The sequence below is a fragment of the Chiloscyllium plagiosum genome, unplaced genomic scaffold (genome assembly GCF_037043375.1).
Source record: "Chiloscyllium plagiosum isolate Xiang-an unplaced genomic scaffold, Cpla_swu_hap1 HiC_scaffold_34, whole genome shotgun sequence".
NCBI classification, from domain to species: domain Eukaryota; kingdom Metazoa; phylum Chordata; class Chondrichthyes; order Orectolobiformes; family Hemiscylliidae; genus Chiloscyllium; species Chiloscyllium plagiosum.
This window is the reverse complement of record NW_028270172.1, coordinates 48,520,239-48,663,073: the sequence shown is the minus strand read 5'-3', so window position 1 is coordinate 48,663,073 and position 142,835 is coordinate 48,520,239. Positions and strand designations below refer to the sequence as shown.

The 142,835-nt window shown below is 42.7% G+C and overlaps 1 protein-coding gene across 1 annotated transcript; it reads right to left on the bottom strand.

Annotated features, from left to right (window-relative positions):
- Positions 1–25,093: 25,093 nt before the first annotated feature.
- LOC122564324 (glucose-fructose oxidoreductase domain-containing protein 1) lies at positions 25,094–136,872 on the bottom strand. Its single transcript, XM_043719038.2, has 2 exons — positions 136,210–136,872; positions 25,094–34,545 (listed from the first exon to the last, which is right to left on the bottom strand). The coding sequence occupies exons 1-2, from the start codon at positions 136,460–136,462 to the stop codon at positions 33,626–33,628; spliced, it is 1,173 nt and encodes a 390-aa protein (XP_043574973.1). The 5' UTR covers positions 136,463–136,872; the 3' UTR covers positions 25,094–33,625.
- Positions 136,873–142,835: the final 5,963 nt, after the last annotated feature.

The window sequence follows — 142,835 nt, the reverse complement described above, 5'->3', positions numbered from 1 at the left end:
CTTTTCCCCGGGTACAACAAAGTGTTACAAGGGGACATAAATTTAAGGCGAAGGATGGAAGGTATAGGGGAGATGTCAGGGGTAGGTTCTTTACCCAGAGAGTGGTGGGGGCATGGAATGCGCTGCCTGTGGGAGTGGCAGAGTCAGAATCATTGGCGAACTTTAAGTGGCAATTGGATAGGTACATGGATGGGTGCTTAAGCTAGGACAAATGTTCGGCACAACATCGTGGGCCGAAGGGCCTGTTCTGTGCTGTATTGTTCTATGTTCTATGTTCTATGGATGGGAATGGCGTAATGAGGTAGTGGTCAGGAGGCCCTGGCATCAAGAGAGCACATGTATGAATACCTGCATGGTCACCTCACATGCCAGAGATTAGGGAGGAAAGGTGGGCAGGTGAAGGCTCACACCAATAGATTGGGTAGTGTCCTGGGAAATTGCAAAGCTGTGGGATTTATGGGATTGGCTATCAGGAAAGGAATCTAGGTGTTCTCACCTAGAGCATCTACTGTCACCTTCCATCGTGCTAGAGATTGAAAGTAGGTAGTAGGATGGAAAGTGGTTGTGACCATACCCAGATGGGTGGGGTAAGTGTCTTGACCTGTGGGGTCCCAACCCCTCGAGATTCTAATGCATTGTCTCCCTGGGTGCTATACACACCTACCAGCCCCAGTCATTGCTGACTAATTCATTCCCACCAACACAGAGGCCATGGGAAAAAAATCTCTTTGGATGTTGTTCCCTCCTGCCTGTAAGAATCTGTGTTTGAATTTACCTTTCTGCCAAGGGGTATGTCTAAGAAATGTTACTGTATTGGAACCGTTATTAGTAAAGGTTACTGTATCTGGTCGGTTAAGTTTTCCAATCGTTAAGTTATTCTAATATCTTTTTTTTTTTATTGTGTTTCAACTCTAGTGTTTAAATAAATTCTGTTTTGCCTGAAGCTGAGTGGTTTGACTAGCTGCATCACACCTGGAATATCCACTCACGTCTACCTTTAAAATAAGAAAAGTTAGGGTCTAGGCTACTTTCTTAAAATATCTTGAGGAGGTCTGGCCTGGTCCATAACAGCCATCATGTTTGCACAGTTACATTCAGGGCTACACAGAGAGTTAAATAAGAAAATATAGTGCAATAACAATCAAATTTTTACAAACGTGATACTTTATATGCAATGCAAGGTCACTCCACCTTCAAAAAGCAGCTTTTTAATATGATGCGATAACTAGAGAAGCTAGTCTTTTGGAAGATATCTGCCGAACAGTGAGTTGTTTTTGGGAATGGCTGTGATGAAATGGGGATGAGAGAGTATAGGTATGAGGAGGGTCATTAATGAGGTGAACTTGGTAAGATACAACAAGAAATTCCACTGGGTCCTGCAGATTGACTGGTTGGCAGAAAACAGAGAGGATGCAGAAACGTTTGTCTGATCAGAAAGATGAGTAGAATCCTGGAGAGGTCTGTGCTGGGGCCTCAATTTCGAACAATTCGTGTCAATGACTTAGATGAGGGGAGCGAAGATGTGGTGGTTAAAATTGCAGGGAAAACCAAGATAGGTAGGGTAGCAAGATATGTTGTGAAGAAGTTGAAGACATAAGGAGTTTCCAGACAGATATAGAAAGATTGAGTGAACGAGAGCAAAAATCTGACATGTTTTGTTTTCTCTTGTAGGCTTGGGCTCTGCCCAGTTTACCAGCTGATCAATATCAGTCTGTAGCCTAAGATATCCTACTCACTATCAACAATACCACCAGTTTTTGTGTCATATGCAAACATACTAATTACATCTTCCAAGAAACGTCCAAGTCATTAACGTAAATAACAAACAGCAAAGGTCCCAGCACCAAACCATATGGTCACAGGCTTCCAATTATAAAAACAACTCTCCGCAATCACTATTTGCCTTCTATTTGTAAGCCAATTTTGGATTCAGTTTACCAACTTGTCTTAGATCTGATGGGTTGTTACATTTTGGACCAGCCTTTCATGTGGGACCTTGTCAAAGTTGATATAGACCACATCAACGCACTAGGCTCATCAATATATTTAGTCATCTTTTCAAAAATTTCAGTTAGTCAGACAGAACCTTCCTCTCACAAATCCATGTTGACTATTCCTGATCAATCCCTGCATTTCCACATACTGATTAATCTTGTCCTTCAGAACATTTTCCAATAATTTTCCTACTACTGACGTCAGACTACTGTGATTACCTGACCTATCCTGCTGCCTTTGTTGAACAAAGGAACCATGTCAACTATCCTCCAGTCATCTGGCATTTCACCTGTGATCTGCAAAGTATTAAATAAATCCACCAGGGCACCCCCAATCTCCTCCCTTGCCTCCCACTGCAGCCTGGGATGAATCTCATCAGGCTCTGTGGATTTATGCAACTATATGCCTGCTAAAACATCCAATACCTCCTCTTTATTGATCTTAACATATTCTCAAACTTTATCATCCCACTTGAAATCCCTGGCCATAACATCTTTCTCCTCTGGGAACACACATTAGAAATATTCATTTAAAACCTCACTCACATCATAGGCTCCAACAATAGGTTACCCCTTTTGTCTCAAATAGGTCCGATCCTTTCCCTGATAATCCTCTTATCTTCCATATATGTATGAAAATCTTTGGGGTTTTTCTTGATCCCATCTACCAAAGATATTTCATGGCCCCTCCTTGTGTAAATAATCCTGAATAGTCTTGACATGGTGACAATGGAAAGGATATTTCATCCTGTGGCTCAGTCCAGAACTAAGGAGCACTGTTTTGAAGTTAAAGCTTGACCTTTTATGATAGCAATGAGGAGGATTATTTAAATCTCTCACAAGGTTGTGCAACTTAGAAACTCTGCTTCAGAACATGGTGAAAATGGGATCATTAGTTTTTTTTTTAATTGGAGGTGTATAGATTCCTTTTTGGGAAGATTATTGGGGGGAGGTTGGAATATGGAATTCAAAACATAAATAGATCTATCATGATCTTGTTGAATGGTGGAGCAGGCTCAGGATGCAAATTAACTACTTCTGCTTCATATTCATAGGTTCTTCACCAGTTTGAGGTTCACAAATCAGCTTCTTAAAAGTGCAGAAATAATTTCAGGTAACTAGAAAAATTTGGCTGAAGATTTTCTGCTGAAATTAGTAATCCTGACTGATGATCTGTTGACATAAAGCCATGTAGCTGAGGATTTTAAGTTCAGTTAATTAGATAATTATGGAATAAAAGCTAATACCAATTATGCCAATTGCTTCTGGATTGCCCTAAAAACGTACCTGATTCGCTAACATCCGTTAGAAAAATAAATCTGTTGTCCTACCTGATTGATCGTACCTAAGTATACATGCTGCAGTGTGGCCCTCTGAAATGGGCTAGCAAGCCACTCAGTTGTCAAAAAGCTGACTTGCCACAAACTTGTTAATGGCAGTCAGTGATGAGCAGTAAATACTGGCATTGCTGATATTCCATAAATTATTACTTTTGTTTTAAGGGTTGCATTGATAGGAGTGTGGGCTGGATAGCTCAGTTGTCAGATTGCCTAATACATGGCTCAGAATAATACCAATAGTGTGGGTTTGATTCCCATTCTAGTTGAAGTAGACTTGGCACCTGTGTCCTTGGCATGCCCTGAGAGTGAAGGGTTATGGAGTGAAGGGTTATGGAGTGAAGGGTTATGGAGTGAAGGGTTATGGCAAGGCAAAGCACCACAGACAATGATTGCCAAGGAAATTGCTCAGGATGGACAACAAGTCAAGGACCTTCCTTTAGGCAGAGTGCACAAGAATGAATTAATCGATAGGACCATTGAATATAAAATTGTGATTAATACATTGTGTTAAATGATACTTTAATAATTTATATTTGGAATATTGTTTCCAAATTTGTTTTTTGCATTTGGCAAGGAATATGGCACACAGTTGGCCAGTTAAATCTTAGTTATTTTAGGTAGGATTCAAGAGTGTTGTTATTTACTATGGAAAAGTACAAAATGGATATTAATGAATGGTGAAACGTCAGATGCCATTCAGTTAAGTACAATATTTGAAAAAAGTAGGGGATAGTCGAACTAGATGTCACACGTAAAAACTTTAGGTGATGAGCTAGTTTATATGTCACATATCTGAATCCTAGTTTATTTAGTTATTTATTGTGAGTCCATTTTTCACATGTGAATGAGGCTCCAACTGACATGGACCGTTTGAGTACTGAGCAATGGAATACAAGGAGAAGCTTGCAAATCATTTAACACATGACAAATGCACTATTCCTTCCAAATATTTTTCTAATTTTGTAACCTACACTGTTTTTAATTTCCCAGTTTTGAACAAGGTCAGCAGTTTTACTTGCGGGTCTCTCTGGACTTAGACTTTACATAAATTATACTGTTCCATGCTTTGAAATGGATGTCCATCTGTTTTATTTGTGTCCCATTAAATTCCAGTTTTGATAAGTCCATTTTGGTAAGATGGGAATTCTGTTTGAAATGATGGGTAATATGTCATCATCCACCTCCGTGGCAGGGAAGAAATTAAATCAGGAGAAAGTGAGGATTGCAGATGCTGGAGATCAGAGTCAAAGAGTGTGGTGCTGGAAAAGCACAACAGGTGCAGGAGAATTGAAGTTTCGAGCATAAGCCTTTCATCAAGAATGAGGCCTCGTTCTGCATCTCAAATGCTGCCTGGCTGGTCGTGCTTTTCCTAGAAATTTAATCAGGCAGGAAGATGGTAACTCTCCCCTATAAAGTCTTGGTGGCATGGTGGCTCAGTGTTTAATACTGCCACCTCACAGAGCCAGAGACCCGCTATTACTTCCAGCCTTGGGTGACTGTGTGGAGTATTTATGTTACATTCGTGTCTGTGTGGGTTTCTGTTGGGTGCTCTGGTTTCCTCCCACAATCCAAAGATGTTCAGGTAGGTGGATTGGCTGTGCTAAATTGCCCCATGGCATCCAGGGATATGAAGTTTAGATGGGTTAGCCATGGTAAATGCAGGGTTATGGGGATAGGTTCCTGGAGAGTTGGTGCAGACTCGATGTTCTGAATTGCCTCTTTCCACACTGTTGGACTTCCATGATTACATGAGAATGGTCTTCTTGACTCACTGCCAGATGAGCTTCTTAGGTGTCAATTAATGCTCACTTAAAGGCCTCTTCTCACTACCACTGGTTTTAAGCCAACTGTGAGCAAGTCTGTCAACACACTGAGCAAGCCTATAAACGCACTGAGTGAACCTGTCAACACACTGAGCGAACCTGTCAAATACTGAGCAAGCCTGTCAACACACTGAGTGAACCTGTCAACACACTGAGTGAGTCTTTCAACACACTGAGCGAACCTGACAACATACTGAGTGAACCTGTCAACACACTGAGCAAGCCTGTCAACACACTGAGCGAACCTGTCAAATACTGACCAAGCCTGTCAACACACTGAGTGAACCTGTCAACATACTGAGTGAACCTGACAACACACTGAGTGAGTCTGTCAACATACTCAGTGAGTCTGTCAACACACTGAGCGAACCTGACAACACACTGAGTGAACCTGTCAACACACTGAGTGAGTCTGTCAACACACTGAGTGAACCTGTCAACACACTGAGTGAGTCTGTCAACACACTGAGTGAACCTGTCAACACACTGAGCAAGCCTGTCAACACACAGAGTGAACCTGTCAACACACTGAGTGAGTCTGTCAACACACTGAGCGAACCTGACAACACACTGAGCAAGCCTGTCAACACACTGAGTGAACCTGTCAACACACTGAGCAAGCCTGTCAACAAACTGAGTGAACCTATTAACACACTGAGTGAACCTGTCAACACACTGAGTGAACCTGTCAATACACTGAGTGAACCTGATAACACACTGAGTGAACATGTCAACACACTGAGCAAGCCTGTCAACAAACTGAGTGAACCTGTCAACACACTGAGCAAGCCTGTCAACAAACTGAGTGAACCTATCAACACACTGGGTCTGCCAACACACTGAGCGAACCTGTCAACACACTGGGTCTGTCAACACAGTGAGTGAAACTGTCAACATACTGAGTGAACCTGTCAACACACTGAGTGAACTTGTCAACACACTGGGTCTGTCAACACACTGAGCGAACCTGTAAACACACTGGGTCTGTCAACACACTGAGCGAACCTGTCAACACACTGAGCAAGCCTGTCAACAAACTGAGTGAACCTGTCAACACACTGAGTGAACCTGTCAACACACTGAGTGAACTTGTCAACACACTGAGTGAACCTAATAACACATTGAGTGAACATGTCAACACACTGAGCAAGCCTGTCAACAAACTGAGTGAACCTGTCAACACACTGAGTCTGTCAACACACTGAGAGAGCCTGTCAACACACTGAGTGAACCTGTCAACACACTGAGCAAACCTGTCAACACACTGAGCGAACCTGTTAACAGACTGAGTGAGTCCGTCAAGAGATTGAGTGAACCTGACAACACACTGAAAGAGCCTGTCAACACTCTGAGCGAATCTGTCAACAGAATGAGCAAGCTTGTCAACACACTGAGTGAACCTGTCAACACACTGAACAAACCTGTCAACACACTTGAGCAAACCTGTCAACACACTCAGTGAGCCTGTCAACACTCTGAGCGAATCTGTCAACACACTGAGTGAACCTATCAACACACTAAGTGAACCTGTCAACACACTGAGTGAACCTGTCAACACATTGAGTGAGCCTGTCAACACACTGAGTCTGTCAATACACTTAGCGAACCTGTCAACACACTGAGTGAACCTGTTAACAGACTGAGTCCGTCAAGATACTGAGTGAACCTGACAACACACTGAGTGAACCTGTCAACACACTGACTGAGCCTGTCAACACACTGAGTGAACCTGTCAACACACTGAGTGAACCTGTCAACATACTGAGCGAGTCTGTCAACAGAATGAGCAAGCTTGTTAACACACTGAGTGAACCTGTCAACACATTGAGTGAGCCTGTCAACACACTGAGTCTGTCAATACACTTAGTGAACCTGTCAACACACTGAGTGAACCTGTCAACACACTGAGTGAGGCTGTCAACACACTGACTGAGCCTGTCAACACACTGAGTCTGTCAACACACTGAGTGAACCTGTTAACAGACTGAGTCCGTCAAGATACTGAGTGAACCTGACAACACACTGAGTGAACCTGTCAAATGCTGAGCAAGCCTGTCAAAACACCGAGTGAACCTGTCAACACACTGAGTGAGTCTGTCAACACACTGAGCAAGCCTGTCAACACACTGAGCGAACCTGTCAACACAGTGAGCGAGCCTGTCAACACAGTGAGCGAACATCTCATCACACTGATGGGACCTGTCAACACACTGAGGAAGTCTGTCAACACATTGAGTGAACCTGTCAGCACACTGAATGAACCTGTCAACACACTGAGCAAACCTTCAACACACTGAGTGAGCATGTTAACAGACTGGGTGAGTCCGTCAATAGACTGAGTGAACCTGTCATCACACTGAGTGAGTCTGTCAACACACTGAGAGAACCTGTCAACACACTGAGTGAACCTGTTAACAGACTGAGTGAGTCCATCAATAGACTGAGTGAACCTGACAACACACTGAGCGAGCCTGTCAACACTCTGAGCAAATCTGTCAACACACTGAGCAAGCCTGTTAACACACTGAGTGAACCTGTCAACATACTGAGCGAGTCTGTCAACAGAATGAGCAAGCTTGTCAACACACTGAGTGAACCTGTCAACACATTGAGTGAGCCTGTCAACACACTGAGTCTGTCAATACACTTAGTGAACCTGTCAACACACTGAGTGAACCTGTCAACACACTGAGTGAGTCTGTCAACACACTGACTGAGCCTGTCAACACACTGAGTGAACCCGTCAACACACTGAGTGAACCTGTCAACATACTGAGCGAGTCTGTCAACACACTGAGCAAGACAGTCAACAAACTGAATGAACCTGTCAACACACTGAGTGAACCTGTTAACAGACTGAGTCCGTCAAGATACTGAGTGAACCTGACAACACACTGAGTGAACCTGTCAAATGCTGAGCAAGCCTGTCAAAACACCGAGTGAACCTGTCAACACACTGAGTGAGTCTGTCAACACACTGAGCAAGCCTGTCAACACACTGAGCGAACCTGTCAACACACTGAGTGAACCTGTCAACACACTGAGTGAACCTGTCAACATACTGAGCGCGTCTGTCAACACACTGAGCAAGACAGTCAACAAACTGAATGAACTTGTCAACACACTGAGTGAACCTGTTAACAGACTGAGTCCGTCAAGATACTGAGTGAACCTGACAACACACTGAGTGAACCTGTCAAATGCTGAGCAAGCCTGTCAAAACACCGAGTGAACCTGTCAACACACTGAGTGAGTCTGTCAACACACTGAGCAAGCCTGTCAACACACTGAGCGAACCTGTCAACACAGTGAGCGAGCCTGTCAACACAGTGAGCGAACATCTCATCACACTGATGGGACCTGTCAACACACTGAGGAAGTCTGTCAACACATTGAGTGAACCTGTCAGCACACTGAATGAACCTGTCAACACACTGAGCAAACCTTCAACACACTGAGTGAGCATGTTAACAGACTGGGTGAGTCCGTCAATAGACTGAGTGAACCTGTCATCACACTGAGAGAACCTGTCAACACACTGAGTGAACCTGTTAACAGACTGAGTGAGTCCATCAATAGACTGAGTGAACCTGACAACACACTGAGCGAGCCTGTCAACACTCTGAGCAAATCTGTCAACACACTGAGCAAGCCTGTTAACACACTGAGTGAACCTGTCAACATACTGAGCGAGTCTGTCAACAGAATGAGCAAGCTTGTCAACACACTGAGTGAACCTGTCAACACATTGAGTGAGCCTGTCATCACACTGAGAGAACCTGTCAACACACTGAGTGAACCTGTTAACAGACTGAGTGAGTCCATCAATAGACTGAGTGAACCTGACAACACACTGAGCGAGCCTGTCAACACTCTGAGCAAATCTGTCAACACACTGAGCAAGCCTGTCAACACACTGAGTGAGCCTGTCAACACACTGAGCATATCTGTCAACACACTGAGTGAACCTGTCAACACACTGAGTGAACCTGTCAACACACTGAGTGAACCTGTCAACACACTTAGCGAGCCTGTCAACACACTGAGCAAGACAGTCAACAAACTGAATGAACCTGTCAACACACTGAGTCTGTCAACACACTGAGCGAACCTGTAAACACACTGGGTCTGTCAACACACTGAGCGAACCCGTCAACACACTGAGCAAGCCTGTCAACAAACTGAGTGAACCTGTCAACACACTGAGTGAACCTGTCAACACACTGAGTGAACCTAATAACACATTGAGTGAACATGTCAACACACTGAGCAAGCCTGTCAACAAACTGAGTGAACCTGTCAACACACTGAGCGAACCTGTCAACACACTGAGCGATCCTGTTAACAGACTGAGTGAGTCCGTCAAGAGATTGAGTGAACCTGACAACACACTGAAAGAGCCTGTCAACACTCTGAGCGAATCTGTCAACAGAATGAGCAAGCTTGTCAACACACTGAGTGAACCTGTCAACACACTGAACAAACCTGTCAACACACTTGAGCAAACCTGTCAACACACTCAGTGAGCCTGTCAACACTCTGAGCGAATCTGTCAACACACTGAGTGAACCTATCAACACACTAAGTGAACCTGTCAACACACTGAGTGAACCTGTCAACACATTGAGTGAGCCTGTCAACACACTGAGTCTGTCAATACACTTAGCGAACCTGTCAACACACTGAGTGAACCTGTTAACAGACTGAGTCCGTCAAGATACTGAGTGAACCTGACAACACACTGAGTGAACCTGTCAAATGCTGAGCAAGCCTGTCAAAACACCGAGTGAACCTGTCAACACACTGAGTGAGTCTGTCAACACACTGAGCAAGCCTGTCAACACACTGAGTGAACCTGTCAACACACTAAGTGAACCTGTCAACACACTGAGTGAGTCTGTCAACACACTGAGTGAACCTATCAACACACTAAGTGAACCTGTCAACACACTGAGTGAACCTGTCAACACATTGAGTGAGCCTGTCAACACACTGAGTCTGTCAATACACTTAGCGAACCTGTCAACACACTGAGTGAACCTGTCAACACACTGAGTGAGTCTGTCAACACACTGAGTGAACCTGTCAACACACTGACTGAGCCTGTCAACACACTGAGTGAACCTGTCAACACACTGAGTGAACCTGTCAACATACTGAGCGAGTCTGTCAACAGAATGAGCAAGCTTGTCAACACACTGAGTGAACCTGTCAACACACTGAGTCTGTCAATACACTTAGTGAACCTGTCAACACACTAAGTGAACCTGTCAACACACTGAGTGAACCTGTCAACACATTGAGTGAGCCTGTCAACACACTGAGTCTGTCAATACACTTAGCGAACCTGTCAACACACTGAGTGAACCTGTTAACAGACTGAGTCCGTCAAGATACTGAGTGAACCTGACAACACACTGAGTGAACCTGTCAAATGCTGAGCAAGCCTGTCAAAACACCGAGTGAACCTGTCAACACACTGAGTGAGTCTGTCAACACACTGAGCAAGCCTGTCAACACACTGAGTGAACCTGTCAACACACTAAGTGAACCTGTCAACACACTGAGTGAGTCTGTCAACACACTGAGTGAACCTATCAACACACTAAGTGAACCTGTCAACACACTGAGTGAACCTGTCAACACATTGAGTGAGCCTGTCAACACACTGAGTCTGTCAATACACTTAGCGAACCTGTCAACACACTGAGTGAACCTGTCAACACACTGAGTGAGTCTGTCAACACACTGAGTGAACCTGTCAACACACTGACTGAGCCTGTCAACACACTGAGTGAACCTGTCAACACACTGAGTGAACCTGTCAACATACTGAGCGAGTCTGTCAACAGAATGAGCAAGCTTGTCAACACACTGAGTGAACCTGTCAACACACTGAGTCTGTCAATACACTTAGTGAACCTGTCAACACACTGAGTGAACCTGTCAACACACTGAGTGAGTCTGTCAACACACTGACTGAGCCTGTCAACACACTGAGTGAACCTGTCAACACACTGAGTGAACCTGTCAACATACTGAGCGAGTCTGTCAACACACTGAGCAAGACAGTCAACAAACTGAATGAACCTGTCAACACACTGAGTGAACCTGTTAACAGACTGAGTCCGTCAAGATACTGAGTGAACCTGACAACACACTGAGTGAACCTGTCAAATGCTGAGCAAGCCTGTCAAAACACCGAGTGAACCTGTCAACACACTGAGTGAGTCTGTCAACACACTGAGCAAGCCTGTCAACACACTGAGCGAACCTGTCAACACAGTGAGCGAGCCTGTCAACACAGTGAGCGAACATCTCATCACACTGATGGGACCTGTCAACACACTGAGGAAGTCTGTCAACGCATTGAGTGAACCTGTCAGCACACTGAATGAACCTGTCAACACACTGAGCAAACCTTCAACACACTGAGTGAGCATGTTAACAGACTGGGTGAGTCCGTCAATAGACTGAGTGAACCTGTCATCACACTGAGTGAGTCTGTCAACACACTGAGAGAACCTGTCAACACACTGAGTGAACCTGTTAACAGACTGAATGAGTCCATCAATAGACTGAGTGAACCTGACAACACACTGAGCGAGCCTGTCAACACACTGAGTGAGCCTGTCAACACACTGAGCGTATCTGTCAACACACTGAGTGAACCTGTCAACATACTGAGCGAGTCTGTCAACAGAATGAGCAAGCCTGTCAACACACTGAGCGTATCTGTCAACACACTGAGCGAGCCTGTCAACACTCTGAGCAAATCTGTCAACACACTGAGCAAGCCTGTCAACACACTGAGTGAGCCTGTCAACACACTGAGAGAACCTGTCAACACACTGAGTGAACCTGTTAACAGACTGAATGAGTCCATCAATAGACTGAGTGAACCTGACAACACACTGAGCGAGCCTGTCAACACACTGAGCGTATCTGTCAACACACTGAGTGAACCTGTCAACACACTGAGTGAACCTGTCAACACACTGAGTGAACCTGTCAACACACTTAGCGAGCCTGTCAACACACTGAGCAAGACAGTCAACAAACTGAATGAACCTGTCAACACACTGAGCGAGTCTGTCAACGCACTGAGTGAACCTGTCAACACACTGAGAGAACCTGTCAACACACTGAGCAAGCCTGTCAACACACTGAGTGAACCTGTCAACACTCTGAGCAAACCTGTCAACACACTGAGTGAACCTATCAACACACTGAGTGAACCTGTCAACACACTGAGTGAACCTGTCAACACACTGAGTCTGTCAACACTGAGTGAACCTGTCAACACACTGAGTGAACCTGTCAACACACTGAACAAACCAGTCAACACACTTGAGTGAACCTGTCAACACACTGAGTGAACCTGTCAACACACTTAGCGAGCCTGTCAACACACTGAGCAAGCCTATCAACAAACTGAGTGAACCTGTCAACACACTGAGTGAACCTGTTAACAGACTGAGTGAGTCTGTCAAGAGACTGAGTGAACCTGTCAACACACTGTGCAAGCCTGTCAACACAATGAGTAAACATGTCAACACACTGAGCAAGCCTGTCAACACACTGAATGAACCTGTCAACATACTGAGTGAACCTGTCAACACACTGAATGAACCTGTCAACACACTGAGTGAGCCTGTCAACACACTGAGTCTGTCAATACACTTAGCGAACATGTCAACACACTGAGTGAACCTGTCAACACACTGAGTCTGTCAACATGCTGAGCAAGCCTGTCAACACACTGAGTAAACCTGTCAACACACTCAGTGAGCCTGTCAACACACTGAGCGAACCTGTCAACACACTGAGTGAGCCTGTCAACACAGTGAGCAAGCCTGTCATCACACTGAGTAAACCTGTCAACACACTGGGAGCATGACATGCATACAAAACTGTACAGGTTAACTATGGTCTCATGGGAAGGGGATGTTGATGATTCCTCATCTAAAAACACTCAGTGGAAAGGGGGGGTTCTTCTGACAACCAACCGCCCCCCCCCCCCCATCTTTGCTGTTGTCTCCCAATGCTCTGTCCTTCACAAATTGCCTGTTGTCACCACTTACTGCTAATGTATGTTGCTGCATGATCCTGGCTTCTGACAGGTGTCTTCCCAGCAGTAGTAGTTATTGCCTTCCTGGTCACTGTTAAAGACAGCTGCTTGTTTAAGATTGTGACTTCCCACCCCAGTGTTATGATGTCATAGCTGGCCCACCAGTGACCTTTCAGTTGCATGATTTGCATATTACACAGTGCAGGCTTTTCCAAGGATGTACGGATTGTCTCTCACCAGACATCCAGCTAATGGCCAAGATTTTCTTTGCCTCCAATGAATTGCCTCCAATGTATTTTTTTCTGTGCTGACTAGAATATTTATATAATTGGCCTTACATAGAATTTGCAACACAGCAACAACTGTTTTTGAGCCTCCACACAAACTATCTCCCATTCTAACCATTCCTTTGTCCTACAGATGTGTCTCATCGTTCCCCTTTCCCTCATGTGCATGAAAGGTCCCCTTTAAGGAATCAGTGTTATCTATTTCAATATTTCCATAGCATTGAGTTTCACATTCTCAGCTCTCTCAATATTAAGAACCTTTTCTTACATTATTTATTTGATCTATTAGATCTATCTTGGGACCAGTTAGCTAGATGGCTTATGTGTGTGGTTTAGAGTGATGCTAACCTCAAGGGTTTGATTGCTGTTCTGTCTGAGGTAAACTCGGAACATTCCTCCTTGCCTTGCCCCTGAGTGTGGAATGCATTTGCAAATCACCAAGGTCAAAGCCTGACAAGTCAACAAATAGGATGAAATATTAGCAGACAATAAGCCAAAGATCTGCCTTAGGGCAGAACACCCATGAATGAATGAAGTGTCTATGTTATATTTACATCCCCTTGACTCACAAGTGAAAATGTTTTATCTACATTCACTCTATCAAATTCCTAATAACCTTGAAGAACTGTATTAGACTTAATGTTCAGTATCTTAATGTTCTCCTTTCCAGAAACACTGACCCTGCTGTTCCTCACTTCCTGATAGTTATATCCTTTCAATTCTGGTCTCAGCTGTTTAATTGTTTTTCTTTGCTTCCTCTAGTAACCTTCAATATTCCTTCTGTAGTATGGAGGCACTGTAATACACGTATTGTCTTCCTGAGATTCTATTTAAATGTAAAATTACTTACATGCTGCATGAGTGAACGCTAATGGTCCAGACCTTCCATCCCAGCAGTACACGGTTAGATATTTGTCGTTGTTTAGCAGTATAACAGCATCATAACTTCAAGGTGCTAACTTAATACTGAAAACTAGATGATATAGATTGCCTGAAAGGGATCTTCAGGAGACTATGCTGATGGTCCACCGAAATCTTGTCAGTGTGGCAACTTGAACTGATTTTTTCTGGACTTACATTATAGCAAGTGTGGATTCTATTTAGGAATACACAGCCCTTCAAACAGTGGTAAGTGCCAAAACACTCCTACAGGTCCAATGGCCACACATCGTGTCACCTCAACTCTGTTTCTCCTCTCCCTCCTTAAACCCCTAACTCTGTTTGCCCCTCCACCTTACCCCTCCAACTCTGTTACTGCCACTCCAACTCTGTTCCTGCCTTCCAACCCGACTCTGTCTCCACCTACCTTCTTCTAGTCCTGACTCTATCGCCCTCCCCACTTCTACCCTGACTCTATACCCCTCCCCCTTTTACCCCTGACTCTGCCCTCCCATCTTGACTCTCCACCACCCCCAATTGTTTCTCCCAATTCCCTCTACTGCTAACTCTGTTCCTCCTCCCCCTTGTCCACACCTGATTCAGTTCACCCCTTCCCCCATCCAGTCCAACTGCTCTCCCCATCTTCTCCTTCCACCCAGAATCTGTTTCCCCCTCCTCATGTCCACCCCTGACTCTATTCACTTCTGCACCTGTTTACCAACATATTTGGCACTGCTCTACCACTCTTTACACTCCATCCACTCCGAGCTCAGTGCACCGTCACCCCTCCAACCTCTCAGTCATCCTCATCCCCCAACTTTCTTAGTAAACTCTATCAGCACCCCAACCAAGTCCCTCACTCCACCAGTCAAATCCCTTAAACTCCCAGCCAATTTCCTCAACCCAAATTGTCTCCCTCATTCCCTCGACCAACTCCATCAACTGCCCTCCATTCAAACTCTGACACTAACATCCCTTGTTCTGATCATCTGGCCCAGCCTCCTTCATCCCAAGCTCTTCAGTCTTGTCAATGTTGAAGAAAGGTAGTGGTTGCAGAGCTAGAGGTGATGATGAGGGTCAAAATAGGAGAAAAACTGATTTTATTTAATTTATTGTTGTCACATGTACTTAATTAGAGTGAAAAGTTTGTTTTGTGTGCATTACAGGAAAATCATACCATACGAAGATCATAGAATAATTGAACAGAGCGAGCAATACAAAGTTATGGCTGCAAAGAATGTACAAAAAGCAAGATCAACATTAGATTTGAAATTTGAGAGGTCCATTCAGAAGTCTAATAACAGCAAAGGAAAATCTAGTCTTGGTACATGTTTAAGCTTTTGTATCTTCTGCCTGACAGAAAAGGTTGGAAGAGATTATAACTGGGTGGGATCAGTCTTTGATGATGTTTGCTGCCTTTCCGAGACATCAAGACATGTAGATGGAGTCAATGGATGGAAGGTTGGTTTGCGTGATGGTCTGGGCTGTGTTCACAACTTTCTATAATTTCTTATAGTCCTGGGCAGAACAGATGTCCTTATGGACTCTCATTGTATGTGTGTGGGAGGGGAGGGGCAGCCTGTTAAGTACCAAGGACAGAGCTATAATTAGAAGCACAATTAAGAAAATACATAATACAAATTAAAAGCTATGAACTATCATTGAGGCAGAAGGCAGAACTAACTTGTATCATCCAAAGAGATGTGTCCTTTCTGGAATTGTGCTTCACCCTGATGCCTCCTTACCCACCGCAACCACAGTGCAGCCAACAATAACGCTAGGAGAGTAGTTTACAATGTACTCAGAAGCACACACCTCTGCTTCAGTGCTGAGATCTCCGCCGGTGATTAATGAGTGCACTTCTTATGGAATACAATAGGTTCTGAATGGAAATTAAAATTTGAGATACAATTATGCTCATGTAGTGTGATTCTGTGATTTTGGGGAAGATGATAGTCACTTGTCTTTAGTGCAGGTAGTTTACTCATAATGCCAAAATAATAGTACACACAGAGAACTAATAAGGAATTGGGCTCTCATTGAAAGCTCATGTTGGTTAAATTTGAGCCCTTCCTATTGACCTCAGATTTGATCATGAAAATGGAGGTGGACATTCCCCATGTTTGCTCAGGTAGGGTCCTGAGAATAGGACCTTCAGATTTTAATCAGAGGCCTGAACTTGGAGTCATGGTGGGGAGGGGGGAGTTGGAATGCTGTGTGATTGTGAATGCCAAGATTGGAAGTTTCTGTCATGATTGAAGGCTTGAACTTGATATTGTCGGAAGGGTCAACATTTTGTCGGCAGGATTGGGGCTACAGGAGCAATTAGGCTTCCAACAGCAAATGGGAATCAAATAAATGAAGAAGGGATTCTGGGGTAATGGGCCTGGATCTTGTGAAAATTGGGGATGCTAAATGTTGTATTTGTTAAAATTTAGATAATAACTAGATGAACAATAGACTTTTTGGATAAATCCAAATGTTGCAACGGGGAACAGAAGCATGCATCAGATCCCCTAATTGCTTTTACAAGCAATTAGGGGATCTGATTCATGTTTGTGGTTAACTCCATGTTTGTGGTTAACTCCATGTTGGACCTTTGGAAGGCTGGATAGCCCCTGAAAGGCAGAGGCTACATGGGCCAATTTAACCCCTATCATGCAAACTCAGAATTAGACCAGTAGAGTAAAATAGTCAATATTTCATACTGTGTGAGTCCAGGGCAAATTGAGGATTAGGACCCAAAATGGGGTCTCAAGCTGAAATTTTGATGTCTCGATCTCGAAGGCAACAATGGCTGTTGAGGAGCTCCACTCTCTCTCACCTAGGCAAGAAAAATCAAATAGTTTTCAAAGTGACCTCTGTTGGGTATGAGCCAGTTTGGCAAAAAAGTTTTCAAAGTAAAGGAATTGATATTTTCTTTTCACTAATGTCAGTCAATCACTCTGCCATGAGAAAATCTTCAATATGAATCGCACTCCGACTGAGATGTGAAACTGGCTAATTTCTCTCGGGTGACATTATCTGTCAGTTCTGTTTCCTCAGCTGACATCACCATAGGGAGTCCCATGTCTTGAAACTTTATTAAAACAGTTTGGAAACCAGGTAAAGCTGGGAGCTGCAAAGTTGTGGTTACATCTCAATTATACTGTATTTAATTTTAGACACTGCATCTCAAAAAAGTATATTGGCTTTAAAAGAGCGCAGCACCATGGACCTAGGTTCAACTCCCGCCTCAGGCGACTGTCGGGGTGGAGTTTGTACATTCTCCCCATTTCTGCGTGGATTTCTTCCAGGTGCTCTGGTTTCCTTCCACACTCCAAAGATGTGCAGGTCAGGTGAATTTGCCATGCTAAATTGTCCGTAGTGTTTGGTGCGTTAGTCAGGAGTTAATGTAGGGGAATGGGTCTGAGTCGGTTACTCTTCAGAGGGTCGGTATAGACTTGTTGGGCTGAAGGGCCTGCTTCCATACTGTAGAGAATCTAATCTAATCTAAAGACGTACAGAACTGCTTTAGTAGAATAATAGTGTCTAAAAGGCTAAAATGTAGAACAGGTTGCACACACTAAGCTTGTATGATTTTGAGAACAGTAGATTAAGAACAGACTTGGTTGAGGTGGTTAATACAATTGATGAAATTGATGTCCGATTTCTGCCCCATCACATGATGCACTGTTCCTGGAATCATCTTGACACTCAGCGCATATTCCAGAATTGACCAGTATTCCTGGTATAAGAATCAGGCCATTGTGTAGAGTCAATATAACTATATAATTTGTCCACAACTAGAGTGCATAACCTTAAGCAGATCTAAGCACTTTGAGGGGGATGTTAGAAGTCACGTCTTCACATAAAGACTGGTGAAAATATGGAACTCTCCCCAAAAACCTGTTAAAGCAAAAACTGAATTGATCGGACTTTACAGGATATGGAACCTGGATGGGTAGATAGTTAAGATACATATAAATCATGATCTAAATGAATGCCAGAACTGTCATCTCTTGGCGTGGGAAATGTGGGGTAGTGTATATAGCCTGCTCCAGTTCTTATGTCCCTATATTTCTATATTCTTCACTCACATATCGAAATAAGTCTATAATTCAGTAACCTATCATAGCAACCTAGAAATATGTACAATAACAAGAATAAGGGTGAGATGAGGCAAGTACATAATATTTTAATAGTTGGCACATTTGACACCTGTCAGGCAAAATCACTGCTATCCTATTTCCTTCTCTCCTGGAATAAAATTATTGTTGGCAGTTGTTCTGGGTTGCATATCTGAAAGTATAGAACAGAATACAATGGTCTGATTCTTACACAAGGAATGCTGGTCAATTATGGACTCCACACTGACTGGCGAGTTATTTCCAGGAACAGAGCATGATGTGATGGGGCAGAAATTGGACATGATACACCCACAAAGATAGGAACAGCAATTAATGTGGTGCATTTGGTAAGACCAGGTGAGAGAAACCATATGGGCTCATGGCAAGAATCCCTTCAATAAATTTAGTGTGACCTTCCTGGTGTAGGCGCCACCTTTAAAAGCCCATTATGCATCTGGGAAAGCACTGTCATTCCAGAGCTACCCTGGACATTGTCAACAGAGGGAAATCAGTACACTTCTTTGTGAACAGGATCTTGGAGGTCATGTTATATTGGGTGGAGCATGAGTGGGGAACATCCTCCTCCCAAAAGACTAGTCTGAGGTTGCCACCTTGGTCACAGTAGTCTCAGCTATCTGGAGGAATGCCCAGCACCATAGGAAAAGTCAATGAATTTCTCCACACCATTAGTAGTAGCCACCATCTTCCCTTTGATACATCACACCCACTCCATCTCCGCTACTTAGCTCTCACTGCAACCAGCAACATTTTCCCTTACTCACTCTCACCCATCCTAACAAACCCTGCATGCCCTCTGCACTCCCTATTCACTTGCTCAGGACACCTCCTCACCTGCACCATCAGTAATATCTGTGCCATCCACTTTCATCTTCTTTAGTATCAGTGTCTCTCTTGCGCTTTCTTTGTGATTCCAGGGCCCATAGTAAGCCAGAAATAGTCGAGATGGATGACATGCTGTCCATCCTGACTCTGACTGCCCCGAATCAGGGCCTGGGCTGATTTTGGAGGCTTCCCTTGACTTAATGTGCTGGGATCCCCGAAGTGAAGGTTATTTCCTGGACTTGACTGAGGCTTGCTAACAATTATGACAAGCTTTCTGGTTTTGTGTCTGCTTTAAACAGCACAGCAAAAGTAAAGTGAGCCCGTTATTGCTGGCTGAGGGGATAAAATGTAAAAAGACAAGGCTAGGCATTGCAAGATGGGAATGCTATAAGCATTCTGATCAGCTAGGCTCAGAGTGAGTGTACTATGACAGTGTGCCAAGAGCCTGGAGATGTAGCCTCATAAGGTTGATAATGACCCTGAGTGCACATAATGTTTATAGCAGCATTATAATGAGTTATAAAGATGCAGCATTGAGGTGCAGAATGTCCTGTATATGGATTGGAGATATGCCATGAAGGTTCTTTGAGGTTGGCACGTCAGATGCAGATTCCATGACATGGAGTATGTGTGGCCATTGCCCATTGAGTGCCCTAGGGTGGTGTCCAATGTCCAACATGGAAGTTGGGAGCAAGTGGTGAGCTCAACCTGCCACGACCTGCTCTATTTTCCATGACAAGTTTTCCCAATATCTGCTTTGTTGGCCAGCTTGGTAAGACTACTACCAGATAATCAATGAGATAATCATTGTGCCATCAACAAGGATCTCGAACATTAATTGACAACTCAACACTGACCAGCAAGAATCTCACCATGTTGTTTGTGGAAACCATAAAAAATAAGAAGGGAGATGATGTTGACATCATGATCGACCTGGCTTAAAGTCTTGCTCAGTTCAGCTACACATCTCACCACAGCCCACAGAACTCAGATACTTATAAGATTCTGCTCTATGAATCTGAGTACTTAATTTACAAGACCCAAATATTAAATCTAGGTCACTTCTACACCCTCAGATATAAGGTTTTTTTAAGCTATACATAGGTACCAGGTTCTTTTTCAGACATTATCCTGGAGATTTATGCCATCTTAAAATAGAATAAAACTCCATCTCCAGGTTAGTTAATATTCACTAAGAATTACTTAGTGTATAACATTAATGAATGTCAATAGGCTCTCCAACTGTGGCAAGCACACTAGCAGAGACTGATTCTGTCCTTGTCTGATATAAGCATGTGACAATAATCACATAATCCTTTCCAACATGAATTATTATTTAATGTTATAAAGACCCAGCAGCACTCAGAATCAGTAGAAGAGTGAGCAAAAAGAGGACTTGGAGGCAGAGTGGTAGCAGTTTGGAATTATTTGGCCTCAAATATATGGTTCAAAAAATATTTACAAGGATGCCACTGTAGTGGAGAGTTTGAGTTATAAGGAGAGGCTGGATAGGCTGAGACATTTTACACTGGAACATAGGAGGTCGAGAGGTGACCTTGTAGAGGTTTATAAAATCTTGAGGGGCCTGGATAAAGTGAATAGCAAATGTCTTTTCTCTCGTGTAGGGGTGTTCAAACTGAAGAAAATGATTTTAAGGTGAGAGGAGAAAGATTTAAAAGAGGCCTGAGGGACAACTTTTTTCTACAGAGTCATAGAGTCATAGAGATGTACAGCATGGAAACAGACCCTTCAGTCCAACCGTCCATGCCGACCAGATATCCCAATCCAATCTAGTCCCACCTGCCAGCACCCAGCCCATATTCCTCCAAACCCTTCCTATTCATATACCCATCCAAATGCTTCTTAAATGTTGCAATTGTACCGGCCTCCACTACTTCCTCTGGCAGCTCATTCCCTCTGTGTGAAAACGTTGCCCCTTAGGTCTCTTTTATATCTTTCCCCTCTCACCCTAAACCTATGCCCTCTAGTTCTGGACTCCCTGACCCCAGGGAAAAGACTTTGTCTATTTATCCTATCCATGCCCCTCATAATTTTGTAAACCTCTATAAGGTCACCCCTCAGCCTCCGACGCTCCAGGGAAAACAGTCCCAGCCTGTTCAGCCTCTCCCAATAGTTCAAATCCTCCAACCCTGGCAACATCCTTGTAAATCTTTTCTGAACCCTTTCAAGTTTCACAACATCTTTCCGATAGGAAGGAGACTAAAATTGCACACAATATTCCAACAGTGGCCTAACCAGTGTCCTGTACAGCCGCAACATGACTTCCCAACTCCTGTACTCAATACTCTGACCAATAAAGGATACCAAACGCCTTCTTCACTATCCTATCTACCTGCGACTCCACTTTCAAGGAGCTATGAACCTGCACTCCAAGGTCTCTTTGTTCAGCAACACTCCCTAGGACCTTACCATTAAGTGTAGAAGTCCTGCTAAGATTTGCTTTCCCAAAATGCAGCACCTCACATTTATCTCAATTAAACTCCATCTGCCACTTCTCAGCCCATTGGCCCATCTAGTCCAGATCCTGTTGTAATCTGATGTAACCCTCTTCGCTGTCCACTCCACCTGCAATTTTGGTGTCATCTGCAAATTTACTAACTGTACCTCTTATGCTCGCATCCAAATTATTTATGTAAATGACAAAAAGTAGAGAACCCAGCACCGATCCTTGTGTCACTCCACTGGTCACAGGCCTCCAGTCTGAAAAACAAACCTCCACCACCACCCTCTATCTTCTACCTTTGAGCCAGAGGGTGGTTCTTTTGTGAAATGAACTGCCAGAGGAAATGGTAGATGCAGATAGTTACAAAAATTGCAAGACATTTGGAAAGGTACATGAAAAGGAAGAGCTCACTGGGATATGGGCTGGATGCAGGCAAATGGGACTAGTTTAATTTAGAAAACCTGGTTGGTATGAATGAGTTGGACCAAAGGGTCTGTTTCCATGCAGTATGACACTATGATTCTATAACGTAAAGTTCTGGAATCCACATTCTCGGAGAAATGTTGTTTCACTGGAGAGGCTGCAGAGGAGATTTACCAGGATGTTGCCTCAGCTAGACAGTTTAAGTTATAAAGGGAGATTGGATTGCCTGGGACAAAACAAAAGAACTGCAAATGCGGGAGATCCAGCATCAGTAAAAACAAAATTATCTGATGAGTCACCACACTCAAAAACTGTGTTCTACCCACGGGTGCTGCCAGACTGCTGAGTTTCTCCAGTAACTTCTTTTTTGTTTTGGATAGACTGGGCTTGTTTTCCTTGGACCAGAGGAGATTGAAAGGGGTCATAATTGAGATGTGTACAATTATGAGGGGCATCAACAGGGATGAAGCTTTTCTTTTGGTGAAGGAATCAATGACAGAGTACATAGATTTAAGATAAGGTGCAGGAGGTTTAATGGGGATCTGAAGGAAAATGTTTGCACCCAGAGGGTAGTGGGAATCGTGAACTCACTGCCTGTAAGGGCAATAGAGAAACAAACCCTCATAATGTTTAAGAAATAAATAGATAACCACTTGCAATGCCAAGGTATACAAGGCTATGGGCCAAGTACTGGAAAATGGGATTCGATAGTTAGCTGGTTGTTTTTGACTGGTACAGAGTCAATGGGCCAAAGGGCCTTTTTCAGTGAGGTAGATCTCTATGATCTAGGGTGGCATGGTGGCTCAGTGGTTAGCACTGCTATTTCACAGCGCCAGGGACTCAGGTTTGATTCCAGCCTCAGGCGACTGTCTGAGTGGAGTTTGCACATTCTCCCTGTGTCTGCGGATTTGCTCCGCTTTCCTCCCACAATCCAAAGATGTGCAGGTTAGGTCAATTGGCCATCATTTTCAGGGTTTTATAAGTTAGGTGCATTAGTCAGGGGCAAATGTAGAGCAATAGGATAAGGGGATGGTCCGGGTGGGTTACTCTTCGGAGGGACAGTGTGGACCTGTTGGGCCAAATGGCCTGTTTCCACACGGTAGGGATTCTATGACTCTAACACTGCTAAAATGTTGGTGGGAGCATTAAATGACCACTCATAGACTATCTAATTACCTCAAGTGGCTACCCATCTTTAGGTAAGCTAAATTATAGAGGCAGACAGCACAGAAACAGATCCTTCATTCCCTTTAAACCTTTCCTATTCATGTAACTGTCCAAATGTCTTTTAGAAGTTGGAATTGTATACCCACCTCTACCACTTCCACTGGCAGTTCATTCCATATACATACCACCCTCTGTGAGAAAACGTTAACCCTCAGGTCCTTTTAAAATCTTTCCTCTCTCGCCTTAAACCTATGCCCTCTAGTTTTGGACTGGTCTTCCCTTGTTCAAACTTACAAAATATCCCATTGTGGAAAACTTTCAACTTCTTTCAGAACAATCTTTTACCAGCCATCCTCCAAGCTTGTCTCTAGAGGACTGATAATCCTTACCCATGAATAAGCTGTAAAAAGTGTCTCTCATGATTTTGAAAGGATTAAATCTGTTATAAATTCTGCAATTTTCCGCCAGGTATCCCGAATGGACTAAGATTGTACTTGCATTATCTGTTTGAGAATTGAAAATGTGAAATATGTTATTTAAGCAGTATTTTCAGACATAGGTTATTCTAAATTGTATATTAAATGTACACATTACTGATTGTTATGTATAATAATCATTACATAGTTTAGAGTATAATACAAGGCTGCAGAACACTCAAGGTGCATTGATGAATCCCTAAACAATAAAAGTAAATGTTATATCTTTGAACTCCTGCCTTGAACGTATTTCAAGCTAATTTTCATTCTCATGTTTAACCTTTAATCATTCCACTTCCAAATTGCAATTTAGAATTCAAATGTTTGGTTACAGGTGTAACTTTCCCCATGTCTTAACCTTTACTAATATTAATTTGAGATGATTATCATGCTTTTGGCTCAGTTTGTTACCATATATAAATTGCTCCATTTGAGAGATGTTCAAATGTTTTGTTTAAATGGCATCAATGTTGTAAAGAACAGCTGTAGTCAAAATGTAAAGTGCTCCCATTTTTACTTCCAACAAATTCATGCTGGTGATTATAGCTTGCTATTAATAATATCAATGTCATGAAGTTGTAAGGGTTTACTGCCACATTTGCTACATGGCAGTGATTACAGTTCAAATGTCCAAGGTTGCTGTCTGACCCACTGTGATCTTCAGCATTTGTTGCTTTCAGTGCACTTCAAATGTACTTAATTGCCTATAAAGCACTTTCAGACACCTGGTGGTGGTGTGAAAAGTACTGTAAACATGGAAATCTTTCTTTCTTTCAATGTCACTATCCACCTCCTGCCTCCTCTGCCAATTCCTTTCTATCTCAAACATTTTACTCTGACTATATTCCTTCAATCAAATTCCTGTCATTGTGATCCTACTTTTTTTCCTCTCTGTGTTATACTTTGGAACTTTATTAAAGGCACAATATAAATGCAACTTGTCACATTTAATTAGTATGATGAACAAAAATGTTTTCAACTTAGCTATGCTAACATGAAAAAAAACTAATTTTCAAAATGCATAGCTAAAATATTAACAGATTTTGATACAATAATTAGTTTTAGTATGTCCTGTTGGAAGCCATTATTGAAAAGCTGAAAACACTGATAAAATAACTCTCAAGCATTTCAGAGAATGACTGGTTTAAGAGGTGATGTAGGATAATGACTCCATCGACAGAATCATCATAATGTAATATTTTAAAAACACTACATAATTTGCTTGAAATAAATTTATTTTAATTATTTTATTATCAGAGGAGAACGTACTGCTCCAACTTTGATCGCACAATGTATGACCAAATAATGCTTCATGCTGTCATTACAAAAACAAGGAATACTAGGCATTCCATTACTAGGAATATTTTTAAAAACTATACCTCTACATAATATACATGTAGCCTGTTTAATCACAGATATTACCGTCGCTACTTACTCATAATGAACTAATAATAAGTAATTAATGAAACTGTGCTCATTTTACTAGAATTTGTCCATAGCTTCACATCAGTCTTGAAACCATCTATAAGTGTGTTCTATAAGGCAATTCTTATCTTAAAGATATAAACAACTTGTAAAATTTACAGTAAAAGTACATTTCAGTACAATTATTGCACCCTGATCAGAAACACAACACAATTTCTGGTAATCCTTTCAATGAGTGGTATTCCTTTAATTGCAATTGAGGGCATGCAGCATTAGAAAACTGATATGCTCAGTTGGACAGTTCTTCAAAGCTGTAACAGAATATGACAGTGCATACAGAACAATTTGCATATTACAAGTTACACATACCAGAAAAGCTCAGACAAAAAGTAACACATTCGTTTAGTATTCCAAATAAACAACACAAACTACATCTATTGAACTGACAAACATATACAGTAAGCTTGTCTGACAAGATAGCCATTTTAACCCTCTTCACAGTACTAGGATTTTAAAGTCCAATTGTTTTGTGCATATTTTAAATAAGAATATTTAACAAAACCAAGTCTGTTTTGTCTGTCCTATCTATATTATATAAAATATAAACTTTGTATAGTTTATAGTACTTGAAGTTTTATCTTGATAAATATTTTTTTCTGCATATATACTGATATTCATGCTAAAAATACATTACCATAAATAACACAAAGAATAGACAGACAAGTCTCCTCTGTACATATATCAAGCACTTCAAAAACCATTAAAAGAACACATTTAGTAATAATTCACGTCTTGTCATCAGCAACATTTAATTTCAAGTACAAATGCAGACAGAAGTCTGAGTGAGCGTATTATTTCTCATTCAATTCCAGCAAAAAGATGTTTTACAAAAATTGCAAACAGATTTATTTACTAGCCAACATTAGCCATTGATTTTATTATAGATTGCTAGTTTTACAAATAATTTTTGTTTTGTTATGTAATTGCATATTGCAAATAATCGAGCAATACAGAGGAACCTCACTTATCTGACATTCAATTATCCGGCAAGATTGCAAGGTCTCGATGCTCAGCTAAACTATGTTAACCAGCATTCGATTATCCGGAATTTGATTAACTAAGCGAAATACTGCCCGCCCATGTCCCTCGGATAATTGAGGTTCCTCTGTTTATATTGGAAAATCGATCTTCATATGTGAAACAAATGACTCACCTTCAACTGGGAGTTGTGTTTTAATCCTATCTCAGTGAATTCAAGCCTAAGTCCTTGAAATATGTTTTGAATTAATTTGTGTGAGATGAAAATGGTGAGGAGGGGGTGCATCTTTCTTTGACTCCATCTGCATTGTTTACATTTGCAATGCTGGTACAAATGATAAATTTATCTTTTTATACTAACTGTTGAGTCAGAGACAACCAAATCTAAATAGGAGTGGCATGTAAAATTGCATTTCTGTCATCCAACAGATTTTTTTTTCATTATTGCACACCTTTAAGTATTGCTTATCGTGCATTTTTTGTTACAAGACAGCACAGGAGGAGGCCATTTGACTCATCAAAGAGCACCCCAATTCCAACCACTCCTTATTTATTTTCAATAAGTCTTGCAATATTTTTCCCCTTTAATTATTTATCCAGGCTCCCATCTGAATCTGTATTCACTAATTTATCAGACTATGCATTCCAAGTCCCAGCCACTCATGGTATAATACGTTTTTCCTCATGCTTCCTCTGCTAATCATTTGTATCTTTGCCTTTCTTGTCTACAATAGATAAAGAACTATAACTCTATTTAGCTGTTCATTATACAAAGCTGCATTATTGTGAACAGCTTAAAGTTTTGATGCTAACAATTACAGTCATATTGCAAAAAAATGTTTTTAACTAGGTTCTGATAGCTTCTAGTACAACTGCTAACTCCCAGAAACAGTGATATGTTCTCCTTCAGAGAACTGATTGCCATTTCCAAGATGTCAGTGTTGAGCCACTGCTTAAAAATCGTTGCTAGATGCAAACCAGATTATGTCATACATTGCTTCTAATTACAGATGTATTTCATGGTACTTACTTATTTAGTTGCTCCTTTTAGCTTTTGATCATATGTGTCTTTGGTGTACAGAATGTCCAAAGTGGGTGATTTTAGCTTTTTAAAATTTTCTTTGCGTAATAAGACAATTTTTACTCCTAACCAAGAGCTTCACAGAATAGAAAATAAAATGAATTATTTGGGTTTTTCCCCATAATTTTCTCCACTGATATCTGGATTTATATTCAGGGCTGGAGAAACTCTGTGATGGGAGTACAGACTACAGTAGTAACATTATCTCAACTTCCAAAAGCACCAGTGCCTAAAGGGGGCATGAATAACACAGAGAGTATTTGTGGATTTTTGTGCTATCACAAATTCAAAACCTCAGGAAAAGATTGAGATCGCTGTATGCTTTGTGATCCAGCAAAAGTAGAAAGGTTCTAGCAATTTCCAAATGCTCAGATATTTCTCAAAGGATAAAAGTGAAATCCCAAATGATAGAATCAACATCCAAAATCCATTCTTATGGTTTTTCAACATGATATAACTTTAACAAATGGATAAAATGTACATCAAACAATTTTCAGAATGTAGAGAAGTAGTTTCACTATAGAACATTTATTTACATTTAGTTGGAGTAAGCATTACAACTTCGTGTCTCTCTGCTGCATTTTAGGGTCTTTTTGTTTGTATTAGGAACGTTTCAGAAATCTTGTTAGGTGTTCAAAGCATTTCAAAATAATTATTTTTAAAATGCAATTATACATTGTTTGATGTACATTTTATCCATTAATTAAAGTTACTATCATGTTAAAAAAAAAACACAAGCATGGATGTTGGATGTTGATTCTGTCATTTGGGAACTCAGTTTTATCCTTTGAGGAATTTGAGCATTTGCATTGGAAATTACTTGTTCTACATTTTACTGACAATTACCCTGCAGTGGTATGCTGTGTTTGGACTCATATTTAGAGGAATACTTAATGTCACTCTGCCTAATGTTTGCTGGCATCTACTCACAAATGCTTCCTGAGAAACTCATAGAATCTTTACAGTGTGGAAAGAAGCCTTTTGACTCATCAAGTCCACACCAACCCTCCAAAGAGCATTCTATCTCAACCCCATCCCCATAACCTCACATTTACTATGGTGAACCCACCTAGTCTGCACATCCCTGGACACTACAGATATCAGTGTAAAAGATAAGGCTGAAGCTTTTACAGCAATATTCAGCCAGAAGTTCTGAGTGCATGATCCATCTTGGTCTCCTCTAGTGGTCCCCAGCATTACAGATACTAGTCTTCAACCAATTCAATTCACTCCACATGATATCAAGAAACATTTGGAGGCACTGGATGCTGCAAAGGCTACGGACCCTGACAACATTCTGGCAATAGTAGTGAAGACTTGTGCTCCAGAACTTGCTGCTCCCCTGGCCAAGCTATTGTAGTACACTCACAACATTGGTATCTACCCGACAATGTGGAAAATTGCCCAAGTATATCCTTTAACATAAAAAGCAGGACAAATCCAAGCTGGCCAATTACCGCCCCATCATCAGTAAAGTGATGGAAGGTGTCATCAACAGTGCTATCAAGCAGCACCTGCTCAGCAATAATCTGCTCAGTGGCACCCAGTTTGGGTTCCACCAGGGCCATTCAGCTCCTGACCTCATTACAGCCCTTGGTTCAAACATGGACAAAAGAACTGAATTCCAGGCATGAGGTGAGAGTGACAGCCCTTGACATCAAGGCTGCATTCGACAAAGTGTAGCATCAAGGAGCCCTAGCAAAACTGAAATCAATGGATATAAGGGGGCAAACTCTCCAGTGGTTGGAGTCATACCTGACAGATAGAAAGATGGTCGTAATTGCTGGTGGTCAGTCATCTCAGCTCAAAAACATCTCTGCAGGAGTTCATCAGACTAGTATCCTAGACCCAACCATCTTCAGCTGATTCATCAATGACCTTCCCTCCATCATGAGGTCAGAAGTGGGGATGTTCACCAATGATTTCACAATGTTCAGCACTATTTGCGACTCCTCAGACAATGAAGCAGTCTGTGTCCACATGCAACACAATCTGGATAATATCCAGGCTTGGGCTGACAAATGGCAGGTAATGTTTGCACCACTCAAACGCCAGGTTGTGACCATCACCAACAAGAGACAATCCAACCACTGTCATTTGACATTCAATAGTGTTACCGTCACTGAATTTCCCCACTATTAACATCCTGGGAGTTATCATTGATCAGAAACTTAATTCGACTCACCACATAAACGCAGTGACTACAAGCGTAGGTCAGAATACTGTGGTACCTCTTGACTCCCCAATGCCTGTCCACTATCTACAAGGAACTCCCCACTTGCCTGGATGAGTGTAGCCCCAACAACACTCAGGAAGCTTGACATTATCCAGGACAAAGTAGCCCGCTTGATTGGCACTGCATCCACAAGCATCTACTCCTTCCACTACTGATGCTCAGTAGCAGCAGTGTGTTCTACCTACAAGATATACAGCAGGAATGCACCAAAGATCCTCATACGGCATCTTCCATCTAGAAGGATAAAGGCAGCAGATATTTGGGAACACCACCACCTTCATGTTCCCCTCCAAGCCACGCAGCATCTTGATTTAGAAATATATCACCACTCCTTCGCTGTTGCTAGGTCAAAATCCTGGAATTCCCTTCCTAATGCCACTGTGGGTCAACCCACAGCAGGTGGACTGCAGCCATTCAAGAAGGCGGCTCACCACCACCTTATAGGCAACTAGGAATGGGCAATAAATGCTGGCCAGCCAGCGACACCCATAGCCCACTAAAAAAAATGATTAGATAAATAAATAATTAGCATGACCAATCTGCTTGCAAGTGTCGTGAAAGCAGATTCAATTAAGGCATTTAAGAGGGCATTGGATGATTATTTAAACAAAGTCAATGATCTGGATTACAGGGAAAAGATAAGATATTGGTACTAATTTAAAATGCTGCGCGAGTCAGTGTAAACACTACATGCTAAATGTCACCATTAAGCACCCTTATAACTCATGATTGCCAGCAACATCTTCTCAGTGCCAGAGAGTGAAGGAGATCTGTGGGCGGCACGGTGGCACAGTGGTTAGCACTGCTGCCTCACAGCGCCTGAGATCCGGGTTCAATTCCCGCCTCAGGCGACTAACTGTGTGGAGTTTGCACGTTCTCCCCGTGTCTGCGGGGTTTCCTCCGGGTGCTCCGGTTTCCTCCCACAGTCCAAAAGATGTGCAGGGTCAGGTGAATTTGCCATACTAAATTGCCCATAGTGTTAGGTAAGGGGTAAATGTAGGGGTATGGGTGGGTTTCGCTTCGGCGGGTCGGTGTGGACTTGTTGGGCCGAAGGGCCTGTTTCTACACTGTAATGTAATCTAATCTAATCTAATCTGGTAGGGGATGGGTATGGTGATTGAAGGAACCTGATTTCTTCACAGTATCTTGGTAGAACACGACCACAGTTCACATTCACAATGTCATGTGAAGGGAGAGAATGCATTGAACCTATTCCAGCACAATAGTAGTTCCATCTTGTAAACTCAAATTACATTGTACTGTTTGTGTTCCAAGTATCATTTTCTTTAAATTTCCAAAACTAGAGTTTGAAACTTCTTTGAAAGGAAGGAATCATCTTCTGTCATGAAAACTATTATAACTACTTAGCATTCTTCATAAGATAGCACTACAATTCTAATAATTGCAAGGACGAGGTGTTAAAAGTCCTATTTTCTTCAATTCCACAATATTAATTTATTTACAGATTTCAACTTTGAGAATAATTTTATCCGCTTTTGATATACCTTGTACTTTGGCAAAGGGTTTAATCAAGTGAGTTGTCAGTGAAATGTAATAGGTCTAAGTTTCCAGGTGACATGCAACAAGGGAGGAATTGCAGTTGCAAGAAGGATGCAGAGGCTTAAGGGGATTTAGACAGGCTAAGTGAGTTGGCAAATGGAATATATTGGAGAAATGTGAAGTTAGCCACTTCGGTAGGACAAAAAATTTGAAATATGTCTTAAATGGTGAGAGATTAGGAAGTGTTAATGTGCAAAAGGACATGGGTGTACTTCATGAAAACTAACATCGAGATTGTGTACAATTTGATTTCCTTCCTGAAGGAAGTACACATTTCTCATGGAGGGAGTACAATGAAGACTCATTCCTGGGGAGAAGAAATCAATGAAACTGTGCCTATATTCTCTAGAGCTTAAAAGAATGAGAGGTAATCTTATTGAAACATACAAAATTCTCAGAGGGGTCAGCAAGGTAGATATGAGAAGATGTTTCCCCTAGGTAGAGAGTCTAACACCAGTAAGTTAGTCTCAGAACAAGGAGTAGGTCATTTAGCACTGAGATGAGAAGAAATTTCTCACCAAGGAGGTGAATCTTTGGAATTTTCTACCCCAAAATGTTGTGAAGGTTCAGTCATTGAGTATGTTCACGACAGAGATCAATAAGATATTCATATATTAAAGACATCAACGGATATGGAGATTGTGCGAAAAAATGGTGTTGAGGTAGAAGATTAGCTGTGACCTGGCTGAATGGCTCAAGGTGCCCAATGGCCTTCTGCTACTCCTATGTTCCTATTTACAAAACTTAGTCAGCATCACCTACTCAAGATCAATTAGGGACTGGTAACAAACTGACACCCCACAAAAGAATAAACCAACAAACAAAACCACTGTTGCATGTACAAAAAGTGATGAATATCAACTGAGTGAAATCCATGCTTACTGATTCTTTTTGCCTCAAAACTTTGTTGATGCTCGCTGGTTTGTTTAATTGCCCAATTGAGACTGACAATTTGTCACCTGGAGAAGCTTAGATGCAATGTCAATCAATGGAGGATGGAACTTTCATATTTTGGCAAATCTACAGCACAAATTATGCACCGGTGACATTTGCCTCCTTGTGAGTTTTGTTTACATAGCCCAGCCTTGCTTAATATTGGTGTTGCAGCTTAATAAATTAAGCAGCATATGTTAGGGAAAACAGCACCACCATTCGTGTCCTTTTTATTTATTATTGGGACGTGGATAAGGCTAGCATTTATTGTTGACCCTTGTTTGCCCTGAGAAGGTGCTGAACTTTCTTCTTAAACCTCTGGCAGCTCAACTGCATACCATTCTAGGTTACTTTAGAGGCCAGTTGAGAGTTAATCACATTGATATGGGTCCAGAATCACATGTTTACTGGAGTCCTTTCAGTATATGATATCAGTGGACCAGGTGGATTCTTGACAATCAAATCAACTTCTGGATTGCGTTTTTAAAAACATTTCTTGATTTTGTATCAAACTGAATTCTCAAGCTGCCTTAGTGGGATTTGAGATTACATTTTCTGAATTATCAAAGTCCAGGCCTTTGGATTACTAGTTCAGTAACATCAACACACTACTGTACAGGATCTTAAAAAAAAAATACTTTTTCAAAATGCAGTTTTCATTTTTTAACTTCCCAATTTATCCTCACCTTCTTTGGGTTTCCTCTTGCTATGCACCTTTTAAAAATGTAACTTGGAAACCTACTTGCAACTGTTGACCAATAATGTTCCTCAGCCAATCTACATGTTCCCTGTTGAAGGAATCTTTTCCATCACTCCACTGTGAAAGCAATTAATATTACAAAAGCATTACATAGTGAACTGTTTAATTAGACTTGAAGCTGATTGGTGCAAAAAGTTAAGATTTAAACACGATCTATTTTTCAGTTGTAAATATGATGATTTAGGGCATTTCTGGTGCATCTTCTCATATTTAGAGCTTTGTGTAATGGAAGCACACAGAAGTAAATAATAAATAGAAGTTTGTACTTATGACTTTGTAGCTGACTTGATTTTCAGTCAACTAAAACTAAGCTCTACATACCTGCTATATTTCTTTAAAATTCTGTGCCTGGAGTGCAAAATTGCAATATTTCCAAACAAAGTTATCTCCAATACAAGTTGCTTGAATTACAAGTAATCAAATGGTAATGAAAGCTATTGCCTTTTCAAAGCTTAACAATGACCTCCAACAGGGGTAGTTCTCAGTAGTTATTAATATATTTTTGCTTTAATGACATTTTTGTTACCGGACACAAAATTTTAGACTTACTTGGAATAATTTTAATCTTACTTACAAATAAATCCTGCAGATATGTCAATATTTATTTAAACCAGGAAGTCACAGAGGTATAACACTAACATATCTGTGCATCCAAATATATATAAGTTTCTTTCACATACTGAATCTACTTGTTATAAGAATTGTTTAAAAAAAAGTTAGTATAATAGTGACATTCTGCTGCGACGCATGGCCTCACTGATCAAATACGCAGGACTAATCTCAGGCTCCTCTGTCATAATTACAATGTTCTGCCATTCACCGGTCTCATTTGATTTTTTAATGCTGTCCACCACACACAGTGCGTACAAACAATCCTCAAATGTTGCTGCCATTGTTAATGGTCTTCCATCCCAAGTCCGCCGGTCTTCTTGGTCTTGGAATGCTTGTCGAATGGCTTGAACCATCATGATAGTACCTCTGAGGAATGGGGATGGGATATCCCTAAAAGCTTTCTCCGGAAGCAGTGCATTACTTACAGGAGTTGAGTCTTCTAAAATCAATTCCTTTTGAGATGCAGTATTTCTTTGTCCATACAAATCACTGCCATTAACCATTAATCGGCCAGTTGACCCCACCACAATGATTTCTTGTTTAAAATCTCCAGGGACATTGAAATTCAAAGTTACAGTACAGCACACACCACCGTCTAATACCATTTGGAAGGTGCAAAAGTCATCACTAGTGATTTGACGAATTCCTCTGATATGCTCTGTCTGCTTCACAAACGTTTTCAGGAAGCCATGGACTTTGGCAGCCTTTTGGCTTGTCAGAAAAGTCAGAAGGTCAATAATGTAGCTTCCCACTGAATGTAGCCCTCCACCCCCCATCAGATCATCACAGCTCCAGTTGTATTTCTTACCCAGAAGACTTCCACTATGAACCTGAACTTCACAGATCAAAAGGTCTCCTACATAGCCCTCTTGAATCATTTGTTTCATCTTAACAAAAGCAGGGAGGAAACGAAGAACATTACCCATTATACTCATGAGTTTGGGATAATAATGTGCCGCTGACATCATCCTAAATGCATCCAGAGGAGTCGCAGCTCTATCACAGATGACATTCTTCCCAATTCCTAATTGAAAATAAAAAGAAAATATAGGAACACGTGGTTACAAATACTTTTGCCCACTCACAAGCACAATGTTTAGCAACTAGATAACAATCCATTTCCCAAACTCAGTTAACAGTAGACAAAAATATTAGAAGGCTGAAAACATACAAATGCTTGAAGTAAAATGCTCTAGATAGGCATCTAAGTTTCTGTTACTAAGGAACTCTTTAAATCCAGTTAAAAATGATCGTCTGTCTGTACTACCCTTGGTTTGTTGAGCAGGTTATAAAACCATGTAGATAGAAGTGAAAATGAAGTAAGGGACCTTACATTGTCATTTCACTGATTTTATTTCTATGCATAAATGGGGCAGTAGCACAATGAAAATCAACTCTTCCATCTATGGAATGGATAATTCATTTGGTACATGGCACAACAATGATCTATTATTACCACTCACCATGTGAGTTCATTCCAGGTTCTCAGCCAGTCATTAAATCTAGCTATCCATACTGCCTTATCCTCGTTCATCCTCATTGGATGCTGCCCAACATCATTAACTCAGATGCCAATGTTGGAGTATCTGTTGTTGTGCCCTGATTTATAGCACAGCAAACTGTTCATGGAATTCCTTCTCCCTGTAGACAAGATGTATTATCTTGGGAGAATATTGAAGTTTTTTGAGCATATACAGTAAAATCATTTTTTAGAGCCCAATCTACACAAACAAAAATCAAAGCTGGCATGAGGCACATGGAAACAACATCCACTGTAAAAATCTGACTTTGAAGTGGCAAAATGTATGTATAGTTTCATGATCTCCCTACCCCCATTAATTATAATTTGATCTCTCCATATACAGATAATAAGACAAATCACTGGTGTAAAAGTAATCCATTTGGCCCATCATATCTGTACCAGATCTATTATCTAATGCCAATCTCCTGCCTTTTTCCCATATCCTTGCACACCATTATATGCAATAAACCATCTAATGCCCTTTGAATGCCTCAACTGAACCTATTGCCACTATCACATTTCCAGGCAGTGCATTCCATACCCTAACAACTCGCTGTATGAACAAGTTTTCCCTCACATCACCCATGCTTTGTTTGCATGTCTCTTTAAATCTATGTCCTCTTTTTCTTGTTTCCTTTTGCGAGCAGAAACAGCTTTCCCCGCCCCGCCCCCCCACCCCATCTACTCTCTCCAGCCCGTTCATTTTGAAAACCTTAATCAGATCTATTCCTTAATTAGTCGTTCCCTCTCATGAAAACAATTCCAACTTCTTCAGTCTGGCCTCATATCGAAAGTTTCTCATACCTGGAACCATTCTAGCAAATCGCTTCTGCACTCTCTCCAATGCATTTGCATTTTTCCTACAAATTGGCGACCACAATAATACACAATACAGTACTTGAAATTGCAAGAGCAAAAAGAATTCTAAAAATGACGTACAGAAAATACAATTTCTGTCATTTAATTAAAGCTAAAAAGCTACAGAGGTCTCAACCACAAGGCGAACCCAGAGGGCAGCAGAGAGAGGGTCGACCTATGTGTCAAATGAGCTACAGTAAATGAATGAGGATGGGACAAGACAGATAACTGTCACATGCCAAGAAAATAGATCTCCTACATGTTGCACTAGTAGCATTTGCAAGACAGAAAAATGAAAACTCAAAACAGCCATTGCAAAAATTAAAACAGGAGTTCACATTTCCCTACCAATGCCTCCAACAAAGAAAAGAAAGGCTTATCTTGCTGTCATGATTTGAAGATGCCGGTGTTGGACTGGGGTGTACAAAGTTAAAAATCACACAACACCAGGTTATAGTCCAACAGGTTTAATTGGAAGCACACTAGCTTTCGGAGCGACGCTCCTTCATCACTTCTTTCATGTAAATCACAAAACCTTTTTTTTAAAAGTTGCATTCTCAGGTTAGCTGTAACAATGGGTGATAGCTAAGGCAACACCTTCAACATATTGTCTAGCTAACACCAATTGTTACAGCTAACCTGAGAATGCAACTTTTAAAAAAAAGGTTTTGTGATTTACACATGAAAGAAGTGAAACTATCATGGTATTCAAACAGATGAAAGACTCAACAGACAATCAAGGTATTTTTCAATGTATAATTTCAGTTACATCACACTGTAAATTTTTGCTATAAATTCTGTGTTTTAGGAATTAGTCCTCCACTATCACCTGATGAAGGAGGCATGCTCCGAAAGCTAGTGTGCTTCCAATTAAACCTGTTGGACTATAACCTGGTGTTGTGTGATTTTTAACTTTATCTTGCTGGGATCAATTTATGACCTTTGCTCCTCAGTTTCTATGTCCCTCTATCCATCTTCCTCTCCTTCCATCTACTTTGATCCCCACTCTCCTTATCTTCAACTGTCTCTCTTGGTGCTCCTTTCTATTGTCCTATCAATCCATCTGTCTCCTTCCCTTTCTGTTCCTTACATGGGTGTTTTCGCTCTCCAGGCTTCCAGCTCTGCTCAGAGTAATCCCTTTACCTGGAAATTATGTGCTTTTTCATCTGACATTACTAGGTTTTATGCATGGTTTTCAAAGTTAGCCTTATAAATAAATGTAGTGTAAGCATAATTAAAGAGCTGGTAGTATTGCAGCTTTCACATTGTTATGATGTCCAGTATGTTTTAACTCAACCAATTGCTTTTGAAGTGAAATTGTTTTTTCAGTAGATAAATGCAGCAATTTGTGCACAGTAAGGTTCCAACAAACAATAAATGAGATGAATGTTCAATTAAATAGTTCTTGATATTTGTTAAGGGATAATTGTTGACAAGAACATGGGCAGAACTTTGTCCTTAGCTCTGCTTCAACTGTCACAAAATCTTCTACATTCACATAAATTGGCTGACAGTATTTTGACTTAACATCTCCTGAGTGGTGAAGCACATGACTTTCAAATCATTATCCTTCGAAAACAGTGGCACACAAGATGAAAAATGTTAAGTAGCTCTATTAAACTTCTTGAGTTGTCTGCCAAAAGGGAGGCTCTCTCCACAGTGCCCTACCTCCTCCACAGGTAGGGCAAGGAGAGAGGTCCCAAATAAACCTGAACTAGAACAGGGATCCAACACTATTGTCTGCATTAAGCTGATCCACACTGACCATCCAGTCAACTGATCCAACTTGTCTCTCAAGAAGTCCGAGTTGCTGTAATAACATTCACTTTTACATGCATGTTATAGCCTGGAGTTACCGATTATGGTGGTAGAGCTCCAATTTCTTTCCATCACATGGCTAACCAGCAGACTCCAACTCTTACTGTCTGCTCTAGGCATATGTTGGAAGGATTTATAAGTTAAAATTCAACCTATTTAGCCATGTTATGATTGCATCTTTTTTGTCTGTCCAAGTCCCTGGTTCTTTGTTCAAGAGACAAGGATTCCACTATTGCTTTTTCTGTAAAACTATGGACTGATTTTGATATCAGGGTAATGTTCCTTCTACATTCAAATGTTGGATGATTGCTGACATTCAAATAATTCATCTCTGTGGTGTGTTATTGACAACAAGGATAGTCTCAATATGCACTTCTGCATGCAGTCATAGTCTGGAGTTAGGGAAGGTTGGTAGTGACTCCAACATTTTTTCCATCACATGGCAGACCAGGGATCTCTTCCACTCTTGCCATCTGCCACTGGCATGTGTTGGAAGCATTTGTAGATTGATACCAACCTGTTGGCGGTATTATGAATGCATGTTCCTGAATGCTGGCTGAACCAACATCACCCACACTGGCAAACAAGTAAGAAAAGGTACATCTGAAAGGTCTGTTAGGAAGGAAGATCCAGGAGTATGGCTCTATCAGTGAAGGAACAATTACATAGTTCAAGTCAGGATGGTGTGGAGACTCGGAGGGGAATTTACAGATGGTGGTGTTCCCATTCATCTGCCACACTTGTTTTTCAAGGAAGTAGAGGCCATGGGTTTCAAAGGTGGTGTCAAAGGAGCCTTGGTGGATTGCTGCGGTGTAACTTGTGGATGGTGTGTGTACTCTTCTGTTACTGTGCATTGGTGATGAAGGTAGTGAATGTTGAACGTGGTGGACTGACTGCCAATCAGTTGGGCTGCTTTATATGGGTCTGGAGCAATGAAGGGCTACTACATTTAACATCCAATATCGGTGACATGTAATCTGGATTTAGTATGTTTTCTGAATTAGAGGGATACAATAATATAAAAAAAACAAATTAAGACAGTGAATGACAAATTAGCTAATCACTTTTATGCTTGTTTTATCATGAAATGAATATAAACTAAAATGGTAATCTGCACCTGGGTATTAATTTAAATGTTGTGGCCTGGAAAGATAAACATTGACTTGCAAACTGGCTAAGAATTGATGGGGTTCACATTTTTTCTCTGGGGTGGGGAGTCCAGAACTAGAGGGCATAGGTTTAGGGTGAGAGGGAAAAGACATAAAGAGACCAAAGGGGCAACTTTTTCACTCAGAGGGTGGTACGTGTATGGAATGAACTGCCAGAGGAAGTGGTGGAGGCTAATACAATTGCAACATTTAAAAGGGATCTGGATGGGTATATGAATAGGAAGGGTTTGGAAGGATATGGGCCAGGTGCTGGGAGGTGGGTCTGAATTGGGTTGGGATGTCTGGTCAGCATGGACGGGTTGTCCCTGCTGTATCTCTCTATGACTAATTAAATGATGCAATGGTGAAGCAATGTTGGGGTAGGTGGGAGAAATCGGGTCTGGGCTATATGAAAGAATCGTGGGAAGAGATCGCAGAGGCATTATTATGTAATTTGATAATTTGTTAGAAAAAGTATAACTGTAGAAGACTGATTGATAATTATGTAATGACGTTCTTTAAGGAAGGCGCATACATGTTCCAGAACTTACAGACTAGTCAGCTTAATACTGGTGGCAGGAAAAATAATGGAATCTCTATTAAATGAACAAATTTGACCTTGCATATTCCATGACAACACCCTCTATCAATCAGAATTGATTTGTCAACCAATCAGCACTCTCCCCTCAAACAGCACAAAAGTCCATTTTCTTCTTATGCTGGTACTTATTGTAAATTGTCCTGATAAGTGCAAGGCAAAAGGCTTCAATAAAATGTTTTTTTCAGCAATACTCAACTTCTGTACTACCAAAAAACTACAGGAGAGTATAGAAGAATATCTAGAAAAGAAATATAGAATTATGAATCTAAGTCAGCATGGATTTCAAAAGAAACATTCTTGCCTTATGAACATTACTCAATTTTGGGGGGAGGTAACAGTAAGCGACAATGTGTAGATGTCATTTATCTGGAATTTCAAAAGGAGTTTGATGAGGTGGCCTATTATAAACTAATGAATAAAATCAAGGAATATAGAGTCTGGAGAAAAGTGGCAAAATGGATTGCAAATGGCTTCAAGTCAGAAAACAAAGAGAGGGAGTAAAGGGTGGGTTGTTCATAGTAACAGCAGCTGGGAAGTGATGTTCACTGCATTAGTGTTGGAACCACTGCAGTTCCCACATTGGCCTTCTGATGTAATCAAATCTTAATTTCAATATTTGCAGACTACACCAAATTGGGGAGGTGAGTAGCAAATGCCCTACAGATTAGTGAGAGATTGTACAATTTGCCAGAAGGTCACATTGCTTCGAAAGAGCTATCCCTGCTGGTTAGACAAAAATCTTGGAGCACAAGTGCACCAATAAATAAATGTTATGCCTCAGTTAGGAAGCCATTACAAAAGCAAATCACGCACCAGACTTTATTTTCAGCAGGATAGATCGAATTCAGAAATAACTGTAGTGGAGTCAGGAGAAAAGTGGCAAAAATGGCTTAATCCTGTGCTTTAATCCTACGTAATCCTGTGTAGGTTAGTCTACTTTACCAGAAATGTTGCTATTCAAATATTCCATCCTTAATATGAATTGAGATTTAACGTACAATGACTTTTTTTAAATGCTAGAATTCAAAGCAAACCTGATTACACACCGATACCAATACTCCACACACAAAATATACCACCTTGCTGATCTTTGAGGAGTCCTATTGTCTCCCCAGCCTGTCTCCCTATTCTCTCCCTAACTTGCGGCCTGTCTCAGGGAATGAACACAGCTCTGCATAGTACCTCCAGATATATATGCAAACACATTTCTCTCTGAATGTGTTTTTCTTCCCTTTGTGGGGCCAGTGCTTCTCCAGATCTCACAAGGAAAGTTTAGAGTTTTCTCTATCCCAGATCTCTATTCAAATTTTTGTACATGAACCCTTCTTGCACTGTCCCCCTCAGCTACACAGTTTTCTGGCACTCCTCTCAGCTCCTGCCTCATTCAGGTATGATGACACTAAACAGGTTTTGAATGAAGTCTGCTCATTTAAAACTGGTCAAACCTCGTTCTGTAGCGAGGGAAGTCTTTAGCATCTTTTCCCTCACAAAGCCACTGACAATTGTTTACTTTGTGTACTAATTCATCAGCCCCTTCCAATGCAAGCACAATTTCAACTTCATTTTTCCTGCTAATTTACATGAATGTAGCATGCACCCTGTCTTTTAATTAATTCATGGCACGTGAGCACTGTTTGTCAGGCCCGCATCTATTGCTCATCTGCAATTCCCTGAAAGGGCAGTTGAAAACCAGCCTCAATGCTGTGAGTATGGAGTCACATGTAGGCCAGCAGATTTATTAGAACTGTACTGCCCCACCAGGAGGCCTACAACATGAAATGTTAGCATAGGATTAAGCTACTTAAAGGCAGGCTGTGCCTCCTAAAACAGGGAGCACTGCAGCTGCAGCAGGTGCGAGATGCCATTCTAAATTGACTGTGTCCTGGGGAAGAGGAGGCCTTGGTTGGAGAGGTGCAGAGGAGGAAAGAGATTCTGTGTCTGTGAGGCTTCCTCCACATAAACTCTCAGAAGGTTTTAGGAGCAGACATGCCCATGATGATCACTGACTGCAGCCAAGACTCAATGAACTGGAATCGGTGCTGCAAAATGTTTAATACCCAAATGAATGTTTATGGTCAATGAATGCATTTTATCAAATGCCACATCCGTCTATTTCGTTACTAACTTCACACAGTTCTCAATCCACAACACAACCATCATTCACATACCAACAACCTCTGTTAATCAAGTCTCATCGCTAAAATTCTAAGCTCCTTTTCATTCTCTGACATCCAAGTTTCATTCCTTCCTATACCTGTCAGATTGCACATTTCTGGCTATTCAACTGTGGCAGGCATATCAGCAGTAACACTGCATCAACTCAATGGCACATATTTTTTCATTCTTGAAGGACAAGATGTCACTCAACCAGAGGAGCTGACCAGTAGGGGGCAGGCATGTCTGAATGTCCTTACACCTTGGAAGGGGCAGTACTTACAATCGCTTGAGCAGCCATTGCTGAGGCATGGTAGTGCTGAAATGAAATAACTTGATAAGAGATCCTAAAGCGTAATTGTACTTCTCACACTTATCCCTCAACTTACACGCTCATCTGATTTATAAGCTGCAAATAATGACCCAAAGCTGCTTGAGGTTATCCTTCAAAGCATCTGAGTCTCCTCCACCTTCTACCTATCATGCTGCAGACACTGAGTTTACACTACGCAGTCGCAACGTTATAGCAAGGTGCAAAACGATAAGACACCGAGGAATATGCAAGGTTGATTATTGGCAGTTTTTATGCATTATAAAATGCTTTAGATTATAAATTTGGTTTGAAATGTTTATTTTGTGGTGACTTTTGTTTTTGAATTGAAACCAAGTGAGTGCCATGATCATTAGTAACAGAGGAAGGGTAAGGGAATTGAACTGAGAAAGGGGTAGGGAAGTGGGGTTGCTTCACTGGCAAACAATTATTCACAATTGGATGAGTTGTTCACAGACAGCCCAGGCAGAAAGCGATTCATACCCCTCCAACGCACCATATAGCTGTGCATTCATGATGGCAAAGTTGTGCACTGTGTAACAGACCAGCATGACTCTTAGCCTCCACCCTGTCAATTCTAGCAGGGATTCTCCAGGGAGTTTCACAGAGCAGAAGTGTCGTTTCAGCACACCAAAAAACTGCTCCATCACATTTCATATGGAAATATGGCATCCATGAAATACATCAAAGAAGGAGATGTGATAATCAGGAACACACAGTCGAGTCAAAAAGGTGAAATGAAAGGACAGTCTCTATACAGAATTGGGAAATGAATTCCAGAGTAAGGAGCCAAGGCAACTGAGTGAGGGAAGGGAGTCAAGGTCCTCAATACTGACAGGAGTGTGAATTTGCTGACACATAGCAATTGAAAGTAGTGTTTGTAAAGTTATACTTATTTCAGAGGAAGCAAGGGTATATTCATGGGCGTATTTATTTGTAAAGTGCCTGTTAATAACTTGAATTGTAAACAGACAACAAAATACACAGATTTAGGAATTAAGTGATCCAGAATCTGAGTGATTTGTAAACTAACTGCTCAGTTGGGAGTTTGGTGTAATTGGGATCTCTTTGCTGAGTATTTTTCAAGATTAAACTTAGAATAAAAATTAGAAGATGATGTAGATCTTTAAAACTGGAAAGTTAAGTGCAAAGATTCCTAGTAAAGATTCCTAGCTAATAAAGACAGCCTGAAAGTGGCAGTTAACCGTCACTGCTTCTTGAACCAAGTGCAAAGACCTGAATTTGGTACAAGCAGTGCAGAGGAGGAAGATGTTATTTTTAATTGCATTTTTTTTACTTCCTGCAGGTTGTAAGTGTTCTTTTGTCTGCAAGGTCAGTGTTTTGCTGTAATTTTAGCTAACTAGTTACTAATTTATGACAGACAAAGCAGGTGATGCACTGCAACTGCAATATGTGGGAGTACATGGAGTGCATTGTAGTCTTGGACAACAATATCAGCAGTGTTTATTTCTAATTTACTTGTGAGATGGGGACATTGCTCATGATCTGCCTTCTTAAAATTTTCGCAGTCCTTGGGCTGTAGGCATATCCACAGCGCTGTTTGGAAGGAATTTCAAGGATTTGACCCAGCGATGAGAACAAAGTCAGGATGGTTTGTGGTTCAGTGGGGAACTTGCACATGTATCTGCTGCCATTGTCCTGCTAGGTGGTATGTTTGAAAGGGTGTTGTCAAAATAGCTTTGGTGACTTACTGCAATACATCTTGCCACTGTGAATCTGAAGACAATGAATGCCACAACATCACCACAAACACCTGATGAAGGAGCAGTGCTCCGAAAGCTAGTGTTTCCAAATAAACCTGTTGGACTATAACCTGGTGTTGTGTGATTTTTAACTTTGCACATCTTTGGACTGTGAGAGGAAACCTACACAGACACAGGGAGAATGTGCAAACTCCACACAGACGGTCGCCTGAAAGTGGAATTAGACCTCGGCCCCTGAAGCTGTGAAGCAGTAGTACTAACTACTGACCCACTATGCCACCCAATTTGGCTTGTCCAGTTAGGTTTCTGGTCAATGATAATCCCTAATGTTTTGATAGTAGGAGATTCAGCAATGGTGATACCATTAAATGCCAAATGATGACAGTTAGATTCTCTGTTATTCTAGATGGTCATTGGCATACACTTGCCTCATATGACTGTTACTTGCCACTTGTCACCCCAAACCTGGATACTGTCCAGGCCTTGCTACATTTGGTACTGCTGCTTCAGTATAAAGAGTCACAAATGGTGCTGAACATTGTGCAATCATCACAATTTCTGACCAAATGATGGAGGGAAGGTCACTGAAGAAACATCTGAAGATTGTTGGCCATTACCCTGAGGAACTCCCACAAAGATGTCCTGGAGCTGAGATGATTGACCTCTAACAATCACAACTATCTTTCTTTGTACTGAAGCTGAGATGATTGTCTTCCAACAATCACAACTATCTTTCTTTGTGTTAGGTAATACAGCAACCTGCAGGGAGTTTCCTCACGATTCCTACTGACTCAAGTTTTGCATGTTTGAACCAAGGCTGTAAAGACATCAGGAGGTGGATGGAACTGGTTGAATCTAAACTGAGCATCAGGGGGCAGGTTATTACTTCATAAGTGCCACTTTCCATATTGTCAATGATCGAGAGGAGACTATTAAGGCAGTAATCGGTCGGCTTGGATTTGTTTTGCTTTTTACAGACAAAACATAGTTGATCAATCAACACATTACTGAGTTGATATCACTGTTGTATCTGTACTGGAACAGAGTCACAGGTAGTTCTGGAGCATAGGTATTCATTTCTGTTAAAGAATATCTTTAACTTTGAGTCAGAGCTCTTGAGCTGGACCTCAGGCTGCAGACATTGCAGGCATCAAGGAAGGGAGAAGTACCAGGACACATTATTCCAGGAGGCAGCCACTCCCCTTAGGTTATATAAAATTTTACGGTTCGTCTATCGTAAGTAACAGAAGGATGTTGCTTCGAGTCAAGCATGTTTGAGGATACAGTGTGTAATGATGGTGGACCCTCATCCATTGTCTTCAACTAACAGATACAAGCTATATGCTAACTGTGTGAATAAGAAGAATTGCAGGGTGGATGAGCAAATTGAAGATGCCACCAAATGGGCAATGATAAGGATTGCGATAGTAAGTGGGGACAGTAAACAGGTCAGGGGAATAAACAGTGTCCTCTGCTGTTGTGACCAGGAGCTCCAAAGGTTGTCAGTCAAATAAAAGCATAGCAAAATGTAGAAAAAAGGAAATTCCCTTGTGACTGGAAACAAACCTGGAGTGGGAGTGGAAAAATACAGTTTCCTTGAATCATGCAGGAATTAAAGGCAAGGAGGCAAGTCAAAAAGCTAGCTCACTGGAAGGCATCATTTTTCAAGGTGGTTCTGAGACATTTAGGCAGGTTGCACGCCTGGGGTAGTCATTAATGTTTTTAGAGAAACAGAGGATGTGAAGAAACAAATTCATTTTAAGGAAGGCTTACTCCAGGATTCAAAGACATCTCCATAAAAGTGTTCCTGAAGGATTAGAGCAAAGGATTTAGATCTTGTTTTCAAAAGGAACGAGAAGGAGGCCTGAAAGTCTAATGAAGAAGGCATGCCTGGGAAGGTGAAGTCTGTAGTTGTGAGATAGTTTGCAAGACAATGGATGCAATGCTGGAAGAGAATTAATAACCTGTAGTGTATAAAAAGGTGGGTGACCTCATCTTCTGCAATAACTCCCTAGAGAGATGCAGTCTGAGACATTGCTGCTTGGACATTTCCATGAGTGAAGATAAGATCCTGATGGTACACCTTTGAGATGCTTAGTGCCTTCTATAACCATGAAGCCTTATTGTACCCTCCTCATCCATGCCCAATGGCTGTCCAACCCACTGGAGCTCCCCTGACATTACACTCCACATGCTGCCCTTCCATTTCTGTGCCATGAGAGGATTCCAACACAAAAAAGGGAAACTCCATAACCAAATGAAATCTCCACTGCAATAGAATTTTCAAGAATGTGTGGACCTGAGAAACACCTATTTAATAATAGCACCTAATTTTGGACTTGGACTCTGCAAACTTGATAGCCTTCATTTTCAAAATAAAGCTTCCTATGTCAGCAGAAAGTTGTAAATAATGCCTTTGACATCCTTCCAGGACTCAGCTACTGCACAAATCTCATCTTCTTTCTGCAGGTCCTCCAAAAATACACAAAAAGTTTGCAAGCCTGTTAGCAGCCTGAAGGACCTGCCTGCCATCGGTCTTTCAGCTATTGATGTGCCATGTCACCCACTTCTCATACATTTGGTCAGGTAAGGAATACTGTCAGGAGCAATCTCATGCCATTTTGCCTGCTTGCCCATCCTGTCACTTTGACAAGGTCCCTCATGGCAGATTGATACAAAAGGTGAAGTCACATGGTATTAGGGGTGAGTTGGCAAAGTGGATATAGGCGAAAGTGAGGTCTGTAGAGCTGGCTTAGCCATAGGAGTCAGAGGGTAGCGGTGGAAGGATGCTTATTAGAATGGAGTGCTGTGACTAGTGGTGTTCCACAGGAATCAGTGCTGGGACTTGTGTTGTTCATGATCTACATAAGTGATTTGGAGTAGAATGTAGCTGGTCTAATTAATAAGCTTGCAGACAATACAAAGATTGGTGGAGTTGTGGATAGTGAGGAGGATTATCAGAGGATACAGCAGGATATGGATCAGTTGGAGGTTATGGCAGAAAAATAACAAATGGAATTTAGTCTGGACAAATGTGAGGTGATCCATTTTGGAAGGTCAAGTACAGGTTGAAATTATACAGTGAATGACAGAACCCTTAGAAGTATTGATATACAGAGGGATCTGAATGTGCAGGTCCACAGATGACTGAAGGTGCCAAAACAGGTGGATAAAGTAGTAAAAAAGGCCTATGGTATGCTTGCCTTCATTGGAAGGGGCATTGAGTATGAGAATAGATAAGTTATGCTGCAGCTTTATAGAACTTTAGTTAGGCCACACTTGGAATTTTGCCTACGGTTCAGATCACCACACTACCAGAAGGATGTGGATGCTCTGGAGAGGGTACAGAAAAGACTTGGCAGGACGTTGCCTGGTATGGAGGCTTTTTCCCACGATGGACAGGTCAGTTACTAGATTAGATTACTTACAGTGTGGAAACAGGCTCTTCGGCCCAACCAGTCCACACCGACCCTCCGAAGAGTAACCCACCCAGACCCATTTCCCTCTGACTAATGCACCTAACACTATGGGCAATTTAGCATGGCTAATTCACCTGACCTGCACATCTTTGTGCCGAAGCACCCGGAGGAAACCTACGCAGACACAGGGAGAATGTGCAAACTCCACATAGACAGTCACCCGATGCTGGAATCGAACCTGGGACTCTGGTGCTGTGAGGCAGCAGTGCTAACCACTGAGTCACCGTTACTAGGGGACACAGCTTCAAGATAGGAAGGGGGAAGTTTAAAAGATGTGCGAGGCAAGTTTTTCACATAAAGGGCGGTGAGTGCCTGGAATGTATTGCCAGAGCAACATTCAAGAAGCACGTGGATGAATACATGAATAGGAAGGGAATAGAGGGTTATGGATCCTATTAGTGAAGTCAGTTATAGAATGGAAGGGCAAAATGTAGCGGTGCAGGCTTGGAGGGCCGAAGGGCGTGTTCCAGTGCTGTATTCTTCTTCATATGGGACTGGTAAAATTCAGCCCATGCAATTCAGACATAAACAAATCTTCTAGGCGATAAAACAAAGCCTTGCTTACCTGGTCAGGTGGAAGTAAGAAATATCATGTTACTATTCCTTGATCAGGGAGCTCTAAATATTCTGGACTACTATAAAACACCCACAAAATCAGATCATCTGATTACTTGTCCATTTTCCTCTTCTGTCAAACCATGCTGTGCACACATTGGCTCCCTATTTGCCTGTAGTAACAAGACAGTGCTTCAAAAATAATCATTGATTGTAAAGCACTTGAGAATGTCTTCAGGATAAGATGTTATATTAAAATGTAAACTTGCTTTTCTCATGACTTAACAGATTTTGTTTGTGCAAGTGAAGCGTTGGTTTTGCTTTCTCATAATAGCAATTAGGAAATCCCAGAACTATAGAATAAGTTCAAAATGAGTCAATCAAAATAATCAGCTTATTCTTAAAACACTTTGTTATGCATTTTCTCTTCTGCTCAGATATGTGGACAACAACAGTTGTTATAATAAGGGGAAACTGTGCAGGTTTACATCTAAAAAAAAGTATTGAATTTTATTTACAGGCTTCCTGTGAGTTTACAATTTCCTACTTCCCCTCCACTATTGTTCAAATTATCAGATTATCCAACCAGAGGTTTATGGGCATTTCTTTCTCTCTTTTTTTTAAATGGGGTGAAGGTGTTGCCAGCAAGACCAGTAATTGTTGCTTATCTCTAACTGTCCTTGAACTGACTGGTTTGTTAGGTCATTACAGAGTCAACCACATTATTGTGGATCTGGAGTCACATGTAGGCCAGACCAGGTAAGGACGTCTTGAGTTTTTGTAACATTGATGATAATTGTCATGATCATTTCTACTGAGATTAATTTTCAGTTCCAGATTTTTAAAATTAATTGATTTGAATTTCACCAGCTGCTATGGTAGCATTTGAACCTATATTCAAAGACAACTAGCCTGGGCCTTTGGTTTACTGTTCTAGTGATAATGCCATTAGCAACACCAATTTGACTCTAAAGTGAAACACAATACATATGCCTTGAGGTCAAGAGGATCAAGAAAATTGGTAATTAACAGTTCTATGTACTCAGATTGGCAATTGATTGACAATTTTACAGATACTAGTGGTGATCTTTAAGATGAAACAGAAAGTTTCTAATGACCTTAATAATGATGATTCTATCTGAGCAAATTGTCCTGGAATCAACTGGGTTGTAGCTTAGTAGGGGGAACTAGAAAATTGCTTGTTGAGGCAGTTCAAGGAAATGTTCAACTACAGGAAAGCCACCGCATGGCGGGGACCAAAAATCTTGTCTTTTTAGCCTTTCAAATAAATTTACTTCAAGGACATTTGAACAAGTGAAACAGTAGAGGGGAGGAGAATCGACAGACAAAATGAAAATCCAGTATGAGGCATCATACATTGTCAGGAACAAGGCAAAAAGCAGCCCAACTTCAAAACATTTATGGCTGGAAAAGTGTACATTATGCTGCTGAAGGTGAGTGATAAATATGTGGTTTTCTTTAACATTCCAAGGTATCTGCCCATTGAAGAAATGGTGCACTATCCCAATGAGTCTGATACATAAATGTAAAGGGTGAATGGAACTTGACAACTGCTAGCACTTCAGTGTCTGTACTGGCATTTGAATGTGGGTGAGACTGGTTTTGAGGTGAACAGCATTTTCTCAAAACCACGTAAGTGCTTCTTTGCTGAATGATTGCAGTGAGCACAACAAATCAGTGGGTGGCACGGTGGCACAGTGATTAGCACTGCTGCCTCACAGCGCCAGAGACCCGGGTTCAATTCCTGCCTCAGGTGACTGACTGTGTGGAGTTTGCACGTTCTCCCCATGTCTGCGTGGGTTTCCTCTGGGTGCTCCGGTTTCCTCCCACAGTCCAAAGATGTGCAGTTCAGGTGAATTGGCCATGCTAAATTGCTCGTAGTGTTAGGCAAGGGGTAAATGTAGGGGTATGGGTGGTTGCGTTTCGGCGGGGCAGTGTGGACTTGTCGGGCCGAAGGGCCTGTTTCCACACTGTAAGTAATCTAATCTAATCTAAGATAGTGGCTGCAAACTCCCAATCTGACATTTCTATTGACATTGCTCCTTTTCCTTATTTATAAGGATACCAACACTTCAGAATTAATGCAGAATATGACCTTGCTGAACCACTGCAACCACTATCCTTTAAGTGGTTGCAAAAATAAATCTTGAATAGGAAGAACTGCTATGAAGAATTCAAGATTACTTCTCAGAATGCACTTAAAATTCTAAGCCCATTATAGTTTAAATGCTTTCTTCAAAGGTTGCTTGGTACTCTTGAAGGCCCTTAGATTTAGATTTAGATTACTTACAGTGTGGAAACAGGCCCTTCGGCCCAACAAGTCCACACCGACCCGCCGAAGCGTAACCCACCCAGACCCATTCCCCGACATTTATCCCTTCACCTATTTTAAGGTCAATGTAAAACAAAGTTAAGAGTTGAAATTTGAGTGCATGTTTAAATTATGTTCTCCTGCCTCCTTTCTTGAATACCATCAGTACATTAGGTAACAAATTACTTCCAAAGCTTTTGGTCCTTTGCTAAAACAAAAATCAGCTTGTTTGGACATGTTATGACATATCTCCGTCACCAACCTATCTTGAGTTGGGACTTGAATTTGAACCTATTGATCCAGAGGTAGGAATACTCCACAAGATTCCTCAGGCTTTTTTAAAAATGTGAACAAGTCATTAGCTTGACCAAGATGTCCAGCTGGATGTGATGTCATGGGCCTGTTGTCATGATGGCAGTGGTGGATTGTGGCGGTGTGGAAAATGGTTGCACCACTGAACCACGCTGTATTCTCATTGGATAACAGTATCTTATGATTGTCAACTCAGCAGTCAGGAGTCAGAACTGTAATTTCTGCACAGTAACATTGATGGAAATTGGACTGGGGATTCATGGAATTCTTGGAAAGATGTCTATGGATTCGAGAGTCGACAATACATTCAAATACTTGTGAGAGAAAAAGGAATTTGTAAATGTAATTTTGAGGGACACTGGAACCAAATGTTGATTTTTTTTTTGAGATGGATGATGGTTAAAGAGAAAAGGAACATCACCTGAAGAAACTAGAGAAAGATGTCAGTTCAGAACAAGGGAAAGGGTAAAATTGAAGGGACAGTTGGCCCAGTGGGCTGGTATAAGTATATTCTGGATCAGTGGTGCTGGAAGAGCACAGCAATTCAGGCAGCATCCGAGACAGGCAAAATCGACGTTTCGGGCAAAAGCCCTTCATCAGGAATAAAGGAGTTGAAATACTGTTTGTTGAGAGTATGGATTCTCCTGAGGATGTAGTACAGAGTGGGTCCTTTGCAATTCTGAGAGAGTGTGGCCCTCAGCTGAGGCAGGGCAGACTGTAGAGAGGTTAGGTGCCGGCGCATTGCTGCAAGCGTGGAGCGGAGGATCTTGAAGGAGAACTGTTGCTGGTGTTTTTGAATCTGTAGTCTGTACTGTTTGTCCTGTTCAGGTCCGAACTCTGCTGGTTTAAAGGTGGTCCGGAGTCTGTGTGGGATGAGTTGGTTACGGAGGCAGGCACTGAGGAAGCAAATGTGGCTGTAGTAGCGGGTTAGCTTCAGGACATGGTTGAAGAGCTTCAGGGCAGAGAAAATGACCTGGGAGTTGCAGTGGGAGAGAGACTCCCTGAGATTCTTGTAGAGAGAGGAGGAAAACTTCTTCAAGGCAGGCATCCTTGTAAGAGGATTCGCAATAGGGTTAAAATCAACGAGGTAAAAACAATGACTGCAGATGCTGGAAACCAGATTCTGGATCAGTAGTGCTGGAAGAGCACAGCAATTCAGGCAGCATCCGAGGACAGGCAAAATCGACGTTTCGGGCAAAAGCCCTTCATCAGAAATAAACGCCCGAAACGTCGATTTTGCCTGTCCTCGGATGCTGCCTGAATTGCTGTGCTCTTCCGGCACCACTGATCCAGAATCTGGTTTCCAGCATCTGCAGTCATTGTTTTTACCTGGTATAAGTATATGGTAGAGTTAGCAGCACAGGCAGCTAATCATAGAGTCATAGAGTCCTACAGCACGGAGACAGACCCTTCAGCCCAAAGTGATCCATGCTGACCAAAATGTCCATCCACGACAACCTCATTTCCCTGCACATGGCTCATATCCTTCTAAGGAGGAGAAAGTGAGGTCTGCAGATGCTGGAGATCAAAGTTGAAACTTTATTGCTGGAACAGCACAGCAGGTCAGGCAGCATCCAGGGCCTGCTGTGCTGACCTGCTGTGCTGTTCCAGCAATAAAGTTTCAACTCATATCCTTCTAAACCTTTCCTATCCATGTATTTGTCCAAATTCCTTTTAGATGTTGTTAATGAACCAACCTCAACCACTTCCACTGGCATACCAACCTCTCTGTAAGAAAGTTGCTCCTCAGGTTCCCTTTTATTCTTTCCTCACTAACCTTAAACTGATGCCCTCTAGTCCTGAGTTCCCCAACCCTGGGGAAAAGACTGAGTGCATTCACTCTATCCATGTCTCTCATGATCTTATACACTTCTATATGCTCCCCCTCAGTCTCCTACAGGTCTAAAGAAAAAAGTCCTGGCTTGTCCAACCTCTGACTATAACTCAGACCTTTGAGTCCGATCAACATTCTTATAAATTTCTTCTGCGCACTTTTCAGTTTAATAACATCCTTCCTATAGCAAGGTGACCAAAACTGAACATAGTGCTCCAACTGCAGCCTCACCAACATCCTGTTCAACTGCAACATGACTTTCCAACATCTATACTCGATGTCCTGACTGATGAACACCAGTGTGCCAAAACCCTTCTTCATTGCCCTGTCTATCTGTGACTGCACTTTCAGAGAACCATGCACCTGAACTCCAAATCCCTCTGTTCCACTACACTCCTTAAGGCCCTACCATTCACCATGAAACTCCTGTCTTAATTTGACTTTCCAAAATGCAACACCTCACGCTTATCTATATTCAACTCCAATTGCCATTTGTCAGCCCACTTCCCCAGCTGATCAGAGTCTTGCTGCAATTTCTAATAAACTTGCTCACTGTCCACGATACCACCTATTTTAGTCTCATCTGCAAACTTATTAATCATGCCTTGTACAATCTCATCCAAATCATTGATATAGACCACAAACAGCAATGGGCCCAGCACCAATCCCTGGGCACTCCACTAGTCACAGGCCTCCAGTCCGACAAGCATCCCTCCACCATTACCCTCTGCTTCTTACCATCAAGCCAATTGTGTATCCAATTTGCCAACTTCCCCTGGATTCAATGTGATCTAACATTCCCAAGCAGCCTACCATGTGGAACCTTATTAAGAGCCTTACTGACATCCATATAGACTACATCAACCCCCTTGCCCTCATCAACCTTCCTGGTGACTTCATCAAAGAACTCTACCAAATTTGTGAGGCATGATCTCCCACATACAAAGCCATGCTGACTACTCCTAATCAAGTCCTGTCTTTCCAAATGCATGCATATCTTCTCTCTCAGAATTTTCTCAAATAACTTACCTACCACAGATATTCAGCTTCCTGGTCTATAGTTCCCAGGATTTTCTTTGCTGCTGTTCTTGAACAAAGGCACAAGGTTCACTTCCCTCCAGTCTTCCAGGACCTTGTGTAGCTAATGATGATGCAAAAATATCAGGCAGGGCCCCGGCAATTTCTTCTGCAGTCTCTTGCAGGGTTCTTAGATATATCTGGTCAGGACCAGGAGGCTTATCCACCTTCATACATTCTAATACATACAACACCTCCTGTGCTGTGTTAGGGACTGTCTCCAAGATATCACCACTAACTTCCCCAAGTTTCCAAGTCTTCAGGTCTTCTCCACGGCAAACACACAGGAGAAATATTCATTGAGGACCTCACCCATGTCCTGCGGTTCCACACATACATGTCCACTTTGGTCCTTGAGGGTTCTCTCTTTAGTTATTCCTTTTCATTTAATATATTTAAAGAACCTCTTTGAATTCACCATAATCTTCTCAGCAAAGGCTATCTTGTGCCCCCTTTTTGCCCTCCTGATTTCCTTCTTTAACAAACTCCTGTATCCCCTATATACCTCCAGAGATTCCCTTGGTCCCAGTTAGCCATTTTGTACACTGGGTCTGTCTCAATGTGATGGTTAATGGCCTTTTTGTTGAAAACGAGGCTTCCAAGAACTGTCTTGCCTGTCTCTGTTTGCCTTCTCCTAGAATGGTTCCTTTGTCATAGTCGAACTGATGGCCCTATTGGTCTGTGTGTAAAGAGATGAAGGAGAGTGGATTATGTCATTTCGTTGCCAGTTGCTGTTTGTGAAGTTGAATGGCTAGTTTTCTTCCTTGTAGTGCTTGTTGCAACTGTTGCAAGGGATTTTGTATATCTAGATGTCATGGTAGAAAGGGTGACCAATGGCATATTCACAACCAAAGTATATAGGAAACCCACCCACCTATACCAGACCCTCCACTTCAATAGCAACCACCCCAACCTCCACAAACAGAGCTGTGTCAGGACACTATTCACAAGAGCCTTGACACATTGCAACACACCAGAACTGCACGAGGAAGAGCACATATACAAAGTCTTTGCTAACAAGGACACCCCATCAGCTTCATCCACTATTGCCTGTCCAACAGGCAACACCAAGCAGACACTGTACCTACCAATACACCCAGTGTACAAACTGCTGCAGAGAAGACCCGGAAGTCATACTCAGTCCAACAAACCAGACCCACATAAAAACTAAGCTGGGCAGATCAACAGTGCTTTGCGGAAATCACTCTCAAGATGTTGCCCAGCATGGTAATGAAACGTCTGCAGCTCAGTGAGCTAAGCCACTACCTCATCAAAGCATTTATTGTTGGAGGTGAGGATGGAGGAGAAGAGAAGAGGCAACAGACAGTATTCAATGAAGAGAAGAATCCCTTGACTATTTTTATTTTCCATTTACTGGCATCATGTGCACTTGCAGCAGGCAAGAGCAGGACTCCGAAGTGCATTATATAGTTCAGCTCAGTCAGATCTCTGCCACATCCAGTCATAGAACAAAATTACAGGACTGCATATTGATGCAGTTATCAAATATCTACCTATTCTAATCCCAATTTCGAGCACTTGGCCTATAGCCTTGTATGCTATGGTGTTTCAAGTGTTTATCTAAATAATTCTGAAATGTTCTGAAGGTTCACACCTTATCCAATCTTTTAGGCAATGGGTTCCAGATACCCAAAACCCTCTGGGTAAAAAAGACTTTCCTCAAATCTCTCTAAACCTCCTGCTCCTTACTTTAAAACAGTGCCCCCCCCCCCACCCCATCTACAAAGGGGTAAAAGGGTTGATTAGTTCAATAGGCTGGACAGCTGGTTTGTGTGCAGAGTGGCGTCAACAACATACATTCAATTTCCATAGTGGCTGAGGTTACCACGAAGGACTCTCCTTCTCAACCTCTCCGCTCACGTGAGGCATAGTGACCCTCAGGTTAAACCACCACTAATCAACTCTCTCCGTCTCTCTAATGGGAGAGCAGCTGTGTGGTCTGATAAGACAATGGCAAATTTACCTTTCACTAATGGGAAAAGTTTCTCCCTATCTACTGTGTTTATGCCCCTTAGAACTTTGTGCACCTCAATCAGATCCCCTCCCCTTGTTATCCTTTTCTGCTCTCAGGAAAACAATCCTGTCCTGTCTAGTCTCTCTTTGTAGCTGAATCGTTCTAGCCAAACAACATCCTGTTGAATCTCTTTTGTCCCCTCTCCAGTGAAATCAAGTCCCTCCTACAGTGTGCAACTAGAACTGTAGCTGTGGCCTAACTAACATTTTATACAGCTTCATCATAACCTCCTTGCTTTTGTATTAAATGTTTTGACTAATAAAGGCAAGTATTCATATGCCTTCTTAACCCCCTATCTAACTGTCCTACACCAATGTCCTCTGATCTTCTGTATTTCCTCCATTTCTACCATTCAATGTGTATTTGTTTGCCTTATTATGATTTGGAGGAGCCGGTGTTGGACTGGGGAGTACAAAGTTAAAAATCACACACCACCAGGTTATAGTCCAACAGGTTTAATTGGAAGCACTAACTTTCGGAGCGACGCTCCTTCATCAGGTGATTATGGAGTGTAAGATTGTAGGACAGAATTTATAGCAAAAGTTTACAGTGTAATGTAACTAAAATTATATATTGAAAAAGACCTGAATTGTTTAAGTCTCTCATCTTTAGAATCGGCATGTTGGTTTCAATTCTTTTATATGTAAATTCCAGAACTTTCTTAAAGTTACATTCTCAAGTGAACTTTAACAATAGGTGCCATGTCGGCCCAGATAATGCATTGAAGGTGTGAGGTGCCCTGTGTGAGACTGTCTGTGCCCCAACGTTTAGACTGATTCTAATCTAAAGGGATTTACAGAATCTTACATGATTCATGCAGTTTTTGAGCAAAATAAAATGTAATCCTGCAAGTACAAATTCACCCCACAAACTAATGTGTGTGTGGGGTGGGGGAGCGGTATGAATGTCTGTCTGTGAGAGACTGTATGTGAGTGTAAAGGGGTATAAGTCTGTGAGAAGGAGTGTGTATGGATGTGTATGAGAGAGGGTCTGCATGACTGTATAAGTGTGTGTGTCTGTCTGTCTGCTTGTGAGTCAGTGTGTGTGTGTAAGTGTGTAGTGCAGTGGGGTCACCAAGGTCACGGTTGAGGCCATCCTCGTGGGTACTGAGCTTGGCTCTCAGCCTCTGCTCGCCCACTTTGCATTGTTGCCAGTCCCAAAGTCCACCTTGGAGGATGGTCACCTGAAGGACCAAGGTCGAATGTCTTGGACCGCTGAAGTGTTCCCTGACTAGGAGGAAACACTTCTATCTGTTGATTGTTGTGCGGTGTTCATTCATCTGTTATCGTAGCCTCTGCTCGGTCTCGCCAATGTACCATGCCTCAGGGCGTCCTTGCCTGCAGCATATGAGATAGACAACGTTGGCCGAGTCACATGAGTATCTGCCCCACATGTGATGGTAGTATCCATGTCAACAGTCTGTCGGAATTTACATATGAAAGAACTGAAACCAACATGCCCATTCTAAAGTTGAGAGACTTAACAAACAATCCAGGTCTTTTTCAATATATAGTTTCAGTTACATCACACTAAACTTTTGCTATAAATTCTGTGTCCTACAATCTAATGCTCCACAACCACTTGATGAAAGAGCAGCACTCCAAAACCTAGTGCTTCCAAATAAACTCATTGTGTCGTTTTTAACTTTGCATTATTAGTCGTCCAAAAATACATCAACTCTTAATTTTCATGTAATTTGCCACTGTTCAGCCCATTTGACCAACCTATTTATATCATCCTATAGTCTAAGTCTCTTCTGACTACTTATAACATTACAATCATAGTCATAGAGTCATACAGCACAGAAACAGAGCAAGGGATCCATCACCAAACCCTGTAATGTGCCACTGGACACAAGTTTCCAATTACAAAAACACCCTTCAACCACAAATCATCACGTTTTACTTCCAGCCAATATGCCAGTTTTGAATCCAATTTGTCCAATTTACTCTTAACATCTTGACCAGTGTTGATGTAAGAACTTATCAAAAGCCTTATTGAATCCATGTAGACTACAGACACTGCACTCCCCTCAACTACATGTCTAGACAATTCCTTGAAAAATTAATTCAAATTTATTAGAAATGAACTCCCACTTTCAAAGTCATGCTGACTTTGTTTAATACTGTTTTTCCAAGTGAAGATTAATTCTGTCCCACAGAATTTTTCCAATAGTTTCCATATCACAGATGTTACTCTCACTAGCCTGTAATTGTTTTGTTTATCCCTGCTATCTTTCTTGAATAATGGCACCATATCAGTTGTCCTCCAATCCTCTGGCACTCCTCCTGTGGCCGGAGCTGAGTGCTGTGCAAATTAATGTCAATTTCCTCCCGTACCTCCCACAGCAGTCAGTTTAGGACAGCTTGCTAAAACCGTTAATAACTCCTTTGCCTCAATGCTATTTCACTCAAATATATCACAGTCCTTGTTTCTTTCTATAACTACATCATCCTTCTCTCAGACCTCAGTGGTTAGCACTTCTGCCTCACAGTACCAGGGACTTGGGTTTAATTCCAACCTTGGTTGACTTTTGGTGTGGAGGTTGCACATTCTCCCTGTGTCTGTGGATTTCTGCTAACTGCTCCACTTTCCTCCTACAGTGCAAGGTAGGTGGATTGGCCATGGTAAATTGCCTCGTAGTGTCCAGGGATGTGTAGGCTAGATGGATTAGCTGAAACTTTATTGCTGGAACAGCACAGCAGGTCAGGCAGCATCTAGGGAACAGAAGATTCAACGTTTCGGGCACATGCCCTTCTTCAGGAATGAGCAGAGAGTGTTCAGCAGGAGAAGATAAAAGGTAGGGAGGAGGGACTTGGAGGAGGGGCGTTGGAAATGTGATAGGTGGAAAGAGGTCAAGGTGAAGGTGATAGGTCGGAGTAGGGTGGAGGCGGAGAGGTCAAGAAGAAGACTGCAGGTCAGGAAGGCGGTGCCGGGCTGGAGGGATTCGGCTGAGACAAGGTGGGGGGAGGGGGGATGAAGAAACTGGTGAAGTCCAAGTTCATCCCCTGTGGTTGGAGGGTTCCCAGTCGGAAGATAAGACGCTCCTCCTCCGACCGTCGCGTTGTTGTGGTTTGGCGGTGGATGAGTCCAATGACCTGCATATCCTCGGTGGAGTGGGAGGGGAAGTTGAAATGCTGTGCTACAGGGTGATTGGGTTGGTTCGTCCGGGTGGCCCAGAGGTGCTCTCTGAATCGCTCCGCAAGTAGGCGGCCTGTCTCCCCAATATAGAGGAGGCCACACCGGCTGCAGCGGATGCAGTAGATAATGTGGGTGGAGGTGCAGGTGAATCTGTGGCGGATATGGAAGTTTCCTTTGGGGCCTTGGAGAGAAGTGAGGGGGGAGGTGTGGGCGCAAGTGTTGCACCTCCTGCGGTTGCAAGGAAAGGTGCCGGGAGTGGAGGTTGGGTTGGTGGGGGGTATGGATCTGACAAGGGAGTCGCGGAGGGAGTGGTCTCTACGGAAAGCTGATAGAGGAGGGGAGGGAAATATATCCTTGGTGGTGGGTTCCGTTTGGAGGTGGCGGAAGTGACGGCGGATGATGCGCTGTACATGGAGATTGGTGGGGTGGTAGGTGAGGACCAGTGGGGTTCTGTCCTGGTGGCGGTTGGAGGGGCGGGGCTCAAGGGCGGAGGAGCGGGAAGTGGAGGAGATGCGGTGGAGGGCATCGTCGATCACGTCGGGGGGGAAATTGCGGTCCTTGAAGAAGGAGGCCGTGGTAAATGCAAGGTTACAGGGTTAGGTTAGGGGTCTGAATTCGATGAGAAAGTGAGGTCTGCAGATGCTGGAGATCAGAGATGGAAATGTGTTGCTGGAAAAGCGCAGCAGGTCAGGCAGCATCTAGGGAACAGGAGAATCGACGTTTCGGGCATTAGCTCTTCTTCAGGGTCTGAATTCGATGATTCACGACAGTGAATACAAATGTAAAGTAGTAATTTCTTTCCTCAGCTGCATCTTCTGGCTTTACATATGTTTGCCACTTTGGTTGCTATTAGGCCCTATTCTTTTCCTGCTTATTACATTGCCTCTAATATACAGTACTTCTAAAACACCTTTGGATTTTCCTTAGTGTTACATACCAGTGTTTTTTTCAAGTTTCCCTCTTTGTTCTCCTAATTTATTTTTTAAGCAACGCCCTGCACTTCTGTACTCCTCCTGGGCACCTGCTGTTTTCAGCATTTGGTATCTACCATAACCTTCCTTGTTGTTCTGTATTAAATCCTGTGCATCCCTTGACATGCAGGGTTCTCTGCACTTGTTGGTCCCACCCTTCATCATTATGGACACTCTCACTATTATCCACTTGAATGACAGACTGCTCTGATTTAGATTTTCCTGCAAGGAGCTACTTTGGTCAGATCCTGTCTTATTGTATTAAAATCAGAGCCTTTATTTCTGGTCTATCTTTGTTCTTATCAAGAATTACCTTAACGCTTACTGAATTTTAGATTAGATTACTTAGTGTGGAAACAGGCCCTTCGGCCCAACAAGTCCACACCGAGCTTCCGCAGAGCAACCCACCCAGACCCATTCCCCTACATTTACCCCTTCACCTAACACTATGGGCAATTTAGCATGGCCAATTCACCTAACCTGCACATTTTCGTACTGTGGGAGGAAACCAGAACAAACCCACGCAGACACGGGGAGAATGTGCAAACTCCACTCAAACAATTGCCCGAGGCAGGAATTGAACCCGGGTCTCTGGCGCTGTGAGGCAGCAGTGCTAACCACTCTGCTACCATGCGGCCTCTTATGGTCACAACTGCTGAAATACTCCCCCATTGCTACATCTATCACTTGTCCAGCTTCACTTCCTAAAATTTGGCTCAGCACAACCTTCTCTCCTGTAGGAGTTCCTATATATCAACTTAAAATGCTCTCCTGGGCAAATTTCAAGAATTTCACCCTCTCTAAGCTTTTCACATATTGTCTAACTCATTTCAGACTGGGGAGGTTGAAATGTCTTATTATTATCCTATTATGTATACATTTAGAGAGTCATAGATGTACAGCACGGAAACAGACCATTTGGTCCAACTCGTCCATGCCGATATCCTAACCTAATCTAGTCCCATCCGCCAGCACTTGGCCCATATCCCTGTAAACAATGCCTATTCATATACCAATCCAGATGCGTTTCAAATGTTGTAATTGTACCAGCCTCCACTTATTCTGGCAGCTCCTTCCACACACGCACCACCTTCTGTATGAAAAAGTTGCCCCATTTGATCCCTTTTAAATTTTTCCCTCTCCCCCTAAACCTATGCCCTCTTGTTCTAGACTCCCACACCTCAGGGAAAAGACCTTGTCTATTTATCCTATCCATGACCCTCATGATTTTATAAACCTCTCTAAGGTCACCCCTCAGCCTCTGACGCTCCAGGGAAAACAGCCCCAGTCTATTCAGCCTCTCCTTATAGCTCAAACCCTCTAACCCTGGCAAAACTCTCTGAGATTTGTCTACATGTCTGTATTTCTATCTTTACCTCACTGTTTGGGGGTCTATAGTATACTCCCAGCAAAATGCTTGAGCCCTTTTTGTTCTTAAGTTCTTCCCATATAGCCTCCTGTTCGGAAACTGTATATTTCAATGACTCTATGATATCATTCCTCCTTACTGCAGTAATTTACTTTTTGATAAATATTATGACACCCCTTCCTGTTTTTCATCGATCCTCCTCTCTATCACAAATAAAGACCCTATATCCTGGAATATTGAGACCCCCTCTCGCAACTGTGGCAATAATATCTAATGAACTAATGAACACCCTCAACCCTCTGCCTTACTTACTGCAAGACTTCCTGCATAAAGTAAATGTCATCCAGCCTTGCCATGCTCCCATGTGCCTTGACTATATTCCCACTGCCTTCTAGGCTCACTTGGACTTTCTATTGTACTTCCCTCTGTATCCAAAAAAACCTGCCAAATTATTTTAAGCCCCACCAACCACACTAACAAACCTCCCCGGTAGGATATTGGTCCTGTTCTAGTTCAGGTGCAACCTTTTGGATTTGTACAGGTCCCAACTTCCCCAGAAATACACTCAGTGCTCCAGGAATCTGAAGCCCTCTGCCGCCCCCCCCACCCCGCTCCAACTCTTCAACGACACATTCATCTATTCTATCTGCCTATTTCTTTACTCGCTAGCACTTGGCACTGGGAGTGATCCACAGACTACAACCTTTGAGGTCCTGCTCTGTAAGCTGCTATCTAGCTCTCTAAATTCTTGTTGCAGGAACTCATTTCCTTTTCCTTATTTGTCATTGGTCCCAATTTGAACCACAATCTCTGACTATTTGTCCATTCCTTCAGAGTATTCTGCAGCCATTGAATGACATCTTCAACTCTGACCCCTGGGAGGCAATACACCATTCTGGAGTCATGTCTTCTGTCTGTACCCCTCACTACTGAATCTCCTCCCACTAATGAAGTTCCTTTCTTTCTGCTTCCCTGACACCACCACCTGTGCAGCTGGGCTCTGGCACCACTCCCAGAGGAACTGTCATTCTCACTGTTTTCCAACACTTAAGATCTGTTCTTGAATAAGGTGCACATCATTCAAACACAAATCTCGTAGACTAGCAAAAACTTCCAAAAACGCAAAAAAATTCTAAAATGTTTTAAGTATCTGTGTGATACTCAGATATGTAATGCAAGTTTCCATTGCAAATTTAGATTTTTAAAGTATTTCCAAGTTGTTGTATTACTAAGTAATTACTCCTTTTCTTCTCCCTCTCAATTCACCATATCCCAGGTCATGCAACCAATTTGAGTTTTCACTCTCTTCCCTTTCCTTCTTAATTCATGGTGGTACTCTTTGCAATGCTTGTTCCAGCTGCTCTGGGATAAAATTCTGTTGCACACTGGGTTTCAAATTCCTGTTCACAAGACGCTTACAGGAATTTCTGCCTAAAGGGTGTGTTGCATTCTTCAAAAGTGTGGTAGCACCAAGGAAAAGCTAGGTTTGATACGCCTGGAGCAATGCAGGTTTTCATAGACAAAAACAAACATTTCTGACGATGTCAAAAGGACAGGTTCTTCAAATATTACTTCCAATAAATGTTATTTTCAGAACCAATGAAGAAGTGCAAAGATGCATATGGTGTAATACAGAAGGTCTGAATGAAATTAACATAAGATAAACATAGATAAAAGCAAGCTAGGAGAAAGTGAGGGCTGCAGATGCTGGAGATCAGAGTCAAGAGTGTGGTGCTGGAAAAGCACAGCAGGTCGGGCAGAATCCGAGGAGCAGGAGAATTGATGTTTCGGACATAAGCCCTTCATCAGGAATAAAAGAAAGCTAGTACAATTTGTACCCTGAACAAATTACAAGCCTTGTGGCGAAGCCTGATTCAATTGCTTTGACCTCTGAGTTTAAGCAAAATCCTTCTAAATTGGAAGATTATTGATTCAGGTCCCACTCCAGGTCATGAGCAAATCTTAAAGTTGACTCTCTATGTAAAACTGAAGTTGCATCACTTTGTTGAACGCATTTTCATTTTGTGAGATGTCAATCCAAACATTCCACCTGGAGCAAATAAGCATTAACAGTTACTTGGCACTCTTCAAAGGAAGCACTGACTCTCCCACTTTCAGCAATGACTGTTCCTAAACCAACAGAACTCGATACATGAACAGAATAGTGAACTTGTTATTAGCTTCTTTGTTCTTCCTGAGACTGTGTGAAATTATTAGTGTTTGCCTGTGAAACACATTTTAGACACTTTTGGAAGGCACAGATGTGCAGATTAGGTGGATTGGCAATGCTAAATTGCCTATACTTTCTGAAGGTGCAGACTAGGTGGATTAGAGTCATAGAGTCATAGAGATGTACTGCACCAAAACACCCTTCGGTCCAACTCATCCATGCCGACCAGATATCTGAGTCAATCTAGTCCCATTTGCCAGCACTTGGTTAGCCATGGGAAATGCAGGGTTACAGGGATAGGGTTTGGGGGGGTGGGTCTGGATGGCCTGCTTCCACACTGTCAGGGTTCTTTGATTCTACATGATGCCTATGTAAGTTTGTTCTTTCGTAATTTATTTTATATAATTTGCTTGCACAAGGAAGATTTATGTAGCATAGAAGTCTGAATCAATCTATCTTAAAGAATATTGCATGGGCTTATGAATCTTATCATCTGGTACGGCTGCTACAGGCAGCAATTTCCAATGTAATCCCCAAAACTCAAACATGAGCTTATGAATCCCTTCTTTAGGTATCTGTTTATTCCCTACCATTTATTTCTCCATGATTTCTAATTTCTAATCTTACCAAACTTGCCTCATTAGCCATTTACCCTGCCCCACGGCATTCTTGAGTCCAACTCTGGCCCCATTTTATCAATGTCGTTGCTGGAGTAACTCGACATTCACTAGCTGTCCCAGAATTCCTGGGCATTCCTATTGCCAGAGACATCTTCAGAAGACTGCTGTGCACCTAGATGCACTGTCAGTATGGAGCAGCCCTGCATTGTTCCAGACATTTGGCTTGTACATGGCAGAGAAGGGAAATTTGACATCCTGCTTTGCAGAGACATTTGGAGGTCCTTCTGGACAGAGATGTGCACACGCAGGATCTCTTCCTCTTCCCCTGAGATAAGGCAGCAAAGACCATGACACAAAGGTCATCTGAAATTGTCACCTGGGTCAGTGCAGTCTTAGCCATCTTGGAGGAATGCACAGCAAAGTAGGAAGTCTGAGTGCCACCATCTTCTCTCCACTATTTCACACTCACTCTATCTTTCTACTGTACCCACCTCCCAACAAGATCACTCTTACAGTAGCCCGCAGCATTTTCTTTACTTGATGCCGCCTGAGACACCAACCCTGCACGCCATCTGGGTTGCCTACTCAGGATACAGTCCCACCTTCACCAGAAATGAAATAAAATCTAATCCAAGATGGCAGCGGAGTCGGTCTCCTGAGATGGAACTCAGCCACTTTATCTTTTCAGGTTTCTTCTTTCTTTCTATCTCCCATCCTTGGGTGGCATCAGCATTGTCCGGGCTGAAGCCAGCGTAGACTCCCAGCCTTAAGGTCTCCAATGAAGCCAGCACAGACGCTTAGCCTTGACAGCCTCAATGTGAAGCAAGGTCCAGCAGAGACTGGAGGCCAGCACAGACTCATCTTTCCATCTTCTCTGCTTGGAAGGACTGTAATTCTGAACTTCTTATTTCCTTATTCTTCTAACTCGATACCTAAGATGGCACTGTAAATGCCGAATTTGTAAACCTTTCATTTGACAATTAATTTAATTCAAATTCTAGACATAACAACTGTGCCATCCACCTTCATCTCTCTTAACAGCTGCCACTCTCTCATTTCAGGAGGAAAACAGCCCATATAAAGACAGAAAAAGTCATGATGCGTGGCCAACTGCCTTATATTTAGCTCTTCATCCCTTGTGAGGAGTGAATCCTGACTCTGTCCACCCTGAGCAGATAAGTAATATGTCTCGGCTGGTATTGGAGGTTGTCCTTGACTTGACTGAGGACTACAGCTAATCGTAACAAGCTTCCCATTTTGGTGTCTGTGCTAAACAGCATGGCAATATAGTAGTACTGTGAGCTTGATACCTCTGGCTGAAGGAGCGAAATGCAACAGGTAAAGCAAGGCATTGCAAGACAGGGAAACCGTGAGCATCCAGGTTGGCTCAGAGTGAGCATTATGAGTCTGCCTGAGGCTCATAACCCCTTCCAAAGATCGCCTGCTCCCCACTTTACCCCAAAATCCAGTTCTCACAACCTCAACATGTGAGTTATATAGGAAAATCCAGGCATAAAGCGAATTAAATGTGGAACACCACCAATGTAATGCATATGTTTGGCTGTAATTAGAGAGCAATGATTAAGTGTTGTATGGGATGGTGTTAAGTGAGGATTTTCTGTTTATGGCACAAATAAGTATTTTTAGATTTTACAGAACTTGTGATCCACATATAGGGGAACCACCTTTTATAGGTTGGTCTCTTCAGCATCCTCCAAATGATCTTGCATGATAATACAATTTGTCTAAAGACTAGCACAGTAGTCAAATATAAGCCCTACCATGTTAACGGTTGAGACTATCACAGCATCTCACTCTGTTACTGGCAAAAGCCATTCCTCATTCCTATGAACTGTCTGAACAACATCATCACTGAGAATGTCCTGGGATCATGTGTGAGGCACAAAGTTTGTTGAAAGACAAACTTAGGAGAAAATTACAGAAGAAACAGAGAAGTGGTTGATGATCATGATTGTAACAACATAAAATCCTCAGCTACAAAATTAGAATTTCAGTTATCAAGCCTAATTCATTTATGATTATTTTTGATTTGTTCCCAATACCAACAAGGAAAGCTAAATTCCCTTCGTACTGTCGCTAAAATAAATCAAACAGGTCATATATCTCCTTCTAAATAAGTTCATATAAGTCAATATACTGGATGATACAATTTTGTTTCAAAACAAAAATTCTATTAACAAGTGTAGTGATATTGATATAGCCCCTTTAAAGATGTTCACTGACTGAATCAATTACCTTCTCTTCGGAATTTTGTGTGCCATTAATTTAAGAAAGGCTTAAAATACTAAGTAATGGTCATTTATAGCTGTGTTTTGCTGTCACTAAAGTTTATTGATGTCATTCAACAGCTACATGTTAGAAAGGCTGATTACTAATTGGGTGACGTCTGATGCTTTCTTCATCCTTAACAAAGTCAGACAAGGGTATGTTCTGTACTCATCCTGTTTAGTCTATCCTCATGTTCCATGTTGAAGGAAGGCATGTTGATCCTCCGGCAATGAATATATTTGCAGTTCAGGACAAAAAGAAAGCTGTTCACCTTTCACAGAATACACTGCAAAAGCTATTGCACACCAGATGGCTGTACTCTGTTGACCTACTGATGATTTCCAACCATTTGGCATTTATAGCCAAGATCGCGCTATCCATTTAAGTGAAAGAGACTGACGCTATAATCAGGGCAAAACAATGTAAATAAATCCATACATTTTCTGTTCCCTGGGAATGTTTCAGTACCATACAGCACTGCATTGTTCTTCCAGACATTAGTTTTCAATGTAACATTGAAAACGATAGTCTATTTTTTAAAAGCTTCTTTTAGTTGATTTTTATTTGTGATTTGCTCACTTTGAACTCAGCAGAAAGGACCCATTTTCTCCCTTTCACTCCTAAATTTACACCCTATTTCTTTTTCCACCACAATTAGCAACTTCTTTATCTTTTGCACCAGGCTTCTATATCATCTGGTCATCTCACTCCTCCTCTGCCTCTGTCAAAAGTATAAAACCTCAAATTTCCAACATCTTTCAACTTTGAAGAAAAGTCATAGAACATAGACCATTTCAGCGCATTACAGACCCTTCGGCCCTCGATGTTACACTGACCTGTGCAACCAATTTGAAGCTTTTTTTATCCTACACTATGCCATTTTCATCCATATGTTTATCCAATGACCATTTAAATGCCATTTAAAGTTGGCGAGTCTACTACTATTTCAGGCAGTGCTTTCCATGTCCCTACTACTCTGAGTAAAGAAACTACCTCTAACATCTGTCCTATATCCATTACCCCTCAATTTAAAACTATGTTCACTCGTGCTAACCATCACCATCCAAGGAAAAAGGCTCTCACTGTCCACTCATTTTAATCCTCTGATTATCTTCTATGTCTCAATTAAGTCATCTCTTAACCTTCTCTCAAATGAAAATAGCCTCAAGTCCCTCAACCTTTCCTCATACGACCTTCCCTCTATATCAGACAACATCCTAATAAATTTTTATAAATGACCTGGATGAGGGTGTAGAAGAATGGGTTCGTAAATTTACGGATGACACTAAGGTCGGTGGAGTTGAGGATAGTGCCGAAGGATGTTGCAGGTTACAGAGGGACATAGATAAGCTGCAGAGCTGGGCTGAGAGGTGGCAAATGGAGTTTAATACAGAAAAGTGTGAGGTGCACTTTGGAAGGAGCTACAAGAATAAAGAGTACTGGGCTAATGGTGAGATTCTTAGTAGTGTAGATGAGAGATTTTGGTGTCCATGTACATAGATTCCTGAAAGTTGCCACCCAGATTGATAGGGTTGTTAAGAAGGCATACGGTGTGTTAGCTTTTATTAGAAGAGGGATTGAGTTTCGGAGCCATGAGATCATGCTGCAGCTGTACAAAACTCTGGTGCGGCCACACTTGGAGTATTGTATATAGTTCTGGTCACCACATAACAGGAAGGATGTGGAAGCTTTGGAATGGGTTCAGAGGAGATTTATTAGGATGTTGCCTGGTATGGATGGTAGGTCTTATGAGGAAAGGCTGAGGGACTCGAGGCTGTTTTTGTTAGAGAGAAGAAAGTTGAGAGGTGATTCAGTTGAGACATATAAGATAATCAGAGGGTTAGATAGGGTGGACAGGCTTTTCCCTCCGATGGTGATGGCGAGCACAAGGGGCATAGCTTTAAATTGAGGAGTGATAGATATAGGATAGATGTTGGAGGTACTTTCTTTACTCAGAGAGAAGCAGGGGCATGGAACGGCCTGCCTGCAACAGTAGTAGACTCGCTGACGTTAAGGGCATTTAAATGGTCATTTGATAGACATATGGATGAAACTAAAATAGTGCAGGTTGGATGGGCTTCAGATTAGTTTCACAGGTCGGTGCAACATCAAGCGCTGAAGGGTCTGTTCTGTGCTGTAATGTTCTACGGTCTATGTTCATGTTCCTATTCCAGTCTGGCACTATTCCTGTAGACAATGACGAGAATCTGAGGATAAAACCCATCCAGCCCAGGGGATTTACCTATTTTCACACTTTCCAGAATTGCTAACACCTCCTCCCTTGAACCTCAATCCCATCTAGTCCAGTAGCCTGTATCTCCGTATTCTCCTTGACAACAATGTCTTTTTCCAGTGTGAATACTGACGAAAAATACTCATTAGGCACTTCCCCATCTACTCGGACTCCACGCACAACTTACCACTACTATCCTTAACTGGCCCTAATCTTTCTCTAGTCATTCTTTTATTCCTGATACACCTATAGAAAGCTTTGGGGTTCTCCTTAGGGTTCTCCTTGAAAGTATCTGCCAATGACTTTTCATGTTCCCTCCTTGCTCTGCTTAACTCTATCTTTAGGTCTTTGTTGGCTAACGTCTAACTCTCAAGTCCCCTAACTGAGTCTTCACATCGCATCCTAAAATAAGATGGGGTACTGGGCTAATGGTCGGATACTTGGTAGTGTGGATGACCAGAGGGATCTTGGTGTCCATGTACACAGATCTTTAAAGTTGCCACCCAGGTAAATAGTGCGGTGAAGAAGGCATATGGCATACTGGCTTTTATTGGTAGAGGAATTGAGTTCCGGAGTCCTGAGATCATGTTGCAGTTGTATAAGACTCTGGTGCGGCCGCATCTGGAGTATTGTGTGCAGTTTTGGTCACCATACTATAGGAAGGATGTGGAGGCACTGGAACGGGTGCAGAGGAGGTTTACCAGGATGTTGCCTGGTATGGTAGGAAGATCGTATGAGGAAAGGCTGAGGCACTTGGGGTTGTTTTCATTGAAGAAAAGAAGGTTCAGGGGTGACTTGATAGAGGTGTACAAGATGATTAGGGGTTTAGATAGGGTTGACCGTGAGAACCTTTTTCCACGTATGGAGTCAGCTATTACGAGGGGGCATAGCTTTAAATTAAGGGGGGGGTAGGTATAGGACAGATGTTAGGGGTAGGTTCTTTACTCAGCAAGTCATGAGTTCATGGAATGCCCTGCCAGTAGCAGTGGTGGACTCTCCCTCTTTATGGGCATTTAAACGGGCATTGGATAGGCATATGGAGGATAGTGGGCTAGTGTAGGTTAGGTGGGCTTGGATCGGTGCAACATCGAGAGCCAAAGGGCCTGTACTGCGCTGCATTCTTCTATGTTCTATGTTCTATAAGCCTCCTTCTTCTTGACAAGAAATTCAACTTCCTTAGTGAACCACGGCTCCCTCACTCAACCACTTCCTTCCTGCCTGACAGGTACATACTTATCAAGGACCTGCAGTAGCTGATCCTTGAATAAGCTCCACATTTCAATTGTGCCCAAGCCCTGTAGTTTCCTTCCCCATCCTATGCACCCTAAATCTTGCCTAATCACATCATAAATGCCTTTCCTCCAGCAATAACTCTTGCCCTGCAGTATATACCTATCCTTTTCCATCGCTAAAGTAAACATAACCTAATTATGGTCTATCACCAAAGTGCTTACCTACCTCTACCTACCTGCCAGGTTCATTACCCAGTACCAAATCCAATGTGGCCTCGCCCCTTGTTGGCCTGTCTACATACTGTGTCAGGAAACCATCCTGCACACATTGGGCAAAAACTGACCCATCTAAAGTACTTAAACTATAGTATTTCCAATCAATATTTGGAAAGTTAAAGTCCCCTATAGCAACTATCCTGTTACTCTCGCTCCTATGCAGAATTATCTTTGCTATCCTTTCCTCTACATTTCTGGAACTATTTGGAGGCCTATAGAAAACTCCTAACATGGTGACCTCTCCTATCCGGTTTCTAACCTCAGCCCATTCTACCTCAGTAGATGGGTCCTCAGTAGTACTTGTGGCAGTAGTACTTCTGCCACAAGTACTACTATCCTTGACTAACAATGCCACAACTCCCCCTCTTTTACCATCTTCTCTATTCTTACTGAAACATCTAAATCCTGGAACCTGCAACAAGCATTCCTGTCCCTGCCTCTATCCATGTCTCCAGAATGGCCACAATATCCAAGTCCCAGATACCAACTCTGCTGCAAGTTCACCCACCTTATTCCAGATGTTCCTGGTGTTGTAGTAGACACACTTCAAACCACCTTCCTGCTTACCGGTGCATTCTTGCGACCTTGAAACCTTATTTCTGACCTCCCTATTCACAACTTCCTAGACACTAGAACTACAGTTTAAGTTCCCATACCCCTGCTGAATTAGTTTAAACCTCCCGAAGAGTATTAGCAAATCTCATCCCCCAGGATATTGGTACCCCTCTGGTTCAGGTGTAAACCATCCTGTTTGTAGATGTCCCACCTACTCCAGAATGAGCCCCAATTGTCCAGGTCTCCAAATCCCTCCCTCCTGAACCATCCCTGTAACCACGTGTTCAACTCCTCTCTCTCACTATTCTTTGCCTCGCTAGCACGTGGCACAGGTAATAAACTAGAGATAACAACTCTGTTTGTTCTAAGACTAAGCTTGCACCCTAGCTCCCTGAATTTCTGCCTTAAATCCCCATCCCTTTTCCTACCTATGTTGTTAGTACCTATGTGAACCACGACTTGGGGCTGATCCCCCCCATCAAGGATCCCGAAAACACGATCCGACTCATCACGAACCTTGGCACCTGGGAGGCAACACACCAACCGTGAGTCTCTCTCGTTCCACATGCTTTCCACATCCTAACCTATGGAGTCCCTAATTACTAATGCTCTGCTCTTCTCCCCCCCTTCCCTTCTGAGCAACAGAGACAGACTCTGTGACAAAGACCTGTACCCATGGCTTGTCCCTGGTAAGACATTTTCCCCCCTCCTCCCCCAACAGTAACCAAAATGGTATTCTTGTTATTGAGGGGAACGGCCACGGGGATCCCTGCACTGCCTGCCAGTTCCCTTTTTATTCCCTGACTGTAAACCCATCTGCCTTTTTCTTGTACCTGAGGTGTGACTACCTCGCTGTAACTCCTCTCAATAACCCCCTCCGCTTCCCAAATGTTCCAAAGTTCATCCAGCTCCAACTCCAGTTCCCTAACGCTGTTTTCAAGGAGCTGGAGTTGGGTGCACTTCCCCACAGACTAAGTCAGCAGGAACACTAGTAGTGACACTTACCTCCCACATTCTGCAGGAGGAACATTTAATCGCCCTAACCGATTCTAAATTCCTAAAGAGACTGTAGAAAAATTAAGAATAAGAAAAACTGGTTACCTTACCAATCCAGCGCACAGAACTTATTTTTGGTTAGAGAAGGAGGAGGATGGGTGGGAGACACTACCTGAGTAGTGTTTCAGGCAGCCACCCAAATATATTACTTCAGTTACTCAGCAGACCAGTGTTCGCTCCTGCTAAGTATGCACTCCGCATATTCATGAGGTAAGTTTTTAAATTAGTGACTCACCTTCCCGTCAGCCCCCGGTTGATGCTCCCTCTCTTCCTGCAGCTGAAACAAAAATGGACTTGAAACATAAACTCTGTTTCTCTCTCCAAACATTCTGTCAGATCTGCTGAGTGTCCAGTATTTTCTTTGTTTGTTTTAGATTTCCAGCATCCAGTATGGTACAGACTGGTTCCAGGATGTTGCCATACTGCGATCTAATATGATGCAGCATCATGGCAACACCAGTTATTATTATTATTATTATTATTATTATATTATTATTCTGCTACAAGGATACCATGTACTCAGGGACAGGTCGTGGACTGGACCAAGCTGGGTCCTTTGCTCACTGTATCACCTACACACTCTCAGCATCCCTGCAATGTTTGCCTTTGTTCCCTCTTAGCCAGAGCTGTGATGCTCGTTTAAGTCAAGGTATTCCTGAGGTTGTTTATTACCCTTAAGTCTACACCTTGGCTCAAACATCACTTTCTGTGTACGATACTCATTACTCAGTGTTCCGTCAGGCTTGAGCACAGAGTGAGCTTCTTCTGCATGGTTCACCACTTCCCCAGGTGAATGACCTTTTTCTTAAACTACCTGTACTTGCTTCATTGTAGCATGGGCATCTTTTGATTTCTTTTCCACATTTTATATTGAAGCACCTTCACGATCTTAAATTAGGACAATGATTCTTTTCTTTTTTGACAAATCAGTGGATTGCAAAACAGCTTTTACCCTGGTCACAATTTTCTTCTCGTGTTACATTTCAGGAAGGACTGAGGTCTGCAGTGGTTAACCGAACAAAAGCTTTTATTAAGGAGGTGTTCACTCTACAAGGCAGCAAGAGTACACTAGTTGTTTCCCTCCAAAATGATGAATGACATAATTATGATGTCGCATGACATGACTCTTCAAGTGACACTCCAACATGTTTACACAACTACATAACAAATAAAGCCAGAAGGTTTGTCATAATTGTTATCAGGCCTCAAGCAAGCTTTCATTCAGGTGTTCCCAGCACAATACATCAAGGGCAGCCTCTTATATCAGTCCAACTGCTGCTCAGTCTGCTCGGAATTGGGTTGCCTCTCTAATGTGAAATTTGATCTCGCTGCACCTTCTCTGTGGCTGTAACACTGTATTTGGCACTCTGTACCACTATCTGATATACTTTGTGTGGTAAGACCTGCCTGTATAGCATGCAAAACAACACTTTTCACTGTATCTCAGTACATATAACAACAATAAATCAAACTCAAACTCATTAAGGGTGAAGCACTGAATAGGACAGCACAGCATTTGTTTTGAATCTTTCTGCCCTATGGTGGTCTGTTTTCCTCATGGAATGAGACACAGACAGGTATTACAAATGACAAAGCACAGCCATTACTGTTGGTGCATGTGGATCCAGTGGTATCATGGGTTGAGATGGTTGAGTGTGAGTGAGGAAAGATGTTTCAGACAATAGTTAGAATGGTGGAACATGAGCTTTCGTGGGAGGTGTCCACTGTAGCAGAAGTAGAACAGAAGTAAGGTATTTGAAAGAAGACGGTGGCACTTATGCTGAAGGACTGATGGACATTGACCTGTCTGTCACCTGATGGACATCCTTCACTTAGCTGAGAGTACTTTAACCTGGGTGACAACCTCAGACCAGGCTGGTAAGGTCTGGTCACTTGGCTTTCATTACTGTCCTTGGGGAAAAGGAAGTCCTGTTTTTCAAAACTACATCCAGCAGGGCCTCCAGGAGACAGCTTCTTTCCATCTTTGCAAATTTGTCTACCTTCATTCTACCTCGAGGACACCACCTGCAAAACAGAGAGCAGATTTCCCCCTGTCTGACATGTCCTGGACAAATGTCAGCAACTGTGCAGGGCAGCTCCAGCCTGGCAGTGCACTACAGGCTAGAAAAGCGACATGGCACAAGGAATGCCTGTGAATTCCAGGATATCTGCTGAATACTGAGTTGTTCCTGGAACAGTGCATGTTATGATGAGGCAGGAATCAGGCATGAGAGATGCCATACGAGCTGGGTAGGTAATTAATGCAGCTAGATTGGTATGGTATGGTGAGAAAACCCATGAGACCCTCCAAAAATTTAATGCAGCTCATGCTTAGTCAAAGACATGTAACATTCAATCCCATATTGTATCACTAAAATAGCTTCCTTCCATCTTTGCAAATTTGTCCACATCATTCATATTCAGCCTACTATTGCTGAAACTTTGGGGTGGATTTTGGCTACTGAAGTTTGTAGGGCATTTCTTGATTTGCCAGACCCACATCAGTAGAAACTGCCGCAAATGGCATGAGTTTACACTGGAATGTGGGTATGAGATGGAATCAGACCCATTGACCATGATTCTGGATGCAGACAGCCAATCAGGATTGATTGAAAGATCCACCTCAACTCTCTAGGTCTTTATCACAATTGCTTTAAAAGTTATTTGCCCCCATTATCCCGAGTCCTCACAACCCCTCCTCTCTCTCCACACCAACCCACCCAGGCCTTCACAATCTCCATGCCAGCTTCATCTCATGCCCCTGACCTATACTTCCCCACCGACTGTGATATGAGAGGTAGGTCAAGGGTGAGTGAGAATGCAGAGTTGGGTTGGCTGCTTTAGGTTATGAGCATGCCTACCTCCATCCCGGCTAAGCCTGTCAGAAAACAACCTATCTGGTTCACTAATGGGTTTAGGAAAGGAAACTAAAGTTCTTACCTGCTTGGTCTACATGTGACTCCAGACTCATATCAATGTGGTTGATCCTTAACTGTCCTTTTGTCAATGAAGACTGGCAATAAATGCTGGCCTGACCAGCAATGCCCACATCTTGAATGAATAAAACCCAGCCCAAAATTTGTAATGCATCCTCAGTATTCTTGCCCCATCATAATCTCTTCCAGTTATATACCAACCTGCAAATGTTCTATTTCTCCAACTCAGAAGAATTGTGTATTTCCCCTCTCTTCTATTTGTATTGATAGCAATGACTAAGGAGGTTGCTTAGCTCAGTTGTCTGTATGGCTGGTTTACAATGCAAATAGATGCCAACAGCATTGGTCGAATTCCTGCACTGGCTGAGGTTACCATGAAGGATTCTCTTTCTCAACTCTCCCCTTGTCTGAGTTGTGGTGACCCTCAGGTCAAACTACCACCACCCATCAATCCCTAATGAGAGCGTGGCCCAAGGTCTAGTAAGATTAGATTCCCGACAGTGTGGAAATAGGCACTTCGGCCCAACAAGTCCACACCGACCCTCCGAAAAGCAACCCACCCAGACCCATCTCCCTCTGACCAATGCATCTAACACTGTGGGCAATTTAGCATGTCCAATTCACCTGGCCTGCACAGCTAGCTTTGGATTGTGGGAGGAAACCAGAGCATTCAGAGGAAACCCTCACAGACAATGTGCAAACTCTACACAGACAGTCACCCGAGGCTAGAATTGAACCTGGGACCCTGGTGCTGTGAGGCAGCAGTGCTAACCACTGAGCCACTGTGCTGCCGGACTATGATGACTTCACCTTTTACTCTAAACAATATTCCTTAGAACTGTCAGCTTAGATCACTGCCTCTTCACTATTAAAAGTCCTACCTCCTGTAGTATTTAGGAATATCTTTTTACCTCTATCTTTCAGTTCAACATTTTGTTTACTTTCCCCCTATTTGTGAATTAACTTGAGGATAATTTCTTACATTGATGTCACTCTATAAATGCTACAGCTCATCCCCATCAGCAAATTCCACTTGGTGATACTAGCTATACAAACTTCATTGGTTACAACTGAGAACCAAAGTGCAGAATGTCCCAACAGGGAGGCATTTTCTCTGCAATACTTCCTTTTGTGTCTCTGGTTTTAAACGAATTGGTAGATGTTCCAATCTAGTGAGGCTACACTGGAGATATTAGAGTCAGGGTTTTAAAAAAACATTTGAACCATCCTACAGCAATTTACAATGAGGAACAAAAGCAAATGTGGTCAAACTATTTAGATTTTAGGAAGTTAAATAATGACTCAATCTCCAGACATCAAATAAAACTGGAAGACATAGTCAGGCCATTTACAAGGCAGCATCCTATGATACCAGTATTGTGTTGACACAGTTAGTTCAGTATTTAAAGTAATTTAGAGTGTTGTCCTGTCAATACATGAGGAACTACTGTCAAAATTCGTTACAATAATATGTTAATATCGAGGAGTAGGAATTCTGATTGGCAACACTCAACCACAAGCATTTGACATGCTTGGCTATAATATCGGCCATTTTAATGCAGATTCCATTTCAGAGCAATGTGACTGAAAGGAATTTTTAAACAGATTTCAATCACAAACTTGACACCTGCAAAAGAAAGCAAAAAGCATCTCACCAAGTGAAAGTGTATTTAGCTAGGGTGGATTAAGAAAAGTTGCTAAATGGTCGATAATGGTAGATGGTGGCCAGATGAGATGTAAAGGCCAATTGATGTCAAAATCTGTTCACTTTTTATGCTTCCAGTGCATAATGCATAGACACTATGCACTCACTTTGTTAATGAGGGGGAGCTGTGCCCAAAGTGACTGTAGCAACTGGACTAACAGTTTTGTGAATCTGTAAGCCTACATCCGTGGCCCTATGGACCCCAATTTCATGGCCAAATCATAAATTTAAGTTCGTGCAGTGTGGTCTTGTCACACTTAAATTTCTAGGTACTTATGTGATAAGCATCACTGGTTTGGCTCGCTCTATTTATTCCATATCCATGAGGTCTGTTACAGCATTAATAACTGCGACTTGTTTTGCAGGATCTGACTATGTAAACCTTCTCACATTACAACAAATATACAGCACAAGGGATTGAGTTTAATGCTGTAAAATGCTGCTTATAAAACATTTTGCCAGTCTCATTTTGAAAGATAAAATTGATTGAAAGGCTTGCAAGCACCATAATTGAGTTATAAAACCCTACTATCCAAAATGTCCTGGCTCTTGTGTGTTTTCCAGCACTTTATTTCAATTGTATTAACCTGTTACAGGCTAGTGAACACATTCTGGAAACCATTTACCTCGATCGCAGAAACTTCTCGGAGTCCATTCAACATGCAACAAGTAGAATAATTGCTAAAGCACCGATAACAACATTGTCATTTCACAAGATTGGACTTAATGTTAATGACAGGCAGCACGGTGGCACAGTGGTTAGCACTACTGCCTCACAGTGCGAGAGACCTGGGTTCAATTCCCGGCTCAGGCCACTGTCTGTGTGGAGTTTGCACATTCTCCCCGTGTCTGCCTGGTTCCCTCCGGTTTCCTCCCACAGTCCAAAGATGTGCAGGTTAAGTGAATTGGCCATGCTAAATTGCCCATAGTGTTAGGTGAAGGGGTAATGTAATGGAATGGGTCTGGGTGGGTTGCTCTTCGGAGGATCGGTGTGGACTTGTTGGGCCGAAGGGCTTGTTTCCACACTGTAAGTAATCTAATCTAATATACAAGCATTAACCGATAAATAACTCATCCTGTTCAGACCTGAGTTAATTATCTTAGATCATTCACAATTCTATTCATGTTCATGTTGAAAGTCTCAACTAGTTCATACTCTATCTTGTTTATTCCTTGAAATTTTACACTTCTAAACATTTGAAATAGGGAAGTTACTTATAAATTGGATTAAATTGTCACACTTTCTTCTCATGTCTGCACAGTCAGCACAAAGCTTCAGACAGCGGAAGAGCAGGTGGGAAAGTTAGGTGTGAGGGTGACACACCCAGTTTGCACTTGCTTGTAAGATGAATCCTCATCACACGTAACTTGGTGTAAGATCCATCTGGTAGATTTACTGCAACTATCTTCTTTCCTGGTGGTACACGACCTGGTTGGTCTAGAGAGGTAGAGGAAAACCACCTGGTTTAAACATGATGTAAGATCAGAGTGGTGCTGGAAAAGTACAGCAGATCAGGCAGTATCCGAGGAGCAGGAAAATCGACGTTTCAGGAAGGGCTTTTGCTCGAAACGTCGATTTTCCTGCTCCTTGGATACTGCCTGATCTGCTGTGCTTTTCCAGCACCACACTAATCTTGACTTTAACCTTTAGCATCTGCAGTACTCACTTCTGCCTTCAACAAGATGTAGTTGATTGCATGAAGGCAACTAAGTATTAGTTTTGTGTGACAGGTTTTGCTATTGACACTGAGGGAGGCCTTTAGTGCTAGCTCTTTCTCCTTTGAGATCCAAAGATGCTACCCCTCCTCGGTCCATATATATCTTGCTATTGGCTGGTGGTGAATGCACTCCTTTCGGACCCTTATCCCCTTATAGAAACATCTATTCCAGATTTTTTGTTTTTAATTTTAATGACTGGAACAGTGTAGGGTCATAAACTGGGCATGCCAGCATTCCATTGAACATGGCTCCATGTAAGGAGAGCTAGGAAGAAAAATTATCCCCAGGAATAGTTGTGCTTGAGGAGCTAGAATCTCCTCAGAGGCAGCTTCACACTGGAAATGGGAGGTATAACCTCTACCCACCACTCAGTCTCTGCCAAGAATACAGCCCATTTCCCTTAGTCTGATGACAGAGGCAGAATGGCTCACAGTGAAGCACAGAAGAAAACTACCATCACTGTAGAATGCCACAATTCAATTGCACTCACATCAATATCACAGGGAAGAAGGTGCAAGTAGAGGTAGTGGAACACTTCAAAAGTTTTAGGAAAGGCTCTGATGGCCTTTTCTGATGCTGCTATGGGGACTGAACAATGAGAGGTAGCCATTGGTGAACTTTCTCCACCACTGGGCCTTGAGCTGCTTCCTGTCATCACCACTGCTTCCCTAAGTATATTATCTTCCTAATGAGTCCATTGTGACATCAACTAATCAAACTAAAATTATGAAAAGTCAATTTATGAAAGGGTCAATTTAATTAAGGAACATCACACTTGCTACTAATAGTAAAACACTTATCTCGCACAAAAAATGATGCAAAATAAAAGCTCCAGATTCTAATGATGCATATAGTTTGTTCTCAAATATGATACTTATAGATATCTGTCATTACCAACAATAAATACTGCTTCAAGTACAGCATCCCACACTATCCTAAACTTAAACTATGATGTCACTTCAGACCAATCACACAACACAGAAATAGGGCTTTGTAACTGACCAACTTCATGAGCTTCCAATTACCCAACGCAGCAGAGTTGTGTAATCAGATGGTATTAGATTTTAGATTAGATTATTTTACAGTGTGGAAACAGGCCCTTCGGCCCAACAAGTCCACACCGACCCGCCGAAGCGCAAACCACCCATACCCCTACATTTACCCCTTACCTAACACTACGGACAATTTCCCATGGCCAGTTCACCTGACCTGCACATCTTTGGACTGTGGGAGGAAACCGGAGCACCCGGAGGAAACCCACGCAGACACGGGGAGAATGTGCAAACTCCACACAGTCAGTCGCCTGAGGCGGGAATTGAACCCGGGTCTCTGGCGCTGTGAGGCAGCAGCGCTAACCATTATGCCATCGTGCCGCCCACTTTAGGTATTATGACCTAAAATCGCTGTCAACAGATTTCATAAGTAAACCTCAATTAGAAACAAAGAAGCAACAGTCAAAAACACAATTACAGGCATTTTTGTTTAAAAAAGGAAGGGACTTTTGCGCTTAGAAAGCCAGGATTACCACCTACCAGGACGGCGCTCCGAAAGCTGGTGTTTTTCCAATTAAACCTGTTGGACTATAACCTGGTGTTGTATGATTTTTAACTTTGTACACCCCAGTCCAACACCGGCATCTCCAAATCAGAAATTCTTTTGACAGCCATTTTTATCCACCTTTTTGTCATCGGAAGTGGTGGCATTTTGGTATTGCCTGCCCTTCTGTGCTTTTCCAGCACCACTCTAATCTTGACTCTAGTATTGTCACTGGACTAGTAATCCAGAGACCCAGGCTAATGCTGTGGGGACATGTGTTCCAATTTATAGTTGAATTCAATAAGAAATATGGAATTAAAAGCTTGTCCGATGGTAAGCATGAAACCATTGTATAACCCCACCTGGTCCTTTAGGGAAGGAAATCTGATGTCCTTTCTTGGTCCAGATCCATAATGTGGTTGACTCTTAAATGCCCCATGAAATGGCCTAGCAACTCATGAAGGTCTATCTTCTGTTGCAAAGTCAATGTGGAAAATTGCCCAGCTATATTCTGTACTCAAAAAGGCCTAGTCTTTTAAATTTATTAATGAGGTATGAGTGTTACTGGCTAAGCCAGCATTTATCGCCCATTGTTGGTTGCCCTTAAGAAGATGATGTTGAGCTGCCTTCTTCATGTTTTGAAGCTGACAAGTATTATTCATGCTTCACAAGTGCCTGAGCCAGAGAACCCACATCCCATGAGTGAATAAAAGAAGAAGTGAAACTGGATGGATCACCTAGCATTGACTAAGTCACCAGAAACTTTTAGAGCACATACAACCCTGTTGATCCTAACAAATCCTCCTTACCAACAACTGGAGACTTGCCACCATCACCATCCCTGGATGTGTCTTGCCTCAGTGACACAGTAATATACAATCAGCAGGGAGTTGCCTTGGGTGCCTTCAACATTGACTCCAAACTCCATCTGGTCTCATGGCATCAGGTTAAATTTAGATAAAGAAACATCTTGCTGATTAATAGCTACTACCTCACCATCCCGAACCCTTCAAACAATGAATCTGTTCCCTTTCGTGTTGAAATGACTTGGAAAATGCAATGATAGGCAGAGTTAAATGATCCCACAGCCAGATCTAACCTCCGCAGTCTGAATCATGAATGGTTATGGATGATGATTAATCAACTCACTCCACCAACTGTCCAGAAATTAAATTGAACATTTCCTTTTTTTTTCCCTTTTTTTGTGTTTTTTATTCCTTCTTTCTACTTACCTCCCATCCTTGAGCCTCTAGTGAAGCAATCACAGACTCCTGGCCTCAGCATGGACTCCTGGCCTCGAAGGCTTCGAGGTAAAGCCAGCACGGACTCCTGACCTCAGAACAGATACCCAGCCTCGAGGCAAATTTGAGTAGAGTCCCAGCCTTGAGGTGAAGCCCGCGCAATCTGAAGGTGAAGGTCAGTGGGGACTGAAGGCAAGGCCCAGAGTGGTCTGGAGGCTCAGTGCTGGCATGGACTGTGTTGGAAGGACAGCTATTCTGAAAATTTTATTTCTTTATTTTTCTAATATATTCCTATGATTTTGTACTTTTGTGCCAAAGGTGACACAAAAGTTTGTGATGCTGGATTTTTTACTTTTTTATTTTTCTATTTTATTGGGCGGCACGGTGGCACAGTGGTTAGCACTGCAGCCTCACAGCGCCAGAGACCCGGGTTCAATTCCCGCCTCAGGCGACTGACTGTGTGGAGTTTGCACATTCTCCCCGTGACTGCGTGGATTTCCTCCGGGTGCTCCGGTTTCCTCCCACAATCCAAAAAAATGTTCAAGTTAGGTGAATTGGCCATGCTAAATTGACCGTAGTGTTAGGTAAGGGGTAAATGTAGGAGAATGGGTCTGGGTGGGTTACGCTTCGGCGGGTCGGTGTGGACTTGTTGGGCCGAAGGGCCTGTTTCCACACTGTAGGTAATCTAATTCAAAAAAAAAATTTCCCCCTAAGAGTTTGCACTTACGAATCCAAACCTTTGTACCTAAGATTGTGCTATAATTGGTGACTTGTTGACTTTTCACTGTACTTATGTATATATTTGTGACAATAAAGCTAATTCTAATTCTGACCAGCCATATAAATACTGTGGATAACAAAAAACAGGTCAAATTCTAGGAAGTTTGTAGTGAATAACGTATCACCCGACTCCCGAAAGCCTGTCCACCAATGATCTACAAGGCTCAAGTCAGGACTGTGACGTAATACTCTCTACTTACCTCGATGGGTGCAACTCCAACAGCACTTAAGAAGCTTGACACCATCCATTTCAGCTCAGCCTGTTTGATTGTCATCCCATCTAAGATGTTCAACATTCACTCCTTTCAACACTAACACACAATGGCAACAGTGTGTACCAATTACAAGATGCAATCTAAAAAAATCCACCAACAGCATTTCCCAAACGTGTGATCTCTACCATCTGGAGCAGCAGATACATAGGAACACTGCCACCTGGAAGCTCCCCTCCAACTCACACACTAACTTGACTAGAAACTATTCTTTCATTTTTGCTGGGACAAGGTCCAGAAAGTTCCACTCTGTCAGCCATGTGTTTGTACAGAAGAGAATTGCATCAGTTCATGAAGGTTGCTCACCATTATCTTCTCAGGGGAAATTAGGGATGGGCAATAAATGCTCACCTACCATTGTCACCAATATCCCAAGAATTAATATTGAGAAACAAGGCACTGGAACATTTAAGAAATAGTAAATTAAAATACATTTCTACTAAATCTGGAGGATGACCTTTTTTTTATTCTTCAACCTCCTTTCTGAAAGCAGATGTTTTAACAGTGAGTATGTCTATATTCCAATGTGCACAAACTTGTGGCAAAATCTAATGCTGGAAACAATCGAATAGTTGAGGAACATAACATTGATACATTTAATGGAAACTTAAACAAGTATTTGATGGACAAAGCAAATATTTTCAGCAGATGAACTGAAATAAGTAAGTAATGTGGGAAAAAAGCTAGTCTGAGCGTAACCACTGGCATTAGCCATTTGAGCTTAGCATCTTGTTTCAATGCTGTAAAATACTATGGGCAGAATTTTATACGACATGGGCTATGGCAAGATGTGTGGCAGAATCAGGCCACAAATACAAGGAGGCCCACCTTGACGTCCAGTTGATCATCAGTCTATTTCTCCTGCTTTTTTCACAAGCACCATGATGAGATTCCCATTAAAAGTGGCAAATGTCAACTGTCAGTCATTATTGGTCGTTAAATGCCTTTTGACAGCTCAACTTGCCTCATTTGTAGTCAGTCTCTCAATTTATGAAACTCACCAAACAAACTAGACATCAGGTAAACTCAAAGAAACCAGGCGAGCGCCTGACTGATTGAGATGGAAATGTGTTGCTGGAAAAGCGCAGCAGGTCAGGCAGCATCTAGGGAACAGGAGAATCGACGTTTCGGGCATTAGCCCTTCTTCAGGAATGAGGACAGTTTGTCCAGCAAGCTAAGATAAAAGATAGGGAGGAGGGACTTGGGGGAGGGGCGTCGGAAATGTGATAGGTGGAAAGAGGTCAAGGTGAGGGTGATAGGTCAGACTGGAGTGGGGGCGGAGAGGTCGGGAAGAAGATTGCAGGTTAGGAAGGCGGTGCTGAATTTGATGGATTTGACTGAGACAGGCTGGGGGGAGGGGAAATGAGAAAACTGGTGAAATCCGAGTTCATCCCTTGTGGTTGGAGGGTTCCTAGCTGGAAGATGAGGCGTTCTTCCTCCAACATTTCAATTCCCCCTCCCACTCCACCAAGGATATGCAGGTCTTTGGACTCCTCCATCGTCAGACCACTGCAAAACGACGGTTGGAGGAAGAACGCCTCATCTTCCGGCTAGGAACCCTCCAACCACAAGGGATGAACTCGGATTTCACCAGTTTTCTCATTTCCCCTCCCCCCAGCCTGTCTCAGTCAAATCCATCAAATTCAGCACCGCCTTCCTAACCTGCAATCTTCTTCCCGACCTCTCCGCCCCCCACCCCAGTCTGACCTATCACCCTCACCTTGACCTCTTTCCACCTATCACATTTCCGACGCCCCTCCCCCAAGTCCCTCCTCCCTATCTTTTATCTTAGCCTGCTGGACAAACTGTCCTCATTCCTGAAGAAGGGCTCATGCCCGAAACGTCGATTCTCCTGTTCCCTAGATGCTGCCTGACCTGCTGCGCTTTTCCAGCAACACATTTCCATCTCTGATCTCCAGCATCTGCAGACCTCACTTTCTCCTCGCCTGACTGATTGAGCCCAGTACTTTTCCTAAATAGTTTCCATAGTGCAAACTGGGCACCAACATGTCGGGGGACAATAGGCATGTGTGACACCCACCCCACTTTGGTGGACATTGGCATCCAATATGTGCCAGCCTCCAAAAGTCCTCATGGCACATCTCTGATCCACTTACAGGTCGTTTCTGTTCTTCAATGCTGCATCTCAGATTGTACCAGCAACTGACATTGTAATGCTGCCACAAGGACACTGCGCTCAGGGACCTAGATTTGATCAGGGTGCATCTCTGGGTTCTTTGCTCATCATAGCTTTCACTCACTTTGGCCATATTTTTAAGCACACAGCATATCTCCATTGCATTACACTGACTTTTTGCACTTTGCCCCTCAGCCAGCGATGCCTAGCTCAAAGAACTATTATCTTACCTTCTACTTAGCACAGACACAAAGCCAGAAAGCTTGTAACAATTGTTAGCAGGCTTTCTAGTCGAGGTTCCCAACACAATAAGTCAAGAGCAGTCTCCAATATCAATCCAGGCCCTGTCTGATGCTGTCAGTGTCAGTATCCTCTCCTCATAAGGAATAAGAAGCAAGGTGAATGATGGGCAGCACACAGCTGAGTATTTTGCCATGTTGTAGTCTAAAGGGAGTGAGAAACAAGCAGGTAATATGGAAACAAAAGTGGGTGGTACAGGTATTACTGTTGGTGCAGGTGGGATGGTGTCCCAAGTGAGTATGCAGAGAGTGCACAGAGCTTGCTGGGTCAGTGTTGTTGAGGGTTGGGTTAGTGACGGCAAGCTGATGGGAAGCTGTTGATGGCACAAAACCAGAAATTTCTGGAAAAACTCAGCAGGTCAGGCAGCATCTGTGGAGAGAGAGTAGAGTTACAGCATGGTGGCTCAGTGGTTAGCACTGCAGCCCCACAGCACCAGGAACCCGGGTTCAATTCCAGCTTTGGACGACTGTCTGTGTGGAGTTCGCACATTCTCCCCGTGTCTGCGTGGGTTTCCTCCGGGTGCTCCAGTTTCCTCACACAATCCAAAGATGTGCAGATTAGGTGAATTGAGCATGCTAAATTGCCCATAGTGTTAGGTGCATTAGTTAGAGGGAAATGGGTCTGGGTGGGTTACTCTTTGGAGGGTCGGTGTGGACTAGTTGGGCCGAAGGGCCTGTTTCCACACTGTAGGGAATCTGATCTTAACATTTCAGGTCCAGTCTTCAGCAAGATTTGATAGCAGAGATGTAGTAAGTGGAGAGAAGATGAGGCTTGAAGGAAAGTGGAATGGAGAAGGGCATTGACCTTTCTCCTGCTGTCCTGGACATTCTCCAGATGGTTGAAATTGCCCGAAGGCAACCTTGGACCAGGCTGGCATGATTTGCTCTAGTGGTCTCCACTGCTGGTCCTGGGGAAAGAGGTGAAAGTGAGGTCTGCAGATGCTGGAGATCAGAGCTGAAAATGTGTTGCTGGAAAAGCGCAGCAGAATCAGGCAGCATTCAGGGAACAGGAGAATCGACGTTTCAGGCATAAGCCCTTGGTGTCCATCCAGAGTAGCACACTATCCAGCAGGACCTCTTGGACTGTGCCTGCAAAGCAGAGTGCTGATTTCCCTCACTTTCCCACATCCAAGGCAAATGTCAGCTACCACGCAGGCCAACTCCGGAATGACAGTGTCCAAGTGCATAATAGGATTTGAAAGATGGTACAGGCACAAGGGATTATGATAAATTCAAGGATATTTGCTGAATAGCAAGATGTTCTGGTTATGACGGGTTAAAAGATGGGGTAGAAATCAGCTCTGACACACACTAAAGGGGCAGGAACAGGAATTGTTGTGGCAAGTTTGGTAATATGGAGCACGACAACTTGCCAGGTCTCATAGTGAGAACTCTCCAAAAACTGTTTAAGATTCCAGTCTGATGTCATGCAACTCCCTCCGTTCCAACCCCAACCTCACTATCAAACCGGCAGAGAAGGGAGGCATGGTAATAGTTTGGCGCACTGACCTTTACACCATTGAGGCTAAACGCCAGCTCGCGGACACCTCCTCCTACTGCCCCCTTGACCATGACCCCACCTCCCACCACCAAACCATCATCTCCCAGACCATCCATAACCTCATCACCTCGGGGGATCTCCCATCCACTGCCTCCAACCTCATAGTCCCACAACCCCGCACCGCCCGTTTCTACCTCCTGCCCAAAATCCACAAATCTGACTGCCCCGGCCAACCCATTGTCTCAGCCTGCTCCTGCCCCACCGAACACATCTCTGCATACCTCGACATGGACGTGTCCCCCTTAGTCCAAGAACTCCCCACCTACGTTCGGGACACCACCCACGCCCTCCACCTCCTCCATGATTTTCGCTTCCCCGGTCCCCAACGCCTTATCTTCACCATGGACATCCAGTCCCTGTACACCCCCATCCCCCATCACGAAGGACTCAAAGCCCTCCGCTTCTTCCTTTCCCGCCGTACCAGCCAGTACCCTTCCACTGACACCCTCCTTCGACTGACTGAACTGGTCCTCACCCTGAACAACTTCTCTTTCCAATCCTCCCACTTCCTCCATCCAAAGGAGTAGCCATGGGCACCCGCATGGGCCCCAGCTATGCCTGCCTCTGACTGTATCGGCGCTACATCGTGCTCCCACGAGGAGGTTGAACAGCTCATCCACTTCACCAACACCTTCCATCCTGGCCTCAAATTCACCTGGACCATTTTAGACTCCTCCCTCCCCTTCCTAGACCTTTCCATTTCTATCTCGGGCGACCGAATCAATGCGGACATTTACTATAAACTGACCGACTCTCACAGCTACCTAGACTACACCTCCTCCCATCCTGCCCCCTGTAAAAACGCCATCCCATATTCCCAATTCCTTTCGTCTCTGCTGCATCTGCTCCCAGGAGGACCAGTTCCAATACCGTACAACCCAGATGGCCTCCTTCTTCAAAGACCGCAACTTCCCCCCCAGACGTGATCGACGATGCCCTCCACCGCATCTCCTCCACTTCCCGCTCCTCCGCCCTTGAGCCCCGCCCCTCCAATCGCTACCAGGACAGAACCCCACTGGTCCTCACCTACCACCCCACCAACCTGCAGATACATCGTATCATCTGTCATCATTTCCGCCACCTCCAAACAGACCCCACCACCAGGGATATATTTCCCTCCCCTCCCCTATCAGCGTTCCGAAAAGACCACTCCCTCCGTGACTCCCTCGTCAGGTCCACACACCCTACCAACCCAACCTCCACTCCCGGCACCTTCCCCTGCAACCGCAAGAAATGCAAAACTTGCGCCCACACCTCCCCCCATTACTTCCCTCCAAGGCCCCAAAGGATCCTTCCATATCCGCCACAAATTCACCTGCACCTCCACACCCATCATTTATTGCATCCGCTGCACCCGATGTGGCCTCCTCTATATTGGGGAGACAGGCCGCCTACTTGCGGAACGTTTCTGAGAACACCTCTGGGATACCCGGACCAACCAACCCAACCACCCTCTGGCTCAACACTTCAACTCCCCCTCACACTCCACCAAGGACATGCAGGTCCTTGGACTCCTCCATCGCCAGACCATAGCAACACGACGGTTGGAGGAAGAGCGCCTCATCTTCCGCCTAGGAACCCTCCAACCACAAGAGATGAACTCAGATTTCTCCAGTTTCCTCATTTCCCCTCCCCCCACCTTGTCTCAGTCCCAACCCTCGAACTCAGCACCACCTTCCTAACCTGCAATCTTCTTCCTGACCTCTCCGCCCCCACCCTCACTCCGGCCTATCACCCTCACCTTGACCTCCTTTGACCTATCACATTTCCAACGTCCCTCCCCCAAGTCCCTCCTCCCTACCTTTTATTTTAGCCTGCTGGACACACTTTCCTCACTCCTGAAGAAGGGCTCATGCCCGAAACGTCGATTCTCCTGCTCCTTGGATGCTGCCTGACCTGCTGCGCTTTTCCAGCAACACATTTTCAGTCATGCAACATATCCATACATGCCTGATGTGACCTCAGTTATAGCTACTTCAATGCTGGTAAGCACAGGATATTCCATGGCAGTGAGGATTTGTAACTACACCTATCACCTGCCAGCTAAAATTGCTGTTGTAATCGGTTATTGCCACTTTTCCCTCCAAGAAAGATGGAACCGTGTTTTGACCCAGTGGTGCCTTGTGGTGCAATGTATTTGGATGATGTAACTATCATGAGACATATGAATAGTTGGCAGTCTTTGAAACTGTGAGATGTGTGAGTAAGGCTTATAGCTGTGCCAATTGTGCAAAGATGAGTAAAACTACTGAATATGAGTTATGAGTCAATATTGATGGAGATTGCAGACAAGTGACGGGTGTGGTACTCTGAGCGCTGTTTATAGTTTGAAGTGCAGATGATGAAATGGAACATTTGAAAATGCATTCACCAGTGAATTTCAACAACTTATGTCAGCTCATTGAACATCTTATGATATTATGTTTAATCGCTCAGAACTAGATTACTGGCATTAATTACCGTGGAGGGTCTCTGTGGATAGAATACAGCATTCTTCCTGTCCACCTTTGTACTCAGGTCTCCAGTAGAGCATATTGCTTCTGTATTTTCCCAGGTCAAAGTCACTTTTGTACTGAATTTTAGCACCTGCTGAATCAAAAATGTACCCCTCTCCCCTTTGATAGGTGCAGATTTACTTTAAAAAGAATTGGCCAGTTTGAACTTGTGCTAGCCTCTCACAATTTTGTATTCCCTACTAAGCAACTTAATAGAATGAATTAGAATTAGAACTGTGGATTCAGTGCTAACTGCATCATTATAATGTGCACACAGCACAAAGTGTGCCTGTTGCATGCACTGTAGTGAATGTGTGAATCTTCATGAAAGGCTTTTGCCCGAAATGTCGATTTCACTGCTCCTCAGATGCTGCCTGAACTGCTGTGCTCTTCCAGCACCACTAATCCAGAATCTGGTTTCCAGCATCTGCAGTCATTGTTTTTACCGACCTGAATGTGTGAATCATCTATTGCAAGTTCCAATTTCCTGCCCAATTTTAGGCCTTATCCAATTATTCCTTCGCAAAATCCCAATTGGTCGATGCAAATATAAGTTAGATTCAAATCATGTACAAAAAGTGAAATAAAGATTGGGGTAGGAAGATGGGATTAAGAGAGTGAGTCCTAAAGGAGATAGACAGAAACGGTTAAATCAATTTATGTAAGATACTGAATAAAAAATTATTTTTATGTTTTAAAACAATCTCCTAACACTGCTTAAATTCTGAAGAAAGGAGATTCCACTCTTGAGAGGGTTAAAGGGATTGCTTGGTAATAAACATGACTGATCACTCTATTAAAAACTCAGTAACACCTGACTGGAGCAGCCCTAACATTTTCCTGGCACATTTAGTGTATTAGTAAGTACACAGCTTCGTACCCTTATATTGACTTGGATTTCAATAAGTAATTATTACAGCACAGACAGTGGAAGGACCTATTAGCTCAGACCACAACTTCCAGATTTCTGCACTTGTTGCACATGGGCTTCCTCCAGAAATTGCTATCCATTTTATTCCATAAAGTTAAAAATCACACAACACCAGGTTATAGTCCAACAGGTTTATGTGGAAGCACTAGCTTTCAAAGCACTGCATCTTCATCAGTTGGTTGTGGAACAAGATCATAAGACATAGAATTTATAGCAAAAGGGTTACAGTGTCATGGAGCTGTAATGATGTATTAAATACGAATTTAGACTAAGTCTTTCATCTTTTAGAATGAGATATGCTAGTTTAACATGTAAATCCCAGAACTCATTTTAAATTACATTCTCAAAATAGCTTTAGCTTTTCTGACAATAGGTGCCATCTCAGCTCAGGCAATGCTTTAAAGGTGTGAGGTTAAAGTCTGTCTGTGTCCCTATGTTGAGTCAGACTGGTTTTATTTCTAAAGTGGGACTTACAGAATCTTAAATGGATTTATGCAGTTTTTGAGCAAAATAAAATGTAATTCTGCAAATACAAATTCGAATTCATCCCATAAACTTATACGTGTGTGTGTGTAGGAGAGACAGAGTGAGTGTGTGCATGTGAGTGTGTGCATGTGGGTGTGAGTGCATATGAAAGAGAGAGTGTGTGTATGTGTCTAACTTGGTCAAGTATGTGTGTGAGTGTGGTGGGGTATAAGCCCGTGAGAGAGTGCGTGCGTGAGTGTAAGTCTGGGGTGGGGGGGGGGGGGGGGGGGCATGTGTGTGCATATGAGAAAGAGCTTGTGTATGACAGAAAGTCTGCCCATCCCTAATTGCCCTTAAGAAGGTGGTGATCAGCAACCTTCTTGAACCGCTGCAGTCCACCTGCAGTGGGTTGACCCACAATGCAACTAGGGAGTGAATTCCAGAATTTTGACCCAGTGACAGTGAAGGAATGGTGATATATTTCCAAGTCCGGATGGTGAGTGGCTTGGAGGGGAACTTGAAGGTGATAGTGTTTCCATATATCTGCTGCCCTGTCCTTCTAGATGGAACTGGTTTTGGGTACACAATTCTTGATGTTTGCACCACAGGTAGACAGGGTGGTTAAGAAGGCATTCAGCATGCTTGCCTTGATTGCTCACACCTTTGAATATAAGAGTTGGGACCTCATGTTGAGATTGTACAGGACATTGGTGAGGCCTCTTGTGGAGTACTGAGGGCAATTCTGATTGCTTTATAGGAAGAATATTATTGAACTGGAGAGGGTTCAGAAAAGACTTACCAGCAGGAATAGACTGAAAAGGCTGGGGCTTTTTTCACTGGACTGTAGGAGGTAGAACGATGACCTTATTGAAGTTTATAAAATCATGAGGGGCAGAGATAAAGTAAATGACAGGGGTCTTTTCACCAGGATTGGGGGGGGGGGTTCAAACTTAAGGTGCAGATTTTTAAGGTGAGAGGAGAAAGGTTTAAAAAGAACATGAGGGGTAACTTTTTTACACAGAGTGGTTCATTGTGTGGAATGAGCTGCCAGAGAAATTGGTAGATGCAGGTACAGTAACAATGTTTAAAAGTCATTTGGATAAGTTCATGAACAGGGAAGATTTGGAGAGATGTGGACTAAGTGTAGGCAGGTGGGACTAATTTAGTTTGGGAATATGGTCGGCATGGACTGGTTGGACTGAAGGGTTTATATCCATGCTGTATAACTCTAAGACTATGATTGTATAAACAATATGATACAAAATTATTTACAAGAAGGTGAGTTGTTTTGTTTTCATTTTTCCATAATCAAGTATTTCTGCCAAGGTAAGTAAGAAATTAGATGGAACGGTCAGGTCGTATATGATCGAGGGAAATCAATGTAAAGCAGCGTGACTGAATTGTACTAAGGAGGAGGAACTCTAGCCAATATTTTAATGTCTATCCCAGATGCAGTGAGACTAATTATAAACCTATTACTGCTATCTTGGTTGTGAGATGACATGTTGACCTTTATTGCACGGGGATCGGACTAAAGAAATCAAGGATTCTTGCTACAGTTGTATACATCTTTGCTGAGATTACACCTGGTATACTGTGTGCTGTTGAGGTCTCCATTAAATTATAGACATTTATAATCAACCTGTTCAGACACTACCATGACACCACAAGAGCCATCAAAAACTCAATTCCATTAAGTTTTTATAACAGATGGGAGCAGTACCCCATGCCCTCCCACTAGGATGCTGAAAATTTAGTAATGTGTATGCATGCTTTGGAAGGTGGTGCATTGAAGATTCACTAAACTGGTCTCCAAGATGATGAAAAGCTAAATAAATTGGATATTCTCTGGAGTTTAGAAAGAAAAGAGGCAATTTCATTGAAAGTGACAAGACTCTAAAGGGGTTTGATATTTTTCCTTTGCTCGGAGATGTTATTATATACCCCTAGAGTAGGTAGGACTTGAACCCAGGCTTTCTGCTGCAGAGGTAGGGGGCCTTACCTGCACCACAATGCCTTTTCTGCTGTCAGCTGCAAGGCAACAGATGACGTGTTGTAGATATTTCCATATAATGATACACCTCTGGACCAGGAGAACTGGGTTCAAATCCAAACTGCTGCAGAGATAGGGACTCTACCACTGTGCCACAAAAGACCCCGATCTTTGAAAAGCTAGATGCTGAGAGATTGTTTCCACTGATTAGGAATGTGAAACATTCAGCACAGGGTACAGTCCCAGAATAAAGGGGCAGTCATTTAGGACTGAGTTGAGGAGAACTTAATTCACTTGAAAGGGTTGTGAACCTTTGGAATTTTCTACTCCAGAAGATTATGAAAGCTGCAGTTTTGAATATGTTTAAGAGTCTAATGGACTCAGAGAATCAAAGGGCATGGGGAGTAGGCAGGCAAATGAAATTGAAGACCAAAATCAGTCATGATCAGATTGAATAGCAGACCAAACTCTATAGGTTGAGTTCCTCAGTTAGTATGATTCAGCTACTTAGGAGTTAAGCTATCTGGGAAGCACAAAATTACTTCTGTGCATTTGCCGTTAGAGTTGCAAATCTTGATTTCATCATGCTGAATAGTTTGCAGTCAGTGACAGACCATTATTTCGGAATAACTGTGCAACACTAACAGTTGAAAAAAACAGGAACAAACACCACTGGCATATCTGGATGTTTGTACATCATTTACAGATCCTGAACAAATGTTCCCCCTTTCACCTAACTCTAATCGCAAATGCAGCCTATAGATCTGAAAACATCTGACAAGTTGTCTGTTTTGTATTTTGCACACCTTGTAGTTTGGCTAAGATCCTCGGAAATTAAATCTTATCCTCAGCTGATAACTGGCTTTACACACTTGGATGGAGGCCCAGAAACATTTAAATTTCCCTGAGGGACTATGTGAACCCATAATGACATTGCTCAAATTGTGTAGTTACCTAGAAATGGAATTTCAGAACTGAAAATAAAAGCAAATTGGTAACCTAAAAAAAAGTCCCCTGTAATTGTGACCAAAGTGTTGTTTTGAACTGTTGCCTCTCATCTGATGGAAATGAGGTAATTTTTTAAAAGGATTTGTGTTAATCCACACCACCATGGCTGATTTTAACTGCAGGGTTTCAACATAATGCTAATAGTTAGCTCCTCAGCCATTTTCTGCACAGGCCAATGGAGGAAGTCAAAGATCCCTCAACATCAGGAGAAGGTTGCCAGCAGCAAGGCAAGTCAAGATGGGGGAGGATGATTCCTTGAAGGTGTCAGTGTTGAGGAGGGAATCCTGAGCAGCAGTCAGTCAGTCACTTGCTCTTCCAAACTCAACTGGGGTATTTTTTTTTAAAAACTTAATTTTCTTCAATCTTTAAGTTGCCCCAACTGGAGGGGTAGCCACAGTCGGATCTCCATTCATGAGCCAGCTGCTGGACTCCAGTGGAAGGCACATTTCCTGCCAAAGCCAATGACACTAAAAACACATGGCAGCAGAATCTGAGTGGGAAAAAGAACCACTGCTCCCCAATTCTCAAATAAAAGCAAAACCCTGCACATGCTGGAAATCTAAAATATAAACAGAAAACCTCTTTGAAGATGAATCATACTAGTCTTGAAATGTTAACTTTGTTAACATCACAGATGCTGCAAGACCTGTTGAGTTTCTCCAGTGCTCCCTGATTCTTCTGCCAACTGGAGAGAGTTCAAATTTCCACTTCAGTGTGCACTGTTAGCAAGGAAAATTTGTTGTCTGAATGCATATAGCAGAATGTTGTAAATATATTTTTTTTAATTCTTTTTTTTTAAAACTTGCATTGGTTCAAGATTTACAGTTGTTTTAAATCACATGTTTGCAAATTGTTGTATTGAATATCAGGAAAGAAAATGTGAAACAGCTTGGTGTTTTTAAGAATAATCCAATTCCTAACTGCTGTTCCTCTTTGTTGATTGCATTATCCTATCCTGTGGAACTGGATGAAAACAGCATTTGGAGGGAAAGAAATTCTAGATATTCTTCTAGATGACCCACACCATAATTAATGTTGGTCCACACTCTAGTATTTTCATAGGAAAATGAAAGAGCAAAGATTATCATTAAAATTCATGAAAACTTCACAGTCATGAATTCTTCAATAACTACAAAAGGTCCAAAAACATTCACCTCCAATTCATTTGGGATTTACAGGTCTGTTGCAATTAATCCTGAATTTCATCAAATAAACAGAACATTCTTTCCTGTGTAGGAATTACTAATGGAAGTATATAACTCAAGACCGCTGTTCTTAATTCGAGAATGGGATTGAGTGTCTTTAAGAAGGCCAAATTTGTTCCTAGCCATGATTGCCCTTGAGAAGATGGTAATGAGGTTTGCTGTTTATTGCCATGGATAAGATTTTTCTTAACTTTAGTGAAATCCAATCTAGCTCCTCAAACACTCTCCTCAAGGTACTTGATCAGACCGACATTTTCAAACACTGAGTGTTGAATTGATGGAATCCTTTCTTATTCATTAACCACTTTTTCAATTTAACACCTTCTATGGTGTCCTGCTTCATACTTCTTTGATTTCTTTCACAAGCATGGGTTTCTCACCACAGACATCTTCCCACTCTTGCTGAACCCATATCCTGATAAAATCCTTGAGCCTTACAATTGCACTGTCAAAATCTTAGGTGTCCAGACATTTGCCTCCCATTTGTTTTGGCCACAAAGTCACCTCCATCTTTGATGCCATTGTCCCAGCAAATCCTTTGGTCCCCTCTAATCCAGTCAATTCCCTTGGTTCAATCCTTATCTTCACTCCCCTTAGTTCATCCCCCATTTTCACTCCTTTGGATTCATGTGTGAGTAGATCTGCAATACCCCGATTAAGTTGCTGTTCTTTTCTATTGTCCTCTTCCCTTCCCACTTTTTTGCTGAACTCATTTGCTACAAGGCATCCTTTCGCCAATCCCAATTAAAGTTCTGATCTCTCAACTTCACTTCCTGTTCCACATGCTAGATGTATTGTACATTATACTCTCTCTTCAGATAAGTCTCCCTCACTTTCAAAGCCTCCATTATAGTATCCTGCAAGTTATGCCTATCTCCAATTTCTCTTTTCCTTCCAAGTTCTGAATGCATTGTCATGTCACAGATTTGTAGCTATCTTGCTCAGAACTCCATACTTGAATCTCTGATCAGATTTCCATATTTCTCGCAGCAACAAAATTATCTTAAGCAAACTCATACATGACATCCTCTTCAACTGACAGTGTTCTCTTGCTTCTCTGTATTAGAGTCATTGAGTCATAGAGATGTACAGCATGGAAACAGACCCTTCGGTCCAACTTGTCCATGCTGACCAGATATCCCAACCCAATCTAGTCCCACCTTCCATATTTCTCCAAACCCTTCCTATTCATATACCCATCCAAATGTCTCTTAAATGTTGCAATTGTACTTGCCTCCATCCCTTCCTCTGACAGCTCATTCCATCCACGTACCACCCTCTGTGTGAAAACATTGTCCCTTAGGTCTCTTTTATATCTTTCCCCTCTCACCCTAAACCTATGCCCTCTTGTTCTGGACTCCCCAACCCCAGGGAAAAGACTTTGTCTATTTACCCTATCCATGCCCCTCATAATTTTGTAAACCTCTATATGGTCACCCCTCAGCTTCCGACGCTCCAGGGAAAACAGCCCCAGCTTGTTCAGCCTCTCCCGATAGCTCAAATCCTCCAACCCTGTCAACATCCTTGTAAATCGTTCCTGAACCCTTTCAAGTTTCACAACACCTTTACAATAGGAAGGAGACCAGAATTGCATGCAATATTCCAACAGTGGCCTAACCAATGTCCTGTACAGCCACAACATGGCCCCCCAACTCCTGTACTCAATACTTGACCAATAAAGGAAAGCATACCAAATGCCTTCTTCACTATCCTATCTACCTGCGACTCCATTTTCAAGGAACTATTAATGACTCTTATAAAGCAATTGACCACATGATCTTCCGCCAAGCAGCTTCCTTTACAATCTAACTCAATCGGAGAGCCCCATTTGTAACATATGTACTCAAAGGCATCTCCAACAATGCATTTGTTCTAGCCCCTTCAACATTACTTCAGGTATGCCCCAGGTTTTCTCGTATTCCATATTGCCACTTGGCCTCATCATCCACAAATATAGAGACTTTCACAGGTATGCTGATTACATATACCTCTCCTCTCCATCGCCTCTCTCAAACATGTCATTGCTGATGTATTGTCCAAAATTCAGTCATAAATAAACCACGGTCCCCTCCAGTTAGGCAGTGAATTGAGGCCATTTTAGCCCCCACTATAAACTGCACAGCCTTGCAGTTGATTTCATTCCGCTTCACAGCATATCCCGTCTCAACTGAACTGTCTATAATCTTGGCACTCTTTTAACCCATGAGTAAACCTTTCAACTATATATCCTCTCTCCAAAGATTGTTACATTTAAAGAAGGCTACATTGAGAAAAATTGACCTGCAGTCAAACTTTAGAACTTCCATCAATTTTTTTAACTAAGATACACGTTAGAAACATACATTTCTTAATTCAACATTTTCAACCATAATTCAACATCATTTCTGTCTGTTCCAAAGAAACATAGAAAATTAGAGCAGGAGTCAGCTCGTCAACCCTTTAAGCCTGCTCGGTCATTAATGTAATCATGGCTGATAAAGAACTCAGTAACCCGCTTCTGCTTTCTCCCATATCCTTTGATCCTTTTAGCTCTAAGAAATATATCTAATTCCTTCTTGAAAATATTCAATGCTGTGGCCTCAACTGCTATCCGTGGCAGAGAATTACACAGGGTCACCAGTCTTTGTGTGAAAAGATTTCTCCTTATCGCAGTATGAAATGACTGTGAGCCTGAACTCTAGACTCCCCGGTGTCCCGAAGTTAGTGTGTAAAAATGGTAAAATGGTAAAATGAATTGAAAAGCAGTGTGTGGTGCCTTTAAGAAATTGTGCTTTGTCTGTGCTTGGAAATTTGCAAGCATGTGCAGAGAGCCCCAAAATTGAAACAAGTGTATCAAAAGACTTCAGTTAGCAGGCCCAAGCTGCATTTCTACCCAGACAACAGTTTAAATTCTGCCAATTAAAAAGACACTTGGAGACTAAGGACCAATTGAATTTAAAATGGATTGTTTTGACACCCAGAAGCCAATCAAAGAGTGTCATGGGGTGTATGTAAAACCAGGAGTTTTGAAAATCAGCAGAGAGCCAACTGCCATCTGAAGGGACAGCTAAACTTAAGCTGCAGTGAAAGTAAGTCCACCATCTGAGAGACAAACCTGGCTTTCACACAAAATTATTAAGCTCTCCAAAAAGACTCAAAGATACCACAGTATTTCCAGCTCAAAATCCTCACAGAGGATTGGAAGAAAGGTGTTTGTGACATGAGATCAACAGAAGGAAGATTGGAGATAAAGCAGAGAAGGTATAGACTGGGCAAACTTTATTGCTTTATTATTAATTGGGTTTAAGGAGAAAGTGAGGTCTGCAGATGCTGGAGATCAAAGTTGAAACTTTATTGCTGGAACAGCACAGCAGGTCAGGCAGCATCCAGGGAACAGGAGATTCGACGTTTCGGGCACAGGCCCTTCTTCAGGAAGAAGAAGGGCCTGTGCCCGAAACGTCGAATCTCCTGTTCCCTGGATGCTGCCTGACCTGCTGTGCTGTTCCAGCAATAAAGTTTCAACTATTAATTGGGTTTATACAAGTGGGACTTGTGTTTATTTGAACAGCATTCGTTCCAGTAAAATTTAGTTCAGTTTGGGAATAGTTAGTACTTTGGGGAAAATTTGTCTAGTTTGATAGTAACTCTGTTAAATTGTTTACAGTTCGAGTTGAATGGATAAATTGTTACTTGTTAAATATAGTGTGGATGAAAAGATTCTATTTCATTTAACCACTCCTTTATAACAAATTGGGGGTAAGAGGTAGGTTATAATACTTGTCATATTTCTTTTATCAGATTACGAGGCAAGGTGGACTACTCTGGGTATTTCGTTTTAATTATCAGAGGGTTATCAACCTCTGCTTCATAACACCCGGTCATCAGGAACATCCGTACTGCTTTTACCCTGTCTGGTTCTGTTAGAATTTTGTAGGTTTCGATGAGATCCCCTCCTCATTCTCAAACCTCCGTGAATATAGTCCTAACTGATCTGGTATCACTGGTTTCATGTTCTTTAGGTAGCAACCCAAGTTGACATGTCACCAAATTTATTTTTGTTAACATTTTATTTGCCCATAAAACATTCTCTACTTTAGGGTGTTTCATCTAAGTCCTTAAATCCAAAACCTCTCAACTAACATTTGGTCTAGTCTGAATGTATGACCAGTTGAAGTGGCCAAACAAGCTGCACAACTGCCTTGTCTCTTCTTTAGGTATAAAATCATCTGCAGTGATGATTCACCAGAATAGGAGTAACACCCTAAAAAGGTTTGGTGACTTAAAATTATTCCAAAGTGATATTGGTTAATACATAAATCAATATATTTAAGATGAAGAGGAGCCAGTATTGGGTGAAGGAGCAGCGTTCTGAAAGCTGTTACTTACAAATAAACCTGTTGGGCTATAACCTGGTGTTGTGTGATTTTTAACAATATACTTAAGGAATGTCTTCATGCTTAGACTTCAGCGCAACTACTTATTATACATTAATATGAAATATTTTGATATATACTGATCACAGATATACCATGCTGACTTATGGTTACTGTAAGTAAAGATTAAGCTATTTTCTTCATGTGTTCCTGTCCATGTACTCTCTATGTCTTCCAAGAGAGTCACACCTTCTTCCAAAGTGTTTTCCATAGATCATCTTACAGACCGTACCGAATACTAGTTAAGTGCTCTTGCAGAGTGTTTTAACTCTGTCCACACTGAGGTATTTATACCCAGTGATGTGCAGTTCTATGACATCATAACAATGTTGCTTCAGGGTCTTTTTGTCCTTGCACAACAATACCAATAAAAAATTCTGATTAACACAACCTATTTTCAGCAAAACAGTTACAGAGTTATAGAGTCACAGAGCCAGGCCCTTTGGCCCAAACTGGTCCATCCAGACTAACCCCATGTCGCTGCACTTGGCCCATACCCTTCTAAACCTTGCCTATCCTGTATTTGTCTAAATGCCTTTTAGATGTCGTTAATGTACACACCTCAACCACTTCCACTGGCAGCCTATTCCATTTGCGTACCACCCTCTGTGTGAAAAAGTTGCCCCTCGGGTTCCCTTTTATTTTTTCCCCTCTAACCTTAAACTGATGCCCTTTAGTCCTCAATTCCCAACTCCGGGAAAAAGACTGAGTGTGCATTCACCCTATCCATGTCTCTCATGATAATATACACTTGTATAAGATCCCCCTCAGTCTTCTATATTCTAAAGAAAAAAGTCCTAGCTTGTCCAACCTCTCCTTGTAATTCAGTCCCTCAAATCCTGACAACATCCTTGTAAATTTCTTCTGCACTCTTTCCAGTTTAATAACATCCTTTCTATAGCAAGGTGACCAAAATTGAACACAATACTCCAAGTGTGGCCTCACCAATGTCCTGTAAAACTGCGACATAATTTCCCAACTTCTTTGGTCAATGCCCTGACTGATGAATGCCAGTGTGCCAAAAGCCTTCTTCACTGCCCTGTCTACCTGTGACTCCACTTTCAGAAAACTGTGAACCTGAACTCCAAGATCCCTCTGTTCACTACACTCCCTAAGGCCCTACCATTCACCATGAAACTCCTATCTTGATTTGACTTTCCAAAATACAAGACCTCACACCTATCCGTATTAAACTCTGTTTGCCATTTCTTGGCTCACTTCCCCAGCTAATCAAGGTCCTGCTGCAATTTCTGATAACCTTCCTCACTGTCCACGATATCACCTATTTTAGCATCATCTGCAAACTTGTTAATCATGCCTTGTACATTCTCATCCAAATTATTGATATAGATAACAAACAGCAATGGGCCCAGCAGCGACCCCTGAAGCAAACCACTAGTCACAGACTTCCAATCCGATACGCATCCTTCTGTTTTCCGGAAGCATTATTCAAGCCGTTGGTGGACTTGTTTAGTATCTTTATTTTCCTTCTGAACCTGTTGCCTCTTCAGGCAGTGTCAGTCATATTTCTCTCTGCAATTCCTCTGACTGACATCTATTTAATGGATCTCTCTGGAAAATGTATGTCACCTGAATTAAATTTACAAATGGCACTTCCATGACCATTGAATATATATGAGAGAAAGTGAGGGCTGCAGATGCTGGAGGTCAGAGCTGAAAATGTGTTGCTGGAAAAGCGCAGCAGGTCAGGCAGCATCCAAGGAACAGGAGAATCGACGTTTCGGGCATAAGCCCTTCTTCAGGAATATATAACCAAAAGAACACAAGTAATTTTAGTAAATTCCCCTCCAGCTGTGGGTGAATACACTTTAACATCCATATCATTTAGTCATCCTTGAAATCCCTAACAATTCAATCCCCCTACAGACTTAGAAGTCCAACCTGGAATAACATTTTCAGTACAGATACTCTTACATGACAAAGTTGGTTACCATGAATAACACCTCAGAATAAATTAAAATTCTGTCCAACTATCGAATTTGCTTCATTTAGTCTCTTTTAATTATTTATTCTCATGTTTGTAGGCAGCCCCAAACTCTCATAATCGTGAGGACTTCTGATTCTAGTTCTGTTTCCCAACTGTTCTGTGGCCTTTATTTCTTACCTAATTGATTCAAGCTGCAGCTTATACTAGCATTTCTAGACTGGCTGAGGTTCCTCCATCCTCATTCTTACAGTATTGAAGATTCTTTCTCAAGTTTGTGATCCTTTTCTAATATGTGTCACTTCTAGATTTACTATTGCCATCTTCCCTGAGCTTTCTTATTCCCACCTTTTCATCCCATTTCGCCAATCCATTGACCTCACTTCTTATCCACTAGTCTGAACACTCAACCAATATTTCAATTTGTTAATAGTTCCTTCTGCAAGTCCTCTAACTGCCACATCCATCTATTTATTGGACTCCTCTGGAATATGTATGTAACCTGAATTAATTTATAGTTGCATTTTTAAAAAAATGTAATTTCTTGTCTGTTTATAAATCTAATAGAAATTTAAAGGATCATGATTTTCTTTTCCTTAGATTTTATTTTGGTCCCATATCAATGATAGTGAATTTGAATTCAGGGCTTTTCTTAGATTGTTAGAGGTTTATGATTTTAAAGTAATTGTTATTGCTATCACATACATCCTAAGAACTGCACATGATGCAGAGATTCCTGAAAATTGCATATACTATGTGGGTGACTATGGAAGAAACATGGGCATAGAAGTGGCATGAGATGGCATAGGCAATGTGAGGTGGCAAGGAACCCTCAAGACATTTGAGAACTGTTTAGATGAACACTTGAAATGCTATAGTATTCAAGGCTATGGGCCAAGTTCTGGAAAATGGGATTAGAATAGATGGATGTTTGATGACATGGACATGTTGGGCCAAAGGGATCCTTCTGTGCGGTTTAAAAACTCGATGTTACTGTTACATGGAGACAGGGATGGCATGGGGGAATAGGAAGGGACATGGGTATCCTGGGAAAATGTGGGACAGCTAGAGATTTGCTTTGAGACACAAAGGGATTGCATGGAGGGTGAACAGAGGGGTGAAGGGATATGAAGCCTTTAAACAATATTAGGAGTTGCAATATTGTGTCGGGAAACAAAGCCACACCTCTAACTGGCCCGCCTACCAAGCAACACTCGTCATGCACTTCATCACAACTCACAAAATATACCACAAACAAATACAGCCCTGTGTGAAAAGACACAAAAGTGCACAGGTTGAGTTTTCCCAAGAAAAAGAAAAAGTTTGCTCCAGTGCTTCAATGCAATTACAATGTCTCTGATTGATTCCTTAAGGCAAGTTCCCTTCAAGCAAAACTAGGAACTTACAAATAGTATGTCAACATGCCCTAAGCATCACATTCCAAACGTTACACTTTTTCCATGATGAAAACTCTTGTAAAAAGGGGACATTCAATTTATTTAATGCTGGGTATACTTTGCCCAGAGCCAAAATTGTTATGTACATCAAGTTTTTAAAGATCCCAGAGAAAAAAAGATCATAATGTTCTCTGAACAACTAAACAACTTGACATAATTGCCTTTGAGGCACAGACTTCCACTTCAGTAGAATAAACCATGGTGCAAAGTAATGCATTATTATAACTAAGATTTTAGATTACTTACAGTGTGGAAACAGGCCCTTCGGCCCAACAAGTCCACACCGCCCCGCCGAAGTGCAACCCACCCATATCCCTACATTTACCCCTTACCTAACACTACGGGCAATTTAGCATGGCCAATTCACCTGACCTGCACATCTTTGGACTGTGGGAGGAAACCGGAGCACCCGGAGGAAACCCACGCAGATACGGGGAGAACGTGCAAACTCCACACAGTCAGTCGCCTGAGGCGGGAATTGAACCCGGGTCTCTGGCGCTGTGAGGCAGCAGTGCTAACCACTGTGCCACCGTGCCGCCCACAAAGTAGAAGAAGAGGAAAACTGAAACAAAGTAGAAGAAGAAGAGGAAAACTCTTCCAAAAGAATTAGGAATTTTTGAGGCCCAAAAAAACAGAATGAGCATTGGGAACAGCAGAGGAACTGGTTTTATTTGAGCAAGGGGTCTGCATATTACTTGTCACCCTTCATTCACTCAGCAAATATTCAGCAAGTTCCACTCTCAAGACTAACCTCAGTTCCTTTCACATTAAGTCCTTGTCAGCATCTGAATTCTGTTTAACAAGGTACTTTGACAAAAAAATAGCTTCCTGTCCAAATGTTTTATCTCAAGCATCATCCCAGGCAATGGCATCTCACATGGTCTAAATAACAGGACTGAGTTCAGCAGAGGGAGGACGAGGTTCTTTTCCAGCTCGGCTGAGCAGGACAGAGAAGGACTTCAGAGTCTCTTATAAAAATGTAAGCTTCTTATCTTTAAAACAGGCAAGTTACTGGGATTCCCAAGTTACTGGGATTCCCAAGTTACTGGGATTCCCAAGTTACTGGGATTCCTGCCAACAAGTTTCAGCACCATGTTGCAAAGGGTCAAGTAGTTTTCTAGCTTGCATGGTGTAATTTTGCATGACTTTGCATTCTGTCCTTCAAACCTGAGCAGCTCCCAGGGTGCTGCAGCTGATCTTTACCAGCTTTGGTGGAAGCTCAAGTGATGGAAATATAAGTTTTGGGCTTCAATTTGGTGACAAATCACATCCTTGGTCAAATTGGTTGACAAAATAAATAGGGGCTTTCAAGGAATCACAAAACTTCTCCAGTGGCACAATGAGAATGGCAGGTTGCCCCTTGCAAGAGAGTCAAACCTTTCTGCTTTTCTCATGTCCCAGGAACATCCTTCTTTGTAACAATATCAGAAAGGTGCCTGACTGCTTTGACAGCAGCTGAGGAAGAATGGTATGCAGCGGGACCTTCATAGACTTAACCACTTAAAAGTCACTGGTGATGAGCAGGAGGATCAGTATTTTTCTACAAGTTTTGTTGAAACAGGAGAGCATCTCACAAAACTGGTGGACCAGGGAAATCACTTTTAAGAATGGATAATATTTAGGTAAGAAATGAATTAAAGACAATGTTGGCAAATACATTAATTCAACTTAATCACATTTGGTATTTTGGGCTACAGAGATGTCTTAAACCTTTTTCATGTCTGCAGTATGCAATTGATATAAAGATGAAAGCAAGCAACAACTCGTTCCTGAAAGCAACAACACCCCCAGATTCTATGGACTACCTAAAGTGCACAAACCAGACATCTCACTCAGACCCATAGTATCACTACCAGGGACACCATCACACAAACTGGCTAAAGAACTACAGCAGAAACTGAAACACCTGCCCAGCGATCCAGACACTCTGTACAGTCAACACAGGAATTCTTGGACATCATCAGAAATATACACATAGACAAGGAAGAAACCATGGTCTCATTTGATGTAACGGCACTGTTCACCTCTATCGATAAAACCCTAGCCAGAGAAACAATAGCCAGCCTGCGGGACATACAGAACAGACAATAGGACGTTGAATCTATCAACAAAGACTGCATACTCAAACTACTGGACCTGTGCCTCACAACACACTTCACATTCAACAACCAAATATATGAACAAATCAACGACACACCCATGGGCTCACCCATCTCTGGACTCTAGCAGAAGCGGTAATGCAAAGATTAGAACAAACAGTCTTACCGCAAATTCAACCCAAATTCTGGGTCAGCTATGTGGATGACACCTTTGTAATCACTAAAAACACAGAAATAGAGTACACACACCGGATCATCAACGCCACACTCACAGGAATCTGATTCACTAGAGAGGAAGGAAAGGACAACCAACTCCCATTCCTAGACGTGATGGTACAGAGACACCTAATGGAGAATTCACCACAAGGGTATACAGGAAAGCCACACACACAGACCAAGTCCTGAACTACGAAAGCAACCAGCCAACACACACAAAAGAAGTTGCATCAAGACACTATTCAAAAGGGCCACAACACACTGCAGTATACTAGAACTGCAAAAAGAGGAAGAAGAACACCTGTACAATGTATTCGCCAAAAACGGATACCCCCGCAATTTCATCAACAGATGCCTAAGGGAAAGACAACGGAACGAGGACATGCCGCAACCCAAAGGACTAGCGACACTACCATACATCAAGAACATTTCCAAACTGACAGCCAGACTACTGCGACCACTAGGACTTATAACAGCACACAAACCAACAGCCACTCTCAGACAACAACTCACCAGAACGAAGGACCCGATACCCAGCATGAGCAAAACCAAGGTAGTGTACAAAATCCCATGCAAGGACTGCACAAAACACTACATAGGACAAACAGGAAGACAGCTAACGATCCACATCCATGAACAGCAACTAGCCTCAAAATGACACGACCAACTATCCTTAGTAGCCACACACGCAGATGACAAGCAACATGAGTTCGACTTGGACAACACTACTATTACAGGACAAGCCAAACAGAGAACAGCCAGGGAATTCCTAGAAGCGTGGCACTCATCCACAGATTCAATCAATAAGCACATTGACCTGGACCCAATATACCAACCACTGCAACGGACAGCTGGAACTGACAACTGGAAGCAGCAGATTCAAACACTACAAATGCCGGAGGAAAGATCACAGAAGCGCTTCACAGGAGGCTCCAAAGCACTGAGGATGTCACTTAGACAGGGGACGAAACGTCTGCAACACAAATTCCCAACTCGGTGAACAGAACCACAACAATGAGCACCCGAGCTACAAATCTTCTCACAAACTTTGAAGATGAAAGAATAATAGAACTAATCTTTTACATTATTAAAGCCATATATGAATCCACTTTTTAGTCAACAAAAAATGTCACTTTAAATTGGAAATAGAAATTTATATTCTCACTTGCATATTTGATCCCACATATTATATTGGGACAGATATGGGTGGCACGGTGACTAGCACTGTTGCCTCACAGCACCAGGGTCCCGAGTTCGATTCCAACCTCGGGTGACTGTGTGGATTTTGTACATTCTCCCCGTGTCTGCGTGGGTTTCCTCCCACAGTCCAAAGATGTGCAGGTTAGGTGAATTGGCCAGGCTTAAATTTCAATTAGGTGCATTAGTCAGAGGGAAAAGCGGTCTGGGTGGGTTACTCTTCGGAGGGTCGGTGTGGACCTGTTGGGCCGAAGGGCCTGTTTCCACACTGTAGGGAATTTAATCTAATTCTTTTAGTCATTAAATCTGCAAGTGCAAAAGCAGAATGACCATTAGGCCCCTAGAAAATAAGTCTGATTTGTATACATTTGTGCAGCCATCATATTATAGAAGAAGAATTTTAGAATGGTTTTACGTTTGGACATGTTAAAACCGAATCAGACCTTCTTATTCTCTTGGAAACAGATCTCAATAAAAGAAACTGTCCTTCATTTAAATGTTAAAGTAATGTTGCTCATGATTTTCTATTGGTGCAATCTTCGCTTTTGGGTGAGGGGGTGAGCTAGTTAGATGGTAACTGGGGTGGCAAGGGTTTGAGGCCTTTAATTTATTTGTTAGCATTTCCAAAAAAAATTATCACAATAAATTATACTTTTTATTGCTAAGTTCTGAAATTACAGTGTTGGCATTTTGTGAAAAAAAAAGCTTCAGTGACTTCTCAATTTCTCTTAAAGCCCATCTATCATATACTTTATCACGCCCAGGTGATCAAAGGGAAGCAAAGTTGTAGCATACACAGTTCTCATTAACAACCATGGCAAACTGGCAACTATAGTGACTTGGAAATAACAATGTGAAACTATATCAATAAGTCAGCAAAGAGTCAGACGGTCCCAGAGAATCATGGCAACCATAAGTATTAAAGGAGGCCATACAGCCTACTGTGTATATTAAAGAGCGATGAAATTAGTTCCATTCCCTGTTTCTTTCCCTCATTGTCCTTTATGTTTATTCTTTTCAACTTTGTCTACAATGCTTTTCTGAAGATGATTTTTCACTCTGCTTCCATCATCCCTTCTGACAGTGCATTCCAGATTGAAAAAAGTAAAGAAATTCTTCTCATCTCCTCGACCAATCACCTGAACCTGTGACTTTTAATTGCTGACAGATCTGCCTGTGTAAACCAATAATTTTGAATGCCTCTCCTAAGGCTTCACTTAAGCCTCATCTGTTTTAAGCAAAACTTCTGATAATAGGTCATTGACCTAAAACGTTTCTCTATTTACGGATTCTGCTCACTGCTGAGTATTTCCATTATTTTCTATTTTTATTTTGGAGAATAATTCAGTATTTCTAACCTCTCCACAAAACTGAAGACCAGTACCATTTAATTCTGCTCAGCAATACCAACAAGTTCTTGACATCTTCCTAAAGACTGGTGCTCAGAATTGGACACAAAACATCACCTGAAACCTAACCAATGTTTTATAAACACTTCCTTGCTTATGCAGTCTATGCCTCAAATTATTTAACTAAGGGCTGGAGAGTGGCTTAAAAGAGGAGAGAATGGGGATAACAAAAGATGCTGGGTCAGGCAGCAACCATGGAGAGAGAGCAAGCTAATGTTTTGAGTCTAGATGACTCTTCATCAGAGCTGAAGTGAAGTGTGGGAGGGGAGGGTGTTTGAGGGCCCTGGGGGCAGAAGATATTGATTATTCAGATTAAGTAATTGGATTATGAGAATGATAGAACAATAATGTGCCGAACTGCCCGATTAGAAAGAACAGGCAGTCCCACTGGAGTGGGGTGAGGGGAGAGAAGTCATGGTGACAGAAAATGTAAGAAGCAAATCTAAAAGAAAGGGAAGGAAGGGGTTCAAAATTTGAAGGTTTTGAACTCAATATTGAGCCCAGAAGGTTGTAAAGTGCCTAGTTTGAAGGTGCGATGTTGCTCCTCCAGTTTTTGCTGTGATTCGCTGGAGCTTTGCAGCAAGTGAATCTGGTCTGAAGTTCGAAAACCCAAACTAATCAACAAAGAGCTGATTACCACTATTTGTCTCCATTTTCTAATGCAGCTAGCCAGTTTTGAGAGGTTGGCTGGTTACACCTTTCACAACAGGCTATGGCTGGACAGCAGCAAAGAGGGCAGGAGGAAGAGCACAGTTCAGTGATTGTGATGTTTAGTGAGGCGTGAAACTTGGGAGGAGCTGCTGATGCAGTGGAAAGTTGGAGCCTGGAACTGGCAAAGGCTGGCGCAGGGGGTAAGTTGGTGGTTGTGGTCAGGCAACATAAAAGAGGGAATAGCCAGTGAAAATCAGAGACCAGAGTTGGGGGACATTGAAAGCCAGAAGCAAATTGAAAGACATATGAAGGAGGTAAGAGGCTTCATAGAGGAGTTCATAAGAGTCAATGGGGAGAGATCGAAAGGTTTGGTGGCAAGTTGTTCAATGGGCGTTTTCAGGTGAAGTATGTCCACTGGACCCAGTAGCTAAGTGGAAAGGTACTGGATCCAGTAGTCTTCACTTCCTTCTACTTGTTGGTTTCCCAAGGCCTGAAACCTGTAATTGAAATAGAGGTCAAATATGACGTATGCAGCTTCCTTATAATATTTAGTCTGTCAATATGCCTCCTGTAAATGGATTGCCTATTTTATGTTTTGCCTCTGATAAAATAGCAAGTGGATAGATGGAGGAATAGGAGCTAGGGGAGAGAAACAGGGGCATCATTCAGATTTTTAACATTTTAACATCCCAACATTTAAACATGCTCATTTCTAGGGCTAAAGCCTCCCCTTAATGATCCCATATTATTTTTATCAGTCTTATTCACTTCTCCCCATCCTTGAAATGTTTGTGTACATAAACCCCAGGACTCTCTCTACCTGCACCTTCTCTGAAATTATACAATTTAGATTACAGGGCAAGGTCACCTTCTCCTCTCAGTTTTAATGTCACTGTCTCTTCTCAGGTATATTGCTCTGTTGTTCTCTCTGGTCGGTGCCCTGTACTGCCTAAAATGGGCACCCAAGTTGAACTGTCTTTATTCGACAGCTCTTCCGCTAATCTAGCTTCATTAAAGAATTTTGGGCAGCATGTTATTTTATCACTTGCCGATTTGATAACATCTATATTTTGCTGTTTCTTCCTGTGCAAGATAATGTACTCTTCACTAAAAATGAATCTTCTGCTTATACATGGTGAAGTGTATAGCTAGAAACCTTGATTTTTTAATGCGTTAAATTTATAGTGGCAAAGAGGCATTCAGTCATACAGCATGGAAATCCTTTGGCTCAACATATCCGCGCTGACTAGATATCCTAAACTGATGTAGTCCCTTTTGCCATCATTTGGCTTATTTTTCTCTAAGCCTTTCCTCATCGTGTAACCATCCGGATATCTTTTAAATGTTGTAATTGTACCCACCTTCACCACGTCCTCTGGCAGCTCATTTCATATACACACCTTAGGAGCCTTTTAAATCTTTCCCCTCTTACCTTAAAACAGTGCCCTCTAGCTTAGACGCCCGTATTTTGGGGAAAAGGCCATGACGTTTCAACCTATCCATGCACCTCATGATCTTATAAAGTTCTATAAGGTCATTCCCTCATCCTCCTATAATCCAGGGAAAAAAAGTCCCAGCTTATCCAGTCTCTCCTTATAATTCAAACCTTTCAGTCTCAGTAACATTCTCATAAATCCAACCTTTCCAGCTTAATAACATCCTCGCCACATCAGGGCGACCAGAATTATGTGCAGTACTCCAAATGTGGCCTTACCATTGTCTTGAACAACCATAACATGGCATCCCAACTCCTGTACTCAATACTGTGGTTGATGCAGGCAAACATGTCAAACACTTTCTTCACCATCCCGTCTACCTGTGATGCCACTTTCAAGGAACTATGTACTTGCACCCCTAGATCACTTTGTTCAACACTCCCTAGGGCCCTACCATTAACTGTGTAAGTCCTGCCCTGGTTAGTCTTACTAAATGCAACACCTTGCATTTATCTTCATTAAACTCCATCTGCTATTCCTTGGTCCAATTGATCAAGATCCCATTGTACTCTTAGATAACCTTCTTCACAGTCCACTATACCACCGATTTTGGTGTCATCCACAAACTTAAAACAAATCCTCCGATATTCTCATTCAAATCGTTTACATAAATGATGAACAACAGTGGACCCAGCAACAATCCCTGCAGCACACCACTGGTCACAGGCCTCCAGTCTGAACAAAAACCCTCTACCACCACCCTCTATTTCTTACCATCAAGTCAATTTTGTATCCAGTTGACTATATCTCCCTGCCTCCCATGTGATCCAACCTTACTAACTAGTCTACCATGCAGACCCTTGTCAAAGGCCTTGCTGAAGTCCATGTGGATAACGTTTATCACTCTACCTTCAAATATCTTCTGGGTCACTTCTTCAAAAACACTCAAATAAGTTTGTGGGACATGATTTCCCACATACAAAGCCATGTTGACTATCCATAATCAGACCTTGCCTTTCCAAATGCATATAGATTCTGTCTCTAAGAATCTCCTCCAACAACTTACCCACCACAGACATCAGGCTCACTGGTCTATAGTTCCCTGACCTTTCTTAAATAATGGAACAACATTTGCCACCCTCCAGTCTTCTGGTACTTCACTCGTGGCTACCAACGACACAAATATCTCTGCTAGGAGCCCCACAATTTATTCACTAGCTTCCCACAATGTCCTGGTGTATACTTGATCAGGTCCTGAGATTTATCTATCTTTATGTGTTTTAAGACGTCCAGCCCCTCCTCTCCTGTAATATGGGCTCTTTCCAAGCCAACAGTAATTATTTTTCTGAGTTCCTTAGCTTCCATATCTTTCTCCACATTAAATACCTATGCAAAATATTTGGTTAGGATCTCACCCATCTCCTGTGGTTCCAAACACAGATGGCCTTGTTGAACTTTAAGGGGCCCTATTCTCTCCCTAGTTACTCTTTTTCCTTGATATACTTGTAAAATCTCCTTTTCCTAATTTGCCAAAAATATCTGATGTCCTCTTTTTGCCCTCCTCATTTCTCTCTTAAATGTACTCCTATAGCCTCTCTATCCTCAAGGAGTTCACTTGATCTCAGCTGTGCATACCTAACATGTTGCCTCCTTTTTCTTTATCAGAACCTCAATATCTCGAGTCATCCAATGTTCCCTATCCTGCCAGCCTTGCCCTTCACACCAACAGAAATATGCTGTCCCTGAACTTGTTAGCACACTTTTGAAAGTCTCCCACTTGCCAAATGTCTCTTTACCTGTGAACAGCCTCCCCCAATCAACTTTTGAAAGTTCCTGTCTAATACTATCAAAATTGGTCTTGCTCCAATTTAGAACTTTAACTTGTGGATTAGGTCTGTTCTTTTCCATAACTATTTCAAAAACCAATAGAATTATGGTCACTGGTCCCAAAGTGCTCCCCCACTAACACCTCAGTCATTTGCCCTGCCTTATTTCCCAACAGGAGGTCAGATTTTGCCCCTTATGGGGAGAGTGCAGGTAAGTGACATTGAAATGCCCACTTGCCATGATTGAATGGCAGAGTGGAACACGATGGGTCAAATGGCCTTACTTTCACTCCTATCTCTTATGGTCTTCTGTTTTGGGCCATCTACATTTTGATTGCAAAAGTTTATTGAACACACTTAACAAATTTCTCCCCATTCAAGTCCTTAACACTATGGCAGTCCCAGTCTATGTTTGGAAAGTTAAAATCCCATACTATTACAACCCTATTATTCTTACAGTTATCTGCAATCTCCCTACATATTTGCTTCTCAATTACCTACTGACTATTGGGGGTCCTGGAGTACAATCCCATCAAAGTGATCAACCTCTTCTTATTTCTCAGTTCCCATATATTTCACTGGACGATCCCCCAAGAAATATCCTCTCAAAGTTCTGCCAAGATATTTTCTCCAATCAAAATGCCATTCCCCCACCTCTCTTGCCTCCTTTTGCTATCCTTCTTTTAGCATCTATACCCTGGAAAATTGAGCCGCCAGTCCTGTCCCTCCCTCAGCTATGTTGCTGTAATAGCTTTGATATCCCAGTCCCATGTTCCCATCCATGCCCTGAAGTCATCTGTCTTTACCTGTCAGGTCTCATGCATTGAAATTATTCAATTTTAATTGATTAGTCTTCCCTCGTTCTCTGCCATGCTGCTGTTTGCCTTGTCTATTTAACTTGCTGTCTTTAATTTCTGTACCAGTGTCAACCTCTCTCTTGCCTCACTACAATTAATGGTCTCATCCCATGCCAGACAAGTTTTAAACCCTCCTGAGTAGGTCTAGTAAATCTCCCTGCCAAGATGTTGGTTCCCAATCAATTCACGTGTAACCTGTCTCTCTTGTACAGATCACTTCTGCTCCAGAAGACATCCCAATAATCCAAAATTCAAAATCCCTGCTCTCTACACCAGCTCCTTACTCTCCTTTGATCCGTCCTATCCTCCTATTTCTACTCTCACTAGCATGTGGCACCAGCAGTAACCCAGAGATTATCGCCCTTGAGGTCCTGCTTTTTAACCTCCTGCCTAATTCTCTAAACTCAACAGGCAGAAATCATGGCTGAGGGAACACAATTTCTTGATGCCCAGAAAAATAACTCTTAATGCCTCAAGGATCGGTGCTGGGCCCTCTACTTTTTGTCATTTACATAAATGATTTGGATTCGAGCATAAGAGGTACAGTTAGTAAGTTTGCAGATGACACCAAAATTGGAGGTGTACTGGACAGCGAAGAGGGTTACCTCAGATTACAACAGGATCTGGACCAGATGGGCCAATGGGCTGAGAAGTGGCAGATGGAGTTTAATTCAGATAAATGCAAGGTGCTGCATTTTGGGAAAGCAAATCTGAGCAGGGCTTATATACCTAATGGTAAGGTCCTAGGGAGTGTTGCTGAACAAAGAGACCTTGGAGTGCAGATTCATAGCTCCTTGAAAGTGGAGTCACAGGTTGATAGGATAGTGAAGAAGGCGTTTGGTATGCTTTCCTTTATTGGTCAGAGTATTGAGTACAGGAGTTGGGAGGCCATGTTGCGGCTGTACAGGACATTGGTTAGGCCACTGTTGGAATATTGCGTGCAATTCTAGTCTCCTTCCTATCGGAAAGATGTTGTGAAACTTGAAAGGGTTCAGAAAAGATTTACAAGGATGTTGCCAGGGTTGGAGGATCTGAGCTACAGGGAGAGGCTGAACAGGCTGGGGCTGTTTTCCCTGGAGCGTCGGAGGCTAAGGGGTGACCTTATAGAGGTTTACAAAATTATGAGGGGCATGGATAGGATAAATAGACCAAGTCTTTTCCCTGGAGTTGGGGAGTCCAGAACTAGAGGGCATAGGTTTAGGGTGAGAGGGGAAAGATATAAAAGAGGGCAATCTTTTCACACAGAGGGTGGTACGTGTATGGAATGAGCTGCCAGAGGATGTGGTGGAGGCTGGTACAATTGCAACATTTAAGAGATATTTGGATGGGTATATGAATAGGAAGGGTTTGGAGAGATATGGGCCAGGTGCTGGTAGGTGGGACTAGATTGGGTTGGGATATCTGGTCGGCATGGGTTGGACCGAAAGGTCTGTTTCCATGCTGTACATCTCTATGACTCTATGTGTAATAATCTGTAGGTATGTGAATACAGCAATCAGCAAAACGTAACTTTGCACTATTATCTGAATAATATTCTGTGTGAAGAAAACTTAAGAACTGAGAAATAACATAACCAGCTTAGTTTATAAATACAACATAATATGCAATTAATTATTCAGAGGGATATACTGTTGATCATGTTAACTTAGCTCGGATCAGGTTTCCTCTTCATGCTCCCAATAGGGAATTTCTTGTACCAAATGAGCATTTTGGAAATTCAAACACACAATCCACATGATTTCTCAACCATTAAAGATAACTTCTTACCTGTGCTCCCAGGTGAGATTCCCTGCCAGGACTACAAAGTGATAAAAAAAGTACCCTGTAATCGTTCTTTCTGCACAATTAAGCAAGAGAATCCAACCAGTTAGTGGACAACAGTTCTGCTTTTCTCCTTCTCCACTGCCAGTGTTTAAACTATTTAACATGGAATACCATTAAAATTGACATTCTTTTAGATGAATTGATACCAGGAATCCAGGGTATCGTGATCATTTTATTGCATGTTTTTAATAATTTCATGCTTAGATTTACTGGTTAATATGTCCTATTTTCTTTCTATAACAATGTACCCAGTTTGTGAAAATTCAGTGTTTTTCAAAACATCTTGTGACATTTTCCTATTTTATGATGCAAGGGTCATTGATATAAATTGCTCCTCCCTATCCTGCAGTACTGATTTGTACCCGTAAGCTACACCCAGTTCATAAAAAGGATTCATTAACAAATGTTAATAAGCCAAATGCGTATTATTTATTTTCTTTTAATTTGCCATTGGCAATTAGTTGTAAAGTACAGAAGAGCCAGAAAGCCATCAAACCTTTGGCTCAAATGATAAGAAGTAGTATTTCTACTAGGATTCATGAAACAAGATCTACTTCCCCATGTTGGACACATTACAAAGGTCAAGGGACAGAATTTTTTTTAGATTTTATTTATTTCAAAACATCATTGATTGCTAAACTTACAAAGACTAGAAATTAAGTGTATACTTCTGCGATCATTCTGAGAGTTAGAGTGAGAATCTGTGAAGGTGGAGAAGCTGCTCTTTCAGGTGATGTACTATTTATCCAGTATCAGGATGGCTTTCCAGAAATAACCAGTTGGTTCTGACCAATTGTAATCGCATTGGCAATCAATTGTTTTAGTCATAGAGTCATACAGCATGGAAACAGACCCTTTGGTCCAACTCATCCATACCGACTAGATCTAGTTCCACTTGCCAGCATTTGGCCTATAACCCTCTGAACCCTTCCTATTTATGTACCCACCCAGTTGCCTTTTAAATGTTGTAGTTGTATCAGCCTGCACCATTTCCTCAGGCAGCTTGTTCCATACCCGCACTACCCCTCTGCACGAAAAAGTTGCCTCTCGGGTCCCTTTTAAATCTTTCTCCTCTCACAGTAAACCTATACCCCCTAATTTTGGACTCTCCTACCCTAGGAAAAAGGGTATTGGTTATAAGGTTATTTCGCCTATCCACACCCCCCATGATTTTATAAAACTCTGTAAGGTCACCCCTCAGCCTCCGACACTCCCAGGGAAAAACCCCAGCCTATTCAGCCTCTCCCTATAGCTCAAATCCTCCAAACAGTGTTGGAACAATAAATGTTGATTCTTTCATTTAATTGAAACCTATGAAATTACTTGCCATGTGTTTGTTCTTAAAAGGCATAGTAGTCAATGACTTAAAATCACTTTTCTAAAATGCAACCTGTTGTGGCCAATTGAGAGGTGCAAAAAATGCTGAATTTATCCTCCCATATCTGTAACAACCAAGTAATGTTAATCTTAAATGGAATGATTTGTAATTAAATTGCCCAAAATAAGCTTTAACCTTGATAAGGCAGATTGTTTCAAATGAATTTATGTTTGTCAGTCAATAACCAGGAAAGTCAGAGTCTTCATTCAAAATCTGAAGTACCAGAAAGAAAAAGTTGTGTCCATCTGTAATAACAGGCTGTGTTCAAAACTGAGCTTTCCAGCATGTGATGGAAATTATAAACCAGTAAAACTATTATCTTGAAGAACCCAATTAGAATATAATTAAATTGCACCAAATTATGTGACTATTGTTAGACATTCCTCATTAGGAAATTAAAAATCTAATGCCCATAGTGATTCTTTTCAAATTAAAACCTGAATTGAAGAAATCTTGACTCAAAGGGCATTCGTATCCAAGAAGAGAGTTTGAAACCTTACCCTCAGACAATAAATTTCACAATTGGGATATATTATGATCGACCCAGTTATTATAAATAAACCTATACCTAACTGAGTCAAAAAGTGTGGCGCTGGAACAGCGCAGCAGGTCAGGCAGCATCCGAGGAGCAGGAGAATCAACATTTCGGGCATAAGCCCTTCATCAGGATTCTCCTGCTCCTCGGATGCTGCCTGACCTGCTGTGCTTTTCCAACACCACACTCTCGACTCTGATCTCCAGCATCTGCAGTCCTCACTTTCTCCATATACCTAACTGAGGAAATATTATACAATAGCTTTATAGTTTTCGTTACTACTACAAAATATTGTTTGTCACTTTCATCGTACATATACTTTGCCATGATCCTAAGGGAGTTCAGGTTGTTAGCAGTGATGAAAAGAACCTAGAAAACCTAGTCAAATGGAAAGCAGATATCTCATGACTATGTTCTCAAGGTAGAGGATAAAAAATATTGAAGCTGGAAATCAAAGAACATGATTAATGCTATCCAATTCAGAGTTTAATTGACTGTGCAGCTTTATTCTCATGTATACAGGTATCTCCATATGTGATTTTTACACAATAATTTACCAATCTGAAAGGAAGTAATCCTAGGCTTTTAGAGGACCACCATGGTAGGTCCAATAGTAAAGTGTGGATAAAGGCTGAATAAAGGTAGAAAAAGAAGGAGTTATACTGTTTTCAGATTCTGCCATAAATGAAGTTTAAAGAGGAGACAAAGTCATAGGTTAGAGAAAGGCCAATTTCTTTCTCAGCTTTGGCCTCATCAATCTTATTTTTACATTTTCCTTCTTTCCCGACCTAATCCACTGAACACCCATCTAACATTTCTATATGCACTGAACAAAAGTTCAAGCTGGATGTTTTAACAAGAGCACATATTAGATAGTTCCCATTTCAATTCTTGACAGAGTAAAGGAACAGAAATCTCAGGATGCAGATCAAGAAATATTTAAGGGTGGGCATAAAATCATCAAATAGGATTCTTGGTTTTCTGTGTTGCATTGATGGTCAATTTTCAGTGTTAAAACCTTACTGGAGTATTGCATGCAGTTCTGGATATCCAACTATGAGAAGTTAAAAATCGCACAACACTAGGTTATAGTCCAACAGGTTTAATTGGAAGCACACTAGCTTTCAGAGCGCATCAAGTACAAAACCACCTGATGAAGGAGTGGCGCTCCGAAAGCTAGTGTGCTTCCAATTAAACCTGTTGGACTATAACCTGTTGTTATGTGATTTTTAACTTTGTACACCCCAGTCCAACACCGGTATCTCCAAATCATGACAACTTTGAGAAGTATGTCAAATCTGTAGGAAGGTTGCAACAAAATTTCCTTTTACTGTTACTGTGAAGAGGAGCTAAGGTGTTTTGAAAAATGAGACTTTTTGCACTGAAACACAGAAGGTTAGAAAGAAATCAAGCAGGAATTTTCAGTGTCGTGGAAGGTTTTGAGACAGTAAATATTATCATCACCATGTAAACGGGCGTTCCTTTAAAATTATCCTTCAGTTAAGAATGTGTGTGTTTGCATGTGTGACCCGCTTTCTGTTTGCAACTGATTCAGTTTAAAAATGCCCACCATCCAAAGACTTCTGTAAGTTACTGAAGTAAAAGGATAAGTACCCCACACAAAGTTTCCCTGTTTAGTCATGCTTCACTTAAATGCTGGGAAGTTATTAGTACTGGAAATCTCATTGAGCATGGTGAGACTGGTTATAATGTTATTTATAATGTACAATACCTGATATCATTGGTAATATTATGGTGCAATATTTCCTTCCCCATTTGCAGCCTTTCTGGGTGCCAGACCAATGTCTGAGTTCTGTAGCAGGGACCTCCCATGTGCCTGGCTACAAACTGCCCACCGCAGCCACCATCCGTCCTCGCTGCACAAAAGCATCACCCCAAGAAGTCGCCACTGCTCCCAGGACCTACCTGGACATGATGGAGGTACCTCTCCTGGTCTCCCCTTGGGGCTCCAGCCATGACTGAGCTCAGCACCCTCTCATGCCCACAGAATTCTGGCAGAACCAAGCTCTGCTGCCTTCCCCAACCAGTGGTACATCAGTAGGTCCAAGCTCAGCAGTACCTCCTTTCAATGATATGGTGGTGGCCAAAATGGAGGGGCTTCTGCAGTCGCAGGGAGCGGCCCCTGCGAGCAGTGTCCTTGAATTTGTTAGAAACTGTGTGTCCTTTTCCAGCCACTTACACAAATATGGCACTGCTTTCTGGCAAACAGAAAATTTAAAAAGCCATGATCACTATAGTATGCGGCAGAATTGGGTCAACTTTTCTGTTCACATTGACATCGGTTCTTATTTCCTTAAATGTCTAGATTAGAGTGATGCTGGTGCCTATGCGTCGTAGAATGCAAGAGTAAAATATAAACAAAAAATGTGGTCATGTCCCCTCTGGGCTAAAGACATAAAGAATGCTATCCAATAATCCCTGTTGTGTATCATGTATTCATGTGGAAATTAGTTAGGAGAGAAGCATAAACTGCGCTTCCTTCCAGAGTTAGATAACCTGGATCTTGGGCAGAAAATTACAAAGGGAAGAGTGATGGCCTACATCCCCACCTCCCAGAAGAAAAGTGAGTGGCCTGCTGTCAGGCCCAGTTTAAGCCTTTCCCATAGCAATAAAGCACTGCAGCACTTAAATGAGTCTATGACTATGACTCTAAGTAATTCCTCCTCACCCTTAGCCTAAAATTATGACCTCTCATTCTAGTATACCCCACAAGGGAAAACAATTGCTCTTTGTCTACTTTATTAATTTCTTTTAGCAGTTTATATAGATCAGTTAGATCTCTCCTTCTAAATTCGAAGGTTCCTAAACTGGTCAGTCTCTTCTCATAAGACAAGCCTTTCATCCCTGTACTTAATCTAATGAACATTCTCTGAATGGCTTCCAATGCAGTTATATCATTCCTCAAGTAAGTGGACCGAAACTTAATACAGTGAGTTTTGAGAAGATTTGTAGCTCAGGTTGAGGTTCTAGATGTAGGTTTGCTCGCTGAGCTGGAAGGTTCATTTCCAGCTGTTTCATCATCCTGTTCTTTTTCTCAGGGAATGGTAGATGGGGGTCTAACTTGATGTATTTGTTGATAGAGTTCTGGTTGGAATGCAATGCTTCTAGGAATTCTCGTGCATGTCTCTGCTTGGCTTGACCTACGATGTGTGTGTTGTCCCAGTTGAAGTGGTGTCCTTCCTTAAGTATTTGTAAGGATACTAGTGAAAGAGGGTCATGTCGTTTTGTGGTAGGATACAATAATACCAACTAGGAAGTGACATCATCACAGGAAATGATATCACCACAGGAAATGACATCACCAATCCAAAGAAACTCAAACATATAAATAGAAAGCAGGAATCATGGACAGTGCTTTGCCTTGAGGCCCACTGAAGATATTACCTCGTAGGGTGATGAAACGTCAGAAAATGAACCTTCCAGATCAGCAAGCAAACCTACATCTACTGTATACAGTCCTCTGGATCTTACTGCCTTATATGGTTGCAACAATACTTCCCTACTTTTATGCTCCATTCCTTTAGTAATAAATGCCAAATTTCCAGTTGGTCTATATTATTTGCTATATTTGCATACAAGCTTTCTGCACTCCTGCACGAGGATACCTAGATCCCTCTGCATCAAAACATTTTGAAGTTTCTCTCTATTTAGAAAGTTATATTCTTCCAACTTTACACTTATCCATGTTAAACTTCATCAACCAAACTTTGGCCCATTCACCTAACCTCAGGACAGAACTGTCACTCGTTACATCGTACCAACCAGAAAAAGACCCATTTATCCTGATTCTCTTTCTGTTGGTTATCCAATCCCTTATCCAAACTAATATATTACCCCCAAACCAATGTGCTCTTACCTTGTGTATTAATCTGTTGTGTGGCGCTTTATTAACTGCCTTCTGGAAGTCCAAATATTCTTGATCGACATGACCTTCATCCACTTTATTACATCTTTGAATAACTCTAGCAAATTTAGCAACATGATTTACCCTTCATAAAGCTATGCTGACTCTGATGGATTACGTTTAGAATTTTCAAATGTCACATTGCTACTTCCTTAATAACGGATTCCAAAAATTTCCCAACGTTAAACATTGAAACAACTAACCTATAGTTTCCTATTTTGTGCCTCCCTCTCTTTTCGACTAAGGGTGTTACATTAGCATTTTTCCAATCCACTGGAATCTTTCCAGCATCCAGTGGGTTTCAGAGTATTATAACCAATGCATCCACTCTCTCTGCTGCTACTTCCTTTACGACCACATCATGTAGGACATCAGACCCCAGGGATCTGTCTGCCTTTAATTCCAATAGTTTGCTTAGAAATGAGCAAATAATTCTAATTATATATGTTCAAACGCTTTCTGATCAAATAAAATCATTCCAGTTTTAATTTGTTTGCCATTGTTTTAATTTTATATTTTGTAAACAAAACAAGTCAGATGTTTGTGTCACATATAGACAGGCTGGTTAAACGGTGTTTGGCATGCTTGCTTACATTGCTCAGCCCTCTGGATTTAGGAGTTGGGAAGTCATATTGTGGTTGTACAGGTCTTTGGTGAGGCCTCTTCTGGAATACTATGTTCAGTCCTGGTCTCGCAGTTATAGGAAGGATATTATTAAACTGGAGAGGGGTCAGAAGAGATTTACCAGAATGTTGCCAGGTATGGAAGGTATCAGTTATAAAGGAAGTCTCAATAGGCTGTGACTTTTTTCACTTGTGAGGAGGTGGTTAAGAGGCGACCTTATAGAAGTTTATAAAATAATGAGGGGTATACAGAGGACCCTCAATTATCCGGCATTCGATTAACTGAATTTTGGATTATCCAAACAAGATTGCAAGGTCCCAAAGCTTGGCTAACTACGTTATCCAGCATTCGATTATCTGGCATTTGATGAACCGAATGAAATACTCCCCGCCCGTGTCCTTCGGATAATCAAGGTTCCTCTACAGATCGGGATAATAGTAGTTATGGATGGCGGATTTCAAGACCAGGGGACACATATTTTTAAGGTGAGAGGAGAGAGATTTAAAGAGATATGAGAGGCAAGTGTTTCACACAAAGGGTGGTTTGCATGTGAAATGAACTCCTGAGGAAGTGGTGGATATAAGTACAATGCAGCATTTAAAAGACATTTTGATAAGTACATGCATAGGAAAGGTTTGGAGGGATATTAGCCAGGAGCAGGTAGGTGGCACTAGTTTAATTTGGGATTATGTTCAGTATGGACTTGTTGGACAAAAGGCTTTGTTTCTGTGCTGTATGACTCTATAACTCTGTCCTAAAGCTAAACTAGTAAACAAGATGGACAACAGGGCAGCACGGTGGCTCAGCGATTAGCACTGCAGCCTCACAGCGCCAGGGACCCGAGTTCAATTCCCACCTCGGGCAACTGGTTTGTGGTGTTTGCACATTCTCCCAGTGTCTGCGTGGGTTTCCTCCGGGTGCTCCGGTTTCCTCCCACAGTCCAAAAGATATGCGGGTCAGGTGAATTAGCCATGCTAAATTGCCCATAGTGTTAGATGGATTAGTCATGGGTGAATGTAGGGGAATGGGTTTGGGTGGGTTGCTCTTCAGAGGGTTGGTGTGGACTTGTTGGGCCAAAAGGCCTGTTTCCACTGTAGGGAATCTCATCTCATCTCTAGGACAATTTTCAGTTCGTTCCTGTGGAAACCTAGCAGGATCCTAGAGAATAGATATTTAACAATTTGATTACTTTCTTTGTTACTGGCAATACAATATAGTAGATTGTGGATGAGGTGGTACACTTTATGTTTTAGATATACCGACAGTATGGAAACAGGCCCTTCAGCCCAACAAATCTCCGGAACACCTGGAGGAAACCCACGCATTCACAGGAAGAATGTGCAAACTCCACTCAGACAGTTGCCCGAGGTGGGAATCGAACCCAGGTCCCTGGCGCTGTGAGGCAGCGGTGCTAACCACTGAGCCACCATGCCACTCAAGGTTGCAGATGATATGGTTCACTTTCATCACAAACTCCTGCACTGGTAGTTTTTGACTCTACTGCAGTACATGAGCATTCTGGTGTAACCCTTACTGAGAGTTATGTGCTTTCTTATGCTTCCAGGCCAAGTTCCTCGAGTTCTAGTTGCACTGTGAGATGAAATTCACTGGTGGTTGCTGTAAAATGAAAACATTGCTCATATAAAGAGAAATTTTGTCAAGTGCAATTTTCTGAGTGCAATTCTATAAATATTGCTGCTTGATTTCACATAGAGAACAGAGCCTTGCAAAGGTGCTAAGTATATTTTGTTACTTCTGTGCCCTTTTGAAGCTGTAATTTGACCCTCCTTCAGGCTAACTTAAGTTAGTACTGACTGATTAAATCTCAGAATTTCTTCTCCCACATCCACAGCTCCCAAACAAAAATTGACAAGAGTATCTCTGGAAATGCACCTGAATGAGGATTTAGTGTCCTCAGTAAATTTTATATATCCTAACTTCTGGAAAATATTCCAGAGGGGAAACAATCATGAATGCCGGTGACACTGGAGGACCTCCTACAACCTCGCATTCAAATAAGCTTTTTTGATCTTGCTCACGTACTTTATTCATATCTACTTTTTTGTGAAACTTTTGTTCAGTGGCAAACATAATCTCAGGAGTTTTGACTTCAGTCATTGAGTGTTTCAGTACTAAACAGGAAGTAGACATCATCCTCTGATAATAATTTGGATCAGCATGTTGGTGACTCAGTTTATCAAACAATGCCAGTTGCCACACAATTTCCATTTATTGAAAAGAAAATAATTGACAGAAGTGGTTAAGGTTACTGCCTTTTTTAGTCAATTTTATGGTGTGCCAGATAACATTTGAAACCCTGGCATTTCAAATCATAGAGTTAAAAATGTCCATCAATTATACTGAGATAAAATTTGTTTCAGGACCTCCAATGAATTACTTGTGAATATATGTTAATGAAACAGAGAGTTTGCATACATTAAAAATTCCACAGTAAATGGCTGACTGAGAATCTGTATTTGATAATGTTGGTTGGGGAAAAAATATTAACTGGGACACCAGCAGAACTCCCTGATCTCTTTTAGATAGATCCATATGTCGTTCATAACCATCTAACAAATGGATAGAGCTTCTGTTTAATATTTCATCTGGAATATGGCATCATTTAACAGTACAACACTCTGTCAAATTCTGACCAAAGCTTGGACAAAAAGCTTTCTGACACTAAAGTGAGAGCTGTTAGATGACTGAAGCTGACATGTGAGCTGCTTTTATGTTATTCTTTGCCCGCTGAAGCCTGTACAATTTTCCTATAGGTGAAAGTGAGGACTACAGGTGCTGGAGATTAGAGTCGAGAGTGTGGTGCTGGAAAAGCACAGCAGGTCAGGCAGCATCCGAGGAGCAGGAAAATTGACGTCTGGGGCAAAAGCCCTTCATCAGGAATTGAAGAGCTTTTGCCCAAAATGTCGGTTTTCCTGCTCCTTGGATGCTGCCTGACCTGCTGTGCCTTTCCAGCAACACACTCTTGACAAGTTTTCCTATAGTCAATTCCCTAACAAAACTGAAACTGTTAGGTCCACTCTTCCCCTGGACTGTAGGCCTGAACTTTACGCAGGAAGGCAGGAAGGGAATGCTTTTAAAATAATATGAGGCTGCATCAGGCAGACTCCCTCACGTCTTCTCGTCATTGACCATTTTTCCCAAAGTGGCAGGCAGGGCAAATCACCAGCAAACTGATCAAAAGCAGGCAACATACTTAAGGACCCAACAGACCAGGATTTTCCCAGATAATTCTAACCTTTCACTGCCATTCTCAGCAGATGAGGAGCTGGAAGGCCTACTGAAACAAGGTGAGGTTAGTCAGCACCAGCAGTGTTGTGAAGAGATCGAGCATGGTTTGTGAAGCTGTCTGCATCATATGGCCTTAACCAAGCCAAATGAACATGTTTGAAGGCTCCGCAGAAGGTAGGGCTGAAGTGATTTGCTGTAGTATAATGGATTTATTCTGACTGTGCGATATGCTAATCATAAGAAATGATGTAATGACACATGAATTTGATCTCTCTTGCAGCCTAGTAACAAGTTAAAGCCAGACTAAGATGTTTCTTCAATAAAGTTAACACTTTCCTTATCTTAGCAGGCTCTATAACTATTCTTTAATAGCACAACTAGACCAAAATTATTATTTGGTGGTAGGGAACATAAAGCTTCAAGCGAATCACAGGTCCCAATCAAAAAGGAAGTGTGGCTGAATTAATACCAAGGAATATTTTATTATATCTCCCCTTGCTGCAAAGCTAAGCAGTCACAGGCCAGTGCATTATTGTAGTCAGGCAAATGATCAATGAAGGGTTATGTACAAGCAAGTAAATAAAAGCATTAGTGCCTAATTTAACCTGCAAAAGAACATAATTGTTGAGCAGGCTAAATTTAATAAGAGCATCCAGTGAGGTGGTTATACAAAAGTCCAGACGGCAGGAACAGCATGAATCACCTGTCCCAGCTAACTGTTCATTGAGTGACAGTAAAGCATTGATACTTTTATCAATGATCTGCACAGAGTTGCAGAGAAGTGTGAGCATGGCAGCTTAAAAGAAGAAGTAATCAGGGAATGAGTTGTCGCCAGAGTCATAGACTGTTGAATCACCTGCAGGCAGTTGATGGCGCACCATTAATAAAGGCAGTTCACCTGAGCAGACAAGCTGAGGTCAGAAAGTAAAATCGTTCTGAGGTTCGGAGTGACAGGGAGAAACAAATCATAAAAGCGACTGATCCAGGGTAAAAATTCTTAAGAGAACCAGGAAGCAGAAACAGCATTTATCAACTATCCCAGCTAACTGTTATACTGTAACAGAAAAACACCAGTGCTAAATTGTCCTAACAAAGAGGTTAAATTTTATTTTTTCAAGAAGATTTCCCATCCCAAATGATACATGCTGTTTGTGAAGCCTGTGTACAATAAGCCAAAAGAGAGGACCAGAAAAGAAGGTTAGTTCCATAAAATGGAAGATATTAATAATGTTGAGATGTATTCTTTTAGTGAGATCAATGAGCCAAGCAGAAGCGACTGGAGTGCTGAAGTCCTAGTAAAATATGCTTTAAGTTTGATACAGACATAGCCGTTTTGGCACTTTTCAATGCTAAACTCTAATTGGAGAGAAGTTCTCTTGTGCTGCCAGGCATAAAACTACATGGTCCAGGACTACTGAAGGCAACCCTTCAGTACAGAGACAGAGACACCTTATGTGATACTGAACGAGAGTTCTTCTCTCTTAACCAGGAAAGCCAGTATCAACCTGAATCTGACTTGTAGAGTACAAGAACTGGAAAACCAGGGAGATCATCTCTATGAAAAACCAAAAGAAAAATCAAAAGAACTACGGATGCTGGAAATCAGAAACAAAAATAGAAATTGCTGGGAAAGCTCAGCAGATGTGGCAGCATCTGTGGAGAGAAATTAGAGTTAATTAGAGTCCAGTGACCCTTCCTCAGATCAGCTATGAGCTTCAGGACCAAAAAAGCCATTCTCAGGACCAAAAAAGCTGAAGACAACATACTATATCATTCCAAACCCTGAAACAAAGCTAGTATGTTTGTTCATACGTCGATATGTTTATTGTCCACTCAGGTCAAAAGTAAAGAAAAAAACTCACTGTATATTAAATCAAGGGGTTCCTGAAGAAGGGCTCATGCCCGAAACGTCGATTCTCCTGCTCCTTGGATGCTGCCTGACCTGCTGCGCTTTTCCAGCAACACATTTTCAGCTCTGATCTCCAGCATCTGCAGTCCTCACTTTCTCCGTTGCAAAATTAACATTTGGTGCACGGGTCTGATCTCATTATCAAACCCAATGGATCGATTGGAATCTGCATAGGCCCAACCCGGCTGAACGAAACAATGGAACATAAGTTCAGCCGATGTTGTGTGTTGAAGAGAACTTAGCAAAATTGGCAGAGTTCAATCTTCATGAAACTAGGTGCAAGTTTTGTTTTTTGGCAACTACCCTTCAATGAAGAATCTAAACTGCCCACAACCTTCATTATACCATTTGGAAGGTTTTGCTTCAACACACTATCTTTCAGCATCAACATGATGTAGGTTTTAGTTGAAGGTGTAGAAAGGTTAAAATTGACACCAAACACAACCTTTTCAGCAACCACTCAGCAACTGAATGAAATCAGAGATGCACAGAAATCTATTGAAGAATGTGTTCAGGTCAGAGAGTAATTCATCATAGAAAGGCCAGCATACATACCACACAATCCCATTCCCAGACAGTAGTCTAAACAGAGAAACACCTCAATGTGGTCAATTATTTACTCATTTATAATGAACGATTGTCATTCGAGAGTTTTGAAACTCAATATACATTACCAAATGCAAGATATTCTTTTTAGCAGTAAAGTCTCTCAAAACAGTTGGAAAAGATGGCATCAACTTGTGCGACTTGGGCTGTTTATCCTCAGGTGAAAAGAGAACCAATGATATTGACTTCTTTCCTGTAAAGGCCATGGAAATGTCTTGGGATGACCTGAACACAAAGGTAAAATGTTCTTGATAGTAGTAAACTGCTATTCCAGATGGAGAGACGTCACGCAAGTCCTGGATCAGACATCTGAAGCAGCGGTTATATCGTTGAAGGGTATTTGTGCAACACATAGAAACCCAGATTTCGTAATCTCGGATAATGGACTGCTTCGTGACAATGTATATGTAAAAGGTTTCATAACTACGGTATTTTCTCAGATGACCACTCCTGGTACCTTATGGTGTTTTCCACTTCTACCAGTATGTGGTACCAGATTAGGGTAGTTTGAGGTAGACTGCTGCCACAAATCCTCCTTTGTCTTTGCTTTTGGGCCTGTCCAGTGATTGGTGGTAAAGGATTTACCACGATAGAATATCAACAGCAAAGGTGAGGTAACAAGGAGGTTTATTGCATGGTAGCAATAACAATATTTGGTCAGGATTTTAGACAGGTGGTAAAAATGCAACCGTTCCCCCTGAAAGCTACAGTGGAACTCCTTGACTCCACTCACAGACACTGTGATGTGTGACATCAGTACATTGGATCGGGTCATGGAAACATGGATATTAACCCTTTCAGAACCATTACCTTATGGAACAACCTTATACGTTTCCAAATATGCCTCAAGGTATTGCTGGTGCATGGGGGTGATCCTTCCTCTTTCTGGTATCATCTCTATACTGTCTCCTCAGCTGCCCAACGCTCACCTCTTGATTCTAGACTAACTGCTACTTAAACTCATATAAAAATCCAGCTGCATGCAAGCTCCAGGTGCTAGGACCTGCCTGATGCCAATAATTGAAGGGTTCCCTTGCCAAAAGTCCCACAACTGACAGCTGATAATAAAATGCGGGGTGAAATCCTGTCATCTGTCCACGTACACCAGCTCCACACATTTTTGCACAGCATTGGGCCACTGCTGTGGCAGCAAAATCCTGTGCTGTATGTAACCTGATGTAGCCGAATTCCATTGAGACTTTATCATATAATTACATGTACAAGTTTGTACAGGACTCTAATATAAATCAGGAGATCATTCCTTCACCTACCAAACAATGGAGACTACAATACCAAAGCAATTCATTGGTCTTTCAGTGCTTTGAAAATTTTGAAGAATGTGAGAGGTACACCTAAATTTGACAAACAAAAACAGCTAAATTTCACATACTGCTACCAATATTAAGCTAATGTAAATCAGCCAAAGCTTCTGGCATCACTCAATGTACATTACTAAAAGACAGGGTTTCCATGGATACTGCCAAAAACAGTATGATCCAAATGACACCATAAAAAGAATGAGGTTTCTTTTAATGTTTCTTGTGAACATTTAAATAAGAGTTATTAGGACAGGGATTGACAACATTTCCATTTCAGTCCCCAATGTCAGCACCAAAAATTCCCAAATGAGGTATAACATTTAGTTGAGCCTGATGCCAAGAGGAGGTCCATCTGCTGTAAAAATGTGTCCCTGATTCGCACAGAAGAGGATTCTAAGCTGCCGGGGAACATTTTTTCCATTTGCCACACCTTTATCCTGTTGCCTCACCTAATGTTATGCACAATTAGAAGCATATTAACAGCAGGTTCCTGATGGGCCTATGCCACTAAGAGCTAGGTTCAGACTTCTCAAACTTTCACAGAACCATCAGAAAAATCCTCTCATCCACTTAAACAAGCTGAATTTGAATTTAATGTTTCAGAAATGAAAGGTCAGCATCTCACTGAGTTTTTCTAAAGCAGTTTTCCATTGTAAATGCATCATGAAAAGTCCTCTTTCTTATCAGTTACAAGAACAATCAGAGATGAGTCACTCGCTGCAAGCAATTTAAACCTACATAGCTAGGAATGGTAGACATTCGCAAAATCTTCCCTGGAATTTCAGGAAGACCAATAAGTGGCTTGGGACATGGTGCAGGAGGGAAGTCTTCAAATTCTGGGGCAGGAGTCATCAACTGACAAGTTCGTTTCAAGTATGCTGGAATCAATGTATTTTTTCCCTCCTTTCTCTCTGGTGAGATCACATGCTTCCTATAATGCAATAACTATAACCATTGCTGTACACCAACTGTACTATGCAAATATGAAAAGTAGCACTTCAGATAATTCAGCAACTCTCTTAATATTATACAAAAATGTAAAATATGGTTATATATTCAAATCCCAGAATGGGAATTGACCTTACATCCTTCTGACTCACAAACAAGTGAAGCATCAACTGAGCTAAGGGAAAATGTTTAGTTCCTGTTGGAAATTTCAGTGATGCAGTCAGCTCCATGGCAGGAAGTCATAACCTTGTGACATGGGTGCTCATACTGTGACCTCTGTGATGTTCAATTCGTGAATCACTGTATAGCCACTAAAATTATGAACGTCATAAAACCATGTTTAGTCACTGAATTCCTACAGTATGGAAACAGGCCATTTGGCCCAACAAGTCTACACTGACCCTCTAAAGAGTAACCCTCCCAGACCCATTCCCCTAACTAATGCACCTAACCTTCACATCCCTGAACACTATGGGCAACTTAGCATAGCCAATTCATGTAACCTACACATCTTTGGATTGTGGGAGGAAATGCACGCAGACACGGGGAGAACGTGCAAATTCCACACAGTCACCCAAGACTGGAATCAAACCTAGGTCCCTGTCATTGTAAGTCAGCAGTGCTAACCACTCAGCTATAATGCCACCCTCAGTTCAGTTAACTCAAAGCTCTTTGCCATGTTACATGTAGACTTAGGGACAAAGTACCAACAGTTGCTTGTGCAAAGAGAAAGCCATTAGCTTTTGAAGTGTGAATTTTCATATGTTTCTATCAGAAAGATTTATCTGCCCTGTGGATTAATCTCCAGATGGACTTTGATTTACCTGATTAGCAAATCTTGAGCAATTTTCTGTTTCACCTGGAAAATATATTTCTGGGATTACAGATAACTACATCTCTGACAGTCTCAAGAAGCATAAAAATGCTGGGAGAAGTTCATACAAAGATAACATGTTGGAACAAGTCTGCCTTCTTGTTTGTAAGGATGCAACATTCTTCAGATAAGGCAGAGATGCAACAGGTCAGATATAGCAGAAATGTTTAAAATGTGGCACTGCCTCTATTCTGCCCCAAAATGTAATTTTGCCCAAATGTAAATTGTCCATTTTACCACTAACCAATCTCTTCAACTCGCCGAGTAAAGGTGGTCATTTTAATTGTAAATGCTTCATAGCCTTGTGGTCTGAACCAGAAACAGTTTGGATCAATCTTATCATAAAACATGTTTTTACATCTGGTAAATGTTTTCAACTTTTCAACTACACCACTGTGAAGTGACTACTGTGCATCCTCGGACCAAGACAAACATTCTGATAGTGGAGACCTGAAGCCAGCGCTCGGTGTATAATTTTCACATTTTCATGCACGGATGATGGTATCAGTTCCTCAGGCCTGTGTGTGTATTGTGTATTTATATTAAGGAATGTGTGTAATTAGGGGAAGTGAGACAATTAACGGTAAGAGAAGTCTATATGGAATGCAGCCAAAATATTTACACTTATATTATAGCTGGGATGTGTAAAGATATAAACCAGGATGTCCATGTCACACATTGTATTCAGGGATATTTGCATAATAGAGTGTAATCTACATAGTATGGTGTCAGTAAGATACTTACACTTAAAATGTAGCATGAATGTTTACACTATGCAATATAGACAATGGGTGTCTATGTAAGGAAAGGTAGTTGGGGTTTCCTGTTTGGAGCACAACCAGAAATCTAAACAGTGGGGACTATGGGCAAAGGTATTTGGAACTAGTGAAGCCACAATGAAATTCAATAAATAACTCTAAATTCACTAGTACATCGCAGACACTGATATTTAGAGTGTTACAAACAGTGTTTACATAATGTGATACAGTCAGGAAGCCCATATTTGCAATGTTGTTGTGAAGCTTCTGTTTGGAGTGCAGTCATGAAGCCCATGATTCAAGTGCAGTCCATGCAGCCCGAGTTTTGGAGTGCAGTCGGGGAGCCTGTGTTTTGGAGTGCAGTCATGGAGCTTGTGTTTTGGAGTGCAGTCGCGGAGCCCGTGTTTTGGAGTGCAGTCGCGGAGACTGTGTGTTGGAGTGGAGTCGCGGAGCCTGTGTTTGGAATGCAGTCACGGAGCCTGTGTTTTCGAGTGCGGTCGGGGACCCTGTGTTTTGGAGCGTGGTCGGGGAGCCCGTGTTTTGGAGTGCAGTCGCAGAGCCCGTGTTTTGGAGTGCAGTCGCAGAGCCCGTGTTTTGGAGTGCAGTCGCAGAGCCCGTGTTTTGGAGTGCAGTCGCAGAGCCCGTGTTTTGGAGTGGAGTGTGGAGCCTGTATTTTGGAGTGCAGTCACGGATCCTGTGTTTTCGAGTGCACTCACGGAGCCCGTGTTTTGGAGTGCAGTCGGGGAGCCCGTGTTTTGGAGTGCAGTCGGGGAGCCTGTGTTTTGGAGTGCAGTGTGGAGCCCGTGTTTTGGAGTGCAGTCGCGGAGCCCGTGTTTTGGAGTGCAGTCGCGGAGACTGTGTGTTGGAGTGGAGTCGCGGAGCCTGTGTTTGGAATGCAGTCACGGAGCCTGTGTTTTCGAGTGCGGTCGGGGACCCTGTGTTTTGGAGCGTGGTCGGGGAGCCCGTGTTTTGGAGTGCGGTCGCAGAGCCCGTGTTTTGGAGTGGAGTGTGGAGCCTGTATTTTGGAGTGCAGTCACGGATCCTGTGTTTTCGAGTGCACTCACGGAGCCCGTGTTTTGGAGTGCACTCACGGAGCCCGTGTTTTGGAGTGCAGTCGGGGAGCCCGTGTTTTGGAGTGCAGTCGGGGAGCCCGTGTTTTGGAGTGCAGTCGGGGAGCCCGTGTTTTGGAGCGCAGTGTGGAGCCCGTGTTTTGGAGCGCAGTGTGGAGCCCGTGTTTTGGAGCGCAGTGTGGAGCCCGTGTTTTGGAGCGCAGTGTGGAGCCCGTGTTTTGGAGCGCAGTGTGGAGCCCGTGTTTTGGAGCGCAGTGTGGAGCCCGTGTTTTGGAGCGCAGTGTGGAGCCCGTGTTTTGGAGCGCAGTGTGGAGCCCGTGTTTTGGAGCGCAGTGTGGAGCCCGTGTTTTGGAGCGCAGTCGGGGAGCCCGTGTTTTGGAGCGCACTCACGGAGCCCGTGTTTTGGAGTGGAGTGTGGAGCCTGTATTTTGGAGTGCAGTGTGGAGCCCGTGTTTTGGAGCGCAGTGTGGAGCCCGTGTTTTGGAGTGCAGTCGCAGAGCCCGTGTTTTGGAGTGCAGTCGCAGAGCCCGTGTTTTGGAGTGCAGTCGCAGAGCCCGTGTTTTGGAGTGGAGTGTGGAGCCTGTATTTTGGAGTGCAGTCACGGATCCTGTGTTTTCGAGTGCACTCACGGAGCCCGTGTTTTAGAGTGCAGTCGGGGAGCCCGTGTTTTGGAGTGCAGTCGGGGAGCCTGTGTTTTGGAGTGCAGTGTGGAGCCCGTGTTTTGGAGTGCAGTCGCGGAGCCCGTGTTTTGGAGTGCAGTCGCGGAGACTGTGTGTTGGAGTGGAGTCGCGGAGCCTGTGTTTGGAATGCAGTCACGGAGCCTGTGTTTTCGAGTGCGGTCGGGGACCCTGTGTTTTGGAGCGTGGTCGGGGAGCCCGTGTTTTGGAGTGCGGTCGCAGAGCCCGTGTTTTGGAGCGCAGTGTGGAGCCCGTGTTTTGGAGCGCAGTGTGGAGCCCGTGTTTTGGAGCGCAGTGTGGAGCCCGTGTTTTGGAGCGCAGTCGGGGAGCCCGTGTTTTGGAGCGCACTCACGGAGCCCGTGTTTTGGAGCGCACTCACGGAGCCCGTGTTTTGGAGCGCACTCACGGAGCCAGTGTTTTGGAGCGCAGTCACGGAGCCAGTGTTTTGGAGCGCAGTCACGGAGCCAGTGTTTTGGAGCGCAGTCACGGAGCCTGTGTTTTGGAGCGCAGTCGGGGATCCAGTGTTTTGGAGCGCAGTCGGGGATCCAGTGTTTTGGAGCGCAGTCGGGGATCCAGTGTTTTGGAGCGCAGTCGGGGATCCAGTGTTTTGGAGCGCAGTCGGGGATCCAGTGTTTTGGAGCGCAGTGTGGAGCCCGTGTTTTGGAGCGCAGTGTGGAGCCCGTGTTTTGGAGCGCAGTGTGGAGCCCGTGTTTTGGAGCGCAGTGTGGAGCCCGTGTTTTGGAGCGCAGTGTGGAGCCCGTGTTTTGGAGCGCAGTGTGGAGCCCGTGTTTTGGAGCGCAGTGTGGAGCCCGTGTTTTGGAGCGCAGTGTGGAGCCCGTGTTTTGGAGCGCAGTCGGGGAGCCCGTGTTTTGGAGCGCACTCACGGAGCCCGTGTTTTGGAGCGCAGTCACGGAGCCAGTGTTTTGGAGCGCAGTCACGGAGCCAGTGTTTTGGAGCGCAGTCACGGAGCCAGTGTTTTGGAGCGCAGTCACGGAGCCTGTGTTTTGGAGCGCAGTCACGGAGCCTGTGTTTTGGAGCGCAGTCACGGAGCCTGTGTTTTGGAGCGCAGTCACGGAGCCTGTGTTTTGGAGCGCAGTCACGGAGCCTGTGTTTTGGAGCGCAGTCACGGAGCCAGTGTTTTGGAGCGCAGTCACGGAGCCAGTGTTTTGGAGCGCAGTCACGGAGCCAGTGTTTTGGAGCGCAGTCACGGAGCCAGTGTTTTGGAGCGCAGTCACGGAGCCAGTGTTTTGGAGCGCAGTCACGGAGCCAGTGTTTTGGAGCGCAGTCACGGAGCCAGTGTTTTGGAGCGCAGTCACGGAGCCAGTGTTTTGGAGCGCAGTCGGGGATCCAGTGTTTTGGAGCGCAGTCGGGGATCCAGTGTTTTGGAGCGCAGTCGGGGATCCAGTGTTTTGGAGCGCAGTCGGGGATCCAGTGTTTTGGAGCGCAGTCGGGGATCCAGTGTTTTGGAGCGCAGTCGGGGATCCAGTGTTTTGGAGCGCAGTCGGGGATCCAGTGTTTTGGAGCGCAGTCGGGGATCCAGTGTTTTGGAGCGCAGTCGGGGATCCAGTGTTTTGGAGCGCAGTCGGGGATCCAGTGTTTTGGAGCGCAGTCGGGGAGCCTGTGTTTTGGAGCGCAGTCGGGGAGCCTGTGTTTTGGAGCGCAGTCGGGGAGCCTGTGTTTTGGAGCGCAGTCGGGGAGCCTGTGTTTTGGAGCGCAGTCGGGGAGCCTGTGTTTTGGAGCGCAGTCGGGGAGCCTGTGTTTTGGAGCGCAGTCGGGGAGCCTGTGTTTTGGAGTGCAGTGTGGACCCTAAATTTGGACTGTGCCCATCGAGCCGGTCTTTGAATATCTCAAGACGTGGATACGGAAAGTGAATATACTATGGTAAGTTTGTCGATGAAACAAAAATAGGTTGGAAGGAGCAGTGGCAAGAGTGGAGTGGATCGAGGTTCATTGGAGCAGCAGCACAGGAGAGGAATCCAGAGGCAAAGCACCGATACCGAAACCAGGGTTCAATAAATGGCACAGGCCAGGAGGATTGACTGCTTAGGAACTTTAGGGACTTAGAAAGCAGTTCCTTGCAGGGGGAGGGGAAACAGAATGTAAAGCCCTTATTTTTGTGTTTTGTAGTTTGTTAGGAATGGTTCACAAAGGCAGGAGAAATCAGCCCCATGGAATGCTCTTCCTGCAATAGGTGGGAAATAGTTAACACTCTTAGTGTTAATGGTGACTACGCTTACAAAAGGTGTGTTCAGCAGCAGCTCCTGATTGACCACATGGAGTGGCTGGAGCTGTGAATAGACTCCCTTTGGAGCATCTTTGATACTGAAGATGTTGTGGATAGCACATTTAGTGAGCTGGTCAAGTCACAAGCAAGAGCTACATAGACAGAAAAGCATTTGGTGACCACCAGGAAGACTAGTAAATGTATGCAAATCGTGCTGGAGTCCCTGTGACCATCCCCCTCTCAAACAGGTATACCATACCGGATACTGCTGGGGGAAATGATCTCTCAGAGGAAAGTAGCAACAACCAAGTTTATGGCATCGTGGTTGGTTCTGTTGCACAGCAGGGGAGGAAAAAGACTGGGAGAACTTCAGTGATAAGGGGAACTGACATGCAGTTCTGTGTTTGCAAATGAGACTCTCAAATGGCATGGTGCCTCCTGGTGCCAGGATCAGAGATGTCTCAGAGCGGCTGCAGAGCAATCTGAAGGAGGAGGACGAACAGCCAGCTAGCATGGTACATGTTACCAATGACATGGGTTAAAAAAATGAAGGAATTCAGAGCATTAAGTAATAGATTAAAGAGGAATTCTGCTAAAATTGTAATCTCCAGATTACTTCAAGTGCCACATGTTACTGAGTACAGGAGTAGGAAGAAAGTTCAGATGAATGCGTGGCTAAAGGGATGGTGTAGGAGGGAGGGCTTTAGATTTTTGGATCATTGGTACAGCTTCTGAGGTATGTAGGACCTATACAAGCTGAACGGGTTGCATCTGAACTGGAATAATTCTAATATTCTTCCTGGGAAGTTTGCTTGTGCTGTTGGGAAGGCTTACACTAATTTGTCAGAGGAATCGGACACAGGTCGATGTAAAGTCAGACGCAAGGCCCAATCAGATGTAGAAGTAATAGTAGAAAGAGTAGGGCCTATTAGAGACTAAAGGGGCAATTAGTACATGGAGCCAGAAAATGTGGATACAATCTTATATTAATATTTCTTATCGGTCTCACAGCGGAGAAAGATATTGTATTTGGAGATTTCAGTTGGGATGGTGAGGTTCTAGAGCAAGTCAAGATTAATAAGGAGGAGGTATTAGATTTTTTAGTGAGCATAAAGATGCATAATTCCTAGGACCTGATGAGATCAATTCCAGGCTGCAATGATAGCAATGAAGGAGATTGCTCGGGGCCTGTTAAATATTTAATACTTCACTGGCCACAGGTGAAGTGCCACATGACTGGAGGATAACTAATATTGTAGAATCCCTAGAGTTTAGATAGAAGCCATTTAGCCCATTGAATCTGCACTGACCCACTGAACAGCATTCCACCCAGACTAACCCCCATATCCCTGCATTTGTTATGACTTATCCATTTAGCCTACACATCCCTCGACACTATGGGCAATTTAGTGTGACCAATCCACCTAACCTGCACATTTTGGACTGTGCGAGGCAAACAGAGCACATGGCGGAAGGCCACGCAAACTCAGGCAGAGTAGTTTCTGGTGCTGTGCCACCAGACCATGGTTCCTTTGTTCAGTAAGGGCAACAGAGATAGGCATAGTTAGTCTGATGTCAGTGGTAGGGAAATGTTTGGGGAGGGACAGGATTAATCAACAATTGGAAAGGCAGGCATTGATCAGGGATAGTTAGCACAGATTTGAGAGGGAGATCCTGTCTATCTAATTTAACAGTTTTTTTTTAAAAAGGTGATTAAATATATGGATAAGTGTAGAACATGGAAATCCACATGGCAGGATAGTCTAAAAGCGGAGCGGCAATAGGATCCAAGGCAAGTTGGCAAACTGGATCCAAAATTGGCTTAAAAATAGGAGGCAATGGTGGAGGGTTGTTTTCATGACTGGAAGCTTGTCACCAGCAATGCACCAAAGGGATCGGTGCTGGGACCCTTGCTATTTGTTACATAGAGTTTTAGAGACATACAGCATGGAAACAGACCCTTCAGTCCAACCTGTCCATGCCGACCAGATATCCCAACCCAATCTAGTCCCACCTGCCAGCATCCGGTCCATATACCTTCACACCCTTCTTATTCATATACCCATCCAAATGCTTCTTAAATGTTGCAATTGTACCAGCCTTCACCACTTACTCAGGCAGCTCATTCCATACATGTACCACCTTCAGTGTGATAAAGTTGCCGCGCAGGTCTCGTGTTTTAACGACTTGGAATTGAATATATAAGGTACACAATTAGTAAGTTTGCAGGTGACACAAAAATTGATGGTATTGTTGATACTGAGGAGGGTAGTCTCAGATGGCATTCTGATATTGATCAGTTGGTATATTGAGCAGAGCAATGGCAGATAGAATTTAATCCTGATGAGTGGAGGTGATGCATTTTGGGAAGTCTTATAAAGAAAGGACATACACAATGAATGGTAGGTACCTAGAGAGTATTAAGGAACAAAGGGACCTTATTATTTCAGCAATTTTTTTAAAATAAAGAGTTAGATGTTGTTTTGAAATGGTCACACAAACCATACTGAACACAAGGTGAAGGAAGTGACACATCACTTCCTAGACATATAAGCTTCTGGGAACTGAGAAGCTATTTTCTTATCTCTACAATTTGTGGTATTAACCAAAAATAAAGATTAATTTAAATACTATTTTGCATAAATAGAAAAAGTCACAGTTGCAGTATACTTTAAGAAATATATCCTCTTAACCAGATATATCATAACTCGGGGGTGACAAAGCTATGTATGAGTTATCTGGCAAAGTGTCAGTTTGGCTAGTATTTTATTATATCCTGTTACTGACTGTGACACATTCTCTATTTACTTTACTCCTTAAAAAACACTGGTTAACGTGATGAGGCTTGTCCCTTATCACTTATGGTGGTCTTTCTCAGCCATCGAGTAAAAAATCAATCATCATAATTGCCGTTGTCCATTACTTATGCTTGAAATGCCACTGCAGTGAAAGATCAGTTTGGAAACCAGGGAAACAGCAGCATAGCGTAATACCTTACATTATACATTCATCAGGCAATTGACTAAGGATTGTGTGTATGTAAGGGACCAACAGGCTAACACAAATATATTTATGTATCTTTATACCCATTATTTACTATCACAACATCCTAAAGCAGATGGACATCTCTCACCACCCCCCCCCCATAAAAAAAATAACAAATTAAAGCAGATAAATGAACAGCCGTGGGGGGGGGACGCGTGCTAGCCACGATGGATTTGCCTCGCCCACTCTGCCTGGCTGAAACAGAAGACCAGGTCGAAAACAAAACTATCTGCTCCAACTTACCCAGTGTCTTGACAGCGATCTGGCGAGTGAGCGGAGGCGGCAGGTTAATGCAGACCAGATCCACATCCTGGTGCAGCAAGACATCGTCGATCCTGTTGGTGTAGAAAGGGACGTCCATCTCCTTCGCCAGTTCCTCCGCTTCTTCTGGCGTCCTCCCCCACAGAGCTTTCACCGGGAAGCCTTGGCTCTGGAGCAGAGGGACGATCACCCTGGTCGTCAAACTGGTGCCAAACACACCGACGCCGGGCAGCATGGTGACTGGAGGAGGGCCGGCTCCTCACTCTCCAGCTACTGAAACATTACAGGGGAGCAGCCAGACCGAGGACTTACCCCTCGGCCAGGTTTCCCATGTCCTGGCCTCAGATGAAAGGGTCCCTCTTTCCCAATTGCAGGTGAAAGCCAACAAGTTGTAATAGTGTTCCGGCACACACTTCCTGTTAGCACTGTGTGTGAGTGAGTGTGTGTGTGTGTGTGTGGGGAGAGCTCTCAGGGCTCAGAATAATACTGCCACCTTCTGCTGTACCGCACCGCCCTCTGGAACTGAATCTCCGGGCCTGCGAGCTGCTGATTGCTGCAGCGGTTTCTCACTGGGGGGTGGGGGGGGGAGAAGAGGCCGGGCATCAAACACAACACACACACACACACCCTCCCGGAGAGCCAGAGACTGTGGCTGTATGCCGGCCAGCGGAGCCTAGGCTGAGCCCCGGTGAGCCAGGGGCGCGCTGAGCCAGCAGCAGCTTCCAATCCGGCCGGCACGTCGCGTTCCTCGCTTTCTCCAGCCCACAATTCGCAGGCTGAGCCCAACCAATGGAGGAGGAGGGAGACTGGCAAAAAAAAACTGTTGTCAGTGGCACAGGGTGATAACACACAGGCACTGGCACACAGACGGTGAAAATAAACTAACTGACACCGGTCTGTACGTACCTGCACTGACCCCAACACTGACAGAAAGACAGAGTGACCCAGAGACAATAACATAGGGGGACTGTGAGATATTCAGACACATTGAGACCCGTGTCAGATACAAATACATGGAGACCCATGAAATAACACAGAGGCTGCTATCCCAAAATCAAGTCGCCCTTTGTTTACACATGGATAGTATTTGACACTGGTCCAGCTCCCTCAGAGCCAGCTCTCAGGATGAACAGAACCCCTGACACTCCTGTTTATTTGTTTCCCCATAACTTGAATGGTTTTAGTATCTGGTGCCTCAGGAAACACAGCACACGTAATAACTGAAAAAGCTGTGGGCCCACAAGCTGTCGGGAGAATTACTTACTGCTTTTCAATTGCCCCGATGTCATTTACCTCGAAATAAAACCATTCTTTCCACATACTGGGATCAGTCTTTGGCAGTAGGATCAAAGAAGTCAAGCTTCCCAATTGATGGCATGATCTGAAATGCTCACCCCCCAACTCAAAGATGACTGTGGAGAGCGAGTTTTTTCAGGAAAATGCCTTCCTCTCATTGCCACTGAAATAACTTCACAGAGACTGGTACCCTGTCACCACCTCACCCTTTATTTACACCAGCCAGCTGTCAGTGAACAGGACCTCTGATACGCCTGTTTATATATTTTTTATGTTATTAAACAGCACAATTTACAATCAATTAACATTAACAGCTGTATACAGAGAAACAGCAATTTACAAGGGAGGGGAGCAGCAAAGCCAGACCCCAAACCCCACCATTAACCAGCTTTAAGGGAAATGGGGACAAACCTCAAATCCCACTTTCAGTCATCACAAAAGAAACAGTAATAGATACATACAAGACAGTCCAATTAGATAAGAAATTGTGCATAGAATACAGACCACCCCCCCCATCCCCACCAGCAAACCTTCCGTCCCTCTAAGGCAGCCTCTTCCACGCCCCTTCCGCTCTGACACACCTTCTGGCCACCTCGAGGATAGCGTGCAGGACAGCCCACAGACCTTCCAGATCTCAGCCTGCCCCTACGCACCTTCTGACTCTCAGCTGCTCTGATGCACCTTCCGGCCACTTCCAGGACAGCCTGTCCCGATTACCCCTTCGCGGGACGACAGTGGTCAGAACGGTCGACCCACCATCCAGCTCTTGGGGCGACAGACATCGGGGCGGCCTACCCATCTTCCAGTGCACAGGACGGCTTACCCACCCTCCGGCTCTCAGGGTGACAGCTTTCGGGACAACCTATGAGCCTCCCAGCTCACAGTAAGGCCTGCCAGACCCAGGGACACACAAGACAATGCAAATGATAACCCCAATAAGCAATGAGACAGAGTCAATTACCAACAAACAGAGTCCCTTCTGGTACAGAGTCCATTACCATAAACAGTTCTCTTTAAAATGTAGAGTCCATTCCCAGGAACAGAATCCGCTCCAATATACAAAGTGCCTTGTCAGAAATAGTGTACTCCAAACTGCAGAGTCCATTGCTAAAAACAGAGTCCACAACCAAGGGCAGAGTCCACTCCTGAAGGCAGCAAATGCACATACACAGGTTTTCAGTCTTCATAGAGTCCCTGCCCATCCATAGAGAACCAGGCCCACTCACAGGAACACAGTACATTGTGAAGGTGTAGTTAACTCACAGTGGTTTGTCCATTCCCAAAGGCAGAGTCCACTCACGAACTCCAGGATGCAGCAAATGCTCACCTCCCAGCACAGACAGAGGTGATCAGTCTTTACAGAGGCCTAGTCCAAGGGTCAGGCCTACCCACAGGAACAGCTCACCTGGAAAGATGTATTTTCTCACAAGGTCTTTTCCAAACACCAAAAGTGAAAACACATTCAAAAAAGCAAAGAAAACCAGAGTGCAAGGGCCGAGCCCTGCCACAAAATCAACATAGTCCTTTTCTCAAAGTAAAAGACAAAAAAAACACACAGACTGTAACCAGCCAGTGAAACAACAGTTCCCTAATGAAAACTGAGTTACACCTGAAACACATTGATTGTGTAAATCAGACAGTTTAGAAACCTCGATTTTTAAAAAAAAGGAATACCAGTTACAAACTGACGAAAATTCTACCAGTTCAGGAATCTGGTTTCCTCCAAAAAAAAGAGGAGGAAACCAACAGCAGCAGTAATACACTGACGGTGGCCCAGCCAGCACAGAGTCAGTTCCCTAAATGGAGGAGACTCTAAATGTCCTGGTTATATATTTTTTCACTTTATTAAACAATACATAGTTTACAAAACAGTTAACATTAACAGGTGTATACAGAGAAACAGCAATTTACAAGGGAGACGAGCAGCAAAGCCAGGCCCTAAACCCTATCGTTCAACCAGTTCTCAGGAAATGAGGACAAATCTCAAATCCCACTTTCAATCACTACAAAACAGCAACAAATACTTATAAGACAGTCCAATTACATTTTAAAAAGTGCATAGATTCACTGTTTTTGATCACACAGCACTGTCCTTTGATGTGAAGGGCAGTGTTTGTCACTGGCCACCCGGGTGTTTTTCTATCTTCCTAGTGGTGAAAATTGAATAAAGATTCGTGCACTTTGTGTCTTTCACTGTGTCTCACACCTGCACACACACACCATGGGTGCTGGGGATAAAATAAGCACTGCCGCACTTAGATGGTAGTGTGGGGGTTAAAGGGGAAAAAAAACTAAAAGAAAAAATATAAACAGGGGATTCTTCACGGTTTTGAAAAAATATATATAAACAGGGGATTCTTCACTGTTTTGATCACACAGCACTGTCCTTTGATGTGAAGGGCAGTGTTTGTCACTGGCCACCCGGGTGTTTTCCTATCTTCCTGGTGGTGGAAAAAAAAGGAGAAAAAAAAAGAAAATAAGAAAAAAAAAGAAAAAAAAGAGAAAAAAATATAAAGTGCATAGATTCACTGTTTTTGATCACACAGCACTGCCCTTTGATGTGAAAGGCAGTGTTTGTCACTGGCCACCCGGGTGTTTTCCTATCTTCCTGGTGGTGGAAATTGAATAAAGATTTGTGCACTTTGTGTCTTTCACTGTGTCTCACACGTATACACACACACCATGGGTGCTGGGGATAGAATAAGCACTACCGCACTTAGCTGGTAGTGTGGGGGTTAAAAAAAAGAAAAAAAGAGAGGAAAAAAAAATAAACAGGGGTGGCCCCTTTGATGTGAAGGGCAGTGTTTAAAGTAAAAAAAATAAAATATAAAGTGCGTAGAAGACAGACCCCCTCAGCAACCCAGCAAGCCACCCATTCTTTCCACCTTCCAGCCACTCTCAGGCAGCCCACCCCAGTACCTGCCTGGGATGACAGTGCTGAGGATGGCCTACCTGCCTTCTGGCTCTCGTATTGCCCCTACATACCATCTGGCTCTCGCCCATCCCGACGAGCCATCCGGCCTGTGGACTGCCCTGACACACCTTCCCGCTGTCTCTTGGATAGCCTATCCCCTTCCCTGGGATGACAGCGCACAGGGCACTCCACAGGGATCTCGGCCTACCCCAACGCACCTTCTGGCTCTCAGCCTCTCTGACACACCTTCCGGCCACCTGTAGGACAGCACTTTCTGATCACCCCTTCACGGGACAACAGTGCCCAGATCGGCCTACCCATCTTCCAGCTCTTGGAGTGACTGACATCAGGGCAGCCTACCCACCCTCCGGCTTTCGAGGCAGCCTATCTACCTTCAGGTACACAGGACGGCCGACCAGCCCTCTGGTTCTCGGAATGACAGCTTCCGGGATGACCTATGAGCCTCACAGAGAGACCTGCCAGACCCAGGGGACACAAGACAGTGCAGGTGATAACCACAACAATCAACAAGACAGTGTCAATTACCAACAAAGTCCTTTCTGGTTCACAGAGTCCATTACCATAAACAGTTCTTCAAAATGCAGAATCCATTCCCAGGAACAGAGTCTATTCCAATATGAAGAATGTATTGTCAGAGATAGAGTCCACAATCAAAGGCAGAGTCCACTCTGGTATGCAGAGTCCACTCCTGAAGGCTTCAAATACACACCCCACAGCACATACACAGGTGTTCAGTTTCCATAGCGTCCTGGTTTATCCATAGACAACCAGGCCCACTCACAGGAACACAGTGCATTGTGAAGGTGTAGTTAACTCACAGGGGTTTGGTCCACTCCCGAAAGCCAGGACACAGCAAATGCTCACCTCCCAGCACACACACACAGATGTTCAGTCTTTACAGAGGCCTAGTCCACCGACAAGGGCCAGGCCTGCCCACAGGAACAGCTCTTCTGGGGAAAGATGTATTTTCTCATCGGGGCTCAGTCCAAACACGAATAAAGTGAAAACATGTAAAAATAATTTTAAAAACACGAGAGTGCAAGGGCTAAGCCATGCCACAAAACCAACATAGCCCTTTTAGAGTTATAGAGATGTACAACATGGAAACAGACCCTTCGGTCCAACTTGTCCATGCCGACCTGATATCCCAATGAAACCCTAGTACCACCTGCCAGCGCCTGGCCCATATCCCCCCAAACCCTTTCTATTCATATAACCAGCCAGATGCCTTTTAAATGTCGCAATTGTACCAAGCTCCACCACTTCCTCTGGCAGCTCATTCCATACACGTGCCACCCTCTGCATGAAAAAGCTGCCCCTTAGGTCTCTTTTATATCTTTCCTCTCTCACCCTAAACCTATGCCCTCTAGTTCTAGACTCCCCCACCCCAGGGAAGAGACTTTCTCTAATTATTCTATCCATGCCCCTTATCTTTTTATAAACCTCTATAAGGTCATCCCTCAGCCTCTGATGCTCCAGGGAAAAAAGTCCCAGCCTAATCAACTTCTCCCTATAGCTCAAACCCTGGCAACATCCTTGTAAATCTTTTCTGAACCCTTTCAAGTTTCACAACATCCTTCTAATAGGAAGGAGACCAGAATTGCACGCAATATTCCAAAAGTGGCCTAACCAATGTAATGTACAGCTGCAACATGACCTCCTGCCTGTAATCAATACTCTGACCAATAAAGGAAAGCATACCAAATGCCTTCTTCACTATCCTAGCTACCTGCGACTCCACTTTCAAGGAGCTATGAACCTGCACTCCAAGATCTCCCTGTTCAGTAACACTCCCTAGGAGCTTACCATTAAGTGTATAAGTCCCGCTAAGATTTGCTTTTGCAAAATGCAGCACCTTGCATTTATTTAAATTAAACTCCATCTGCCACTTCTCAGCCCATTGGCTCATCTGGTCCAGATCCTGTTGTAATCGAAGGTAACATTCTTTGCTATCCACTACACCTCCAATTTTGGTGTCAGCTGCAAACTTATTAACTGTACCTCTTATGCTCACATCCAAATCATTTATATAAATGATGAAAGGTAGTGGACCCAGCACCGATCCTTGTGGCATTCCACTGGTCACAGGCCTCCAGTCTGAAACACAACCCTCCACCACCACCCTCTGTCTTCTACCTTTGAGCTAGTTCTGTATCCAAATGGCTAGTTCTCCCTGTATTCCATGAGATCTAACCTTGATAAACAGTCTCCCATGGGGAACCTTGTCGAACGCCTTACTGAAGTCCATATAGATCACATCTACTGCTCTGCCCTCATCAATCCTCTTTGTTACTTCTTCAAAAAACTCAATTCTAGAATCCATCATTAAGGATGAGGTTTCTAATTTCTTGGAAGAGCAGGGTCGGATTAGAACAAG

Bases quoted from the DNA above. Each gene is read 5' to 3' on its own strand.
- LOC122564324 (XM_043719038.2), bottom strand. From the start codon at position 136,462: ATGCTGCCCGGCGTCGGTGTGTTTGGCACCAGTTTGACGACCAGGGTG. The intron at 34,546-136,209 runs GTAAGTTGGAGC...ATTTTCAATTAG, and splicing joins GATCGCTGTCAAGACACTGG to GAATTGGGAAGAATGTCATC.